The sequence below is a fragment of the Schistocerca cancellata genome, chromosome 2, assembly GCF_023864275.1.
Source record: "Schistocerca cancellata isolate TAMUIC-IGC-003103 chromosome 2, iqSchCanc2.1, whole genome shotgun sequence".
NCBI classification, from domain to species: Eukaryota; Metazoa; Arthropoda; class Insecta; order Orthoptera; family Acrididae; genus Schistocerca; species Schistocerca cancellata.
The window spans coordinates 984,717,793-984,861,971 of record NC_064627.1 but is presented as its reverse complement, the minus strand read 5'-3'; positions in this window follow the sequence as shown (position 1 = coordinate 984,861,971).

Here is a 144,179-nt window from a genome sequence, read left to right as displayed (position 1 = left end):
CCGAACTTTCGGATCATTTCACTAACTTATCTGCAAAGGTAGATGGTGATCTGAATGACACAAGACCAATAGCCTTTACTGACACAGAAGGGTACGAACAAATTAGAAAATTCAAACAAAATCGGAATGAAATTAATACGCAACACAAAGGAAAAACCCGGTAAGTACAAGATCAGTTGGCATAAGTATTACAAGAATTACATATTTCAGAGGAGACTCAAGCTCCGACACGGGAAGAGGGATTCAGAAGTAACAAAACAGGGTATTTTGGAAATTATGACAGAAATTGGCATGGTGCACCGAATTTTGAGGTGGAACCGCCGACACGACGTAACAATGACCGATATGCGACTCGCCGACACGATGACTTTGACTATAAGCTGTTCATTAGTACACGTAAATTCAAAACATTTTATAATTCTGGCAACGACATTCATCCACAAGCATGGCTTCATCAATTGTCTCATTGTTTTCCTCCGAACTGGTCATTAGAGAACAGACTGGAATTTATGTGTGGATACTTAGAGAATGAACCAGCTGGAAGAATGCGATCGGTCATTCACGATTGTCACAGTGAACGAAAATTTTATCATGCCTTCCTCTCAGTATATTGGTCTCAAGCTACCCAAGACCGAGTAAAACATAGCATCATAATGATGAAAGATTTTGAACAGTCTGAATTTTCGAGTCCAGCAAAATCTTTTGAAGACATGTTGCACAAAAATCAGTACCTGTCAAACCCATACAGCCCCTCAGAACTCATCCGCATTTGCTTAATCAAACTGCCTGAACATTTAAGACATTATTTTGGCAGGACGTTGGAAAGGGGACATTGAATCTTTTCAGACACTTTTACAAGAATTAGAAATTGACACAGACAGTCGCAGGAGAACAACAATTACAGGTCACATCTGTCACAATACAGTGACGAAAGTCGTGATCAAAACAGACACCACCCGTATGACAACCGTTGGCAGAGTAATAATAATTACAGGGAAAGATCACCTCTCCACAGTAATGATTATGACAGAGACAATCAGAGAAACAGAAAATATGTGAACCAAAATAATTATTATCAAGGGAGACAGAATAACTTTAGACGCAACGGTTTATTGAGCAGTTACGACTCATGGAGAAATTCTCCACCTGGAGACTGACAAGAAAGAAATTACAGAAACTACCGACATGACGACAGACGATTTAACCTTAACAATAGACCAGAATTTAATCAGAACTGGCTGGATTCAAACAGGGCAGGGCCCTCTCGACAAGCTGAAGTTGTAGAGGTTAGATCTCCAAATCCCAATAACAACGCGCGACAACAAATAGACAGTAGACAATGACTCACACCGCTGGCAGCCACAAAACGCACTTAAGAAGCTGACGTCGCAGCTGCCGTGGCTATTAATTAAATAAAAATGGAAGACATTATGTGCATCTTACTCCAGGAACACGACATAAAACATAACAACATTGCATATCCTGTAATTCACATTAGAGTAAATGACGTAAGATTTACGGTAGTATTTGACTCTGGCAGTTCCATTTCAGTAATTAGTGAAACAGTTTTTAGCAAATGCAACAAATCGAACGATTGTCCCACACTTCCTTTACGTAAGATTAAATTACAAGGTGCAATTTTTGGAAAATGTGTAGATGTACGCCATCAAACCAACTTAGAATTATTTTGTCAAAGCCATAGATTCACTATGAACTTTCTTATCGTTCCATTATTGTCGACAGAAATTATATTGGGAGTAGACTTTTTGAATGAATACAAAGCAATCTTTCATGATGCTGAAATAAGTACAGAGAAAGAAGGTAAGTCAATAGCTTTGAAATTTGAAGATTGGCTCTCAAAGCATGACGAGGAAATTAATCGGCTTTACCTTCTGTTAGACAACAGGTCGGAATTTTCGACGGAACTTGACTCTGCAAGTACTGACAGGGATGATATCGACGGCGTATTTGATACTAATAAGTTAATCCAGAATAAAAATAAAACAATGGAGAATTGTAATAACACTGATAGGCAGGACCTTTTTGAGATTTTACAAGCACATTCCACAGTTTTTACTCACAAAACAGGAACAATCAAGGGATTACAATACCAATTTCGTGTTCGTGAGCATACTAAATTTTTTGTTAGACCATATGTAATTCTGGCAATCTATGCTTGACGAGGGCATTATTGAGCCTGCAGTAAGCTCATACAACAATCTATTACCTGTTGTTGAGAAGAAAAATGGATTGATTAGGCTTGTCTTAGATTCGAGACAAATCAATACTATCATCATTCCTGAAACAGACAAGCCGCAAACGTCGGAAGAACTTCTTCAGAATTTTAGTGGTGTAAAAGTGTTTTCTTCTATTGGTCTCAGATCTAGCTTTTATCAGATCGAACTTCATCCAGAATGTAGAAAACACACAGCTTTTCTTTGTTTCGGCTTTTTTTTATCAATTTCGGAAACTTCCTTTTGGTTTGAACCTTTCTTCGGCAGCATTCATTCGTGGGCTAAATTCCATATTACCTGAGTTCTTAAAACGTCATATCACCTTGTATGTGGACGATATTATAATAGCAGAAGCCTCGTGGGAACAACATAATCGCATCCAAAACATTGTGTTACGCATTTTTGCAGAATCTGGAATTACAGTTAACTTGGAAAAGTCTGAATTCGGTAGAACAAAGGTGAAATTTTTGGGAAACATTATTTCTTCTGAAGGTATTCAGCCGGATCCTGAAAAGCTAGAAGCAATCAGAGCCATTCCAGTTCTATCCACAAAAAAAAAAAATAAATATACTGTTTGGAGTTGGGACGAACAGGTACGGTTGGAATTTAATTCTTTGAAAGAAGCGCTACTTAACGCGCCAATACTAGCTCATCCAGATCTGTCACAAGATTTCTGCCTTAGCACGGATTCTTCTAAAGTCGTTCTTGGTGCCCATTTATTTCAAGAAGCCATAGAAAATGACACTACTATTCAGAAAACCATTGCTTTTGCTAGCCATGTGTTAAAAATCTGAAAAAATTATTTCGTTACTGAATTAGAAGCTTTAGCTATCGTTTGGGCATTTAACAAATTCAGTTTCTTTCTTTCTGGTAAGCACGTAAAAGTATACAGTGAAGATCGTGCGTTTCAATTTATGTCTTCAAAATTAAATCATGACAGGTTACAACGTTGGGCACTGTTACTGCAAGAATTCCACTTCACAATAGTCTACATTCCTGGCAAGGAGAACATTGTTGCGGACGCACTATCACGTGCACTGGTTGGGATTGAGAAAAGTAGCACAGAAGGCAAACTCGAAAAAAATTTCAGTATTCTTTACATTCAGAAAGTCGCCTTTGAAAACTTCATCATCACATCTTTAAAGGACATTGCTCATGAGCAAGATAAGGATCCAATTTGGAAAGACATCAAAAGTAAATGGCATGAAAAGACACACACACAGATTCGGCATTATTGTCTGGTTAGAAACAACATACTCTTCAAACGCTGCATCGTTGATGACAAGCTATGGGTAATTTGCATTCATGACGATTTTATTAATAAGCTCATATGGTACATTCATTTCAGCTACGCCCATTTTGGTCTACGAAAATGTTATCATATTCTTCGGACGACTTGTTATTTTAACAATATGTAAAAGAGAACTCGAAGAGTCTTGTCTATTTGTAAACTTTGTCAAAAAGCTAAACCATCTACCATCTCACATCGTGCTCCGTTTTTTTCTATAATTCCTTCTAAATGAAAAGAATTTGCTGCTGTTGATCCCTTGGGATCCCTTGTCAGAACACTGAAAGGATTTTCGTACGTTTTAGTCGCTGCTGAACTTACTTCAAAATTTGTTTCTTTCACACCGTTAGATAAAGCCACTGGACGGTCTGTATCCGACGCCTTTGTTAAAAATTTCGTACGTGAAGTTGGACACGTTAGTGAAGTCATTTCAGATCTGCTGTTTGGTCACGCATGCTTCGGAATCATAAAATCAAACCTGTTTTTATTTCATTGTACTCACCACATTGTAACCCGTCTGAACGGATTATGAAATAAATCAATAAACTTTTCAGACTTTATTGTCACAGTAAGGATTAGTATTTGGACAGATATTGACACTTATTTGAAAATGTGCTGAATGAAATATCTCATGACTCCACTGCTTTACCACCTATTCTTGCACTGTAGAATGAAGAACCACCAAACAGAATCAGAGAGCTTTTACCTTTTGTGAATACACATAAACTTCGACACAAAGACATAACTGATTTCGCTATTAAAAATATAGATTCTGCTGCAGACGAAAGGAGAAAACTACACGGTAAAGCAAATACATTGGTCAGAAAGTTCTCATTAAAGCTCATTCATTGTCACATAAGAAGAAACACTTGAGTCTCAAATTCTTTCTGATTTACAATGGACCTTATAGAATCCGACATATACCACATGATAATTGTGTTGAAGTTGAAACTCTGCGTACTAGGAAGAGTAAAGGGTTGCACCACATTTCACATATAAAACCGTTTATTGAGAGATAATCTGCTTTTTAACTTAGTCTTTGCCTCAAAATTTTTCACTTCACTTTACTAGTATGCTTTGCCACACTTAGAAACTGCTAAAATGTAACAATGTTTTGAAGTCAACTATCCAGGCAAGAACCTAGGGAACATATTTAGACAGTAATTACGAATGTATTGTTATAGTGAACGGAAGACATAGTGTTATTGTGTGTACATTCTTGCTTGTTCGTTGCACGATTAACGACTATAAGGCTTACATACTTAGAACATAGACTGCTAATGAGATTTTAATGCAACATTTTGGTTGACTTGAAAAGACATTCCGGTTTTCTAGTAATTTATGAGAGATAATAGATGACACAGCTTGGGTAGCTCAGTTGGTAGAGCACTTGCCTGCGAAAGGCAAAGGTCCCGAGTTGGAGTCCCGCTCACAGTTTTAATCTGATAGGAAGTTCCAGATGACACAGTGGTTAGTTTATTTGACAGCTACACGATTATATCATGACGCTATTAATGAATAACACAATTTACATTATTGATTTTGCGCTGTATCTGTTTTATATCTGCATAGTTTTTCTGTATTATTCTGGAAAGTAAAACATGTTTCAGTAGTAACTTTTATGGTATAGTTACGATGAGACAGCCTTTCCCATAGTACAACAATACGTTGCAGTATAGTAGTTTTTTGGTCACGGCAATAAGCGTAGTAACCACGATATCTATACACATAGCATTTCACTTTTGTTTATGACAAGGTAAGTACATTGGCTTCTGGAGAACTTTGCTTAGAGAGGACGATAACTACGATACTTGGCACATTTTTACCGTCAAGTAATGACAGAAATTATCTTACAGCAAGACGCACAGATTGGCGCTACAGGAAACGCATTTGAGTGATTAAAGTTTTGTACTTAAAACATTTTTTAAAGACTTGTTAATTACAAAGATACAAAGAAGGTTTTATGTGATACATTTCATTCTATTGCTGTAATCTGTAACACCTGAGAGTATAATTACATTTATCCTCAGGGGGTATACGCCTACTTTGTGTACTAAGCGTGTGTCAAGCGCTAGGAGCCCTAGCTAATATGGTATTTGCTTACACAACTTTACACATCGGTACCATATTTCTCTAACACAGAATTACACAGATATCTGATCATTTAACTGAGAGAGACAAACATTTTTTTTACTATTTCAATAACACATGTTTATTATATTTTTTCAGAACCATTGTAATACTATGAGAGCTTTGAATGATGTATTTGGTATGGGATCATGATTTTTGAAGTACGTTTGAGGAACATGACACTACTGAAATGAGCAGAGAATTTTTTTTTAGGTTCTGAAATTATTGAAAGAAGCTGCAGTGATGATGTTATTGCGACAATGGTGTGTATTATGCTGTTGAGGTATGTTTATGATCAATAAGCTGAAGCTATATGAGGAATTTGATTATGCTATGTATTTATTATGATGAAGAAGTGTCGACGATTTTGTATATGTGTAATAAGGTAAGAAATAATGAGTAGTGTTTAGGGACTATGACTTGTGAAAAAGGATGTTGGAGACCAAGAATCGTACTTATGAAAGGTGTGTACATGCATGAATGTATCACAACACTGCTATTCATGAGATTTCGTTTCTACACATTTCTACTGTAATATCTCAACCTGTGAAATTTTATTTGTATCAAACTGTCACTGTAGCGGAAAGTGCTGTTGCAAATACGTCGGTAAGGAAGGTAAGTGACCTTGACTTAATGCACTGTGGGCGCTCAACTGCGTGATAGTCGCCTGGAAAAAAATCCATTAGTGCTTACCTTTCAGAGGGACAGGTGGAGAAAAACGAGCCCATTAACCTCCATATTGACATTCCTTTATAGAAAGCATCGCAAATAAGATACGCTCATGCTTGAAAACATATGATTACAGTTTGGAGCTTGTACTTTCTGATATTTACTAAAATGCCTAATGAAACGATGAGAAACATTTTACGACTAATGTCTTTCTAGTTGAAAGATATTTTACTGCCTTATGAAATGCCATATGGTTAGTGAATGACGTTTCGTGCCTTGCTTTATGTATATATTTGCCTATTTTGTTTAATATCTAGTTTATAGTTGCACTGCAGCATTGGTTAAAATAAAATTTAATAGATGTACTAATATCACTATTTTATGCCAGCAGATCCATTAAATAATAATTTTATGATCTACTTTCTTAAAAAAGAGGGAGGACAAACAGACATTTCCTGTCACAGGAATTGCATACATAATTTTTCAACGATTTGGTAACTTTTTTGGTAGAGTAAGTTATTGTGATACAACACTCTAGTGTTAAGGTCTGACATAGGTATTAGACATTTCCTATCTTTACTGTAATATTCTTTCTGTTTGAGCTTTATCATGTTTAGGTATAAGTTACTGCATTTGCTGCTGCTGTTTGTCAGGCATAGTTCTACTGAATTTTACACTGTATTAAGCCAGTTTTACTACTGATTTATTTTTCTTGTTGCTGCACATTGGCTCATATTAGTTGTAATGTTGCATTTGCTTTGCTAATTTATATTTATTGGTGCTTGCTTTGCCAATTTGCATTTTTTTGTCATTGCTGTTTGTGTTAATTGTTTTGTGCTGCTGCATTGCCTTGTCACTTAGTATGTATATCTGAGCTCAGCAGATTTAAGTTAGCTTAAGAGGGGATAGGCTATATAAGAGAATGAGTTGTGATGAACTGGAAGAAACGCATTGAGAAGCTACAAGGAAAAAAAAGTTTGGAAAAAAAGTAGTATACAATGAAGAACAGGTATAGATAGAACTTTTTGGGAATAATGATGATCGAAGGAAGATCTCCAAGAAGTAAAGAAAGTTTTGTTTGCAAATCAAATACGATAAGTACTGCAGTACCAAATGTCATACTGAAAACAAAACCCTGTCCTTTCCTTTTATATTATTCCACTATGTGTTTATGTACCCTTGTGTATTTGTGTTCTTCATGTCTTTATGTGTTTATCTGATAAGTTATGTTGTAGAATTTTTCTAATACTAAGCTACATTTACTGTGATGAGGTATCCTGTTATCTTCAAATATAATTTGCATTTATAATATGTTATTTACATTGTAAAGATGTTTAGACATTATTTATTCTGTTCTGTTTTAATGCTCATGTGTGAAGTTGATGTTTCTAAAGCTATTCTCATCTTTTATGTATTTACTTATGTCATAATTCCTGTAACACTGATGTATATGTGTATTTCTATTCTTTTTTAAAGCCCGTATTACTACAAATGTGATCTGTATTATTATTTTCTTAAATGATTTATCTTGTACCTTTGTAATTGTATTCTTATGTTGTAAATTTATAATTGTATAGACACCAGTTATTCAAATTAAGTTTCATTTCACTGCACACGTGTTGATAATTCAGCAAGTGACTGGTTAACAGCACTGCTGGTTCTAAGGACATTACAAAAAGTTTGTGAGTGCACAAGTGGTGGTATATGAACTTGCTATATTGTCCGCAAGACTCTTCAATGGTGATTGTGCACCCACACAGTCGCAACAGATGGCTGCTGGCCGTCTCTACAAGGACTACAGTGGGTCTGCACCTTTGATGGCCCACCAATACCATTATCTCTACAAGGACTGCAGTGGGTCTGCACCTCTGGTGGCCCACCAATATCATAATGTCTACCAGAAATACTGTGGGTCTGCTCTGTGATGATCTACCTACCAATATTGTTCAGACCATCGAGTGACTCAGCTGTGGCCCATTACCTGTCTGCATGTCAATAGTCAGCACTGTCTTTCTGTTGGAAGGACAACTCTACTTCTTCAAGACTGCGTGGAAATCGACTCCTTCCTTGTGCATTTTCTTTTACTGCTCAGACTTTGAGAATAAAACTGCAATTACTACTGTGATGAATGATCAGGACTGTCTTTATGAGAACAATTTTTGCTTTTGACCAACATTGTATCAATAATTGTGTGCATTTGATATATTTTTTATCGTTAATATAAAAAAATTAGCAAATATGTATTGACCACTGCTCAAAACAATTCATCATCATCATCATCATCATCATCATTTATGCCTTTCAGCGTTCAGTCTGGAGCATAGCCCCCCTTATACAGTTCCTCCATGATCCCCTATTCAGTGCTAACATTGGTGCCTCTTCTGATGTTAAACCTATTACTTCAAAATCATTCTTAACCGAATCCAGGTACCTTCTCCTCGGTCTGCCCCGACTCCTCCTACCCTCTACTGCTGAATCCATGAGTCTCTTGGGTAACCTTGCTTCTCCCATGCGTGTAACATGACCCCACCATCTAAGCCTGTTCGCCCTGACTGCTACATCTATAGAGTTCATTCCCAGTTTTTCTTTGATTTCCTCATTGTGGACACCCTCCTGCCATTGTTCCCATCTACTAGTACCTGCAATCATCCTAGCTACTTTCATATCCGTAACCTCAACCTTGTTGATAAGGTAACCTGAATCCACCCAGCTTTCGCTCCCATACAACAAAGTTGGTCGAAATATTGAACGGTGCACAGATAACTTAGTCTTGGTACTGACTTCCTTCTTGCAGAAGAGAGTAGATCGTAGCTGAGCGCTCACTGCATTAGCTTTGCTACACCTCGCTTCCAATTCTTTCACTATGTTGCCATCCTGTGAGAATATGCATCCTAAGTACTTGAAACCGTCCACCTGTTCTAACTTTGTTCCTCCTATTTGACACTCAACCCGTTTATATTTCTTTCCCACTGACATTACTTTCGTTTTGGAGATGCTAATCTTAATACCATAGTCCTTACATTTCTGATCTAGCTCTGAAATATTACTTTGCAAACTCTCAATCGAATCTGCCATCACAACTAAGTCATCCGCATATGCAAGACTGCATATTTTGTGTTCACATATCTTAATCTCATCCAGCCAGTCTATTGTTTTCAACATATGATCCATAAATAATATGAACAACAGTGGAGACAGGTTGCAGCCTTGTCTTACCCCTGAAACTACTCTGAATCGTGAACTCAGTTTACCGTCAACTCTAACTGCCGCCTGACTATCCAGGTAAAGACCTTTAATTGCTTGCAAAAGTTTGCCTCCTATTCCATAATCTTGTAGAACAGACAATAACTTCCTCCTAGGAACCCGGTCATATGCCTTTTCTAGATCTATAAAGCATAGATACAATTCCCTGTTCCACTCATAACACTTCTCCATTATTTGCCGTAAGCTAAAGATCTGGTCCTGACAACCTCTAAGAGGCCTAAACCCACACTGATTTTCATCCAATTGTTCCTCAACTAATACTCGCACTTTCCTTCCAACAATACCTGAGAAGATTTTACTCACAACGCTGATTAAAGAGATACCTCTGTAGTTGTTACAATCTTTTCTGTTTCCATGTTTAAAGATTGGTGTGATTACTGCTTTTGTCCAGTCTGATGGAGCCTGTCCCGACTCCCAGGCCATTTCAATTATCCTGTGTAGCCATTTAAGTCCTGACATTCCACTGTATTTGATGAGTTCCGACTTAATTTCATCCACCCCAGCCGCTTTATTGCACTGCAATCTATTGACCATTTTTTCCACTTCCTCAAATGTGATCCTATTTCCATCATCATTCCTATCCCATTCTACCTCGAAATCTGAAACATTACTGATCGCATTTTCACCTACATTGAGCAACTCTTTAAAATATTCCCTCCATCTGCTCAAGGCATCCACAGGATTCACCAGCAGTTTTCCTGACGTGTCCAAAATACTTGTCATTTCCTTCTTACCTCCCTTTCGAAGACTGATAACTACACTCCAGAATGGTTTTCCAGCAGCTTGACCCATAGTCTCCAACCTGTTTCCGAAGTCTTCCCATGATTTCTTCTTGGATGCTGCAATTATCTGTTTGGCTTTGTTTCTTTCTTCAACATAACTTTCTCTGTCTACCTGGGTTCTGGTATGTAGCCATTTTTGATACGCCTTCTTTTCCCTTTTACAGGCTGCCTTGACTGTATCATTCCACCAAGCTGTTTGCTTCATCCTACTTTTACACACTACTGTTCCAAGACATTCTTTAGCCACTTCTAGTACTGTGTCCCTGTACCTTGTCCATTCCTTTTCCAATGACTGTAATTGACTACATTCAACTAACTGGTACCTTTCTGAGATCGCTGTTATGTACTTGTGCCTGATTTCCTTATCCTGAAGTTTCTCCACTCTTATCCTCCTACATATGGACCTGACCTCCTGCACTTTCGGCCTCACAATCCCAATTTCACTGCAGATTAAATAATGATCAGTGTCATCAAAGAATCCCCTGAATACACGTGTGTCCCTCACAACCTTCCTGAATTCCTGATCTGTTATTATATAGTCAATGACAGATCTGGTTCCCCTGCCTTCCCAAGTATACCGGTGAATGTTCTTATGTTTAAAAAAGGAGTTTGTGATTACTAAGCCCATACTGGCACAGAAATCCAAGAGTTGTTTCCCGTTCCTGTTGGCCTCCATATCCTCTCCAAATTTACCCATAACCTTTTCATACCCTTCTGTTCGATTTCCAATCCTGGCGTTAAAATCACCCATGAGCAGAACACTGTCCTTGTCCTTTACTCTAACAACTACATCACTGAGTGCCTCATAAAAACTATCCATCTTATCTTGATCTGTCCCTTCACAATGCGAATATACTGACACAATCCTAATTTTCTTGCTAGACACTGTCAAATCTATCCACATCAGTCGTTCGTTTACATACCTTATTGCAACTACGCTGGGTTCCATTTCTTTCCTGATGTAAAGCCCTACACCTCATTGTGCTATTCCTGCTTTGACTCCTGACAGGGAGACCTTGTATTCTCCCACTTTCTCTTCTTTCTCACCCCTTACCCGAATGTCACTAACAGCTAAAACGTGCAGTCCCATCTTACTTGCAGCCTCTGCCAGCTCTACCTTCTTCCCAGAGTAGCCTCCATTGATATTAATAGCTCCCCATCTCTTTACCATTTGTTTGCCAAGTCGTATCTTAGGAGTCCCTGGTTTGTCAGTTAGAGGTGGGACTCCGTCACCTCCAAAGGTCCGAGGCATTTTGCTCTGTTGGCAGCATCATATTTAAAGTACAAGGGAAGCAGGTTGCTAGCCTTACTTGCCCCGAGTCCCATTGGGTTTTACCCCTAACGGCTGAGGGACTAACCGGTGGATTTGGTAGTCTTTGCCGTATGAGCACAAAGGTGACCACGACTCAGAATATGTCCGAGATGCCCAGCCTTATTCCAAATTAACTGGTATTCCGACTGTCGGGACCACTTACTTGGCCACTCATATGTTGCCCGTGGTTCATGAACTAGGACATGACGACAGGAACCCACACCATGAACCACTCAAAACAATTTGTAAAATTTTTTGTGGGGAGCATGGGGGTTATGTAAGTAAGCTGTTTAGGTTTTTACGTTGGTAACGCTACGTAGCGCTGTGTATGAAAATCACTGTCTGTGCTGTGTGCAGTCTGTGGCTGGTTGGCATTGTTGGAATATTCGCTAGTGTAGTGTTGGGCAGTTGGATGTGAACAGCGCATAGCGTTGCGCAGTTGGAAGTGAGCCGCCAGCAGTTTTGGATGTGGGGCAGAGATAACAGAGTTCTGAGAGCGGACGATATGGACGTGTGTCCGTCAGACAGAGGAAATTTGGAAGACTGGATATCATGAACTGATATATATATATATATATATATATATATATATATATATATATATGAGGACTTTTGAACGTTATTAAGGTAAATGCATTATTTATTCTCTATCAAAATCTTTCATTTGCTAACTATGCCTATCAGTAGTTAGTGCCTTCAGTAGTTAGAATCTTTTATTTAGCTGGCAGTATTGGCACTCACTGTATTGCAGTAGTTCGAGTAACGAAGATTTTTGTGAGGTAAGTGATTCATGAAAGGTATAGGTTATTGTTAGTCCGGGCCATTGTTTTGTAGGGATTATTGAAAGTCAGATTGCGTTGCGCTAAAAAAATAATGTGTGTCAGTTTAGTGATGATCAGAATAAGTAAAGAGAGAAATGTCTGAGTACGTTCAGTTTTACTCAGCTGTTTCAGTATCAAATAATGTAGAAGTTTACCAGCACAGTTATTCCTTACATACTAAGGGAACGTTTCAAAGCGTTAGGCGTTGGGACATTACAGTGGCTAGTTTATCGATTTCGTGTCATGATTACGACGAGGCAAATGGTTGACCACCCAAGAGATATGAGTACGCCAACTCTGAGGGTAGATGCCTGCCTTATGGTGAAATGCATTGTTAAAACAGTACTGCAGTATTAAATATTTATTGTTCACAAAATAAACAGTTGATGCTTCAACATTCATACAGCAAGTGTGGGCACGGCTGGCAGTAGCTTAGCATCACAAAACGCGCTGTTCAGCACTCAGCACCCAGTTGAGTTTCGGTTCATTAGCAGTGACGTCACGAGGCCCAACTGAAGTCTGCCTTTGGTCCAGAGGTGAGTAGCAGCACTGCCTTGTCCACATGATGATGGATGATGATCTGTGCCCAGGCCCTTTCGTTAGGCCTGCAAAAGGCCTGCCAGATGGCGTAGTCTTCACTCTGTAGTTAGTGTTGTGGCTCACAGCAACCAAGTCACTGCAGACAATACTTAGTGCTCGACAGAAGATCTAAGATGAAGAGTAGAGGGTGAAACAAGAGTAGAGGGCCAACTGACATTGGCCTTCCATGTCAACAGGATGGATGGAACTGAAGAGAACTCCACACAACGAAAGTTCTATTTATACAAGACGAGCTTGTGTGCTTTGCTATAGACAGGCAGGAATGACATAATTTCTCCTAGTTATCCCAATTAGTCTGTTGGTCGCTTCAGGATTTCACAGCTTCACCTCTGTGACAATATTTCTACTGTGTCAGTAAACTGAGTAGTTAATCTTGCTTTTAACTTAAGTTTTCTTGCAACGGTTTCTGCAGTCGCCATTAAGATGATAGCCTCCATGATGGCAGTCTGCTAAATTACTGGATCGGATGCCACAGCTTGTTCAGGGTGTTGCAGTAGCTTCTCTGTTTCCCTCTGCTCCATCAGTGGTACTGTCTTGTTGGTATTCTGCCTGCCTATTGACCTGTGCCACTCTTCCTCTGCTGTTGACAGAGAAGAACGTTGAAATTTTCCTGGTTGTACCAAATATACTACTTCGGTGTGCATCATTCCCCGAGATATAAAGAAATCCACCCCACATTTTTCTGAGCTACTTCAGAAACAGCCTTATAGTACGTACACAGAATAAAATTAATACAATGCTCATGATTCCTCATTCAATCCATCTGGTTCAAACCACATGATACCTCATTTGGAGCTCATAGTTCTAAAATCTTATTTTCTTAAACTCAGTCGTGGAACTCATATTCTTACAAGGAAACACTTCGTATAAATTAAAATTTATACACTAATTCAGTAATTTTGAACGTACCATTCATCACCGTATTATAATTCTCTATCTAATGAACTCTTCCTCACTTATCGGATTAGTAACTACTCTAAATATTTCTTACCTATGTTTAATTCTATTCATAAACCACATTGCTGACAATTTGCTTTGGAGAAAAAGCCAGTACCATGTTGTAACAGAAACAAAGGGAATATTAACTTTCCTACGTATTATGCAGTTCTTCTATATATATATTAATAAAAAATAGCGTTTTATGAAATTCCGCATCTGATAGTAAACAAATGAAGAGTTCGTTAGAGTTTCATTCACATTAAGACTTTTTTCACTTGCCCTATTCCAAAATTAATTACTGGGCAGAGTGGATTCAGGTTGGGGTCTGTACAGACATAGGCTCAATTTTCCCAAAAAGATATTAGATATAAAATAGCCTTCCCGACAACTAACAAGTAGTAATGCAACAGAACTTAATCTGAAGATCAAATTACAGTTCTTGAAGGTAGTGCTTGAAATAAAAAGTTAACCACTAGAAATGCCTTCAGCATGTATAAGGAAATTTAAAGTAGACTTCACCTCAGTAAGGAAAATTAAATGAGCAACAAAAATAGTTCACAGTACACAGCGTTTTCCCACAGACACAATGGCAAATGAAAATAGGTTCCGTAAATAACCTTATCTTATGAGTTCACTTCCGTAGCACCACATCTCTTCTGTTCCGGTTTTCGCACAGCCTGTGACTCACTGCCATACAATTCTGTCCTCCAAAAGTGCATTTTCAGAAATTTCTTCCTCAAATTAAGATCTATGTTTGATACCAGTAGACTTCAGAAATCCAGGAATGCCCTCTTCGCGTGTGCAGCCGGCCGTAGTGGCCGAGCGGTTCTAGGTTCTTCAGTGTGGAACCGCGCGGCCGCTACGGTCGCAGGTGCGAATCCTGTCTCGGGCATGGATGTGTGTGATCTCCTTAGGTTAGTTAGGTTTAAGTAGTTCTAAGTTCTAGGGGACTGATGACCTCAGATGTTAAGTCCCATAGTGTTCAGAGCCATTTTGCGTGTGATAGTCTGCAGTATGTTTTTTATGCCATGCTTACTTCCTTGTCACTTAGCTTTCGAGTCAGAAGAATTCTTTAACTTTGTCTACTTCGTTATCACCAATTTTAATATTAATTTTCCCGAGTTTCTCATTTCTGTTGCTTCTCATTACTTCTGTGAATTTTCGGTTTACTTTCAGTCCATATTGTGTACTCATTAAACTTTCCTTTTCGTTCAACAGGCCCTGGAATTCTTCTTCAGTTTCGCGGAGGATACCAATTTCATCAGCGAATCTTATCATTGATGTGCGTTCTCCCTGAGTTTCAGTCCCACTCTTGAAACTTTCTTCAGTAAACACTTACAACAGGCAAAACTTCAGAAGACAATTCCGTGGCTTAATTAGGACTTACTTATTGTTAGGATTCAACTGAATCTGGATCTACAAGCACTTTCATTGGCAGCTGTTCACCAGAATAATGCTACCATCAACTCACTACAGTATTATCCACCCAAATATCACTGTTATAATTTTCTATTCAGCGGCACATAAAAAATTGATCACGCTCACAGGGTAATAATAATGTCAAGGGTATTATTCAATTAAAATCTATGTTAATATACAACGCAATAAATTATAAATACATACAATTACACTACTGGTCATTAAAATTGCTACACCACGAAGATGACGTGTAACAGATGCGTTATTTAACCGACAGGAAGAAGATGCTGTGATATGCGAATGATCAGCTTTTGAGAGCATTCATACAAGGTTGGCGCCGGTGGCGACACCTACAACGTGCTGACATGAGGAAAGGCCGGCCGGTGTGGCCATGCGGTTCTACGCGCTACAGTCTGGAACCGCGCGGCCGCTACGGTCGCAGGTTCTAATCCTGCCTCGGGCATGGATGTGTGTGATGTCCTTAGGTTAGTTAGGTTTAAGTAGTTCTAAGTTCTAGGGGACTGATGACCTACGATGTCAAGTCCCATAGTGCTCAGAGCCATAGTGCTCAGAACCATTCGACATGAGGAAAGTTTCCAACTGATTTCTCATACACAAACAGCAGTTGACCGGCGTTGCCTGGGGAAACGTTGTTGTGATGCCTCGTGTAAGGAGGAGAAATGCGTACCAATACGTTTCCGACTTTGATAAAGGTCGGATTGTAGCCTATCTCGATTGCGGTTTATCGTATCGCGACATTGCTGCTCGCGTTGGTCGAGATCCAATGACTGTTAGCAGAATATGGAATCGGTGGGTTCAGGGAGGTAATACGGAACGCCGTGCTGGATCCCAACGGCCTCGTATCACTAGCAGTCGAGATGACAGGCACCTTATCCGCATGGCTGTAGCGCATCGTGCAGCCACGTCTCGATCCCTGAGTCAACAGATGGGGACGTTTGCAAGACGACAATCATCTGCACAAACAGTTCGACGACGTTTGCAGCAGCATAGACTATCAGCTTGGAGACCATGGCTGCGGCTACCCTTGACGCTGCATCACAGACAGGAGCGCCTGCGATGGTGTACCCACGACGAACCTGGGTGCACGAATGGCAAAACATCATTTTTTCGGATGAATCCAGGTCCTGCTTACTGTGTCATGATGGTCGTATCAGTGTTTGGCGACATCGTGGTGAACGCATATTGGAAGCGTGTATTCGTCATCGCCATACTGGCGTATCACCCGGTGTGATGGTATGGAGTGCCATTGGTTACACGTCTCGGTCACGTCTTGTTCGCATTGACGGCACTTTGAACAGTGGACGTTACATTTCAGATGTGTAACGGCCCATGGCTCTACCCTTCATTCGATCCCTGCGAAACTCTACATTTCAGCAGGATAATGCACGACCGCATGTTTCAAGTCCTGTATGGGCCTTTCTGGATACAGAATATGTTCGACTGCTGCCCTGGCCAGCACATTCTCCATATCTCTCAACAATTGAAAACGTCTGGTCAATGGTGGCCGAGTAACTGGCTCGTCACGATACGCCAGTCTCTACTCCTGGTGAAGTGTGGTATCGTGTTGAAGCTGCATGGGTAGCTGTACCGGTACACGCCATCCAAGCTCTGTTTGACTCAATGCCCAGGCATATCAAGGCCGTTATTACGACCAGAGTCGGTTGTTCTGGGTGCTGATTTCTCAGGATCTATGCACCCAAATTGCGTGAAAATGTAATCACATGTCAGTTCTAGTATAGTATATGCGACCAATGAATACCCGCTTATCATCTGCATTTCTTCTTGGTGTAGCAATTTTAGTGGCCAGACGTGTATAAATATGTAATAAATTAAAATCTATCTGATAAACCATAATTAACAAGATCAGTGTGGCTTTTGCTTAGAGAAACAAAAACACGCAACACGCTGCACTGAACACACGTACATTCCGTGTGGAATCTTAACGATCATATAGAATGAGTAACCTCTACTCTTGACTGTAAACTATGTTGCACCAGTCATCCGCTGGAAACACCACCGTCGATCACTACAGCACCGTGCTATACTTATCTAACAATTGGAAGTTCTGTCCGCATCTCCTGTGAAGTCGCCATTCTCTCGCTTGAGCGAAGATACAAGTAGATCCACTGGTTGCTCTGAGCTGACCATTAGTGAGGCTCCGGACTCGACCCCTTGCCGCACTAGCTCTTTAGGTTTCCCGTCTTGGCTCCCCACAGATGCAATCTCGATAGAGATAATGTTTCTACTTGTCGCTATGAACATTCCAACCCCCAGTAAAACCCGCTGCAATTTCACATAATTGTTGAAAAAAAAAGTTCAAATGTTAATCAACGCAACTGAAACAGCACTTCTTCTAAAGTCATGTTTAGCGTCGTTTTTCTCACTGTGGTTCACTCCGTATTTTGGACAAAACTGCCAGAGATGTTTGGATAGACAGAAGCAACAGGAGGGTTAACTAACACGTGGATCGAAATTTTTTGCAGTTTCAGAGAAGTTGTTTCATCACGAATTCATCCTTCTTAACGCGTTTTCTTTTGAGACCAATGGAAGGAATTTTATTGCGTAAGTATCTGGACCAGGTTGTCAAGTAAGAAACTCATGCTCATTATTACAATCGAAGCTGTACTCATTAAGTGAGGGAAGTGATACCAGCAGTGAGTTTCGACTGTTGTGAATGGGGATTCAGACGATTCGCTATTCTTCCAGTATTAATGATGTGTGTCGTCGACGGTTATTGGAAGCCTGCTGGGAGAACTGCGTCCAAGGGATGGAGTAAGCTGAAAGAGCTTCTGTGAATGGATGGGATAAGCATTCCTCTTATTTATTTAGTGGGTAACTTAAGTTACCACGAGTATTAGAGCCGCTGAAAAGCAGTGGTAATCAGTTTTAATATCTTCTTAACGTACTCTGATGTACGAATTAAAAAATGTGGCATCCATGGAATGTAGCTTAGCAACGAAAATTGTGGCAGGAGTAGTTGCACACTGCTTCCTTCATCAAAAAGTTATTCTGTTTACTCCAGAGGGAATCGCAGCTGTTATTGAGGCTACTGGAGGAGTTGCCTGAAACTACGACAAAGTGGCTCATTGTCTGGCGAGTTTATTTTGACTTATCTAAAATCGGAGCTGGGCGTCCGAGAACTATCAATGTTTGCAGTTTTTGGCAAGGTTGTTCCAAACTCGACTACGATAATAGGCATAGCACCACAAGATCGACGTCATTTTGAATATGAAGGCTGAAAGTGAGGAGCAGTACTGTTGCTACATCTTTTGCCGCCGGATATGACGAAATGAGCAAGCGGATTATAAATCCTTGATTCTCAGCTTAACTGATCCTACGCATGCCCAAAACTGAAACTGTGTCTGGGAGATTAAATAACAGTAAAACGCGCAGCCAGAATTAAAGAAAGTTGGACACGAGAGCGTAAAACACCAAAACTTCAAAGATAATGATAGCAAATATGTAAGGTATGGACCAAAACCCAACGCGCAATATCGCTGTGAATATAGGCAACGCAGTTGGGCCTACTCATCTGACAAGTTTACGTTGAGTAAGGACCTGAATTACATTGCTGATGGGATGGAGAGTACAATGAAAATGAGACCTTTAGGATTAACGTTATTTTTTGCGTACCAAACACGATTGACGTTTTCGTGAAAGTTACTGCAGCAATTTCCTACGCTGCCGCTATTTCGTTTGGTACTTTCTGGATGGCGGAATTGTGCTAGGCTTGGATTCTTTCGTAGCTGCTAAACGCTCCATAATACTCATTAGCATGTTAGTCACCATTTGATGAGTGATTAACAGTCTGAACATTATTTATTCTGATTCGTTATAATAACAGAAAGGAGAGAAAGCATAATAGCGATATGCGTTGAGTGTTGCCAAAGCATTTGAACAGAAAAGCAGCTCATGCATGCATGTTGAGCCTAAGCAGTGCTAGGGTTGTCTGTGGGTTACCTCACCCTCCGAAAGCCTCGTGGACAGAAAACTGACTGTGGCTCACGGGGTAATGACGCCAGCGTTCAGTCTGCTATCGATCGTCGATAAGGTACACTTATCGCCAACAGCTGGACGCCGACTGTCAACTAAGCGCTAAGATTTTCATGTAGTTCACGTATATGTTGCGAATGGAAATTTATACTGTCGTTGCGAATCGAGTTAGCTATCACTTTCAATGTTATCCGCTTTTGGACTTCACCGAGCAGAAGGTTGTTAAATCAGCTGTTATATTTACTCTGTATACATCACTCTCTAGAATAATGTGAAACACAGCTAAGCGTTCATGGAATCTCACTTAAACCATCTGGCTATTCGTCTCTGAATCATCAGTCGTAAGTACTTGAAATTTTCAAAACAACGGCCATAAACTGATCTTTATAACTTATATAATTTAGTGTTGTTAGTATTTAAAGCGAGAAACTTAAAAAAATATTTCCGTAAGAAGAGCAAATTGGAACGAGCAGGATTTTATAAAGTACAGTGTATGTCATGCAAATTATACCTGACGATATATAAAGAACTCAGAGGCGTCTTTCAACTGGATAGGTATGAATAATCAGTAGTACTAAAACCTTTTTTTTTTTTTTTTGAGATCATCAGCTTTCTGACTGGTTCAATGCGAATTCCTTTCCTGTGCCAACCTCTTCATCTCAGAGTAATACTTCCACCCTATGCCCTCAATTATTTGTTGAATGTGTTCCAACCTCTTGTCTTTCCCCTCTACGGCTCCTCTTAGTACTGCGGAAGTTACTACTTGATGTCTTCATGCCATATCCTCCTGTCACTTCTTCTTTTCAGTGTTTTCTTTATGTTCCTGTTTGGTGTCCCTATGTTAAAAAAAATGGCTCTAAGCATTATGGGACTTAACTTCTAAGGTCATCAGTCCCCTACAACTTAGAACTAATTAAACCTAACTAACCTAAGGACATCACACACATCCATGCCAGAGGCAGGATTCGAATCTGCGACCGTATTGGTCGCGCGGTTCCATACTGTAGCGCCTAGAACCGCTCGGCCACCCCAGCCGGCGGTGTCCCTATGTGTTGTCATAAAATGCATTTCGACGAAGTATATATGAGACTGTGTGAAATTAGCAGAACACATCATGTGGACATACGGACAAACCTATTATTTGTAAAACTTATTGATACAGGGTAATTCTAAATGATGAACCAATTTTAAAAAATTCGTATGTATTCAAGTTGTTGTTGTTGTGGTCTTCAGTCCTGAGACTGGTTTGATGCAGCTCTCCATGCTACTCTATCCTGTGCAAGCTTCTTCATCTCCCAGTACCTACTGCAACCTACATCCTTCTGAATCTGCTTAGTGTATTCATCTCTTGGTCTCCCTCTACGATTTTTACCCTCCACACTGCCCTCCAATGCTAAATTTGTGATCCCTTGATGCCTCAAAACATGTCCTACCAACCGATCCCTTCTTCTAGTCAAGTTGTGCCACAAACTTCTCTTCTCCCCAATCCTATTCAATACCTCCTCATTAGTTACGTGATCTACCCACCTTATCTTCAGCATTCTTCTGTAGCACCACATTTCGAAAGCTTCTATTCTCTTCTTGTCCAAACTAGTTATCGTCCATGTTTCACTTCCATACATGGCTACACTCCACACAAATACTTTCAGAAACGACTTCCTGACACTTAAATCTATACTCGATGTTAACAAATTCCTCTTCTTGAGAAACGCTTTCCTTGCCATTGCCAATCTACATTTTATATCCTCTCTACTTCGACCATCATCGGTTATTTTACTCCCTAAATAGCAAAACTCCTTTACTACTTTAAGTGTCTCATTTCCTAATCTAATTCCCTCAGCATCACCCGACTTAATTTGACTACATTCCATTATCCTCGTTTTGCTTTTGTTGATGTTCATCTTATATCCTCCTTTCAAGACACTGTCCATTCCGTTCAACTGCTCTTCCAAGTCCTTTGCTGTCTCTGACAGAATTACAATGTCATCGGCGAACCTCAAAGTTTTTACTTCTTCTCCATGAATTTTAGTACCTACTCCGAATTTTTCTTTTGTTTCCTTTACTGCTTGCTCAATATACAGATTGAATAACATCGGGGAGAGGCTACAACCCTGTCTTACTCCTTTCCCAACCACTGCTTCCCTTTCATGCCCCTCGACTCTTATAACAGCCATCTGGTTTCTGTACAAACTGTAAATAGCCTTTCGCTCCCTGTATTTTACCCCTGCCACCTTCAGAATTTGAAAGAGAGTATTCCAGTTAACATTGTCAAAAGCTTTCTCTAAGTCTACAAATGCTAGAAACGTAGGTTTGCCTTTTCTTAATCTTTCTTCCAAGATAAGTCGTAAGGTCAGTATTGCCTCACGTGTTCCAACATTTCTACGGAATCCAAACTGATCTTCCCCGAGGTCGGCTTCTACCAGTTTTTCCATTCGTCTGTAAAGAATTCGCGTTAGTATTTTGCAGCTGTGACTTATTAAACTGATAGTTCGGTAATTTTCACATCTGTCAACACCTGCTTTCTTTGGGATTGGAATTATTATATTCTTCTTGAAGTCTGAGGGTATTTCGCCTGTCTCATACATCGTGCTCACCAGATGGTAGAGTTTTGTCATGACTGGCTCTCCCGAGGCCATCAGTAGTTCAAATGGAATGTTGTCTACTCCCGGGGCCTTGTTTCGACTCAGGTCTTTCAGTGCTCTGTCAAACTCTTCACGCAGTATCTTATCTCCCATTTCGTCTTCATCTACATCGTCTTCAATTTCCATAATATTGTCCTCAAGTACATCGCCCTTGTATAAACCCTCTATATACTCCTTCCACCTTTCTGCCTTCCCTTCTTTGCTTAGAACTGGGTTGCCATCTGAGCTCTTGATATTCATACAAGTGGTTCTCTTCTCTCCAAAGGTCTCTTTAATTTTCCTGTAGGCAGTATCTATCTTACCCCTAGTGAGACAAGCCTCTACATCCTTACATTTGTCCTCTAGCCATCCCTGCTTAGCCATTTTGCACTTCCTGTCGATGTCATTTTTGAGACGTCTGTATTCCTTTTTGCCTGCTTCATTTACTGCATTTTTGTATTTTCTCCTTTCATCAATTAAATTCAATATTTCTTCTGTTACCCAAGGATTTCTATTAGCCCTCGTCTTTTTACCTACTTGATCCTCTGCTGCCTTCACTACTTCATCTCTCAGAGCTACCCATTCTTCTTCTACTGTATTTCTTTCCCCCATTCCTGTCAATTGTTCCCTTATGCTCTCCCTGAAACTCTCTACAACCTCTGGTTCTTTCAGTTTATCCAGGTCCCATCTCCTTAAATTCCCACCTTTTTGCAGTTTCTTCAGTTTCAATCTGCAGTTCATAACCAATAGATTGTGGTCAGAATCCACATCTGCCCCAGGAAATGTCTTACAATTTAAAACCTGGTTCCTAAATCTCTGTCTTACCATTATATAATCTATCTGATACCTACTAGTATCTCCAGGATTCTTCCACGTATACAACCTTCTTTTATGATTCTTGAACCAAGTGTTGGCTATGATTAAGTTATGCTCTGTGCAAAATTCTACAAGGCGGCTTCCTCTTTCATTGCTTCCCCCCAATCCATATTCACCTACTATGTTTCCTTCTCTCCCTTTTCCTACTGACGAATTCCAGTCACCCATGACTATTAAATTTTCGTCTCCTTTCACTACCTGAATAATTTCTTTTATCTCGTCATACATTTCATCTATTTCTTCATCATCTGCAGAGGTAGTTGGCATATAAACTTGTACTACTGTAGTAGGCATGGGCTTTGTGTCTATCTTGGCCACAATAATGCGTTCACTATGCTATTTGTAGTAGCTAACCCGCACTCCTATTTTTTTATTCATTATTAAACCTACTCCTGCATTACCCCTATTTGATTTTGTATTTATAACCCTGTAATCACCTGACCAAAAGTCTTGTTCCTCCTGCCACCGAACTTCACTAATTCCCACTATATCTAACTTTAACCTATCCATTTCCCTTTTTAAATTTTCTAACCTACCTGCCCGATTAAGGGATCTGACATTCCACGCTCCGATCCGTAGAACGCCAGTATTCTTTCTCCTGATAACGACGTCCTCCTGAGTAGTCCCCGCCCGGAGATCCGAATGGGGGACTATTTTACCTCCGGAATATTTTACCCAAGAGGACGCCATCATCATTTAATCATACAGTAGAGCTGCATGTCCTCGGGAAAAATTACGGCTGTAGTTTCCCCTTGCTTTCAGCCGTTCGCAGTACCAGCACAGCAAGGCCGTTTTGGTTAATGTTACAAGGCCAGATCAGTCAATCATCCAGACTGTTGCCCCTGCAACTACTGAAAAGGCTGCTTCCCCTCTTCAGGAACCACATGTTTGTCTGGCCTCTCAACAGATACCCCTCCGTTGTGGTTGCACCTACGGTACGGCCATCTGTATCGCTGAGGCACGCAAGCCTCCCCACCAGCAGCAAGGTCCATGGTTCATGGGGGGGTGTATTCAAGTACAAATCCAAAATGAACAAGCTTTAGACCAATGAATGGAGGAAGTTTCAAAGATGTGTATTCAATGAACTGTGGATGAACCCCGACCAACAGGCATTACATGCATTGAGAATGGCTAGCTTCTAGCTGAAATCTAGATGCGCCAATAAAATTTAAAAAGGACGAATGACCACTGAAATCTATAATTTACAAGTCAATATAACAGTCGCTGAGTGCAACAGCTTTCTGAATGGAAGGTAACCTGATGAGTTTCAAAGATTTTGCCGGGCGTCGGCGGGTGGGCGGTGATGGTTTCAGAAACGGCCTGTAGAGTTCCATTTATGTGAAGGCAGCTGTTCACGTTTCGCCTCTACCAACCACTCTGAACGATCTGCGGAACCAGATCACTGTTGCCATGCACTCAGTAACAGCAGATACGCTTTCGTGTGTATGGGACGAGTTTGGCTACCGCGTCGATTTTGCCGTGGAACCAACGGTGACCACATTGAACAATTAATTACAAATTATTAAATTTATTAAACTGATATCAAATATTATGAAAAAAATTTGAAACTTCATCTTTACGTTGGTATAAAGCTTGTTCATTTTCAATTTGTACTTGAGCACATACGAAGTTTAGAAAACGGGTCCATCATTTAGAGTAACCCTGTATAATGAATCATAGTCAATATGCGTCGTATAGACTTATTATAGTCATCGTATTAATGATATATATATATATATATATATATATATATATATATATATATATATATATATATATATCAGAGATAATAATTCTCATTAATACCATGAGTATATATTGTCTCCAATATATATATATTGGGACAATGTACGCTGGCCTTCTCTTGGCCGACGTCTCTCCTGTTCTCGTAGATGTGATAATAGCTTAAGTAAGCATATCAGTTCTGTTGCCGTATATGTAATGAATTAACTTTTAAAATAGATAATTGTTTAAAACTGCTTATTTAATCCCGTCATTCTGTAGCTATGTGTGCCCTGTGACAAATATCTGCATTATTTCAGCATTCATAGCAGGCTGACGGCAAAACAATCTAGCATTGCCTGATCGACCACATGGCCAATCGTCAACTACAAGAGAGATCTCAGAGATGATATACCTGTGGGTAACGTAGCCACGATAATGCTGTAACTATATCTACGACCGCCACTAAGACAATGTAGATGATCTTGGTGACATTGACGTACAGGTATCTCCAATGTTAATATCCGTAAACAGAGTATTTAAATGGAGCTTAATGGTGTTCTGCGCTAAGAGTCCATAATTCGACATTTTCCGACATACTGAGAGCCTCAACAATGGCGGACGGAAGGTATGATAGAATTGTTATATCAAATTAGGTCCAAAAACGCATAATACAGTCCACAGTTCTAACTTTCTTTTATCAGACCGTGCACACTTATTTTATTTCACACACACGCAACACAAAGTATGTGCGAATTGCCCATAAAATTGGTCAGATTCTGTCTCTTGAACTTAATTCGACTGCTTGAAAATCTTAGTCTCACCTTAATACAGTTCTGAAGAACGAACCACATTTCGATACATTTCAGCGTCCAATGGACACAATTCACAGTAATTATTATAAATTATCAATTATTCAACTTCCACCTCCCCCAAGTCCAAATGCACAATTAAGCAGTGACCCCCGCTGGTTAAAACAATACGGTGCACAAAACTGCTATTCCACAACCTTCACGTCTTCTTCACTTAGCAAAGCAAAAGCAAAAAGGTCCATGCGAAACCACTTAATAAAATGCTCACAGTTCCAGCTCAAACCCGTATCCAAAATGTCTCTCAATAAAATTATAATACTCACAAATCTTCTGCAAAACACACACACACACACACACACACACACACACACACACACACGTGCATGCACGTATGCACGCACGCGCGTCTCTTCTGCACAGGATAACTCACTCGCCATTGTCGACAACATTGACGTAGATGAACTATATTTCTAATTGGCCCATAACATTCCCAAACACATGGAAAATTATTTTAAGATACACAAGTTGCGACATCGTCGCGAGAAAACAGTGACCCATGTATGTAATAAGTTTCCTTTAATTTACGTCTATGGTCACAAACTTTTTGTTAACAGATTACTGGTTTCGGTCTTTAATGACCATCATCAGATCTGCAGCAAAAATGGGAAAAACATAAATACACTCGCAAACTGTATACAGCTTAAAAACAATACGTTGAACATAATGAAAAGAAGTACTGACAAAATTTACATTTGTGAGCTTTAAATATGAAGTGGCATTCCTGTTTCATAAAAACAAAGTCCTAATGTACTGCAGCCATAGTGGCATCGTCAAATGTTAAATGCGGAATCAGTACCAGCATCGTCAAATACATATAAATAACATCACATGCACGAGTCATGTTGTCAGTAGTACTGCTGTTTAAAACAAGCTGCCGTACAGTAGCCACAAGATGTTTGTGTTGTAAGTTCACCAGATGTCGCTAATGTAGGCATACACTAGTTTTCAATAATTAATTGAAACAACGAAAATAAAGGGGGATAGAATAGTTGAAGTCTGTAATAAGCTTATAACGTATAAAAGGCATTACAGTAATAAAAAGCAATAAAAAGAAGAACACAACAAAAGTAATATTGTTAAAAAGAGGAAGAGTTAAGAAACAGTGGTTGACATGTGCTCTAGTGCCAATATTCTAGATAATGACATAAATATTAAACACCGTTGATAGTGCATAGGGTAATATTAAAAAACCATAAAACAAATCGCTAAAGGACCCACAAATGAAAGAAAACATAGTGTTGCACTTAATCAGCACACTCTGTTAGCGCTAACGCTATTAATTCCGCACAGGCGGAATGACATAGTTATGTCATTATCTAGAATATTGGCACTAGAGTACATGTCAACCACTGTTTCTTAACTCTTCCTCTTTTTAACAATATTACTTTTGTTGTGTTCTTCTTTTTATTGCTTTTTATTACTGTAGTGTCTTTTATACGTTATAAGCTTATTACAGACTTCAACTATTGTATCCCCCTTTATTTTCGTTGTTTCAAATAATTATTGAAAACTAGTGTATGCCTACATTAGCGACATCTGGTGAACTTACAACACAAACATCTTGTGACTACTGTACGGCAGCTTGTTTTAAACAGCAGTACTACTGACAACATGACTCGTGCATGTGATGTTATTTATATGTATTTGACGATGCTGCTGCTGATTCCGCATTTAACATTTGACGATGCCACTATGGCTGCAGTACATTAGGACTTTGTTTTTATGATACAGGTATGCCTCTTCATATTTAAAGCGCTCAAATGTAAATTTTGTCAGTACTACTTTTCATATGGTCTATGTATTGTTCTTAAGCTGTATACAGTTTGTGAGTGTATTTATGTTTTTCCCATTTTTGCTGCAGATCTGATGATGGTCATTAAAGACCGAAACCGGTAATCTGTTAGCAAAACGTTTGTGACCATAGACGTAAATTAAAGGATACTTATTATTTTAAGATAATTGCAGCCTAGAAAATATTGACACATTTAAAAAACAGGTTATAGTTCTACAGGAAACGTATTCTCAGTTGTGAATATGTACCACCCTTGTTGTGTATTGGGATGACGAAAATGAAAATTTGTTTTGTGTGGGTAGTCACCTTAACCACCTATTTTAATCGATTTTTTCAGGTAAATAGGGAAACACATTAAAGATATTTTATTGAATTGGTTCCTTCTGGTAAGAAAACAATAACAACACATTGTCCAATAATAAAAAGTATAAAAAGACCGCCCTCCCTGCGTAACAAACAAAAAGGCTGCTCACCCACACTTGTATACGAGCGGTTATAAGATGATCCACTCGTCCTGTCGCAAGATAAAGACAGAGAATTACTGTGAACTAACAAATTCTGAAATACAGTGTGCCAAAAAACAGTTTGATCAAAAGGTTAGTGTAAGACAGAAAGACAGCATCAACGAAGGAATCTGAGTGTAGGAACTGTGGCATCACATATTGATACCACCCCACAGGCATCATAGTAACGGAATTGCAAGTTTCCATCTGACGCCGATAGCAATCGCACTGGACCTGGTGGACCCAATCATTCGAGCCCGCTGGGCCACGCCTCGAGCGCCCTCTGTCGTCTCGGTATAGGACGCCCGGCGGCAGCGGCTCAGCCCACTCACCCTTGGAGCCACATCGGTGCAGGAAGCCACGCAGACGCTACCTAGTCGCAGCTCCGTCACCATCGTTGTCGTTGTTGCTGTCGTATGAGCTGGACTCTATTCCTTGTTGCATCTTTGTATTGGGTCTTCTTTCTCTGTAGAAACACCGGGTGAATTTTTCCACTGTGTACGAACTCTAGGGATTGATCAATGAGAGCATACGGAACAAGAAAGGTCTAATGAACTTATGCCCAGAAATGCACACTTTCCATGCTAGACACCATTTATGCAACAAACATTTGAGAGGTGGCATGAGCCCCCTCTCATATTTCTATCTTACTCTGAGTAATTCGATTTTCCTCTCTAATTGCATGTGGTGAAAAGTTGCTATTCCTCCACACACGGACTTCCCACGAATCGTCTCTAGTCACCCAGGTGGTCCGGTGACATGCGGGTTCTGCTGATTTTGAAAGGGTTAAGCCGACGGGTGTGAGGGAGTCAAGTGGATACTTTCCAGACGCCGACATTGTCATAAGAGCGGCGGCGACACGCTCACAGGTTCAAAGTGGCTCTGAGCACTATGAGACTTAACATCTATGGTCATCAGTCCCATAGAACTCAGGACTACTCAAACCTAACTAACCTAAGGACATCACACAACACCCAGTCATCACGAGGCCACGCCCACAGGGGCCTGATGGAGTGGCTGGGCTAGAGATTCCGTTACTTCCCAGAAACTTAGTGAAAATACCTTCTGGTAGGCTACCAGCGAGGCATGGGAATGACTTGTGTTCCCAGGCAGTCTTGGCGGGCAAATTCTCGCGTTTTATGGAAAATCATAACTGTGATTGGCTTGCTCACGGGATAGCTCCGTGACGTAGCAAAATCGGTGCAGAAATTGGTGCCAAGTATCTCCAATGGTGGACTAGTAGTGCGTCGGCAATAGAGTGGAATTTTACGCCGGTTTTCGAGTCGCTGATTGGAACGTTTAACCACGACCACTGTCATGGGGGCGGGAATGTTCTGTGTTCGGCTTTGACGGGTGCTCTCGAGAGAGTCGGCTCTCGGCTTTCGGTCGGAGTAGGTTACAAGACTGAGCTCTCTCTGCTCTGGACAGTCTGCCGCCTTCCGTTGTCTGTCTAATATACTTTTATTTAATTGTAACTGTTTGACGAAGTTGCTGAAGTTTAGACTTCAACGTAAGTTTCCGAGTACAGTTGGCAATTGAGCGTTGTGCGTACAAGCGGCCTATGTTCTCTGTCTTGAGCAGTTTTGGCTAAAGTTGACTGTATCGGAGTTACTGTGTGACTTCGCTTGTTAAAATCAATCACTGTACCGTCAGTGATTGTGTGGCGGGCCTTCTTCGTCTCCCTCAGAGGCGCGTTTGTATTTCTAGGAAGTCTTTAGTTTGGAACAACCAGACCAGGATAATTTGTTTCGGGCTATACTCGCGACATTATCATCACCACGACGGGACATCGAAGCAACCAGCCATCGCCTCCGGTACGCCAGATCGTGTTCTTGCAGTTAAGAAAACAGCTTGGTAATGTATGTCCTCAGCACCGGCAGATTAAGGAATTTTGCTAGGTGATAATCAGAGCTCAGCACAGCGCACCTGTTCGTCTTTTAAAAACTTTGTTCTGTCTTGGGTGTTCATTGTGTGAGTTCTCACTACTGTAGCAGCAATTAATGTTGGGTTGGCTGGGTGTTTCTCTGAAAATTTGAGTTGCAAGGCATTGGCTCCACATACCACTTCGTCATAAATGTCACAATCTAGTTTATGGACAACTTCACCTTCACAGCATTTATTTGAGTATCCAGTTTGATCCAATTTGATGTATTGTAAATGTTTCATGTGTTTTGTTCATTATTTTGAGTTTAGTCATAATAAATCAAATTGTTATTTTGGACAGAACTTTCATTCTGTTAATCGGTAGAGCAACTCTTTCATTTCTCACTACGTTAATGAAACTTTCCTTTATTTAATCAAATTAAATTATTGCAGGTGCCAAACTCTTTTCTACTCCACTTGCAGGGTCGATTACAGTCAGTTCGCGTTTCTTCTTAATCCATATGCAACAGCAAAAGTCGGAGTTAGAAAAGTGGGGGCTTAGAGCACCATTTACATATGAAGATTCTAGAAGAATTTACTGTTAAATACACTGCTAGCCCCGGCACCTCGCACGTAGTTACAGAGACTGCTGTCTAACAGGCACTGCACCATGCAGCCACAGTTACAGTACGTGCTGAAAAGACTTTCCACGTGCCTCATCGCATGTGTGTTCTATCTCACACGTTCACATCGGCCGGGCTGCATCCGGATAGTGTAAAAGACGGAGTGAATATGCTGCTCCAGTGTCTCCACATCTGGAATGGGATCCGCATACAGGCTACAGTTCCTTCTCTAAATCACCGCACGAACGAAAAAATGGTTGACATCGAAATAAGTGTCCAAAGAATAGAAAAGCAACTGAAATCGCTCAGCAGAGGAAAGTCCACTGGACCTGACGGGATACCAATTCGATTCTAACAGAGTACGCGAAAGAACTTGCCTCCCCTTCTAGCAGTCGTGTACCGCAAGTCTCTAGAGGAACGGAAGATTCCAAACGATTGGAAAAGAGCACAGGTAGTCCCAGATTTCAAGAAGGGTCGTCGAGCAGATGCGCAAACCTATAGGCCTATATCTCTGACATCGATCTGTTGTAGAATTTTAGAACATGTTTTTTTGCTCGCGTATCATGTCATTTCTGGAAACCCAGAAGCTACTCTGCAGGAATCAACATGGGTTCCGGAAACAGCTATCGTGTGAGACCCAACTCGCTTTATTTGTTCATGAGACACAGAAAATATTAGATACAGGTTCGCAGGTAGATGCCATTTTCCTTGACTTCCGGAAGGCGTTCGATACAGTTCCGCACTGTCGCCTGATAAACAAAGTAAGAACCTACGGAATATCACACCAGCTGTGTGGCTGGATTGAAGAGTTTTTAACAAACAGGACACAGCATGTTGTTCTCAATGGAGAGACGTCTACAGACGTTAAAGTAACCTCTGACGTGCCACAGGGCAGTGTTATGGAACCACTGCTTTTCAAAATATCGGGTGATCAAAAAGTCAGTATAAATTTGGAAACTTTATAAACCACGGAATAATGTAGATAGAGAGGTAAAAATTGACACACATGCTTGGAATGACATGGGGTTTTATTAGAGCAAAAAAAAAAAAAACACCTCATATTGCTAGACACGTGAAAAATGTCTTGCGCGCGTCGTTTGGTGATGATAGTGTGCTCAGCCGCCACTTTCGTCATGCTTGGCCTCCCAGGTCTCCAGACCTCACTCCGTGCGATTATTGGCTTTGGGGTTACCTGAAGTAGCAAGTGTACCGTGATCGACCGACATCTCTAGGGATGTTGAAAGACAACATCCAACGCCAATGCCCCACCATAACTCCGGGCATGCTTTACAGTGCTGTTCACAACATTATTCCTCGACTATAGCTATTGTTGAGGAATGATGGTGGACATATTGAGCATTTCCTGTAAAGAACATCATCTGTGCTTTGTCTTACTTTGTTATGCAAATTATTGCTATTCTGATCAGATGAAGCGCCATCTGCCGGACATTTTTTGAACGTTTGTATTTTTTTGGTTCTAATAAAACCCCATGTCATTCCAAGTATGTGTGTCAATTTGTACCTCTCTATCTACATTATTCCGTGATTTATTCAGTTTTCAAATTTATACTGACCTTTTGATCACTAGGTATATTTAAATGACCTATAGATAGTGTCGGAAGTTCCATGCAGCTTTTCGTGGATGATGCTGTAGTATACAGAGAAGTTGCAGCATTAGAAAATTGTCGCGAAATGCAGAAAGATCTGCAGCGGTTAGGCACTTGGTGCAGGGAGTGGCAACTGACCCTTAACATAGACAAATATAATGTATTGCGAATCCATAGAAAGAAGGATCCTTTATTGTATGATTATATGATAGCGGAACAAACACTGGTAGCAGTTACTTCCGTAAAGTACCTGGGAGTATGCGTACGGAACGATTTGAAGTGGAATGATCATATAAAATTAATTGTTGGTAAGGCGGGTGCCAGGTTGAAATTCATTGGGAGAGTCCTTAGAAAATGTAGCCCATCAACAAAGGGGGTGGCTTACAAAACACTCGTTCGAGCTGTACTTGAGTATTGCTCATCAGTGTGGGATCCGTACCAGGTCGGGTTAACAGAGGAGATAGAGAAGATCCAAAGAAGAACGGCGTGTTTCGGCACAGGGTTATTTGGTAAGCGTGATAGCGTTACGGAGATGTTTAGCAAACTCAAGTGGCAGACTCTGCAAGAGAGGCACTCTGCATCGCGGTGTAGCTTGCTGTCCAGGTTTCGAGAGGGTGTGTTTCTGGATGAGGTATTGAAAATATTGCTTCCCTCTACTTATACCTCCCGAGGAGATCACGAATGTAAAATTAGAGAGATTCGAGCGCGCACGGAGGCTTTCCGGCAGTCCATCTTCCCGCGAACCATACTCTCCTATAACAGGAAAGGGAGGTAATGCAGTGGCACGTAAAGTGCCCTCCGCCACACCGTTGGATGGCTTGCGGAGTATAAATGTAGATGTAGATATTTATGAGGTGTCCTCATAACCAGAAATCGCATGGGTTGAGATCCGATGAATGAGGAGGTCATGCAACTGGACCACTTCGTCCGATCGATCAACCTGGTAAGATACGATTGAGATACACTGGACGTTGAGGGCGTTGTGGACTGCAGCACCATCATGTATCAGCCACATAGCCCTTCGAATCATCAGTGGCACTTCTTCCAACAGGGGAGGCAAAGTCACCGGCAAGAAACCCCGATAGTTCCGGCCTATTAGGCGACGTGGAGGGAAGACTGGACTCAAAATACGGTCGTCAATTATCCTGGCCCATACACTCCGGCTGCACCGAAGCGGATCATTTGCTGTCACCATACCATAGGCGTCTGCACACTATCCCACAGATAACTATTATGAAAGTTGGAGGTACCACTCCAACTAAAAGTAACCTCATCTTTGAATAGGATGTATGTAATCCCGCAATCGTGGTTACCTGGTGAAGAAACCAGTGCGCGTTTCGTCACAGTGGTCGCCTTCCACAGTGTTAATCTCATTCTCCTCCAAGTCTGGTGTCCGTACATTTCGGGTACATCCTTCGTGATTTCCTGCTTCCTGAAACGACCCTGTCTGAGACAAAGGGCGAAACACAGTTGCAGACATTGATTGCTGTGATTGTTATTGGTAGGGATGGGTCTCCTGATACGACGTTGATGCCAGCCGCCCGTTGCCATTTACCTTTCTGTAAGTAAACACCATTTCGGCAAGCTCTCCATTTGAATACGGAAACATTGTGTACAAAGCTGTATCGCACCCACTAGAATCTGAGTCAGCAAGAGAAGTGAATCGGACGCAACGTTACCAAATTCTATGGCAAGAGTAGGCGCTAGAGCATGACGTATCAGGAACAATACCACCCTATAGCAGAAACCATGCTTACTGTAACTGTTGTTGTTTGTTGTGGTCTTCATTCCTGAGACTGGTTTGATGCAGCTCTCCTTGCTACTCTATCCTGTGCAAGCTTCTTCATCGTCCAGTACCTACTGCAGCCTACATCCTTCTGAATCTGCGTAGTGTATTCATCTCTTGGTCTGCCTCTACGATTTGTACCCTCCACACTGCCCTCCAATACTATATTGGTGATCCCTTGATGTCTCAGAACATGTCCTACCAACCGATCCCTTCTTCTAATCAAGTTGTGCCACAAGCTCCTCTTCTCCCCAATTCTATTCAATACCTCCTCATTAGTTATGTAATCTACCCATCTAATCTTCAGCATTCTTCTGTAGCACCACATTTTGAAAGCTTCTATTCTCTTCTTGACTAAACTATTTATCGTCCACGTTTCACTTCCATACATGGCTACACTCCATACAAATACTTTCAGAAACGACTTCCAGACATTAATATTCGATGTTAACAAATTTTTTTCTTCAGAAACGCTTTCCTTGCCATTGCCAGTCTACATTTTATATTCTCTCTACTTCGACCATCATCAATTATTTTGCTCCCCAAATAGCGAAACTCCTTTATTACTTTAAGTGTCTCATTTCCTAATCTAATCCCCTCAGCATCACCCGACTTAATTCGACTACATTCCATTATCCTCGTTTTGCTTTTGTTGATGTTCATCTTATACCCTCCTTTCAAGACACTGTCCATTCCTTTGAACTGCTCTTCCAAGTCCTTTGCTGTCTCTGGCAGAATTAAAATGTCATCGGCGAACCTCAAAGTTTTTATTTCTTCTCCATGGGTTTTAATACCTACTCCGAACTTTTCTTTTGTTTCCTTTATTGCTTGCTCAATACACAGATTAAATAACATGGGGGATAGGCTACAACCCTGTCTCACTCCCTTCCCAACCACTGTTTCCCTTTCATGCCCCTCGACTCTTATAACTGCCATCTGCTTTCTGTACAAATTGTAAATAGCCTTTCGCTCCCTGTATTTTAAGCGTGCCACCTTCAGAATTTGAAAGAGAGTATTCCAGTCAACATTGTCAAAAGCTTTCTGTAAGTCCACAAATGCTAGAAACGTAGGTTTGCCTTTCCTTAAGCTTTCTTCTAAGATAAGTCGTAGGATCAGTATTGCCTCACGTGTTACAACATTTCTATGGAATCCAAACTGATCTTCCCCGAGGTCGGCTTCTATCAGTTTTTCCATTCGTCTGTAAGGAATACGTGTTAGTATTTTGCAGCTGTGACTTATTAAACTGATTGTTCGGTAATTTTCACATCTGTCAACACCTGCTTTCTTTGGGATTGGAATTATTATATTCTTCTTGAAGTCTGAGGGTATTTCGCCTGTCTCATACATCGTGCTCCCCAGATGGTAGAGTTTTGTCAGGACAGGCTCTCCCAAGGCCGTCAGTAGTTCTAATGGAATGGTGTATACTCCTGGGGCCTTGTTTCGACTCAGGTCTTTCAGTGCTCTGTCAAACTCTTCGCGCAGTATTGTATCTCCCATTTCGTCTTCATCTACATCCTCTTCCAATTCCATAATATTGTCCTCAAGTACATCGCCCTTGTATAAACCCTCTATATACTCCTTCTACTTTTCTGCTTTCCCTTCTTTGCTTAGAACTGGGTTTCCATCTGAGCTTTTGATATTCATACAAGTGGTTCTCTTTTCTCCAAAGGTCTCTTTAACTTTCCTGTAGGCAGTATCTATCTTACCCCTCATGAGATTTGCCTCTACTTCCTTACATTTGTCCTGTAGCCACCCCTGCTCAGCCATTTTGCACTTTCTGTCGTTCCATTTTTGAGACGTTTGTATTCCTTTTTGGCTGCTTCATTTACTGCATTTTTATATTTTCTCCTTTCATCAATTAAGTTCAATATTTCTTCTGTTACCCAAGGATTTCTACTAGCCCTCGTCTTTTTACCTACTTGATCCTCTGCTGCCTTCACTATTTCATCCCTAAAAGCTACACATTCTTCTTCTACTGTATGTCTTTCCCCCATTCCTGTCAATTGTTCCCTTATGCTCTTCTTGAAACTCTGTACAACCTCTGGTTTTGTCAGTTTATCCAGGTCCCATCTGCTTAAATTCCCAACTTTTTGCAGTTTCTTCAGTTTTAATCTACAGTTCATAACAAAAGATTGTGGTCAGAGTCCACATCTGCCCCTGGAAATGTCTTGCAATTTAAAACCTGGTTCCTAAATGTCTGTCTTACCATTATATAATCTATCTGATACCTTTTAGTATCTCCAGGGTTCTTCCATGTATACAACCTTCTTTCATGATTCTTGAACCAAGTGTTAGCTATGATTAAGTTGTGCTCTGTGCAAAATTCTACCAGGCGGCTTCCTCTTTCATTTCTTAGCCCCAATCCATATTCACCTACTACGTTTCCTTCTCTCCCTTTTCCTACACTCGAATTCCAGTCACCCATGACTATTAAATTTTCGTCTCCCTTCACTATCTGAATAATTTCTTTTATTTACATACATTTAATCAATTTGTTCGTCATCTGCATAGCTAGTTGGCATATAAACTTGTCCTACTATAGTAGACGTGGGCTTCGTGTCTATCTTGGCCACAATAATGCGTTCACTATGCTGTTTGTAGTAACTTCCCCGTACTCCTATTTTTTATTCAATTGGTTCAATTGGCTCTGAGCACTATGGGACTTAACATCTATGTTCATCAGTCCCCTAGAACAAAGAACTACTTAAACCTAACTAACCTAAGGACATCACACAACACCCAAGTCATCACGAGGCAGAGAAAATCCCTGACCCCGCCGGGAATCGAACCCGGGAATCCGGGCGTGGGAAGCGAGAACCCTACCGCACGACCACGAGCTGCGGACTATTTTTTATTCGGTATTAAACCTACTCCAGCATTACCCCTATTTGATTTTGTATTTATAACCCTGTATTCACCTGACAAAAAGTCTTGTTCCTCCTGCCACCGAACGTCACTAATTCCCACTATATCTAGCTTTAACCTATCCATTTCCCTTTTTAATTTTCTAACCTATCTGCCCGATTAAGGGATCTGATATTACACGCTCCGATCCGTAGAACGCCAGTTTTCTTTCTCCTGATAACGACGTACTCTTGAGTAGTCCCCGCCCGGAGATCCGAATGGGGGACGATTTTACCTCCGGAATATTTTACCGAAGAGGACGCCATCATCATTTAACCATACAGTAAAGCTGCATGCCCTTGGGAAAAATTACGGCTGTAGTTTCCCCTTGCTTTCAGCCGTTCGCAGTACCAGCCCAGCAAGGCTGTTTTGGTTAGTGTTACATGGCCAGATCAGTCAATCATTCCGACTGTTGCCTCTGCAACTACTGAAAAGGCTGCAGCCCCTCTTCAGGAACCACACGTTTGTCTGGCCTCTCAACAGATACCCCTCCTTTGTGGTTGCACCTACGGTACGGCTATCTACACTCCTGGAAATGGAAAAAAGAACACATTGACACCGGTGTGTCAGACCCACCATACTTGCTCCGGACACTGCGAGAGGGCTGTACAAGCAATGATCACACGCACGGCACAGCGGACACACCAGGAACCGCGGTGTTGGCCGTCGAATGGCGCTAGCTGCGCAGCATTTGTGCACCGCCGCCGTCAGTGTCAGCCAGTTTGCCGTGGCATACGGAGCTCCATCGCAGTCTTTAACACTGGTAGCATGCCGCGACAGCGTGGACGTGAACCGTATGTGCAGTTGACGGACTTTGAGCGAGGGCGTATAGTGGGCATGCGGGAGGCCGGGTGGACGTACCGCCGAATTGCTCAACACGTGGGGCGTGAGGTCTCCACAGTACATCGATGTTGTCGCCAGTGGTCGGCGGAAGGTGCACGTGCCCGTCGACCTGGGACCGGACCGCAGCGACGCACGGATGCACGCCAAGACCGTAGGATCCTACGCAGTGCCGTAGGGGACCGCACCGCCACTTCCCAGCAAATTAGGGACACTGTTGCTCCTGGAGTATCGGCGAGGACCATTCGCAACCGTCTCCATGAAGCTGGGCTACGGTCCCGCACACCGTTAGGCCGTCTTCCGCTCACGCTCCAACATCGTGCAGCCCGCCTCCAGTGGTGTCGCGACAGGCGTGAATGGAGGGACGAATGCAGACGTGTCGTCTTCAGCGATGAGAGTCGCTTCTGCCTTGGTGCCAATGATGGTCGTATGCGTGTTTGGCGCCGTGCAGGTGAGCGCCACAATCAGGACTGCATACGACCGAGGCACACACGGCCAACACCCGGCATCATGGCGTGGGGAGCGATCTCTTACACTGGCCGTACACCACTGGTGATCGTCGAGGGGACACTGAATAGTGCACGGTACATCCAAACCGTCATCGAACCCATCGTTCTACCATTCTTAGACCGGCAAGGGAACTTGCTGTTCCAACAGGACAATGCACGTCCGCATGTATCCTGTGCCACCCAACGTGCTCTAGAAGGTGTAAGTCAACTACCCTGGCCAGCAAGATCTCCGGATCTGTCCCCCATTGAGCATGTTTGGGACTGGATGAAGCGTCGTCTCACGCGGTCTGCACGTCCAGCACGAACGCTGGTCCAACTGAGGCGCCAGGTGGAAATGGCATGGCAAGCCGTTCCACAGGACTACATCCAGCATCTCTACGATCGTCTCCATGGGAGAATAGCAGCCTGCATTGCTGCGAAAGGTGGATATACACTGTACTAGTGCCGACATTGTGCATGCTCTGTTGCCTGTGTCTATGTGCGTGTGGTTCTGTCAGTGTGATCATGTGATGTATCTGACCCCAGGAATGTGTCAATAAAGTTTCCCCTTCCTGGGACAATGAATTCACGGTGTTCTTATTTCAATTTCCAGGAGTGTATATCGTTGAGGCACGCAGGCCTCCCCACCATCGGCAAGGTCCACGGTTCATGGGGGGGGGGGGGGGGGGGAGGGGGGGGGGAGACTGTAACTGTGGGTACATGTTATAGCGCGTAGTGGACCGCAGTGTCTGTAACAGATTGAATTAATGGTCTCTAGCATGAAAACCATGCGTTTCGGAAGTGAGTCTATTAGACATTTTTTGTCCCATATTCTCTCGTGGATCAATCCCTAGAGTTTGTACACGGTGGAAAAAATCATCCTGTGTAAGTTAAGTAAATTATCTGTTTACTATGTTAATCAGTTCGCTAATCACTTTTGCTGCTGCCCATTTTTCCTACGAGTAGAGTTGTCGGACCACACTTGTAGCCCACCTCTTCTTACCGTTGTGTACGAAGTCGTACACAACAGGAGCTAGAGAGTTGCATATCTTTGGGCGCTAAACGAACATAACTGAAATCTGACAGATGGACGTCTGCGCTATATTTGGACTAACTATGGAAACCAGAAAATATTTAATGCATCGTACTTATTTAACATACCACACTGCATTTCTGTAGAAATGAAATGTCCATGTTTCATGTTACAATATGTTCTAAAAGGATCAAAGTAAATGAGAAATGAGTATTCTGTTGTACACGTTATTGCCACCTTTTATTGACATGAGTATGTAGCAGAAAATGTTCAAACTGACCACCGTTTTCATTCTGACATAAAACATAGCAGAATGCAAGGATTGGCGGTTTCTCTGAAATATGTCAATAGTAGCCTGAATCACTTCTGCTGCTGCCTTAACGCGAATCACCAAGCCCTGTCCATCGTCAACTGGTGTTGCATACTCGCTGTCTTTGATAGTACCCCAGAGGAAAGAATCCAGCGGTGTCTGGAGAACGTGGAGGCCACCATGGTGGTTCACCGTGTCCGATCCATCTGCCAGCTACTGTCCTGTCCAGGTGTTGTCGGAAAGCATGTGCGCCTTCATGTTGGATTCAAAACTTCCCGCCAACTCCTTGCGGTATATCTTCCAGGAGTGAAGGTCAGTGAGTGTTTATTCACGAATCCCGCCCAAATGTTTACAAAAAATCGCTGTTAATGACCAAGGACGTACGTTGCTTGACTATTCTGTAGTGCATAAACATGCATGTTGTGAATTTAAAACTCAGTCATAGGTAAACCAAACATCAGCAGTAAAGAGTGCACGTTCAGAAAAAAATGTGGCTGTCGTGTTACTCGTCGTAGGAACCAGTCAACAAATTCCAATTGTTGGGGAAGTCAACCCACAGCTCGTGCCTCTTGTCTCATGAAAGACGTTCCAGACGTGACGCCGGTCCACGTTGTGTGCGATGTAACACATGTTCGTCAAACCCAGCTATAAAGAGAGTGATCTCCTGCTTTTATCGCTCTTAATAACTCGCAAATATCTTGCCTTTCTCATAAGTCTGTCAGTTGATCCAAAAGTATTTTTCTGAGGGAGCTGATACCATTACAGGTAAATCCAATGAGCCGCTCCAGCACTGACATGAGTAGCGTCACTGATAACTTAGCTCATTCCATGTGAAACCATATTCCATGTTGCTGCTTCCAAACACTCACTCACTCGTTGGTACCTACTTACTCCGACCATTGTACCTACTGGATACGATGAAAGGGTACTTAAAACCAACGTTCTGCATTGCACCTCAGTCCGACCTAGTGACAGTGAGGAGAGTGCACTTTGTTTACCACCGGCAAACAGAAACAAGTTTCAGACTTGAAGACCATCAGACAACAGGTTTTGATGTTGATGCATGTAGCGCCGCAAATAGACAACTGCGACCCCCGGTTCTTGTACTCAAATTCCTTCGTTTGACGGTCGCAGATTCGAATCCTGCCTCGAGCATGGATGTGTATGATGTCCTTAGGTTAGTTAGGTTTAAGTAGTTCTAAGTTCTACATCTACATCTACATTTATACTCCGCAAGCCACCCAACGGTGTGTGGCGGAGGGCACTTTACGTGCCACTGTCATTACCTCCCTTTCCTGTTCCAGTCGCGTATGGTTCGCGGGAAGAACGACTGTCTGAAAGCCTCTGTGCGCGCTCTAATCTCTCTAATTTTACATTCGTGATCTCCTCGGGAGGTATAAGTAGGGGGAAGCAATATATTCGATACCTCATCCAGAAACGCACGCTCTCGAAACCTGGCGAGCAAGCTACACCGCGATGCAGAGCGCCTCTCTTGCAGAGTCTGCCACTTGAGTTTGTTAAACATCTCCGTAACGCTATCACGGTTACCAAATAACCCTGTGACGAAACGCGCCGCTCTTCTTTGGATCTTCTCTATCTCCTCCGTCAACCCGATCTGGTACGGATCCCACACTGATGAGCAATACTCAAGTATAGGTCGAACGAGTGTTTTGTAAGCCACCTCCTTTGTTGATGGACTACATTTTCTAAGGACTCTCCCAATGAATCTCAACCTGGTACCCGCCTTACCAACAATTAATTTTATATGATCATTCCACTTCAAATCGTTCCGCACGCATACTCCCAGATATTTTACAGAAGTAACTGCTACCAGTGTTTGTTCCGCTGTCATATAATCATACAATAAAGGATCCTTCTTTCTATGGATTCGCAATACATTACATTTGTCTATGTTAAGGGTCAGTTGCCACTCCCTGCACCAAGTGCCTATCCGCTGCAGATCTTCCTGCATTTCGCTACAATTTTCTAATGCTGCAACTTCTCTGTATACTACAGCATCATCCGCGAAAACCCGCATGGAGCTTCCGACACTATCTACTAGGTCATTTATATATATTGTGAAAAGCAATGGTCCCATAACACTCCCCTGTGGCACGCCAGACGTTACTTTAATATCTGTAGACGTCTCTCCGTTGATAACAACATGCTGTGTTCCGTTTGCTAAAAACTCTTCAATCCAGCCACACAGCTGGTCTGATATTCCGTAGGCTCTTACTTTGTTTATCAGGCGACAGTGCGGAACTGTATCGAACGCCTTCCGGAAGTCAAGAAAAATAGCATCTACCTGGGAGCCTGTATCTAATATTTTCTGGGTCTCATGAACAAATAAAGCGAGTTGGGTCTCACACGATCGCTGTTTCCGGAATCCATGTTGATTCCTACATAGTAGATTCTGAGTTTCCAAAAACGACATGATACTCGAGCAAAACACATGTTCTAAAATTCTACAACAGATCGACGTCAGAGATATAGGTCTATAGTTTTGCGCATCTGCTCGACGACCCTTCTTGAAGACTGGGACTACCTGTGCTCTTTTCCAATCATTTGGAACCTTCTGTTCCTCTAGAGACTTGCGGTACACGGCTGTTAGAAGGGGGGCAAGTACTTTCGCGTACTCTGTGTAGAATCGAATTGGTATCCCGTCAGGTCCAGTGGACTTTCCTCTGTTGAGTGATTCCAGTTGCTTTTCTATTCCTTGTACACTTTTTTCGATGTCAGCCATTTTTTCGTTTGTGCGAGGATTTAGAGAAGGAACTGCAGTGCAGTCTTCCTCTGTGAAACAGCTTTGGAAAAAGGTGTTTAGTATTTCAGCTTTACGCGTGTCATCCTCTGTTTCAATGCCATTCTTCATCCCGGAGTGTCTGGACATGATGTTTCGAGCCACTTACTGATTTAACATAAGACCAGAACTTCCTAGGATTTTCTGTCAAGTCGGTACTTAGTATTTTACTTTCGAATTCACTGAACGCTTCACGCATAGCCCTCCTTACGCTAACTTTGACATCGTTTAGCTTCTGTTTGTCTGAGAGGTTTTGGCTGCGTTTAAACTTGGAGTGAAGCTCTCTTTGCTTTCGCAGTAGTTTCCTAACTTTGTTGTTGTACCACGGTGGGTTTTTCCCGTCCCTCACAGTTTTACTCGGCACGTACCTGTCTAAAACGCATTTTACGATTGCCTTGAACTTTTTCCATAAACACTCAACATTGTCAGTGTCGGAACAGAAATTTTCGTTTTGATCTGTTAGGTAGTCTGAAATCTGCCTTCTATTACTCTTGCTAAACAGATAAACCTTCCTCCCTTTTTTTATATTCCTATTAACTTCCATATTCAGGGATGCTGCAACGGCCTTATGATCACTGATTCCCTGTTCTAGTGGACTGATGACCTCAGAAGTTAAGTCCCATAATGCTCAGAGCCATTTGAACCATCTGAACCTTCGTTTAATGCTATCGTTCTGTCCTACACTCTTGGTCAAACTATTTTTCCGAACAAAAACCGAATTAAATTCACTACGAGTCGTACTACTCAGGTGGCGCAGTGGTTAGACACTGGACTCGCATTCGGGAGGACGACGGTTCAATCCCGCGTCCGGCCATCCTGATTTAGGTTTTCCGTGATTTCCCTAAATCACTCCAGTCAAATGCCAGGATGGTTCCTCTGAAAGGGCACGGCCGACTTCCTTCCCAATCCTTCCCTAATCCGATGAGACCGATGACCACGCTGTCTGGTCTCCTTCCCCAAACCAACCAACCAAACCAACGTACACCCACACCAAAACAAGTTTTGCCTCACCTCGGTTCCCAGGACGCCTGAACACAGATGTTGACTGTGGATATTGTATCATAGATACAGTTCCTATTACTGTTCAGTCATGTCACTAAACCCGTCCAAAGGTGTAAACAACCATGCATGAGCAGCACCTATTAGACGGAGTGGGTCCGACAGCCGATCAGTTCCAGTCATTCCACCAGCAAGGAGGTACACGGCTCGTGTTGTCTGTAGTTCAACCATGCCTACACGGTCAGTGCCGCGGTTCTATCGCATCCGCATTGTTACTTTGTGCCAGGAAGGGCTCTGAACAAGGGACTTCCAGACGTCTCGGAGTGAACCAAAGCGATGTTGTTCGGACATCGAGGAGATACAGAGAGACATGGACTGTCGATGACATGCTTCGCTCAGGCCGCCCAAGGGCTACTACTGCAGAGGATGACCGCTACCTACGGATTATAGCTCGGAGGAACACTGACAGCAACGCCACCATGTTGAATAATTCTTTTCGTGCAGCACAGGACGTCGTGTTACGACTCAAACTGTGCGCAGTAGGTTGCAAGATGCGCAACCTCCCGAAGATCCGCGACCTCACTCGCGACGTCCATGGCGAGGTCCATATTTGCAACCACGACACCATGCAGCGCGGTACAGATAGGCCCAAAAACATGCAGAACGGACCGCTCAGGATTGGCATCACGTTCTCTTCACCGATGAGTGTCCCATATTACTTCAACCAGACAATGATGGGAGACGTGTTTGGAGGCAACGCAGCAACCCAGTAAGGCTGAACGCCTTAGACACACTGTCCAGCGAGTGCACCAAGGTGGAGGTTCCCTGCTGTTTTGGGGTGGCATTGTGTGGGCCCGACGCACGCCGCTGGTGGTGATGGAAGGCGCCGTAACGGCTGTACGATACATGAATGCCATCCTCCGACCGATAGTGCAACCGTGTCGGCAGCATAATGACGAGGCATTCGTCTTCGTGGATGACAAATCGCACCCCCATCGTGCCCATCTTGTGAATGACTTCCTTCAGGATAATCTACATCTACATTTATACTCCGCAAGTCACCCAACGGTGTGTGGCGGAGGGCACTTTACGTGCCACTGTCATTACTTCCCTTTTCTGTTCCAGTCGCATATGGTTCGCGGGAAGAACGACTGTCTGAAAGCCTCCGTGCGCGCTCGAATCCCTCTAATTTTACATTCGTGATCTCCTCGGGAGGTATAAGTACGGGGAAGCAATATATTCGATACCTCATCCCGAAACGCACCCTCTCGAAACCTGGCGAGCAAGCTACACCGCGATGCGGAATAGAATTTAATCTTGATTGAGTCTCTCGACTGCAGTCAGACACATCGCTCGACTAGAGTGACCAGAATGTTCTCCAGACATGAACCCTATCGAACATGCCAGGAATAGATTGAAAAGGGCTGTTTATGGATGACGTGGACCACCAACCACTCTGAGGGATCTACGCTGAATCGCCGTTGAGGAGTGGGACATTCTGGACCAACAGTGCCTTGATGAACTTGTGGATAGTTTGCCATGACGAATACAGGCATGCATTAATGCAAGAGGAAGTGCTACTGGGTATTAGAGGTACCGGTGTGTACAGCAATCTGGACCACCACCTCTTAAGGTCTCGCTGTATGATGGTACAACATGCAATCTGTGGTTTTCATGAGCAATAAAAAGGGCGGAAATGATGTTTACGTTGATCCCTATGCCAATGTTCTGTACAGGTTCCGGAACTCTCGGAACCGAGGTGATGCTAAACTTTTTGGATGCGTGTGTCTGACTGCAGTCGAGAGACTCAATCAAGATTAAATTCTATTAGTTATACTGGCCTGGCGCTACTAACAGAATTAAGTTAGTCGGGAATGAATACAATTACTGCCGTTGCCAAAATTATTTCAAACGGCAAGGAAGCTGCATCTGGAGACTCCATGCTACCCACCGCCCTATTTTGTCCCCTACATAGCTCACGCATCCTCCGTCCAAGTATAGGTACTCCACACGTGCTAATTGCAGCTGTGTGCCGGCTCAGTGTCTTTTAATCGCAGAGACTGTGTAACAGATTTTGTTGTTGGTTGGATGGCTTGGGGAAGGGGCCCAAAGAGAAGGAGACCAAACAGTGAAGTCATCTGTCCCATCGGATAACGGAAGAATGGGGAAGGAAGTCGGCCGTACTCTTTCAAAGAAACCATCCGGGCACTTACCTGAAGCGATTTACGGAAATCAGGGAAAACCTAAATCAGGATTGCCGGACGCGGGTTTGAACCGTCGTCCTCCCGAATGCGAGTCCAGTGTGCTAACCATTGCGCAACCTCTCTCGATGAACAGATTTTGTAAAACAGTTAATAACATGAATAGTCCCCATTGGGAGCCCTAATTCTGTTACTCAGTAAAGAAAATTAAGCATGTTTTTATATAATGCTTCGCGGAGGATAAAATAGTAATATACACGGCGAGTGTTGTCTAACAATTAAAAGCTACGAATGAGTACGACTGTTCACATAAATTGCAGACCTGCCGTACAGCGTGCCAGGACAGTTGGCTGGGTAGAATCTGGAATGTACTGGAATAGCCTGGACGACAGATTTGTGCGAGACACTGAAAACGGATTATTTTTCTGCTTTCGTAGCTGTTCTGGCACGAGAGATTTTGAACTTATAAAATTTGAAACGTGTCACGTATCAAGATACCAATTTTATTTGCGTGCTGACAGTCTCTAAGTTTTACTTAGAATTCTTACAATATTGTCTTGCATGCACTTCAAAACTTTTCATTTGAAGTGCACCTCATCAACTTCATTTTAGTGAGGAAGTTCAGAAATCCAATGTTTTGGAGTACTTCGGAGTATACACAGTGTATCATAATTAACAGAAAAAAGTGATGTGGCTGAAATATATGATTATAGAGGAAAACAATCCAGTGAACATAGGTAAATAGCAGTTTCTGAGATAATTTAGAATATTCGTTTACTATCTCCATATAATTCGACCATGGCCACAGAGTGTGACACAAGCATGAGGGAATACCTGCACACTTTCCTGCTGATGTAAGGCGAAATCGAATGCGCCAACAAGGTCACAGATAGGTCGAACAGGTCCTGTACCTAGGTCTCCAAGGTTATATGACCATAGTACCTTGGATTTTTCTGTCTGAATCATTTCAAAACTGAAGCATAGTCCCGTTGACAAAGTTGAAGAATTGCATAGTATTCTCAAAATTTAAGAGATCATCTGTGTGTGTATGAAATAATTCATAACTCACTATAGAGAAGATTTGTGCCTTACATCCAACTTGTCACGTTCACCACATATACCACCTTTCATATACTCAAATATAATGTTCTCTTTCCGTTTTCTTGATAGTCAGGCCACGTCTGTGAAACAGTGTGAGCTTGCTAAGACTTTTTCCATCTGCCGTAGGATCTGAAAGCGTAATTGTGAACGCAAACGACAATATATTTTGTACTTTAAGCATTATACTGAACTACAGTACAATTTGTACTAATATTGACCGCGTGCTTTACCGGACTGAAATTTAATTCGGCTGTAGAAATTCTTCTGAATCACTTAGTATTCAAATAATTGGGTAACCGTATTGTAATGACCGAATCATGAAGGGACTGCCAACAAAAAAGAATAAGAAGCCATCTTGGTATGTATTTTAACAAACAGAACTTGGAACTGAAATGGAGACGTAAATTGCTTTACGCTTTCGCCAGACCAATATGAGGTCGCGAACATTAGGAAACCACTGATTTCAATCTGGCAGGTTGCGAATTGCGTGTAAACAAGCGACAAAATGACATACCATCTATAAGCAAGCAACCAAAACACAGTTTAAAGAGGGCACCAATTGACTATTTGAGAGTTCTTGCCAACAGACTAACCGCTGGTGTCCCACAGCCGACATCAGAAAATTATGTGAGTGAAAGAATCTACTCAATTACGTGTGATTCTTCAATTTCTCCAGGCGTATTTTATGACGAAATAAATCTCGGGTGAACAGCCTGGTATGAGTGTGCATAGGTCACAATATTTCGGCAATCGACTACATTGTCACCATCAGGTGCGCTGTTACTACTATACATTTGATGTTTATCTTGGAGTCTCATACCGGATTATTTAATATCAGGTTGGTATTAGCACTTGTGAAAACATTTTACTGTTTTGTTTTGACCCGTGGTTCTGTGAACTATAGATTGATCAAATTCGGCATTGTCAAATTAGGGCATGTAAGTGTTAAAAATCCATTTCTGTTCACAGTTGTCTTCGCCACATTTGGAATATTTATCACCGTTTATTTTTATACTTTTGATTGAGAATCGGAGCCAGTACCTTATAAAGAAAATAACTCGTAAAATTGTCATCTAGCACCCATTGTCTTCACATAAAGTAAGTGGCACATTAGTTTAATAACAATGCACACTCATACCAGGCTGTTCACCCGAGATTTATTTCGTCATAAAATACGCCTGGAGAAATTGAAGAATCACACTTAATTGAGTAGATTCTTTCACTCAGATAATTTTCTGATGTCGGCTGTGGGACACCAGGGGTTCGTCTGTTGGCAAGAACTCTCAAATCGTCAATTGGTGCCCTCTTTAAGCTGTGTTTTGGTTGCTTGCTTATAGAAGGTATCAGAGAGATTATATAATGGTAAGACAGAGATTTAGGAACCAGGTATTAAATTGTAAGACATTTCCAAGGGCAGACGAGGACTCTGACCAAAATCTATTGGTTATGAGCTGTAGATTAAAACTGAAGAAACTGCAAAAACGTGGGAATTTAAGGAGATGGGATCTGGACAAATTGATTAAACCAGAGGTTGTACAGAGTTTCAGGAAGAACATAAGGGAACAATTGTCACAAATGGGGGAAAGAAATACAGTAGAAGAAGAATGGGTAGCTCTGAGGGATGAAGTAGTGAAGGCAGCAGAGGATCAAGTAGGTAAAAAGATGAGAGCTAGTAGAAATTCTTGGGTAACAGAAGAAATATTGAATTTAATTCATGAAAGGAGAAAATATAAAAATGCAGTAAATGAAGCAGGCAAAAAGGAATACAAACGTCTCAAAAATGAGATCGACAGGAAGTGCAAAATGGCTAAGCTGGGATGGCTACAGGACAAATGTAAGGATGTAGAGGCTTATCTCACTAGGGGTAAGATAGATACTGCCTACAGGAAAATTAAAGAGACCTTTGGAGAAAAGAGAACCACTTGTATGAATATCAAGAGCTCAGATGGAAACCCAGTTCTAAGCAAAGAAGAGAAAGCAGAAAGGTAGAAGGAGTATATAGAGGGTCTATACAAGGGAGATGTACTTGAGGACAATATTATTGAATTGGAAGAGGATGTAGATGAAGATGAAATGGGAGATGCAATACTGCATGAAGAGTTCGACAGAGCACTGAAAGACCTGAGTCGAAACAAGGCCCCGGGAGTAGACAACATTCCATTAGAACTACTGACGGCCTTGGGAGAGCCAGTCCTGACAAAATTCTACCATCTGGTGAGCAAGATGTATGAGACAGGCGAAATACCCTCGGACTTCAAGAAGAATATAATAATTCCAATCCCAAAGAAAGGTGTTGACAGATGTGAAAATTACCGAACTATCAGTTTAATAAGTCACAGCTGCAAAACACTAACGCGAATTCTTTACAGACGAATGGAAAAACTAGTAGAAGCCAACCTTGGGGAAGATCAGTTTGGATTCCGTAGAAATATTGGAACACGTGAGGCACTAATGACCTTACGACTTATCTTAGAAGAAAGATTAAGGAAAGGCAAACCTACGTTTCTAGCATTTGTAGACTTAGAGAAAGCTTTTGACAATGTTGACTGGATTACTCTCTTTCAAATTCTAAAATTGGTAGGGGTAAAATACAGGGAGCGAAAGGCTATTTACAATTGGTTTGTTTTGTAAATATTATTTGTATTTTTACGCTGGGTCTGGCCTAGGGAAAACTATGCTATCGAACAATTACATCGGTAGGTCGTGTGGAGAACCTAAGTGTTTAGGATCTTTGGTAGTGTTGGTTCTGCCGCGTGGAGTGCGGGCAGAGCGGAGTCTGGCTGGAGTAGTGCGGTTGAGCAGGTGTGTTGTGTGACGCTCCCGCGAGTTGCCGCGCTTTCGGGGTTTGGCAGAAGTAATTGCGCTCGACTTGCTATGATAGTTTCTGACACGGCGTCGCGGACGGGAAGCATTAGTTGGCGCACATCAAGAGCCCGTTTCGCTTGGTGACAGTGTCGAGAAGAAGGCGCGCCAACATCCAGCTTCTGCAACAGCGACGGCCGACAATGAGTGACTGTCGCCACCTCCTCGACCATCGACTTCAAACCTTCAATCAACCAACAAGGAAGACTGGAAGCATGTAAAGTTTTAGAACTCTATGGCAGACCACAGGTTTTAAAATTGTTCCATCACAAAATTACAGCAACTTAGCATGAAACTTTGTTGCTCATTGTCCCAATTGCATTACAAGCAGGATCCCTCCCTTTTCCGAAATGAACCCGAGTGTCGTTGAAATTCAGACGCCAGCATTAAAGTAATATCATTCCATTTCACTGCTTTAATTTCAAAGTTAAGTTAAGGTATTCATAGCTGGCTACAATATTTAGATTACACAAGCACAAATTAAGAGTGCGAGTTTTGTTAGCATATTTTAGCTTACATGTGACTGCAGCTCAGCTTGGTACGTACTAAATGTTACTATTGTTAATTGTCCAGAATCATTTAATTCAAGTTCAAAGTTAAATCTCTTTTGCGTAGATTCAAGTAGCTTTTGAAATGATTTTTCAGGTAGCCCAAGACTAACCTTATTTTACTGAATTTCGTAGTGCTTCTGAAACAAAGTTCACTATTAATTTCAGTCACTAAATTAACTTTCAGTTTTCCGGTTTTATTAATTCTTTTGCTAAATTAAGTCAGAATGTAGCGAAATTTATTACTTCTGACAAACTTTCAGTTTTCACACACACGTGTCAACCACGCTTTTAGTGCTAATTATATGTGCAATAACCTTTCTTTTTCAGTTATTATAGTAGTTGACCATAGGACTGGCGCCCGTAATTTTCCCCAAATCTCAAATATAACTTTACCCCTTTTCAAAATTAATTTCCACCACACTCATTTGCATTTTTCCTTTCATTTAGATGTAACCCTTTCCTCCCTCTTTACCGACAAGTTAACTTCGGTGACGATTGCTTTTCCCAAATTTCCATTAGGTACACGCAGTTTAATTTTTCACTGTCATTAAGGTCGATAAGTGAGGGGGATGTTACAAGTAAAGGAAACAAAAGAAAAATTCGGAGGAGGTATTAATAACCATGGAGAAGAAATAAAAAGTTTGAGGTTCGCCGATGACATTGTAATTCTGTCAGAGACAGCAAAGGACTCGGAAGAGCAGTTGAACGGAATGGACAGTGTCTTGAAAGGAGGATATAAGATGAACATCAACAAAAGCAAAACGAGGATAATGGAATGGTGTCGAATTAAGTCGGGTGATGCTGAGGGGATTAGATTAGGAAATGAGACACTTAAAGTAGTAAAGGAGTTTTGCTATTTGGGGAGCAAAATAACTGATGATGGTCGAAGTAGAGAGGATATAAAATGTAGACTGGCAATGGCAAGAAAAGCGTTTCTCAAGAATAGAAATTTGTTAACATCGAGTATAGATTTAAGTGTCAGGAAGTCGTTTCTGAAAGTATTTGTATGGAGTGTAGCCATGTATGGAAGTGGAACATGGACGATAAATAGTTTGGACAAGAAGATAATAGAAGCTTTCGAAATATGGTGCTACAGAAGAATGCTGAAGATTAGATGGATTGATCACATAACTAATGAGGAGGTATTGAATAGAATTGGAGAGAAGAGGAGTTTGTGGCACGACTTGACAAGAAGAAGGGACCGGTTGGTAGGACATGTTCTGAGGCATCAAGGGATCACAAATTTAGCATTAGAGGGCAGTGTGGAGGGTAAAAGTCATAGAAGGAGACCAAGAGATGAATACACTAAGCAGATTCAGAAGGACGTAGGTTGCAGAAAGTACTGGGAGATGAAGAAGCTTGCACAGGATAGAGTAGCATGGAGAGCTGCATCAAACCAGTCTCAGGACTGAAGACCACAACAACAACAACATGGACACTCATACCAGGCTGTTCAACCGAGATTTATATCGTCTACTCAATTGAGCTTATACACTAAGAAGAACTTGCATTCTAGCCTGTACGTACCTCTGGACTGCTGGTAGGTAGTTTGTTACTGCTTACTTGTACCAATGACTGATTGTCACTTACAGCGTGACGTGTAAAGGAACCTGAACCTTCGATTTGATCAATATGAAATTGGCTCCTTTTGGAGATTAGAGTCAAACTTACAGGCCAGGCAGGCTATTTGTTCTAGTAATTTGAGTATCTAGTAAGCCTCATCTATGTTCTAGGCCCACTGAAATTATGACCCAGTGTCTGTACTCTTCAACACGTTAACTCGGGAAGAAGTAATAAAAACAGACGAAGGTACCAACTCAGAAATTCGTTTCTGCATTTCTACCTCCCAAGTCTTTCTGTACTGTCTCCGACCATAGAGTCCTGATGAACCTCAGCTAGATCCTGTCGCCGGCCTATTCCATTGCACGAAGCCGCTTGCGTGCCAGAGAAGCGGTAGACCGGAGAAATCCAATATCCCTTTCTGTTGTACTGAGGGATTCATGTAAGTATGTTGGGATTGCCGTCGAGTTACGGAAGTATTTTGCAACAAAGTTTTTGATGCACTTCACAGCTCACCTTGATTTTGGTTTTCCACTAAAGATAGTGTCTGCATCCATCGGTGGAACAGGAACGTGACGAAACACGTCTTGAGGGATTCCTTCTGAAATTTAATATTTCTATTTGCCACTTACAGTAGCCAAGTTCTGAAGGAACGGTTTTTGAAAGTCAAATGTCTTCATTCAACTTGGAACAGTTATTAAAATAAATTTTTTCTTAAGTTACAGCTTGATTTTTAAAAACAGAATGACATATTTGCCATGACAGTATCTCATAATGAATCCAATGCATAGTCACACAATCACGGTTATTTCGGCTCGTTTGCGAGTCCATGTTTACTGTAACGTTTTTCCTTCTGTTATCTATGCCTTCGTCGGTATCAGTTTCCTCTATTAATTGTGACACACACTGTATTGCACCACTGGCTGATTCTGTCCTATTAAAGGACAATTTCACGTAGAAGTGTACTTTTTGAATGGACGTAGATCAACAGTTTGCTTGGCGATCATCCGCAGCAAGTATATAAATATACGTTTTATAAATTTAATAGTTTTTCTTCCTGCATTTCGTTTTGTTTGTGTTTAGAGCAAATAAATTAGAGCGCAGGAAGAAAAAAGGTGTTTAAATTTGTCTAAAGGATTAGATATCGTTCAAATCGTTGGGAAGACGGTTTTGTTGGTGAAGAATCTTTTTTATTTTGTTGTTGCTCTAAACAATATATCGATTTAATAGTGTTTTTTTCTAAGTTTAGTGCAGACAGTTAAATCTTAGTGCATAGTTATTTTATACATTTATAAGTTTATGCACGTCAGCATTTGGTTCATAAGATATTTATGTCCAACTCTTGCCAGTTTTAATGAAATCCACATTGTTGTGTAGATCACGGACAGTTTATTTTGGTGTGCAGCATTTTTAGTGTACGTCATGTAGTGATTATTTTAAAGGAAAAACAAAAAAATGTTCTTGTCGACCTTAGTTTTGTTTGCGATTGATTATGTCACTATACGAAAGTACCTTACAAAAAAATGGTTCAAATGGCTCTGAGCACTATGGGACTTAACTTCTGAGGTCATAAGTCCCCTAGAACTTAGAACTACTTAAACCTAACTAACCTAAGGACATCACACACACCCATGCCCGAGGCAGGATTCGAACCTGCGACCGTAGCAGTCCCGCGGTTCCGGACTGCAGCGCCAGAACCGCTAGACCACCGCGGCCGGCGAAAGTACCTTACACTATTCGTCGTTGAACGTGATCAGAAATTTTAAATCAGTTGTTTGTAAATTGTTGGTTCTTCTCCTCGTACATGAGACAGTGAAATCTGTAGAATGTCGCAACATTCCGAACCTATCTTCTGTAGATACGAGTAGAGAGATTTGAAGGTGCTTCAAGGACTTATACTTGTGTGGCGCAGGAGAGATAACAGATAACAGCCGATAAGATAGTCGTTCGAAGGTTGTCACTCTGCAGTTAATCTGTGGAAATTTTAATTATCGGTTGAACGTTGATCCAAACAGCACATATCAAGTATCTTTCTCCGACATTGGTCAGTTAGGTGGCATTAGTCGGATCTCTTTGCAAACAGAACAGTGTTATTATCCATGGTCGTGTTGAGTGTTTGCGTCTCGTTATATTTTTATCATCGTATGTTCTGAAGTTTTCTTTATGTAGTCGCTTCTGGGTCGCAGTCCATTGTAAAAATGGTTCAAATGGCTCTGAACACTATGGGACTTAACACTGAGGTTATCAGTCCCCTAGAACTTAGAACTACTTGAACCTAACTAACCTTAGGACATCACACAAATCCATGCCCGAGGCAGGATTCGAACCTGCGACCGTAGCGGTCGCGCGGTTCCACACTGAAGCACCTAGAACCGCTCGGACACACCGGCCGGTGCATTCCATTGTACTCTCTCGTTGAACACACTCTGTAACGTTATACATTTGGTTGGTTGTAATTTCTTATCCAAATTGACTACCTAGAAAAGACGCAGAAGTAACCTCACAGTCACACACAACCCAGCCTCCACTTTACAAGGCAGCGACAGTGTATCCATAATACAGAGATTAGCATCATTACTTTACCCGTCACAACACTATCTGGGCACAGCAGTCAGTCCAGTGGCCAACGAGACAGTGTATGATTTACAATCACACAACAGAAGTTTTAGTTGTGGATGGAATCAGCAGCATCTATATACAGGATGTTCGGAAAATGTTTGTTTAAATTACTACAGGAGGGAGAGAGCATAAAAACAAATACACTGACGAAAGAAAATCGCAGCACCGAAAAATAATTAGTGTAATGATATTTCGGGGATACATTTGCCTAGATAACATATTTTAGTGATTAGCATTTCAAGCTCACAAGTTAATGTAAGCGCGAGATACGCCATTGCAAATGTGGAATGCTGGTACATTAATAACCAGAGTAACCGTCAGAATGTTGAATGCAAGCGTGCAACCGTGCACGCGTTGTGTTTTACATGTGCCGGATGTCAGTTTGTGGGGTGGAGTTCCATGCATATTGCACTTGGTCGGTCAACACAGGGAGGATAAATGGTGTTTGTTTCCAGTCTTGCGCAAGGATGGCAGTGTCATCCGCGTAGATTGCCACCGTCGTGTTGCGTGTAGCTGGGAGGTCGTTAATGTAGAGTTCAAACAGTAAGGGCCCTAGCATGCTTCCTTGGGGTGTTCCTGCCTGGATGCCATGTCGTGTTGATTGTTTGCCCTGCACGTCGGTGTTGAAACTCCTGTCCGTGATATATGAGTGTGTGAGACGTACGAGCCCGTCGGGGAACCTTGCGTCGCTGAGTTTGCGTATGAGACCGTTGTGCCACAGACGATCGAAGGCGTTTTCGATGTCCAGGAACACCGCCCCAGTTGCTTTGTTTGTGTTGTATCCGTGTGTCATGTATTCAACGACGCGGAGGAGTTGTTGTTGGGGATTCCTGGCATGTCCGGAGGGTAAATGTGGAGGCTGGCCGTGTGGCATTGCCCGCTCTGCCTGTGAGTGGACATGTGGCCGCTCCTTCAGCAAGGTCCGAGCAAGCACACGGGGGGAGGGGTTTATTAGTTATTGGGAGCTCCAACGTTAGGCGGGTGATGGAGCCCCTTAGGGAAATAGCGGAAAGGTCGGGGAAGAAGGCCAGTGTTCGCTCTGTCTCCTTGCCGCGGCATCTCATACGAGATGTGGAGGAGGCCCTGCCGGCGGCGATAGAGAGCACTGGATGCACCCGAATGCAAGTTGTTGCTCATGTCGGCACCAATGACTCCTGCCGTCTGGGTTCAGAGGTCATCCTCAGTTCGTACAGGCGGTTGGGGGAATTGGTGAAGGCGGAAAGCCTCGCTCGCGGGGTGGAATCAGAGCTAACTATTCGTACTCGTAGTATAGTTTCCAGAACCGATCGCGGTCCTCTGGTTTGGAGCCGAGTGGAAGGCTTAAACCAAAGGCTCAGACGGTACTGCGGAGATCTGTGGTGCAAATTTCTCGACCTCCACTATCGGGTGGAGAAATGTAGGGTCCCCCTGAATAGGTCAGGCGTGCACTACATGCCGGAAGCGGCTACAAGGGTAGCGGAGTACGTGTGGAGTGCACATGGGGGTTTTTTAGGTTAGAGAATTCCCTCCCTAGGCCCGACAAGACGCCTCCTGAGACGCGGTAAGGTAGGAGTAGGCAAAATGCAACAGGGAATAACAATATTAATGTGCTAATAGTAAACTGCTGGAGCGACTATAGAAAGGTCCCAGAACTGCTCTCATTAATAAACGGTCACAACGCCCATATAGTACTAGGGACAGAAAGTTGGCTGAAACCAGACGTAAACAGTAATGAAATTCTAAACTCAGATTGGAATGTATACCGCAGAGACAGGCTGAAAGGTAAAGGGGGAGGCGCGTTTATAGCGATAAGAAGTGCAATAGTATCAAAGGAAATTGACGGAGATCCGAAATGTGAAATAATTTGGGTGAAGGTCACGGTTAAAGCAGGCTCAGACATGGTAATTGGATGTCTCTATAGGCCCGCTGGCTCAGCAGCTGTTGTGGCTGAGCACCTGAAGAATAATTTGGAAAATATTTCGAGTAGATTTCCCCACCATGTTATAGTTCTGGGTGGAGATTTTAATTTGCCGGATATAGACTGGGAGACTCAAACGTTCATAACGGGTGGCAGGGACAAAGAATCCAGTGAAATTTTTTTAAGGTGCTTTATCTGAAAACTACCTTGAGCAGTTAAACAGAGAACCGACTCGTGGCGATAACATATTAGACCTTCTGGTGACAAACAGACACGAACTATTTGAAACAGTTAACGCAGAACAGGGAATCAGCGATCATAAAGCGGTTACTGCATCTATGATTTCAGCCGCAAATAGAAATATTAAAAAAGGTAGGAAGATTTTTCTGTTTAGCAAAAGTGACAAAAAGCAGATTACAGAGTACCTGACGGCTCAACGCAAAAGTTTTGTCTCAAGTACAGATAGTGTTGAGGATCAGTGGACAAAGTTCAAAACCATCGTACAATATGCGTTAGATGAGTATGTGCCAAGCAAGATCGTATGAGATGGAAAAGAGCCACCGTGGTACAACAACCGAGTTCGAAAACTGCTACGGAAGCAAAGGGAACTTCACAACAAACATAAACATAGCCAAAGCCTTGCAGACAAACAAAAATTACGCGAAGCGAAATGTAGTGTGAGGAGGGCTATGCGAGAGGCGTTCAATTAATTCGAAAGTAAAGTTCTATGTACTGACTTGGCAGAAAATCCTAAGAAATTTTGGTCTTATGTCAAAGCGGTAGGTGGATCAAAACAAAATGTCCAGACACTCTGTGACCAAAATGGTGCTGAAACAGAGGATAACAGACTAAAGGCCGAAATACTAAATATCTTTTTCCAAAGCTGTTTCACAGAGGAAGACTGCACTGTAGTTCCTTCTCTAGATTGTCTCACAGATGACTAAATGGTAGATATCGAAATAGACGACAGAGGGATAGAGAAACAATTAAAATCGCTCAAAAGAGCAAAGGCCGCTGGACCTGATGGGATACCAGTTTGATTTTACACAGAGTACGCGAAGGAACTTGCCACCCTTCTTGCAGCGGTGTACCGTAGGTCTCTAGAAGAGCGTAGCGTTCCAAAGGATTGGAAGATGGCACAGGTCATCCCCGTTTTCAAGAAGGGACGTCAAACAGATATGTAGAACTATAGACCTATAACGTCGATCAGTTGTAGAATTTTGGAACACGTATTATGTTCGAGTATAATGACTTTTCTGGAAACTAGAAATCTACTCTGTAGGAATCAGCATGGGTTTCGAAAAAGACGGTCGTGTGAAACCCAGCTCGCGCTATTCGTCCACGAGACTCAGAGGGCCATAGACACGGGTTCACAGATAGATGCCGTGTTTCTTGACTTCCGCAAGGTGTTCGAGACAGTTCCCCACAGTCGTTTAATGAACAAAGTAAGGGCATATGGACTATCAGACCAATTGTGTGATTGGATTGAAGAGTTGCTAGATAACAGAACGCAGCATATCATTCTCAATGGAGAGAAGTCTTCCGAAGTAAGAGTGATTTCAGGTGTGCCGCGGGGAAGTGTCATAGGACCGTTGCTTTTCACAATATACATAAATGACCTTGTGGATGACATTGGAAGTTCACTGAGGCTTTTTGCGGATGATGCTGTGGTATAACGAGAGGTTGTAACAATGGAAAATTGTACTGATATGCAGGAGGATCTGCAGCGAATTGACGCATGGTGCAGGGAATGGCAATTCAGTCTCAATGTAGACAAGTGTAAAGTGCTGCGAATACATAGAAAGATACATCCCTTATCATTTAGCTACAAAATAGCAGGTCAGCAACTGGAATCAGTTAATTCCATAAATTATCTGGGAGTACGCATTAGGAGTGATTTAAAATGGAATGATCATATAAAGTTGATCGTCGGTAAAGCAGTGCCAGACTGAGATTCATTGGAAGAATCCTAAGGAAATGCAATCCGAAAACAAAGGAAGTAGGTTGCAGTACGCTTGTTCGCCCACTGCTTGAATACTGCTCAGCAATATGGGATCCGTACCAGATAGGGTTGATAGAAGAGATAGAGAAGATCCAACGGAGAGCAGCGCGCTTAGTTACAGGATCATTGAGTAATCGCGAAAACGTTACGGAGATGATAGATAAACTCCAGTGGAAGAGTCTGCAAGAGAGACGCTCAGTAGCTCGGTATGGGCTCTTGTTGAAGTTTCGAGAACATACCTTCACAGAGGAGTCGAGCAGTATATTGCTCCCTCCTACGTATATCTCGTGAAAATACCATGAGGATAGAATCAGAGAGATTAGAGCCCACACAGAGGCATACCGACAATCTTTCTTTCCACGAACAATACGAGACTGGAATAGAAGGGAGAACCGATAGAGGTACTCAGGGTACCCTCCGCCACACACCGTCAGGTGGCTTGCGGAGTATGGATGTAGATGTAGATGTAGATGTAGATGGTACGAGCAGTGACGGCAATTCTAGAGATTAAATTTTTTCTGTTTTCACAGCGGTTTAACACAGCGACTGCTTCATGTGTCCCCATAGGAAGAAACGCAGACACGTTACGTCAGGTGACCTGGATGATCAGGCCACAGGGCCACATCGCCCGACCCAAAAATTCCTGAAGATGACTTTCAGATTATTTCTCACAGCAGTGGTGAAATTGAATGGCTCTCCATCGTGCTGGAGGAGCATTCTTGGTCTAACATTCGAGATACGTACAACCAGTACAACAAACCATCCGTACACAGAGCAGTTTTGAATGTCAGTGAACATTCCCAGTCAGCCACACCGACGCATCAACTTACGTCTGCACCACTAACACAACGTTCTTTAACATTGCAAGCTGACTTCAGAAATTGTGTGTTCGTGATCGAAACATATTTGTTTAGACGTTCCCCTATTAATTTGAACGAACAGCTTCGGAACACCCTGTATGTGGTGTAAGAGGTCAATATTATTTGCAAGGTTCTGAATGTCATCTTTTGAGTCGTCAATCTTCTGACCCGTTTGACACGGCCGCCAAGACTTCCTCTCCTCTGCCGACTTCTTCGACTCAGAGTAATACTTGCACTGAAATTCCTCGTTTATTTTTTGGGTGTACTCCAATATCTGTCCTCCCCTACAGTTTTTATCCTCTGAAGCTCCCTTTATTACCGTGGCAGTTACTCCCTAATGTCTTAACACACGTCCTATCATCCTGTCCCTTGCTAGTATTTTCCACATATTTCTTTGCTCGCCGAGTCTGCAGAGAGCCTCCTCATTTCTTATGTTACCATTCCATATAATTTTCATCACCCTTGTATAGTACCACGTCTCAAACGCTTCACTTCTAGTCTTTTTCGTTCTCCCACAGACCGATGCACACTTCCATACAACACAGTAGTCGAAACGCACCTTCTGAGAATTTTTCCTCAAATTAAAGCCCGTGTTTCATAGCAGTATTTATCTTTTGGCGAGAAATGCCGTATTTCCCTAAGGTAATCTACCTCTTATGTACCTACTGCTTCTTTCATTATTTGTTAATTTGTCTCCGAGGTACCAAAATCGCTTCATTTTGTCTACTTCGTGGTCCGCCATTTAGATCTTAAACTTATCGCTAATCACATTACAGCTGGTATCATTACTTTCGTTTACTGTGGTGTACTCTCAGTCCATATTGTGCTAACTAAACTGTTCATTCCATTAAACAGGTCGTCTAATTCTCACTCGTTTTCAACTAAGAATAGCACTGTCATCAGTGAATGTTATAATTTATATATTTTTACTCTTGATTTAATTACATTGTTGAAACTTTCTTTAATTTCCGTCATTAGGAAAGACTACATCCCAGTCTTACACAAGTATTCTGGTTACTCCATTTAATTAGATCTTGATTTCCATTCTTGTTGTTTCCTCTTGATTTTTGTACATGTCTTTCTTGCAGTACTTTACATTGTCAAGCACTTTTCCTAAGAACACAAAAAATGGTTCAAATGGCTCTGAGCACTATGGGACTTAACTTCAGAGGTCATCAGTCCCCTAGAACTTAGAACTACTTAAACCTAACTAATCTAAGGACATCACGCACATCCATGCCCGAGGCAGGATTCGAACCTGCGACCGTAGCGGTCGCGCGGTTCCAGACTGTAGCGCCTAGAACCGCTCGGCCACTCTGGCGGGCTCCTAAGTACACAAACCCTGTCAAGGTACGTTGATTTTTCTTAAGTTTTACTTTCATTGACAAGCGGAACGACAGAATGTCTCTCTGGTGACTTCACCTTACCTGAAGCCAAACCCACTGTCTTCTAACAGATCCTCAATTATCTTCGTTCATTCACTCTTATTCTAATACTGGATCTGGTACGTCTTTCATATCTACATCTATTTCTTCTTCTATTACGGCCTAAGGCAGTCCCACCTCCTCGTCGAGGTCATGAATGCAATCTTTCCGCCCATCCATTCTCTCCTCTCTGCTTACCTGTTGAAATCCTTTTTCCCTTTTAAATTCGACACCATTGATATTAATTTCAAAAAAGTTGTTCCGATTTTTCTATATGGTGAATCTGTTCTTTCGATAACCATTTTTTTTAGATTTCCTCCTCCTTTTACTGCCATTTCACTTTAGCTTGTCTACGCTTCCTATTTATTTCATTCCTAGTCATTTACACTGACACCAATATCATGAAGAGCAATACCAAATACTAGTGTTACTGGTACTTTTGAGATGCAGATGCAAACACGCACGCCCCGAGGACGTAAACGTGCGTTGTAACAACACCTTTAGGACCCTGAGGTGGGTTTAATCAGGACTATGGAATATCACATCGACAGGTTGCACAAATTCGCTGTAATCCAACGACTGCAAAGCTAGTACAGACGAGATGAACTCAGGCCAAACAAATGGCAAGAAACGTAGGCACTGGTCCTTCCACAAGGACTAAACCACGACAAGATGCTAGGTTTCTTAGACTGGTTCTGACGAACGGATAGATGACATCAGCTGCAGTCGGCGAAGGCTACACCCAGAGTGTGGGCACGAGCTATTGGGACCAGATTACTGGGAGCTAGGTTGCAATCTCGAGCTGCCATGTATCGCTTACTGTTGACATCCGATCACAGGCAGCAGTGGCAAAGTACATTGTGATTATGAATGGCATTCTGCATTGTTCAGCGACGAGTTTGGCGTTTGTATACGGCAGTCACATCGACATCAAACGACATCAACATGTCCATAAATAATATAGGGAAAAGTCACAGTTTATGAACACTGATGGTCATATGGTTTTTCCTCGACTGGAAACAACCACTGAATATTATTTTGGCACTTTCTCCTTCTTATAGAGGAATTTTCACATCAAAATAGTGATACAAAAATGGATAATGTTTGACACGACTGTTAATCAGTCGTGTCATGGAACTTAAGATGAAGGTCTAACATGTTGATCTACAATGTATTGCCTGACATTGTAAGAAGGAGAGCGATATATGTAAAAAAAAAAAAAAAAAAAGAAAAGAAAAGAAATTAGATTCAGCATAGTTATACTGTCACCTTCAGATCTTTAAGAGTTACAAATACACTCCTGGAAACTGAAATAAGAACACCGTGAATTCATTGTCCCAGGAAGGGGAAACTTTATTGACACATTCCTGGGGTCAGATACATCACATGATCACACTGACAGAACCACAGGCACATAGACACAGGCAACAGAGCATGCACAATGTCGGCACTAGTACAGTGTATATCCACCTTTCGCAGCAATGCAGGCTGCTATTCTCCCATGGAGACGATCGTAGAGATGCTGGATGTAGTCCTGTGGAACGGCTTGCCATGCCATTTCCACCTGGCGCCTCAGTTGGACCAGCGTTCGTGCTGGACGTGCAGACCGCGTGAGACGACGCTTCATCCAGTCCCAAACATGCTCAATGGGGGACAGATCCGGAGATCTTGCTGGCCAGGGTAGTTGACTTACACCTTCTAGAGCACGTTGGGTGGCATGGGATACATGCGGACGTGCATTGTTCTGTTGGAACAGCAAGTTCCCTTGCCGGTCTAGGAATGGTAGAACGATGGGTTCGATGACGGTTTGGATGTACCGTGCACTATTCAGTGTCCCCTCGACGATCACCAGTGGTGTACGGCCAGTGTAGGAGATCGCTCTCCACACCATGATGCCGGGTGTTGGCCCTGTGTGCCTCGGTCGTATGCAGTCCTGATTGTGGCGCTCACCTGCACGGCGCCAAACACGCATACGACCATCATTGGCACCAAGGCAGAAGCGACTCTCATCGCTGAAGACGACACGTCTCCATTCGTCCCTCCATTCACGCCTGTCGCGACACCACTGGAGGCGGGCTGCACGATGTTGGGGCGTGAGCGGAAGACGGCCTAACGGTGTGCGGGACCGTAGCCCAGCTTCATGGAGACGGTTGCGAATGGTCCTCGCAATTCGGCGGTACGTCCACCCGGCCTCCCGCATGCCCACAATACGCCCTCGCTCAAAGTCCGTCAACTGCACATACGGTTCACGTCCACGCTGTCGCGGCATGCTACCAGTGTTAAAGACTGCGATGGAGCTCCGTATGCCACGGCAAACTGGCTGACACTGACGGCGGCGGTGCACAAATGCTGCGCAGCTAGCGCCATTCGACGGCCAACACCGCGGCTCCTGGTGTGTCCGCTGTGCCGTGCGTGTGATCATTGGTTGTATAGCCCTCTCGCAGTGTCCGGAGCAAGTATGGTGGGTCTGACACACCGGTGTCAATGTGTTCTTTTTTCCATTTCCAGGAGTGTATGTTACAAGGTTTATAATTATCATAGGTAATGTCGAAAAAGGTTAACTCTGTTTTACACACCATCGGATACTTGGATTACAAAGCCCTTACGTGTGGCAAATTGTGATCTGGCCACGGAAAACACGGATGTAAACTGTGAAATTATAAATATTATGTAAAAGAAAAGGCTAAAAATTTTGTGGTGACTCATAGACTATATACTACTATCACCGTAATTCACCTTTATATCGTATTATCCCTTGATGATCTTTCCAAACATAACGAAAATGTAAATTATTTTCACTAAATATTTTTCGATCAGTGTGATCAGAAAAAATTACTGCATACTCTTTGAGCCGTGGTAAAAAAAAAAAAATGCTGTTTTGAAGAGCGCGCCGCAGCGCGTAGTGTAAAGCAAGCAGTCGCCCTCCGTTTGTAGCGGTGGCGCCGCTACGGCAATCGCAGCTTTGGTGTCTCCTTCTGGTGGGAAAGGGGAAAGGTAGCCTGTTCACGTGCATTTAAGGGGCGCTATGAGCTCGCTAAGGGGAATCCCCAGTTCGATTACTCCCTTTTCCGGGACGTCCGCGATCGAACTGACACCTCTGTCCCTCCCCTCGCTCCTGGTTTCCAGTACTTAGACAACATTGCACACACGGCACTCAATGCCCCTATCACTACACAGGATCTCATTGCTACACTCCGCACGAAACGCAACACCGCTCCTGGTCACGATCGTGTCACCTACCGTCACCTTCGTGAAGCTCCTGTCTCTTTCCTCTCCACCCTGGCCAGGCTCTACAATGTAGTCCTGTCCACCGGTTACTACCCCGACCTGTGGAAAACCTCCCGTATCATGATGTTCCTTAAACCTGGTAAACCGCCGTCAGCCATCTCCTCCTACCGTCCCATCAGCCTTACCTCGGTCTTCAGCAAGGTCCTGGAATCTATCCTCACCCGCCGTATCCACTAGCATCTCCGCCAGCACCGCCTCCTTCCCGTTACCCAGTGTGGCTTTCGGCCATCCTTCTCTTTCGACGACCTTCTCCTTCACCTCACTCATCTCCTTTCCGAACAGCTTAATTCCCGTCGCTCCGCAATCTTCCTCTCCCTGGACCTCGAACGTGTTTATGACCGCGTATGGCATTCTGGTCTCCTCTTCAAGCTCCAAACCTTCGCCCTTCCCATTAATTACGTCCGTCTGATCGGCTCCTTTCTCTCCCACCGTCTTTCCTACGTCACCATCCATAACATGGATTCCTACACCTTTTTTCCCTCCGCCCCAAGGCTCCGTCCTCCCTCCCCTTCTGTAGCTTTTATATACGGCGGACATGCCGCCGCCGTCACCCCCCGTCCACCTTCTCCAGTTTGCCGATGACACCGCCTTCCTTGCCCTTGCCCCAACCCTGCAGCGCTCCCAACACCTTCTCCAATCCCATCTTGACCGGTTCACCGCTTGGTGCAACCAGTGGTTGCTCAAGGTCGATCCCTCCAAAACCCAGGCGATCATTGTAGGCAAAACCACCCGTTCCTGACGCCTCCTTGATTTCTATCTCACCATCTATGGCCGTCCTATCGCCCTCACCCCCACTCTTAAGTACCTTGGTGTCACCCTCGACCGTCGACTCTCTTGGATCCCCCATCTCTGGACAATCCAAGCCAAGGCACACTCCTGACTCCGTCTCCTCAAGCTCCTTTCTGGCCATACATGGGGTCTGGACCCCTCCACCATACTCCACACCTATAAATCCCTCATCCGCCCTATCCTTTATTACGCCCATCCGGCTTGGATCTCCGCCCCCCCCCTTCCTTTTATAAATCCCTTCAAATCCTTGAACGCCATGCTCTCCGCCTCGCCTATCGCATCCGTCTCCCCTCCCCCACGCGGATCCTGTACGATCTCATTCCATTCCCCCACCTCCTCCTTTTCCTTGAAAGGATACGGATCCTGTACACCTCCCGCAAACTCGATCCTCCTCACCCGCTTGTCTCGCCCATCCTCTCCCACCCCCGCCCACTGCCGCGCCTGTATTCCCACGTCCCACCCGGTCTCCATCTCTCCACCCTCCTTACCCTCTCCCAAGGTGGCTTCCGCCAGCTCCCCCTTCCTGATGATGTCCTCCTCCCCTCCATATACCCCTCCTACCAACTTTGATCCTCCCTCCCTCTTCCTGTGTCTGTTCCTTTGGGCACCCTCCCTCCCTCCTCCCTTTCTCCCCACTCCTCCCCCGGGCCTCCCCTCCCCTGTCCCTCTACTCCTCCTCCCATCTCCTCAGCCATTGGCATCTTTGTTCTTCCCTCTCCACCCTCTCCACCTCCCCTCACCCTTCTTCCCCTCTTGGCAGATCCCCGAGGTCCCCGGACTCGCACACGCTACGTGGACTTTGGCGCGCCGGAGATCATCGTCATCAATGTCTCGTGTGTGTGATGTCGTTTTGTGTTTTTAGTGTCCGCCGTCACGCTTCTACGTTCGCTTGTGCCGTCGGATTCATCAGTGTTATGTGCGCCGTGTCAACGTGTTTTCAGTGTCGTTATCGTCGTGTGTGAACGGCTCCGTGTTTTTTGTTTATCTGTGACCACTATTTTTTTGCCCGTCACTATGTTCATTCTGATTCTCCATTCTGTGTTCTGTTACTTGTCAACACTATGGCTGAAGAGCGGCGTAGCATGCCGCTGACAGCCTACCTGATTGTTCAGGTATTAAAATAGCAATAAAGGGAAAAAAAACTCGCTAAGGGGGAGTCTGTCAGTCTAAGGGAGTCTGGTCAGTTGGTCAGCCGGGTCAGTGTGGGGCATTCAGTGTCTGTCTGTCGTCCGGAGTGCTAGTATGTGTTAGGCCGCCAGTCTGCTCGAGGTTGTTCAGGCAATGGTCATTGGCGGTTGGATCGACCAGTTGGTCGGTCGCGCACTGGGGCACAAGATGACTTGAGCGTCGGCGCATGTGAGGTCGCCACGCCAGTCCAGCGGGCCGCGCCGTATAGCGAGGGGTAGTGGCTTCGCGGCCGACACGAGAGCAACAGGAGTCAACCCACGACATCGGCCTGGCCGGTGCGAGCAGCGACGCCGTGAGACTGGAGATCGGCGCGCCTTCCTGCGTCCGTTGAAGCGGCTGGCAGCGGACGGTTCGGGAGAACGATTTGGGGGTGCTGCCCCAGGTCTTCGCCAGACATCGTAGTTTATTAGAAGTTAAGTGATTGGTGATATGTTGTTTCATTTACTTGTTAAATTTTACTTGTTTTCTTGGTCAGTCTCTCGTCCCCAGCTTGCTCGTCTGTCTCCCGTCCGCATTTGTTAGGCAGTTAGTGTCTGTCTGTCTGTCTGTCGGTCTGCCATACGTTAATAGCCGTCTTTGTCATGTCTGTCGGATTCGGTGTTAACGAATTTATTGCTTAAGGTGTAAAGGGCGAATTCCTGAAATATGTTTTTATCTTGCCTATCATCTTGAGAGGCGGTATATGTGTAATGTAGACCATGTTTGTATGTTTTATGTAAGACTGCATTTCATGGGTTTTTATTTAAATGGTCATTTTAGTATATAATGTTGCCACCCTTCCACCGTAAGAGCTTTCTTTTAAAAACAAGTTGCACTTTCGGTGGCAAGTAATTTTTTTTAATGTGAGTGTTTTGTACCATTTCCATCCCTCCTACGGGGTGCATAGCTTATATGTTTGTGTGAGTTGTTACAATTTTTAGTTTAAAGTAATCTGGTTTGTTGCAGATTTGCACCAGTGTAGTCTTTCAGAGGTTGTTGTGAGCGGTCGTGACTACGGCCGTGTTAAAAGGGAGCGGCAAGGTTCTCAGCCCGAAAGATCATACCGTCAAAAAAAAAAAAAAAAAAAAAAAAAAAAAAAAAAAAAAAAAAAAAAAATATATATATATCTTTTTTTTTTCTTAAAGAAGAAATGGTTTTTAGACATTTCCATTTGTTGAAATTTAATTTGTTTTCATCAGTTACCCACTGGCAACTACTTCCACGCTCACATAGTGTGATTAAAATATGTTAATGTTCTTGATGAATCGGTAGTAAATAAAGTAAATTCTTTAAGAAAAGATTTTGAATATAAATCCACGGTTCACTCTATAATGCCACAACAATTTTGTAAGCTTGTTGATGTAAACAAATTGTTTTGCTATGTATATAGGTTAACGCTCTTTCTATATTATATGTCATTATGTAAGAGACTGCTGCCACCTGGTGATACTGTATAGTATTATCTAGTTCTTTCGATAACTTTCGGCAGTACGCTGCCTGTTATCAACATACGCACATCTGATAGCAGTGGATGTGGTCTATCTGATGTATTTGATACATCCTTGGCTTACTGATACAATTACGGATTTTATTTTAGTGTACTTAGTGTTGCATGGCAGTGTCTTTTCTGTGAGGTAAACATTATTTTAGACTATGGCGATGGATTCTTCATAAACATTTTTAGCGGCCTCGACATTACTTATGATAATTATAAACCTTGTAACACTTACAGATCTGAAGACGGTAATACTGCTTTTCTGAAACTAATAATCAGGGTATGAATGAACTGCGATCTGGACAATGAAACTTCTAAGACATTAATCTACCGTACGTCATGATACTTACGCCTTATTAGGGTACGAGGCGTTATGACAGGTATTGAGTTACAGTCTCACACCATCATCAGGCGCTTGACATCGGCTGCTGGACGAAATCCATTAAATTTGACTACAAACCTCCATGTTTCTCCGTAAGTTTTCAAACGATTTTCACTCGCCGCTCACTTTTTTTTTCACTCTTGAAATGCAGCAAAGAAGTACTTTGCTTCATTTTCCATCCATTCACTAGGCCATCTGCCCTGTCTCCATTTCGTTTTCAGTGCGGCTATATACACATGTCCCTCTTCAGTCAGTTCTCTGCTACAGTCGTTTGTTTTCTTGTATCTCCTAGCAATTCCTAAAATGTACTTCTCTATTATTCATTGAACAACTTCCCAAATTTTTTATTGTTTTCATATTTAAAGTTCATATCTCAGTACCATACGTAAAAATACGCGCTGATTGTAAACAATCCTTTTCGAACACACTTTAAGCGTAGTTATGTAAACGCCATTTAGTTTACCAAAAGCACTTCAGTGTATTTTAACTCTTCCGTTCATTTCTTATGCTGTCCATTCAGTTGTTAACTGACCTTAATGCAAATACTCATCAGCTGGTCCTACGATTCCATTTTTATTTTACACAGTTTTATTTTGATTCGTCTGTTGTGCCGTACTTTCAGCCTAATGGCAATTTATGTTCAGGCTACAGGGTGGCCCATTGATCGTAACCGGACCAAAATCTCACGAAATAAGCGTCAAAAGAAAAAAAACTACGAAGAACGAAACTTGTCTGGCTTGAAGGGGGAAACCAGATGGCGCTATGGCTGGCCCGCTAGATGGCGCTGCCGTAGGTCAAACCGATATCAACTGCGTTTTTTAAAGATAGGAACCCCTATTTTTATGACATCTTCGTGTAGTAAGGAAATATGAATATTTTTGTTGGACCAATGTTTTCGCTTTGTGATAGATGGCGCTGTAATAGTCACAAACATATGGCTCACAATTTTAGACGAACAGTTGGTAACAGGTAGGATTTTTAAATTAAAATACAGAACGTAGGTACGTTTGAACATTTTATTTCGGTTGTTCCAATGTGATACATGCTGCTGCCAACCCGCCCCCTTCTGGGGGAATCGAAATTCAATAAAGGAAAAAAAAATGTGATACATGTACCTTTGTTAACTTGTCATTGCTGAGAACGCATGCTGTTACAGCGTGATTACCTGTAAATACCATATTAATGCAATAAATGCTCAAAATGATGTCCGTCAACATCAATGCATTTGGCAATACGTGTAACGGCATTCCTCTCAACAGCGAGTAGTTCGTCTTCCATAATGTTCGCACATGCATTGACAATGCGCTGACGCATGTTGTCAGGCGTTGTCAGTGGATCACGATAGCAAATATCCTTCAACTTTCCCCGCAGAAAGAAATGCCGCACCATACATTAACCCGCCAATGTCGCTGATGTTACACTTGTCGCAGCCATAGTGGATTTTCCGTTGCCCAATAGTGCATATTATGCCGGTTTACGTTACCGCTGTTGGTGAATTACGCTTCGTCGCTAAATAGAACGCGTGCAAAAAATCTGTCATCGTCCCGTAATTTCTCTTGTGCCCAGTGGCAGAACTGTACACGACGTTCAAACTCGTAGCCATTCAATTCCTGGTGCACAGAAATATGGTACGGGTGCAATCGATGTTGATGTAGCATTCTCAACACCGACGTTTTTGAGATTCCCGATTCTCGCACAAATTGTCTGCTACTGATGTGCTGATTAGCCGCGACAGCAGCTGAAACACCTGTTTGAGCATCATCATTTGTTGCAGGTCGTGGTTCATGTTTCACATGTGGCTGAACACTTCCTGTTTCCTTAAATAACGTAACTATCCGGCGAACTGTCCGGACACTTGGATGATGTCGTCCAGGATACCGAGCAACATACATAGCACACTCCCGTTGGGCATTTTGATCACAATAGCCATACAGCAACACGATATCGACCTTTTCCGCAATTGGTAAAAGGTCCATTTTAACACGGGTAATGTATAAGTGAATACTGTCCGCATGGCGGAATGTTACGTGATACCACGTACTTATACGCTTGAGACTATTACAGCGCCATCTATCACAATTCGAAAAAAGTGATCCAACTAAAACATTCATATTTCTTTACGCACTACACGAATACGTAATAAAAATGGGGGTTCCTAGTTACAAAAAAAACGCAGTTGATATCCGTTTGACCTATGGCAGCGCCATCTAGCGGGCCAGCCATAGCGTCATCTGGGTTCCCCCTTCAAGCTAGACGAGTTTCGTTCTTTGTAGTTTTTTCGTTTGGTGCTTATTTCGTGAGAAATTTGGCCGGTCACTATCAATGAACCACCCTGTATACTCAAAGTAGCGCTGTTAAATACACCTACTTGCTGAATTTATCTACGCTAAAAGCGAACACTGCAACGTCGTGTACCTTCCACTGATATATATTCCCTCTTCGTTCTCCAGTTTTACAGGTCTGAAAACTTCCTCTACGGCCGTCTAGTTATGATCACACGGAAACTACTAGTCTACTTCCATTTTAAATTCAAAATTTCAGTTCTCGAGGATACTTTCTGCAGACAGTGCTGTACATTTTCAATGGCGGCATCATGGAACCAGTGAAAACTAATGTAGTGTATATTTATTCACAGGCACCTCGTTATGGTAAAGCGTCCAATTTCAGGTGATGAATTAATGCTACATGCTGCTACGCCACCAGCAGTGGAGGGTGAACCTTTGATAACGCCAGCCCCTAGCGCTGGCGAACCGTCAGGAAAAGCTTTAAGCGAATATCAGCTGAAGACCCCGAGACAGAAGCCAACAGGGAAAATTTCAGTTACATATGACGTCAAGTAACTATCGTTAAACCTGATGTGTTAATTCGTGACTTATTCACTTGTCCATATAAGAAGTCTGTGGGTAAATATTCATTATAACAGCTTTGGAGGTTCCATAATGCCATTCTTTTATCCTCCAGCACAATGATGGAAGCACGCATTTTCCAGTACACTCACGTGGCTTGAATCAATACTTTGTTTCTCAATGGATTTGCATGTTTCTTTGGTACCGAGTCAGGATTTTTCTCAAAATCTATGGATCCCAAGAAAGTGATAATTCATACTCATTTATCTGTTCTGTAATTTATTTCACGACTGGTGACTGGTCCAGTCTACACGCCTTTCCCGTTAGAAACAAATCAATGTTGCTCGATCGGGCGAGATATAGTACAACCAGGCACACTAATTGAGCTACAGGCAGGATTAAATATTTTAGTTTCTGGTTAATTGAGATGATAAAGGACAGACAGCTCTTGGGCGAAAACTTCGATATATTGTTACTCCTTTCCTGCAAAACACTGCCAGGTCAATGCTAATCTGAAGTTGCACACACACCTCCCCCTCCCCCCCCCCCCCCACACACAGTATTTAACCAAACCCGTTACCGGAAAGATTACAAAACGGATTGTCTGTGACAGAATGCTCGCTCTAGTATCACAGAGCTCGATCCCTTTGAACGTTCAGTTCTCGGTCCCGACTGGCACAATACGCCTCCGGATTTAAGTTAGTTCAAAAGTTATAGTTTATAGAAAAAAAATCGGAATTTCTCGCGTTCATCTTTGGCATTCGTTAGAGATAACTTTTTGGCACTCCGCGGTCAAGTTTAATTCATAATTTCGCAAAATTATCATCTCTTCAGAGTTCTTAATGCATGCGTCTGAACATGATGAAAGCCGAGCTTCGAACAATGCAATTCTGTAGCTCCCAAAATACGCTCGAAGATACTCTACTCTGATTGGCTGGAATACATCACAGCCAATCCGATATCGGCATTAAAACCCACAATCCCGCGTCTTTTACACTGGACCAATTATGGCTTAGTAGTCTTTACGAGCAGTTTATTAACAAAACAAGTTTGTAAAGCCCACAAATATAAAAAGATCTCCCTCTTTAAATAACTGACTTATCGGGAAATGTTTGTTGTTTCCCAGCACCATAACTGGCTAACACAGTTTAAAGATTTCCAGTGAGAATATGATTAACTCTCTTTGTACTGATACAATTCCCACGCCACCATTCATTCAGTCAGTAGAAATAAGAATATTCATCCAGTATACAGATGCAGACACCTTTCGGCCACAGCTATAACTATTAGGAACTGATGCATGTTAAGAGCATATCTGTCGTGCTAGAACTATGACATCTGTTCGCTACCGACCAACTTACAAGGCCACGACACACGTCTTATGATTATAAAAGATTTTTGGCAATGAATTTGTAAGAACTGTACTACACTGTGACTACTTTTTCAAATTATAATAGTTTTTCATAAGCGAACTTCAAAATACGTAATTCTTACTTTGGACTTGAAAATTCTATAACATATCTTGCACATTGTTTTACAAAGTCTAATTTTTTCTTTCAGTTTCTTAAGCAGATCATATTGTACACAAATTCTTGTTTAAAGCAATACATTTGCTTCTTTTTTCAGAACAGGTTAAATTCTTTATGGCATTTTAGTTAAATACTGAATTTCAATTTTCCTTGAATTTTAAACACTTTAATTCTTTCCAACACTTTTCGCTTTGTAGTGCATATGTTTATAATGGAAAATCTGGTCCCACCTTCAAGTCCGCCCTCTATACTCTGAATCATTTTCTCTTACAGCCTCACGATGCCTTATTTGTGTGGCAACCATAATACTTGACCTTCTCTTTCAATACAGTCTAGGCAGCAATTACTTTGGGATTATCCTGCGCACATAGTTTCGTCTAAGATTACTATTTTATGTCATATATTCCTGAAAGATAATTATTAATACATTGGGAGTCTTTCGCGGTGACATGTCTGAATAAAACCTTTTCTGTTTTCAAGCCGTGTCAATTCGAATAAAATGCTCAAGCTTTCGATGGCCATCTCCACCATCGACGTCGGGAGTAAAACCACTGGTCCCCGGAGCTGGCGCAGTTATCTGCTTACGTAGCCGTGATTCGACCTCTGCCACAGTTCAGAGGGGGCCGAAACGACGCGTGCGCGGAAGGTGATTGGGGAGCTCGTAGCAAAGAGACATTACACACGCTTTCAGGTGCCACCGAAGAAGGAGGCCCTGTGAATCGCTTGACGAGGCCAAGCCGGCCAGCCAGTTAGGACGTGTTCTACAGAGATGTCGACTGAGACCAGTGTTCCGGCCCGTCCCCAAGATATGAGATGTACTGCGCACTGTTAAAGATAACATAGATTGTCGTCTGTCCCGTGTGTACGGTGTCCCTTGCGAAAGCGGCAGAATCTATAGGGTGGTTTTTTCCACCGTGTACAAACTCTAGGAACTGATTGATGAGAGGGTACGGAATAAAAAATGTCAAATGAAGTGTCATGCGTCATTACAGAGACTGCGGTCTAATACTCTCTGTAATATGCGGCCACAGTTGGAGTATGCGTTGAAAATGGTTTCCATGTCCCTCAACGCATGCGTGTACGCGCCGTAGCATGTTCTATCTCACCTTTTCACATCGGCCAGGCTGCGTCCGAACAGCGTCAAAGGCAGCATGAATACGCTGCTCCAGTGTCTCCACATCTGGAATGGGCTCCGCATACACGATGCTTTTGAGATGGCGCCATAACTAGAAATAGCACGGGTTGAGATCCGGCGAAAGAGCAGGCCATGCAACTGGACCCCCTCGTTGAATCCATCGACCGCGGAAGACGCGGTTGGGATGCGTCTGGACGTTAACTGCGTTTGGAGCACCATCATGTACCAGTCATACAACCCTTCGAATCATCAGTGGCACTTCTTCCAGCAGGGGAGGCAAAGTCACCCGCAAGTAACGTCCATAGTTACAGCCTGTTAGGAGAGTTGGGAGGAAAACTGATCCCGAAATACGGTTGCCAATTATCTCGGCCCACACATTCCGGCCGCACCGAAGCTGATGATTCGCTGTCGTCATACCATAGGGTTCAAAATGGTTCAAATGGCTCTGAGCACTATGGGACTTAACATCTGAGGTCATCAGTCCCCTAGAACTTAGAACTACTTAAACCTAACTAACCTAAGGACATCACACACATCCATGCCCGAGGCAGGATTCGAACCTGCGACCGTAGCAGTCGCGCGGTTCCGGACTGAGCGCCTAGAACCGCATGGCCACCGCGGCCGGCCATACCATAGAGGTTCTGCATACTATCCCACAGATGACTGTAATGAAAGCCGAAGATGCCACTCTGCACGAAGGTCGCTTCTTCCGTGAATAGAATGGAAGACACTAATCCCGGAATCGTGGTTGTCTGGTGAAGAAACCAGTAACAAAAGTGCTCCCGATGTGCAAAGTCTGTTGTTAGTAACCCCTGCACTCGCTGTAGGTGATGAGGGTAGTAATAATTGACATGGAGAATATTTCACACGGTCGTCTGGCTTACACTGTACTGGAGGGCCAACTGCTTGGTACTGACATGGCGCTCGCCTTCCACAGTGTTTGTCACATTTTCCTCCAAGTCTGGTATCCGAACATGTAGGGTACGTCCTTCATGATTTCCTGTTCCTGAAATGACCCTGTTTCAGACAATCGGAAAAAGCTGCTGCAAACGATGAATGCTGTGGTTATTGTAGGCGGGGATGGGTCTCCTGATTCAGCCTTGATACCCGCCGCCCGTTGGCATTTGACTTTCCGTCAGTAAACACTGTGTCGGCAAGCTCTCGATTCGAATACTGAACCATTGTGTACAACGTTGTATCACATCTACTGCGAGGTTAGACGGCAAGAGAAGCCCAATACATTACCAATTTCCATCGCAGGAGAGAGCGCTAGGGCTTGATGTATGAGAACAGTACCATCCTCTAGATGGAAACGATGCACACTGTAACTGTCGCTGTATGGCACAGCGCGTATTAGACAACAGTCTCTGTAACAAAGTATGGTTAAAGTAATAGTCTCTAGCATGGAAACCATGCATTTTCTGACAAAAGTTCAGTACAGCTTTTTAGTTCCGTATTGTTCCATCGATCAGTCCCTAGAGTTTGTACACGGTGGAAAAAAATTACCCTGTATATAGATCAGACGATTCCCACAGTTGGAAAGCCTTCTACGGAGCGCAAGCGACATATTAAACAAAGGGAGCTTGACAAGTCGGCCATAGATAATCGTTGCCTGAAAAACGGCACAAAACACTACTTGAAAACACGAGAGTCTTCGCTCATGAGTACAGCTACTCGAATTCTGTTGTAAAAGAAGCGGCTGAGATCAGGATGAACAGCAACATTTTTAACAGAGGCCAGGCGTACACACTATTAGGGCTTGAGGGTGAGCTTTGGTTGTCGAATGCTTGACGCTTGCAGTGAGGCGGGAGCGGCAGTTTCAAACTTGGCGCTGGCCCATCGCGCCACACGACGTCACTCGGTCCCGCGACGTTACAAACCTTCCTGATTGGTGCCAGAGACCGAGTCGTGGCTATAAAAACCAGCCCCGGCAGTCAGTGTTTTTTCTCCTGATGACGATGGCGGAGATGGCCATCGAAAGCACAAGCATTTTATTCGAACTGAGATAGCTTAGAAATCCGAGGAGATTTTATTCCAATATTAGTACATATTCATTTTCTAAAATTATTATTTTTCTTTACTTAATGAATTACATCATTAAACTATTTTAATTATTTTACTAACTCTCCTCAATGAAAGTAAATTAACAGAGAATTTTCTCAGATTTGTGATCTCAAGTGGCACGAATCTGAAACTACTTCAAAAAATTATTACTTCTCTAAGTGAGAACAAATCAGTGCCATCATCAGAATAGGTTTCTAGTGTAAGGATATTCTTGAATTACTTTTCTAACTCAGAATATTTAGTTTACACTGGTTTTTGAAAATTTTACGCGATGCCTTACATCCAACACAAATCGTTGTTTTACAGTATTTATGAAAGAACGTAAGTACCATACCACTCTTTTTTAAAAAAATCTTCATCACAGTTTATGTACAGTCATACGTACTCTAGGTGGGCTACATTACCTCTCAGAATCGTTACAATGAAACATTTAACTTAATTCAGGAAGAGACTATTTATAGAACAATGAAATTATTTACAAAACTTTTGATATCACTTTCTTTCATTCCTCCTCTCTCACACTTGGGTTTAGTCACGTTAGGGTATATATTCAACATAACCACCAAAGTTATTACGATAATGCTCAGATTATTTTATTAGCCACATCCAGGAACTTACCACGTTACTACTTCACATTCAGTTATACATTTTTCATCCCAGCAATGCATCTTCCTGCAGTCAGTTAGCTTGTTCCTCGTTGGTTTCCAAATATTAACTAATTAATTTTATTAGTCACATCTGTTAAGTTTTATACCATTTCCACGCCAAAACCGATTAAGTTATTTTTCGCCACAACGATGTGGCCTTCTGCTACTAATCACCTTATTCCATTACTAGCCTCCATTTACTAGTTATTTTCCTGATAAATCACATCAGGTAATCTTTACTTCACTCTTCCAGAACATTCTGTATATTTTACAACACACCCCCTTGTACTAGAAGTCACATCATTCGATCACTGATTTCCTTGTGCTAATCGTTTCAGTAATAAGTAACCTCTAGTAGTCTTTATATCACTACTTCAATATCCAGTGCCCATTTTTCAATACAATCTAGAAATCTTAATATCTCTACTTCTGTATCCAATGCCTATTTTTCGCCGGCCGGAGTGGTTCTAGGCGCTACAGTCTGGAATCGCCCGACCGCTACGGTCGCAGGTTCGGATCCTGCCTCAGGCATGGATGTGTGTGATGTCCTTAGGTTATTTAGGTTTAAGTAGTTCTAAGTTCTAGGGGACTGATGACCTCAGCATTTCGACTGCTACGGTCGGAGGTTCGAATCCTGCCTCGGGCATGGATGTGTGTGATGTCCTTAGGTTAGTTAGGTTTAAGTAGTTCTAAGTTCTAGGGGACTGATGACCACAGCTGTTAAGTCCCATAGCGCTCAGAGCCATTTGAACCATTTGAACCTCAGCATTTAAGTCCCATAGTGCTCAGAGCCATTTGAACCATTTTGAGCCTATTTTTCAATGGAACAACACCTCCCATTATGTCAAGTTACGTTATTGCACCATTAATTTAATTATAAACCACGGATATCATTATACTCCTCAAAATAGTTTAACACCTCCTTTTACTCTGAATTTCGTTACATTCTCAAAAGCCAAACTCAACATAACAGCCTCTAATTTTGTCCAGATAGTGGAGAAGGTTAAAGATAATAGATGTAGTTCAGAATGATAGAAGGGGTAGACTGACAGTATGAAAGGAAAATTAAGTAATATTGCCAATTATTGAAGTGCCTGGTGATCGCCAATCACCTGGCACTGCAAAGATTGCAATGCCCGCTGAGGTCTTTAGCCGTAGCTACTATGTAATTCATGCAAATCCTCCACCTTTACCACTATTTCATTAGGGAGCGTTGCTAATTCCTCTGAATCCCCCCGTTTACTCTTTTTTCTTACAATATTTTATAGCAATATTGTTACTTTCTGTATTTGTCAGTTACTTTTTCTTCCCTTTATTTCCAAAATCACAGTATCTTAATTAAAATCCAACTTCCATTGGTATATATAAAAAAATTTACCCCAGCCAAAATGTCAGTGCTGAAGCTCAGAACTGTAAGAAAGTTATAGTACAACTTGGTACCATTTATGCTAATAGGTAACATTACTTCATATTTAATAGATTACCGTGGCCCATTATAGGCATTATAAGCACCTCATCCTTATCAGGTAAGGCATCTAACCATATTTGGCTATCAGCACAATGATCACTATCAATGTCAGTTAAAAACACTGCTCTTCTTCACCTTCTATCCTCAAATTAATTACAGGTCATCCTGTCTTTTCCCCAATATTACTGACTTCATCTTTCTCCAATAAATCATGTAAAATTTCCCTTGTATCAAAACCTTCCCTGTGTCTGGAGATTACACATATATTTGCAAGCTTGCTCTCATTATTAACCGTCTTAACATTTGTCAATCGAACCACTAATGACAGATCAAAACAATTATCCACATGTACCATCTCTGTTTTCACAGTAATTAATTTTTTTCACTAATTTTTTATATTCACTATCATCTTCATGCTCCCTTAAATTCTTGCTAATTGACCGACCCCCATTATCGTCTTCATCTGTTTGTACATCTCCCATTACTGCTAGTAAATCGTCATTAATCCTCTCCTATATATCTTACAACCTTTTCGCGTCCAGCTCTTGAAATTGTCTGTGTTCTCCCCTTATTCATGACAAGATTCATCATGAGTTTCATTGTACACGCTTTCCTGAATGCCAGATGCTTCGTCATATTCCTTTAAATCGTCAATCAAATTGTCTATGCCGCAGTTTTTTCTTTGCCCCATTCCGTTCAGAAATTCTACTAAGCTACGTAAACATGCATATTCTAACATCGTTAGTCTCATTAGCATCAGCTGTGTCACTCCTGTCATTACATTGTAATCCCACTACTTAGTTGTTGATATAAACAATAAGAATGGCAAATTACTGCTACCCGTTCTGCAAAGGCTAGCCGCTTCACAGACAGGCTCTACTTTCCCATACTTTATAATTCTGCTTCATTCGCTCCTCGTAATCCCACCTGGTGTCCATCTTGGAATTAGCCACTATCATGTATCGGAGAACGCGACCTTTAAACAGACCCTTGTTCTCTGTTAACTGGGCTATTTGCCGCCGTATGGCGCAACATTCCGGCTCCTCTCCTGTTATCATTACGAGACACGTCCATTCCATTACATTAACGTTTTAAAGTGTTTCAACGTTTCCTTGGTGCTCTTCTTGTGATAATTTTTCTGCCGTTCCAAATAATTCATATATTGGTTAATGTCGCCTCTAGGAGCAGCAATAATTTCATTACTCCAATTCCAATAGAAACCAATTATAATTTTGCCAGGCTCGAATTTACTCATCAGATATGGCAGATTAGTTATCCACCTTAAAGCAAAGCTCTTTACTCTTTCTTTTCTAGGACTGAACTTTCTATAAGCCCAGAAACTATTTTGTGATTATATCTGATTTTGTGTACCCAAATATTTTGTAAAAAAGGCTTCATTAAACTTTCCTAAGGTCTCATACTGCTCAGTAGCCAGCATACCCCATGTTTTAGCTTCACCAAAGAATATCGACGCAATAAAACCAATCTTTTTTCGATTATCCCACAGAATTGTGCAAAACATTTTCAAAATCATTCCAAAATTCTCTAGGATGCACATTTCCCGACGAATTAAAAAGTAAAAATTGTTTGTTTGTAATCTAAGCCACTTCAGAAGAGTCTGTCACCAAATTACATCAAACATTGTTAGTGCCTATTCTAATGCTATGCTCTATTTTAGAAAACCTGTCACTACATTTCCAACGTGGTTAATTAGCCGACTTACATTAGTTTCAATCACTTTCACACGATCAGAGACAGCCTTCACAGATCTTAAGCGTTTAAATTTGCATTTCAGAATTAATTTTGCTGTCTAAACCGTGTACATCCTCTTTAACTTGGTCTTCTCTTTGCTTGATTCCAATAGCCACCCTTTTAACAATTTCTGTTGACTCGCTTTTAGCATTCGCCGAGTATTTCTTAAAATATTTCTTAACCTGAGAAATTCTTCCGTCCATCGTAGTGTCAAACAACTGCAAATCTTTTCCCCACACTTTCTTTACTTCAGCAGCCTGGTTTTTCAACTGTACATTAATTTCAGATATAAAATATATTTTATGCTCACCAGCTCAACCATTATTTTTATATGAAGGCTGTTGTTTAAACTCACTAGATCGTTGGCCTATTTTCTTATCGAGATTACCAGTGCGTTTTTTTATCTCACCAATACATTTATTTATCAGCACAAAATCCTTTTTCACAGTACTAATCACTGCAGCATCCATTTCTTGCATACGTTCTACACTACTTTCTTCAGATACTGTTTTGTGTTTTTTATTTTCGACATGGATCAAACGAAGTTCGCCATTTGCTTCCACACTTTCTGTTCATCCATATTAAATGGACTAAATTCAAACGAATGATTACCAACCAAATCGTGCAACTGATATCAAATTTCTCTCATATTTACATTTGTTGAAACACTTTGTTCCAGTTCTTCCCCAAAAATGGATATAACTGAGGTTCATCATCAACTGAAACATCTTTATTCACCAGATCGCCTGCTGCTTTTTGTTCAGGAGTGCTTGTTTGACTGGCACTGACACTGAACTGAACGTCATTCCCCTCTTTCACATTTACAGACCTGTCACTTTGTTCCATCCTTGCAAGTCTTTTAACACGCTCACCCAGTAAATAAAACTCACTTGCCTTACCTTATGTTGTCTGCTGTAGTCGCTGGGTACATGCTGGCCTTATCTCCGTCTTCAGCTCTACCTGTTTCAGCGTCCCTATTCGCTGCGTATTGCCAGCGCTTCTCTGCTCCTTCCGCCGTTGGCTGCTACACATACCGTTGCCTCGTCGAGTTCTACGAGCGCCCTTAGTTGTCTTGATGGGGTTCGCCATCCATTTCCAACCGTAAAGACCTTTCGGCATAGACGTTCTTTTTACTTTCCCGTGCATTGTTCCTTGCAATCTTTCACTCACAATGCTACACTGTCCTCTTTCTAAGCTGTTCCCGACAGTAATTTCGACTATTACAGCTTTTTATCCGTAGACGCAATGCACCAGTTGCAACGCACTGTTATACATTCCTCCTACAGAAATGTTCACTCACCTTTGCATGTTATCGTCTTCCGTAGCCCGGTCCATACTCCTTCCCTTTTAAAACAAATCAATGTTGCTCTACAAGTCGCATTAAATATTATAGTTTCCGGTTAACTGAGCTGTTAAAGAATAGACAGCTCTTGAGTGAAAACTTATATTATTACTCACTTTACACAAAGCAACGCACTCACGCACACACACACACACACACACACACACACACACACACACACACACAAAAATCACAGTCACTCGTAATAGCCAATTTATGGTATGTAACCAACCGGAAAGACTACATTACTGATCGTCTATGACAGAATGCTCGCTCGAATATTACAACGCAATCTCTTTGAACGTTCTCGGGCTCGACGTGCACAAAACGCCACGCCGTTTTAGTTCATTGCTAGCGCGGAAAAATAGGAATTTCACGCGATCATCTGTAGCACTCGTTCACAGTTAATTTCCGGCACTCCACGGTCAAGTTTAACTCACAATTTCTCAAAATTATCACATGTATTCAGAGCTCCTAACGCACGCGTCCGAACATGATGAATACTGAATCTAGACTGCACAAAGCAATTCTTTAGCTCCCAAAATATGTGCTAACGTACTGTCCAGAGTTTAGTTGGTATATATCATAGCTAATCCGACATCATCATTATGCCATACAATCCCGCCTCTTTTGCACTGGGCCAGTCACAACTTAATAGTTTTTACGAGCAATTTATTAAAAGAACAAAACTTTATAAATCCCAGAAATATCAAAATAACTCCCTTTTTAAATAACTGAGTTATGGTAAAATGTTTCTTGTTTCCCAGTACCATAAACTGGCTACCAGCACTTTAAAAACTTCCACTGAGATTATGATTCACTTTCTTTGTACTGATAAAATACCCATGCTCTCATTTACTCAATTAATAAATATAACAATGTTCATTTATTATATTACTTTGCAGTTACACCATCATTCACACTAATAATTAACATCCTATGTGAGCAATAGCATCAGAAATCATAATATTCACAGAAGACACAGTTTTGTTTCAAAAATATACTGTTTTGACTACGTGTTATTTAAGTCCGTTAGGTGAAGACAAGTTTAGTCACAGCCATAATTAAACTGGAAACTGGAATGGGAATGGTCATTCAAATAGAGAGATATGTAAACAGCCAGAATACGGTGCTGCGGTCGGTAACGCCTGTATGAGACAAGTATCTGGCGCAGTTGTTAGATCGGTTACTGCTGCTATAATGGCAGGTTATCAAGATTTAAGTGGGTTTGATCGTGGTGTTATAATCGGTGCATGAGCGATGGCAACAGCATTTCCAAGGTAGCTATGAAGTGAGGATTTTCCCATACGACCATTTCGCGAGTCTACCGTGAATCCGGAAAAACATCAAATCTCCGACATCGCTGCGGCCGGAAAAAGATCCTGCAAGATCGGGACCAACGACGACTGAAGAGAATCGTTTAACAAGACAGAAGTGCAACCCTCCTCTAAGTTGCTGCAGATTTCAATTCTGGGCCATTAACAAGTGTCAGCGTGTGAACGATTCAACGAAATGTCATCGAAACGGGCTTTCGGAACCGAAGGCTCACTCGTGTAGCCTTGACGACTGCACAACACAAAACTTTTGCCTCACCTGGGCCCATCAACACCGACATTTGACTGTTGATGACAGGAAACTTGTTGCCTGGTCGGACGAGTCTCGTTTCAGATTGTATCAAGCGGGTATGTAGACACCCTCATCAATCTATGGACATTGCATGTCGGCAGGGTACTGTTCAAGCTCGTGGAGGCTCGGCAATGGTGTGTGATGTGGGCAGTTGGAGTGATATGGGACCCCCTGATACCTCTAGATATGGTTCTGACAGATGACACGTACGTAAGCATGCTGTCTCATCGCCTGGATCCATTTATGTTCATAATGCATTCTGACGGACTTGGGCAATTCCAGCTGGACAATGCGACACCCCACACGCCCAGAATTGCTACATAGTGGCTCCAGGAACACTCTTCTGCGTTTAGACGCTTCGGTTGACCACAAAAATCCCCAGACATGAACAATATTGGGCATATCTGGGAAGCGTTGTAACGTGATGTTCAGAAGAGATCTCCACACCCTCGTACTCTTACGGAATTATGGACAGCCCTGAAGGATTAGTGGTATTAATTCCCACAAGCACTACTTTGGACATTAGTAGAGTCCATGCCATGTCGTGTTGTGGCACTTATGAGCGCTCGCGGAGGGTCCTACACGGTATTAGGCAGGTGTACCAGTTTCAATGGCTCTTCAGTCTCTTAGGAGCTGCTGTAACTTAAGAGCGCATGTCATGCTAAACTTCAGCTTACTTAGGTGCGATACAAGGCGCTACCCATCAGCTGCTTAAAATTTGATGTTTTTTCTGTGGTGTCGATGGTAATTTTAGTGAAATTGACATTATGGATAAGAAGCTGACGAATCTGTAGTTTCTTTTTCGTGAAGTATAATAATTACAGCGTTGTTCCAGTTATCGGGAATTCTCATCTTCCGCAGATATTCTGTAAGGAGTTTTGGAAGTTCGTTATGTGTTATTTTGCCTCCGGATTACTCATTTGTGTGAAACACTAACATCTCCGAGCGTCTTTTGTTTCTTCAAACCTCGCATAGCTTTATATACCTGAAATGGCATCATCAGTTTAATTATTCGTCTCTTGACCTATATATATATATATACAGGGTGTTACAAAAAGGTACGGCCGAACTTTCAGGAAACATTCCTCACACACAAAGAAAGAAAAGATGTTATGTGGACATGTGTCCGGAAACGCTTACTTTCCATGTTAGAGCTCATTTTATTACTTCTCTTCAAATCACATTAATCATGGAATGGAAACACACAGCAACAGAACGTATCAGCATGACTTCAAACACTTTGTTACAGGAAATGTTCAAAATGTCCTCCGTTAGCGAGGATACATGCATCCACCCTCCGTCGCATGGAATTCCTGATGCGCTGATGCAGCCCTGGAGAATGGCGTATTGTATCACAGCCGTCCACAATACGAGCACGAAGAGTCTCTACAATTGGTACCGGGGTCGCGTAGACAAGAGCTTTCAAATGCCCATAAATGAAAGTCAAGAGGGTTGAGGTCATGAGAGCGTGGAGGCCATGGAATTGGTCCGCCTCTACCAGTCCATCGGTCACCGAATCTGTTGCTGAGAAGCGTACGAACACTTCGACTAAAATGGGCAGGAGCTCCATCGTGCATGAACCACATGTTGTGTCGTACTTGTAAAGCCACATGCTCTAACAGAACAAGTAGAGTATCCGTATGAAATCATGATAATGTGCTCTATTGAGCGTAGGTGGAAGAAACTAAAATGAGCTCTAACATGGAAATTAAGCGTTTCCGGGCACATGTCCACATAACATCTTTTCTTTATTTGTGTGTGAGGAATGTTTCCTGAAAGTTTGGCCGTACCTTTTTGTAACACCCTGTATATGTCAAGAGACGAATAATACGTTTGGTGTACATCACGTGTCAATAGTTAAGATACCAGATAGCACAATAAATAACAAGAGATTATATATTAGTACAAATAAGCCCTCGTCACAAATATTAAGTCAAAATTGACCAGGTTTCGACGCTATTATTTATTGTGCTATCTGGTATCTAAGCTATTGACACGCGGTGTATACCCAACAAAACTGTCTGTTCGGTTTTTTTTACGTTTTTAATGTTTAAATTGAAGTTTCATCATATTTTCGCTGCATCTTCTCGAAAATATTTGCAGATACTTTTGTTAAGCATTTGGTGGTATATTCTAAGTACCATTTACTTAATATTCACGCCTTCTCTTTCAAAATTGCCTCGCTCCATTTGAGAATATCTTTTATGTGCCTTTCTTCGTATCAAATAACTGTTTCATTCTTCGCATTAATACCTTTGTTAAATAATTGCCCTTTGAGCTATGTCTGCCTAACGTCCATTTTCAAAGATGCTTAATTTAATCTGGTAATCGTAGACCGTGGGAAAACCGATAACGGGAGAATGGAAACTTTGAGATGTGTTGATGTAAAAGAACGCTGAAAATTACCTGGAATGATAAGATAGAGAGCATGAGGCGGTCTTTCACAGATAAGGGCGTCGAAGTGCGTATGCCGTCAGTCGTGCCCAGCCACCAGCAAGGTTGAACCACCTGAAGACTTCGGACAGTTGCTCCGAGGAAATATTCTGGAATTTGCACAACGTCATCCGACGGCAAACCTGTAAAGACTATTTGCAGTTAGTCTTTGTTTGGGGTCTCCCTGCTGTTATGCCAACTGGTTGAAATGAGTGCCCACCAGTTACGCTCTCTTCTTCAAAAAGAATGTCTACATGACAAAAATAACGAACGACTCACACTAATATCTTATTAACCCCTAACATACCTTACCGATATTATACTACAAAACAAAGTGGAAAAAATCCATGGAAAAGTACGCTGTAAACCGTTCCTCAGTCAAAGTTTATATGGTGCCCTGTGGGCAGCACGCGTATCTGGTAGTATGGTGGCACATTCTCCTGAACCTTCTCTATTTTTTGCTTTACTGCGGCACTGATACTGGAATTTGCGGAAAAGCATCTGTCATATCGTTGAATAGCTTTGCTAATATGTGCAGTGGAAGCTTTAGTAGATAATTGGATCATAACATTGACTGGGAAGGTCATATGTATAACCCGATAAGAATTATCATATTTTCTTTAAAAAAATGTGAATTTTCCTTTATGGCTTGTGTGGACTGGTAACCGTGACCCACAGGCCCTCTCTGAAATGTGGCAGATGACTTCCTCGCTGTCCGACATGTTCCTACCTTTCCATTGCTTTTTTGTCGGCTCGTCGAGTTCTTTACCACACCTTGCTCATTCTTTTTGTAAATTCCTCTGCTGACTTGTAGTTGGATTCTAACTTCAGTTTTAGTATGTCAGAGGGAGATGGCATTTTCGTTCTGAGACCCGTAATAGTATGGACTTTAGAACTGTATGCGCTGACGACATAACTAAGGTACAGGGTGTTTCAAAAATGACCGGTATATTTGAAACGGCAATAAAAACTAAACGAACAGCGATAGAAATACACCGTTTGTTGCAATATGCTTGGGACAACAGTACATTTTCAGGCAGACAAACTTTCGAAATTACAGTAGTTACAATTTGCAACAACAGATGGCGCTGCGGTCTGGGAAACTCTATAGTACGATATTTTCCACATATCCACCATGCGTAGCAATAATATGGCGTAGTCTCTGAATGAAATTACCCGAAACCTTTGACAACGTGTCTGGTGGAATGGCTTCACATGCAGATGAGATGTACTGCTTCAGCTGTTCAATTGTTTCTGGATTCTGGCTGTGCACCTGGTCTTTCAAGTGTCCCCACAGAAAGAAGTCACAGGGGTTCATGTCTGGCGAATAGGGAGGCCAATCCACGCCGCCTCCTGTATGTTTCGGATAGCCCAAAGCAAACACACGATCATCGAAATATTCATTCAGGAAATTAAAGACGTCGGCCGTGCGAAGTGGTCGGGCACCATCTTGCATAAACCACGAGGTGTTCGCAGTGTCGTCTAAGGCAGTTTGTACCGCCACAAATTCACGAAGAATGTCCAGATAGCGTGATGCAGTAATCGTTTCGGATCTGAAAAATGGGCCAATGATTCCTTTGGAAGAAATGGCGGCCCAGACCAATACTTTTTGAGGATGCAGGGACGATGGGACTGCAACATGGGGCTTTTCAGTTCCCCATATGCGCCAGTTCTGTTTATTGACGAAGCCGTCCAGGTAAAAATAAGCTTCGTCAGTAAACCAAATGCTGCCCACATGCATATCGCCGTCATCAATCCTGTGCACTATATCGTTAGCGAATGTCTCTCGTGCAGCAATGGTAGCGGCGCTGAGGGGTTGCCGCGTTTGAATTTTGTATGGATAGAGGTGTAAACTCTGGCGCATGAGACGATACGTGGACGTTGGTGTCATTTGGACCGCAGCTGCAACACGGCGAACGGAAACCCGAGGCCGCTGTTGGATCACCTGCTGCACTAGCTGTGCGTTGCCCTCTGTGGTTGCCGTATGCGGTCGCCCTACCTTTCCAGCTCGTTCATCCGTCACGTTCCCAGTCCGTTGAAATTTTTCAAACAGATCCTTTATTGTATCGCTTTTCGGTCCTTTGGTTACATTAAACCTCCGTTGAAAACTTCGTCTTGTTGCAACAACACTGTGTTCTAGGCGGTGGAATTCCAACACCAGAAAAATCCTCTGTTCTAAGGAATAAACCATGTTGTCTACAGCACACTTGCACGTTGTGAACAGCACACGCTTACAGCAGAAAGACGACGTACAGAATGGCGCACCCACAGACGGCGTTGTCTTCTATATCGTTCACATCACTTGCAGCGCCATCTGTTGTTGAAAATTGTAACTACTGTAATTTCGAAAGTTTGTCGGCCTGAAAATGTACTGTTGTCCCAAGCATATTGCAACAAACGGTGTATTTCTATCGCTGCTCGTTTAGTTTTTATTGCCGTTTCAAATATACCGGTCATTTTTGAAACACCCTGTATGTGCCGCGTGCCCAGCTAGCCGCGCGATCTAACGCGCTGCTTCATGAGCGCGAAGGCATGCCCGTCCCTCGCACGAATCCGCCCCCGGTGGTATAGTGTCGAGGTCTGGTGCACCGACCAGCCTGTGGATGGTTTTTAAGGCGGTTTCTCATCTACCTCGGCGAATGCGGGCTGGTTCCGCCTTATTCCGCCTCAGTTACATTATGTCGGCGATTACTGCGCAGACACTGTCTCCACGTACACGTGCACCGTAATTACTTTACTACGCTAACATTTGGGGTTACTCTCGCCTGGTATGAGACGTTTGTGGGCGGGGGGAGAATCCACTGGGGGCCGAACATCACAGTAGCCCTGGGTTCGGTGTGGGACGGCTGTGGGGTGGGTGGCTTGTTGTAGGGTTGTGAACCACTGAGCGCTACGGCAAGACAAAGCCTCTCCGTCGTTTCTAGGTCCCTGATTTAATACACAAGGTATGTGTCCCAATCTGCAAGTTGGCCATTGATGACGTGATACACCATCTTTGAAGTTATTTTCGTGAACACGTCCCTGCATCATTTTGCTTGCAGAAGAATCGGACTTTACTGTAACTGGCGAATGTGAAGTACACAGTATAGGTGTTCCATCAAATCAGATAAGTAGTTAGTGCCCTGAACAGTTATTAAGCTTTCTGGCGAACTAAGTTTAAGAATCAAACTATTGACTAATGCCATAGCAATCACACCAGCTTGCTGGTCGCAGTTGCTGCGTCAGTGATTGTTAATATGTATTTATTACCAGCTAGAATTCGTATGAATGTATCCAAGATATCAAGCTCTATCGTTTCTCAGGCGACCTCTGAAGGGGAATCTTTTTATGACTGTGATTCTCCCACTGTATGCATAGTATGCAATTCTGCACTTATGTATCCACACAATGCTTCCATGTGTGCCGCCAAAACTTTTTTGCTATTCTCCTATCAGTCGCTGCCTCATCTCATGATCATAAAAAAACATGTTCATATGCCATTTTGTACCTCTTCTTTAGCGACAGAGAAACCACTATTTCATGTCCGCATTTTGTAGATTTGTAAAGTAAGCCTTTGAGTATTGTAAACTGCAGCTATGACTGTAATCCCTGACTATATGTGTCAGATGCCTTTACTCTGTCAGCCTCTCACACTTTTTCCAAGCTTTTGCAATACTGCCATCTTGCAGTTCAAAGTATCTGCATTTGTATATTTACTCCCAGGTTTGTGAACAATTGTGTAACTGAACTCTCTCAACTTACGGACGCACCTGATTAATCTGCTAGAGGAATCCTCCAGGCTCAGCAGCCCCTTTACGGAAGTGTGATCCATTAGTTCTTCGAATTTCTGCCTGTGTAGATAACATCTAAAGTACGTAGTCCTACAGCTCACCACTATCTTTTCCTTCTCGGAGGAAGAATATTTGCATTCTGTTCTGTTTAACTGTCGAGAAGAATATGTCACAGGATGCCGTTTTCCACCAGTATACTGATTCAGAACACAACTGAGAGCAATACTACTAGCACTGCAAGAAATAATGAATTCCCTGTCAAAATATGGAAACACCAGTACTGCGTCTTTGATTAATACTTACTTTAATGACTTAATACTTAATACTTACTTTAATGACTCTCGGTAAAAAACACAAATAATAAGTTTTCCTCAGGAAATGATTTAATGGTTGAACAATTTAATTACAAACGCCCAGAAGAGTTTGTAACTGTTTTGTTGTTTGTGGCGTTGCAAATTCAGAAACTGCTGATATTAAATGGAGATTAATTCATTCACTCCATTTGAGTTTACAAAATTACATTGGTTAATTTTTAACATACGACATATTGCTCTTAGTCTATTGAATACTTCCTCCAACAGTTTCAAATGTTCCTCCATATGTTCTGTAAAAAGCAAACTGTCATTGAGGTACATAATGCACTTCCTAGGTTTTAGGCAATGGGGAACTGCACCTTTGGAATGTGGCTGGCTCATTTTTGAATCCTAATGTCACCCACCAATATTGAAAATGCCTCTAAGGGACAGTATAATCTATTGTAGAGCTATTTTTTCGCTACTAGCTCCATCTGGTGGTACTCACTACACAGAAGTGTTTTCATCTGGCTAAATTGTAAAGTGTCGCAGTAATATTTGCTGTCATATAGGTGTTGGTGGCAGTTTGCATGTTCAGATACCTGTAGTCATAACAAAACCGATATTTCTCGGTGGCATCCATCGACTGTTTTGAGACCAGGAACGCAGCGGCTCCCACGAAAACCCATCATCAGAGTGTGTGTGTGTGTGTGTGTGTGTGTGTGTGTGTGTGTGTGTGTGCAATGTAGTCGGCAGCACTTCCATGTGCTCAGAAAAAGTTTTAGCCCCAATTCTAAACTTGAGCTATGATTTCCCCAACGAATCTACATCATTGTTATCCACTCCATGTAATATATTATGAGCAGCTCTTCATCTCTTTCTGTCCAAGTGGTTTTGTGTGACACCCACTATATGTGCCCCTGTGTCTATTTAAAATATATGTTCCTTGCCACCAATAAAACCCCACAAGCAGCATCCTGTCTCTGTATCAAGTGCGTAGTGTTACATTTTATTGGGACCATCTTCTGACAACTGATATATTCCTGTTCGTGTTTAATAACCACTGCCCATAAGACTGATTCTCCTATTCTTAAACCTTGCACTTCTTGGCTTTGTAAGTCACTTGTTCACATTTGTAACACTTTGGCTGATGACACTGCTCCTTTAGATGCCCATCATGGCCACAGCTCTGACGCTTTACTGTCGAAACAAACGCACAACGGTCACCACAACGGTAGTCACTATATCTAGAAGGGCTATTCGGAAAGTAAGGTCCGACGGTCACGAAACGGAAATAACTGCGAAAATCCGATGACGCTTTTTGGTCAGTGCCTCTAGTATGCCTGTCGATCGCGTCATGTCGTTCTTTTCAGTTCTGAGGGCATGTTGAGCACTTAAAGATGCCCAGGAAATAGTGTCTCCCGTCAAATACGAGGGCCTGATGAGAGATTGCGCCTGATGTCATGCAGATCACGTAACGTAACGGTCATACGGTTCCTTCTTCGTGACAATTTTCGGCCGCACTCTGCAGTGACAACGAAGGTGCTCCTGCAGGTTTTAGATGGGAGGTGTTTGATCACGCACAGTGCAGTCCATAATTGGCTCCCAGTGAGTTTCATCTCAGATCACGTGAACTGCTGGCAAGGATGACAACGTTTTGGCACAGATAACGAACAGTAGATCAGCGCAGAGAATTGGCAGAAAACACAGACGTTGCCTGATATGACGCGTTTGTTGGAAAGTTGGTGTAATGCTACGACAAATGTCTAAGTCGGAGTAATGACCATGTAGAGAAGTGACTGCAAGGTGTAGCTAACTGTTTCAAATAAAACACTTTTAATTTTAACAGTGGTTTCCATTTCGCGACCGATCGGAAGTTACTCTCCGATTAGCCCTCTTACTTCCTCAAAGTGTGTAGTTACTGTAATAGTTTTGTCCAAACCCGAAGGATTCTACATTCTAAGGCTACGCAACATTTCAACAATAATTGCGCGAAAAAACACATTGAGGACTATCTATTTTCAGCTTCTTGGTGTAATGCTGTATTCACTTCTTCATTTTTTGCCGGCTCATATGTATGCACATTGAGTCTTTGGATCTTATCCGATAATGACCTCATGACTCATTGTGCTCCTGAGAAAAATATGTTTAACGTTTTCGTAAAGAAGCGAGTACTGCTTGGTTTCCGATAACTCTGCTGTAACCCCTCAACTAACCGTTCAAATGTTGTGCATCTTGCAAGGTTTCATGGTGGGTGCCATATGCTTTATCTCTCCAATCAATTGTGAACTGGCCATTCGAATACAAGTTTCGTCAGACCAACCACCCAGCTTGGCTAAAGGTAGAACGTTAGTAACAAATGCAGCTATGTCCTCCATTGCCTTGCCAGAAAAAGGTGTAATTGTATTTGCTATTGCGGAATCTAGGGGAGCGCTCTGCGAAATTTTAAATTTCTGAAACCGTCTAAGTCCTATTCCTTGTCGGCCTCCAGCTCTTCTGCCTGGCTGCTGTAATGTTCTAATTCCTCACTATTCTGTTCATGTGCAGCTTGTAAACTGACAGTCTGTTTGTCATAATGGCAAGAGAATCACTCATATTAATAGAGTGTGTTTCCATTAGCATATTGCCTAACCAAAGAAATATGCAGCACAGGGGAAGCTAACACCAGGTCCAAATTATAAGATATACAATACAAATTGAGTTACTCTACATCTACATCTACATCTACATTCATACTCCGCAAGCCACCCAACAGTGTGTGGCGGAAGGCACTTTACGTGCCACTGTCATTACCTCCCTTTTCTGTTCCAGTCGCGTATGGTTCGCGGGAAGAACGACTGACTGAAAGCCTCCGTGCGCGCTCGAATCTCTCTAATTTTACATTCGTGATCTCCTCGGGAGGTATAAGTAGGGGGAAGCAATAATTTCGATAGCTCATCCAGAAACGCACCCTCTCGAAGCCTGGCGAGCAAGCTACACCGCGATGCAGAGCGCCTCTCTTGCAGAGTCTGCCACTTGAGTTTGCTAAACATCTCCGTAATGCTATCACGGTTACCAAATAACCCTGTGACGAAACGCGCCGCTCTTCTTTGGATCTTCTCTATCTCCTCCGTCAACCCGATCTGGTACGGATCCCACACTGATGAGCAATACTCAAGTATAGGTCGACGAGTGTTTTGTAAGCCACCTCCTTTGTTGATGGACTACATATTCTAAGGACTCTCCCAATGAATCTCAACCTGGTACCCGCCTTACCAACAATTAATTTTATGTGATCATTCCACTTCAAATCGTTCCGCACGCATACTCCCAGATATTTTACAGAAGTAACTGCTACCAGTGTTTGTTCCGCTATCATATAATCATACAATAAAGGATCCTTCTTTCTATGTGTTCGCAATACATTATATTTATCTATGTTAAGGGTCAGTTGCCACTCCCTGCACCAAGTGCCTATCGGCTGCAGATCTTCCTGCATTTCGCTACAATTTTCTAATGCTGCAATTTCCTAACTCTAGTCCTTACGGTATATATAGGCAATCTACATTCATTACAACTCTGTGGCTCAGTCGCGGTGCACGGAAACTCGCGCCCAGAAAGATTACAAAATACAGTGTCAAACACTTTTCGCGACAATTGCCTCTGAACTCAGACATGTGAAGAGGTACACAGTGCTGTACCAGAATTTAAATCAGCATCTCTGTGATCTTCCATGACCAACAAATTATACAATGAAAAAGGCCAGCTACAAGGTAGAAAATAATTGTATTAATACACTTCTCTAATGGAGCCCTGTTCCTACCGCTGCACAGTGCCATGCAGTTGCTCCCATGGTAAATATACTTCACCATATCAATGGTAACTGAATGTGGTTGTTTGGTAGAAAACACAAGGAAAATTTGGCAAACTTAGGAAATACGTTAGTTGAATTTTATTGTTTGGTATTGTTCTTTGTGCTGTGTTTCACGTTATTCTAGTGTCAAGCATGGGTACCCGAGAAGTGACTGGCAGCTCCAATTTGAAAAAGGAATTTGTCTAACCAGAATACATGAGACAGCATGCCTTCCAAAACTATGCACACAACACCGAGATTTTCCAGTGCTCTTAGCTCGCTTTCTGTTGGTTATACAAAGGTAGGATCAAGCGTTTTGGATGGCACTTGGGCTGGGAACCATTTTTATGCCCAGCAGATAGATCGTCTTAGTGTCACTATCCTACAGTATAGGGTCCAAGTATGAATATTACACACTTCTTCCTGCTTAGACAAATGGAGCAAATCGATTTGTTCTTTCTGAATTTGATGTGGTCTACAGTGTGCTCGATGGGACTTATGGAGGCATAGTAAGTTCCTCGGTAGTTCCTCGGAAAATCCCGAGAAAAGTGTTTTTTTACTACATTTTCGCCGTCACCAGCACACCGTTAACAACGAACCAAAAAGCAGCCGAGGATTCTAAGACAGCTATGTACAAAAAATGGCTGAAATTTTTACAAAATTATCCTCAGATTCCGTTCTCGAATAATCTTGAAAATTTGCTTGATATCTTTATTCATTTGCAAGATGCAGAGGTTCAAATGTACCCTACTTCTACACGTAAAATCCAGTATGAGTCAGTGGGGCGGCGGGTGGAATAATTGTTAAATGTTCCTATTATTTATTTAATGCTGTTGTTTGCCGTTCTCAACACTGGCTCTCTAACTACAATATTGGCAACCAGAAAGTGATTAGCAAAACGTGAAGCCTGTAATTAGAATTCCTAGTGCCCACTTCATCTGAGAAATACATTTATAGCTACAGCTTATAGCTCTGAGCAATTAGGAGATTGTCTGGGATTCATAATCAAAAACAATTCTCTCTAAAATGTTCACTATATTCTGAAAGTCACAGACCAAAAAGCATCCACACAATCCAACTACCAGAGTAGTTCAGATTCTAATGCACTGATGCAACTATAACTGTTCAAATTAAATGTTTAAGTGAATGCTCGCCATAATTTGATGATAATGTTCATCAAACGCCACGCTAAATAATGGTAGAATGTCTGTTCTGTGGCAGCACGTGAAAAGACGACATACGCAAACTGAAGATAGATCATTAAAGTCATCCCAAAATTAACACTTCGCTCGAAAACGATTTCATGGTTACGCATATCCTGAGTAACTTATTACTGCATCTGAGGCTGTTTATATCAACGATACCGACGCGACGCGACTCCCGGCACAGGTGGTGTGCTTATCAGTGTCTGGAGCGAACTGGGACCTTCCTTTTTTCTCGCGCAGCGTTCTTACATATAAAGCCGCGGTGCGGACGGCTAAGGGAACGCCTGATCAAATCTGCTCTCCCGGCTAGCTGCTGGGCAAGTAATGCACCACTTTAACTTATCGAATAAATCATTGCTTCCTTTGCTGATGGCCGATGAAGCTCTCAATTTACCTGTGCAATCAGCACACAGGTAAGTAATTATAATAAAAATCTGATGTCGCTAAGTCAAATATTTTGGGCGAGATAATTAATTTAATTACACTACACGCAGTAGAGGAGCTCTGAACGTGCCCTTTGGAGATACGCTATCGCTATAGTTTTATAGTTATTCAGTTGAAACTTCTCACATCTTTATGATTATAGTGGATCTCCCTTCTACTTAAATTTAAACATCCTAGCTTTATTTATTCGCCTACTTAATCTATCTTGCTTCCTTAATTTCTAAGACAAAAACCAGAAAACCATGAATTTCAACTAAAATTTTAATTTGTGAGATCCAGAATACTGTTTCTACTAAATTATTATGCAAAAGGAATCTAAATATAAATTTTTAAGTTTCTAGCTCTTTTCCGTTGCACCAATGATTTTTACAGAAAAAAAATCCAAATTTCGAAAATGGTTAAAGTTACTGAACTGATATCCAACACATATTGATTTTGTGTTACTCCTGACATGCTAGAAACGTTTCAGGTTATTTACTTCATTTTAAAGTATTGTGCAATATTTATGACGTCAGAGCTAGTTACAGCGGACTAGGCTGGCACACGATGGAAAGACTGATGTGAATTTTATAAGGCATGAGTATGCTGCTTCCCTACATCACCCTCTACCTAATTTTTTTGAATGTAAATGAATAAAATTAATTACAAAAAGGGAAGCAAGAGTGCAGGTTAACTTCCTATGAAAATTAAAATTGAAATGTAAATATTTAAATTGCTGGCATGTTCACTGCCTCTTAAGCAACATTATAACTCAAACTTTAAGCAAAATCAATGAAACACTTTGGCATACATATTGCCTTAGACAAACACATAAAAATATGTAAAATTATGAAAATCTTAAATCCATTAAATTGGGTGTAAATATTTGTACATACACAAATTAAAAGAAAATAACACAGTTATTCATGATACATAAACAGATAATTATATCTTAGCAGTCTTTTCTAAACCTGAAAAAAAATTTCACAAATCATGACAATTTCATTTTTACACAGTGGTTGTAACCGCTTTGGCTGGCGTTCTACACTTCCATTAACAAGGGTAGAGGAGGGGAAGTTGCTATGGTGTGCGTCCTTCACGTTCACTCTAAATTACATGGGGAAAAGGGAGGGGTCACTGTGAGTTGTGTCCAAGTCGCTCCACGTTTTCACGCAACTACCAGGCTGCCATTATCTGGTTTGTCCTGTGGAACAAACAAAACGAGTGCCTCAGACTCTGTACATTTAAAATCTAAGGGTGGGTCATAATGAAATGGGGATATATATACATTTTATCTTTCAATATGTTGCTGGAACAAAGTTAACAGAACTTTTTCAATTTTACGCTCGCGGTTACTTAACTGTCATAAAATCGGTAAACAAATGGCTCAAAACGCCGTTAGTCACGTACTAGAGAAAATTTATGCTCAAGGCATACAATCATGAATCCTATTTAATCTCAATTTATTATTTCTGGGCCAGAACACTGAACCAATGCTCGGTACATTCCTGACAAATCTGTATTTTATTTACTTAACTGACTCATCTTCGACTACCTTATTCTTAGAGATAGTATATTTGATTAGCAGTTGTCTTCACAGCCTCTTTGTACATGTGAGTAACTTGTGGTAATAGTACAGTTCTGAGTGTTCAAAACACACTACGTTTAGTTGACTACTAAATCTATTTATTGGTCCTCTGCTGCTGTGTCAGTTCCACATCTGCAATTATGTACTTACTTCATCGAAGTGTATTTATGCTGAGCTATAAATAATGTTTCACGTCTGCCATTATGTTACTCAATTATGTTGCTAGTGTATGTACTTATTTAACACTCACTCTATTAACATTTAACGCATAGGATAGCACATTTATTTCATATCTATAGTGTATTGCAGCTGATCAGTTTGCTCACGTTGCAATCCATTTCCACTTGATTGGATGCTGAAACCACAGGTAGTCTCTCTCGAACTACCACTAAAGTGCATTATGTAATTATGGCCGAGCGTAATGCTAAATTCCTTAAACCTATAGGACACCGTGAGCTGCTCTGTCTCATCTAACATAAGGGTACCTATGGACGCATTCACGCCTCCAACTCATAACCTCAATACGTGTAGGTGTGTCATGTCACACACTACACCAAATAATGGCCAGTTCCAACCTTATAAATATTTCAAGGACGTGTCCTTCACGTCTCAACCACAAACACTGTTCAATTCTATTACACTGCCATTCCTTGCTACACAAGGTGAGTTCATTCTTACAACTTATCTGCATATTATTCATAACACTAAGCAATCTCTTTTACTATTAATTAGTTAGCTCTACAACGTACAATAGGTTCCACTGCCACTTCAGATCCTGCTTGTACACGAATTTGTATATCTTTTTAAATTACTGTTGGTGGACCATTTCCAATAAAACAACAACTTTGTACTTATAATATTACCAGGGTTCTATACATACTTGTTACTCAAATACCTTTGTATCTTAATTACATCATACTTCTCTGTTGTTTATGTCACTGTTAGGTTTGTAACATTAGGTATTTTCTTCACTAATCAGTGGATAGAATGGTTACAGAACTCATGGCTTGATAGCCATGACGGAAAATTTTTGTATTGCAAAGAAGGAGTCGAAACTTTGGTGGACAGGAAAGATGAAGATAGAGTGAGACCTGAAATGGGAAAGAAGATCTCACCCAGCTGGGGCTGCACATCTGCCACACTGTGTAGAGGTTACAGAACAACCTCCTCCCTACAGAATTCATTGGTTTCAGAAAATTTTCGTATTGGAAAGAAGGGGTCAAAATTTTAGGTGGATAGGAAAGCTGAAAGAGAGTGAGATCTGAAATGTGAAAGAAGATCTCACACAGCTGGGACTGCACAGCTGCCACACTGTGTAGAGGTTACAGAACAACCTCCTCCCTACAGAATTCATTAGTTTATTATTGTCTTGATAACCATAACGGAAAATTTAATGTGTTGGAAATAAGAGGTCGAAATTTTAGGTGGATAGAAAAGACGAAGAGAGAGTGAAATCTGAAATGGGAAAGAAGATCTCACACAGCTGGGACTGCACAGCTGCCACACTGTGTAGAGGTTACAGAACAACCTCCTCCCTACAGAATTCATTAGATTAATGCTGGCTTGATAGTCATACCAGAAGATTTTAGTGTGTTGGAAAGAAGAGGTCGAAATTTTAGGTGGATAGAAAAGATGAAGAGAGAGTGAAATCTGAAATGGGAAAGAAGATCTCACACAGCTTGTAACCTCCCCCTCACTTATCGACCTTAATGACAGTGAAAAATTAAACCGCATGTACCTAATGGAAATTTGGGAAAAGCAATCGTCACCAAAGTTAATCTGTCGGTAAAGAGGGAGGAAAGGGTTACATCTAAAGGAAAGGAAAAATGCAAATGAAACTGGTGGAAATTAATTTTGAAAAGGGGTAAAGTTAATAAAGAGAGTAAATGTGCTGCCATTACGTTAACAATTAACTAGCGGTAATTAGATATTTGAGATTTGGGGGAAATTACGGTCGCCAGTCCTAAGGACAATTACTATAGTAACTGAAAAAGAAAGGGTATTACACATATAATTAGCACTAGAAGAGTGGCAACTGAAGGTTGACACGTGTAGTGTGAAAACTGAAAGTTTGTCAGAAGTGATAAATTTCGCTACACTCTGACTTAATTTAGCAAAAGAATTAATAAAACCGGAAAATCGAAAGTTAATTTAGTGACTGAAGTTAATAGTGAGCTTTCTTTCTGAAGCATATCGAAATTCAGTAAAATACGGTTAGTCTTGGACTACCTCAACAATCATTTCAAAAGCTACTTGAATCTACGCAATTTAGAAATAAGAGATTTAACTTTGAACTTGAATTAAATGATTCTGAACAATTAACAATAGTAAAGTTTAGTACGTACCAAGCGGAGCTGCAGTCACAGGTAAGCTAAAATACGGTAACAAAACTCCCACTCTTAATTCGTGCTTGTGTAATCTAAATATTGTAGCCAGCTATGAATACCGTAACTGAACTTTGAAATTAAAGCAGTGAAATCGAATGATGCTGGCGTTTGAATTTCAACGACACTCGGGTTCATTCCGGAAAAGGAAGGGACCCTGCTTGGTAATGCAATTGGGACAATGAGCAACAAACATTCATGCTAAGTTGCTGTAATTTTGTGATGCAACAATTTTGAAAGTTTGAAAAGCTGAGGTCTGCCATACAGTTCTAAAATCTTACGTGCTTCCAGTCTTCCTTGTTGGTTGATTGAAGGTTTGAAGCCGTCGATCGAGGAGGTGGCGACAGTCACTCATTGTGGGCCGTCGCTGTTGCAGGAGCTGGATGTTGGCGCGCCTTCTTCTCGACACGGTCACCAGACGAAACGGGCTCTTGATGTGCGCCAGCTAATGCTTCCCGTTGTAACAACAACAACTGTACATATTATAATTTTTTTTCTTTCTGAATTTCGAGAGATTAATGTAAGCAATGTTTTGAATTTCTTTTTCTTTTCGTATCGTTATGTTAAAGAAACTATAAGCAACTTTTGAAATGAATATTATTATTATGTTAGATTTCAAGTAATGTGGTAATCAAAGGGAAGTTTACTTAATGTTGAAACTCTTGTAAGATGTGAAAATTGTATTTTATACACCTGGTCCATACGTAGGAAAGGTATTAATATATGTTGAGTAGAAAACCTGTGGTGAATACCCTACCTGTAGGGGAGCGGGAAAAGGTGGAGGCAGGCGAGTGCGGGAAAACGCACACTGGCGCGATTCGGCACAACAGGCTCAGTATAACAGTTGGAGTTGGGCATCGGTCAGAGGAACACGTACCATATCGAGCAGGCTATCCAGGAAAACTGGATTCCATTGGGCCTTGGATGTGCCGATCCCGACGACTACATGGCATGGCTATATTCTTAGGCACAAAATTGGAAAGATTACGACGCTAAGAAGAAGGAAAGTGCCGATGCAGTGAGAGCCTTAGCCGTGCTTGTATGTGTGCTGTGCTTCTCGCTATCTCGCTGCCCGCCATCCGCCGCACCGACTTGCACAGGTCAAACATTTTATTCATCTTTAGAATTGTATCTGTGTGGACCAGTGTCGAAAATGTTTCTAACTGTTCAATAATAATGTGACTTTTACCAGAATTGCCCTAACAATTAATCATCCTTATCACTGACCTAGACAGGGTCCTTATCACATATTGTGCAACCCGAGTATCCTGAATTGAAAGTTTAAAGTTAGTGTTAATGAGAATTATCAGCAGACAAATCTATGCTATAAAGAAGTTTAAAGTTCTGTGTGTTAATGCAAATGTTAGTAAAGAACAACAGTTTGATTAAATTGGAAGATAATTTTTTGAATTGAGCTAGCAATGACACTTAATTAATTTGAGACAGAAAGAATGATAGTTAAATAATCCAGAAGTGAGACAAAAGAGTAGTAATCCATAGGTTAATAATTCTGAGTGTTAATTTACCTTCAGTACTTAATAGTTTCAGTATAACAACCATAACAGTTTCAGGGCCCCCCCCCTTCTCTTGTCCATTCTTTCAAACCTTGAAGTGTACTGATCAGATTTGACCAGCAAAGTTGAGTTCCATATTAAACTTAAGTGTATTAGTGTTTAACCATCCTTAATAGTGACATTGTGTGTGTACTTTCAAGATTGCTAATTCTAGGGTAATCTATGCCCAATTTCAGTCTGATCAATATACAAAATGCAGTTCGTAGTAATCATTGTAGTGTGGTGTTGTGTATTTATAGCTCGTCCAAATTAGTACAAAAGGAGAAAACTTTAGTTCAGTGGATTTTTCCGGTTCCAAACTTTGCCATAAAACGCAACATTACTACGTGTTATTATGCTTGTACACGCACCCACTTGTACAAGGAAAAACTCACTCAATGCCTAATTAGGCTGGCGACCGAATTATTAATCATTGGTAGTATCTACTGTGTGTACTTCTTGTCCATGCGAACGAGTAATTATACTTTACATTTGCTTGACGCATCACTGTAGTTACTGACTGGATATAAGTCCGAATTGCTTCCAATTAGGTACACACGGTCAACTTATGTACTAAAATCCTTGTTTATAAGGTGAAGCCCGTGAACTTATTACAGTACAGGCTTTAAAGAGCTAACGTACGCCCGAGCGGGCAGTAGCGTTACACCGTCTGCGACACCATGTCAGAAACTATTATCGCAAGTCGAGCGCAACTACATGCTGCCAAACCCCGAAAGCGTGGCAACTCGCGGGAGCTTCACACAACACACCTGCTCCACTGCACCACCCCAGCCAGACTCCCCTCTGCTCTGCCCGCGCTCCACGCGGCAGAGTTAACACTACCAAAGACCCTAAACACTTCGGTTCTCCACACGACCTATCGATGTAATGGTTCGATAGCATAGTTTCCCTAGGCCAGACCCAGCGTAAAAATACAAATAATCTTTACACAACAAACCAATTATACATCGACATAAATGCATATATATACAAATAGTAAAACAATTACAATATACAAAGACACAGAAACATCATATATTCAGGTAACAAAATAAGGAAAAAAAATTATAGTACAATAGATGGAAATACGAGGATATGCATTTCCGGCGTTACAAGCTGGGACTGCACAGCTGCCACACTGTGTAGAGGTTTCAGAACAACCTCCTCCCTACAGAATTCATTCACTACCTATGAACTTCTTTAGGTCGATTACGTTCCTGAGACTGAGTAGCTTTTCACTCTTAGGGTATCGTCGCCTATATGCATTGGCATGTGGTTTTCCTATGATCCTGAAAGGTCCTTGGTATACGAACATGAATTTCTTTGTTTCTGCATTTATTTTCTTTGATTTTCCTTGGTTTTGACAAGGACTAACTGACCTATTTCAAAACTGGTGGATACAGCTTTTTCGTCATGACGCTTCTTTCTTTCTAATGTTCTTTTACTTATATTTGCCCTAGCCTTTAACTTCTTCTCGTCTGTGGATATTTGCGTTAGAATAGGGAATTCTACCATATCTGCAATCACATTGTGCGGTTCTTGGCCAAACATCAATTCGCAAGGCGCAAAACCAGTTGCATCATGCCTTAAGTTGTTAATTACATTCTCAAAATACTTCATGTGCTCTGCCCAACTTGAGTGTTTCCGAGCACAATAAGTCCTGCAAAGCCTATTCAATGCTCTCATAATACGTTCACTTATATTTCCTTGGGGGGAAATACGCAGATATTTTCTGATGTTTCACTCTGGCCTTATCCAGACATTCTTGAAATCTATCAGAAGTATATTGAGGCCCATTGTCTGACAGCAAATTCTTCGGAACGCCGACGTTCACGAAGAAATCTTTTTCCAACTTTTCTACCAACGTTTTTGCATTTGCTCATTTAATTGGGTATTGCTTAACATATTTACTAAATCCATCCACAACAACAAAAACATGGGTACACCCACCTCTCGAAGCAGGAAGAGGGCCAAACAAATCACAAGCCAGTAATTCTAGGGTTTCAGTTGGCTCTACTGAATGCATATCCCCTTGTATTCTGGTGTTAGCAGCACGGACTTTCTGGCACACTACACAAGATGCTAGACGCTTGGCAACACGGCGGTACATGTTGTCAAACACAACTTTCTCTTTTAATTTTGCAATGTACTTCTTTGCACCATAGTGCCCAAACCTCAGGTGTACATAGTCGATTAGTAAGTCTAGATGTTGTGAGGGAAAGCACAGCTTCCACTCAGAAACACACCTTTTTCCTCCTTTATGCAGACAGTAGTATTGCGAAACCTTATGATAGTTCGCATCTCCCAAATAGCTCTTTACTAATTTCAGCTGGTCATCTGCATTCTGCTCACGTCTCAAGTTCTTAATCACCCTCCTTAATGCACTTTCCTCCTTTACTTCATGCAACGCAAACATTCGTAGTTCACTTAGGTCTGTTGCTGTAATTCCCGCGTCATCACAGAGCTCCGCACTTCTAGATAACCCATCAGCTACCAAATTATCTTTCCCTTGAATATATCTAACCTCAAGGCCAAACTGCTGGAGATACAATGACCATCTTACCAAACGAGCATTCCTCAACTTACAGGTCTTTAAAAAGGTCAACGCCTTATGGTCACTGTAAACAATTATCTTGTGACCTAATAGATACTGCTCAAATTTCTGTACCCCAAATACAATTGCCAATGCTTCCAGTTCTGAGATGCCATAATTTCTCTCTGCTGCCTGTAAAGATCGACTTGCGAAAGCTATAGTCTTGTGCACTTCTTGTTCGTTCTCTATTTCTGCTTGGAATATCTCCACAGCTATACCATAGCCACTAGCATCAACAGACATACAGAATGGTTTTTCAAAATCAGGATGATGTAAAATAGGACTATTAATTAAAGACTGTTTAAGCACAGCATTCTGCTGTCCAAACCCAAGGGGTATTCTTTTTCAGCAGGAGGTGAAGACAGGGCGCATTAAAAGCCTGATCACTAACAAAACGCCTATAGAAGCCGAAAGACCGAACATCGATCTCAACTGCTTCTTGTTTCTGGAAGCCTCAAATTTTTCAATGACTGCTAGCTTGCCTGGGTCAGGCAGAATACCTTTTCCACTTATCATATTTCCCAAGAAACCTATTTCCTCTTTAACGCACTCTGTCTTTTCAATCTTTAGTTTCATGCCACCTCTCTCAATAGCCTCTAACACTTCCTCTAGTAAAACTATGTGTTCTTCCCAGGTAGGAGTTGCTATTAACAGACCATCTACGTAGACTGTGATTTTATTAATTAAGGCTGGTCCTAAAACATGGCACATCACACGTACGAAGGCACAAACAGAGATATTAAGTCCGAAAGGTACCACACGGTATTGGTAACAAACTCCTTCGTACAAGAAAGCTGTGTACTTCCTTGAACTTTCCGCCAGTGGCAAATTCCAATATCCACACGTGATGTCCATAAAAGTTAAGAATTTTACTCCCCAGAACTTTTGCAGTAACTCGTCCATGTTCTGCGGTCTATCACTTTCCCTAACCACTATATCATTCAACCAACGAGCGTCCAAGACCAATCTGACACTCCCGTCTCTTTTTGGTACAACAACAAGAGGATTTTTGTACTCACTGACCGCTTTTTCAATCACACCCCACTCTGGAATTCTCTGTATCTCCTTTCTAACCGCCTCCTTCCTAGCTACATGTATTTGGTATGGCTTCCAGAAAAACACTTGGCCAGGTTTCACCTTTAATTGACATTCATAACCTTTGACCACGCCAGGTCGATTTGAAAATACCTTATGATGCCTTTTTAAAACCTGTCTCAGTTCTTCCTTCTGATTAGCTGAAATTTTATCGACTTCCTGCAATTTAACTTCAATCTTGTCCAAAATAATTGCTTCTTCTTCTTCTTCTTCTTCTTCTGTGTTTAGCTTACTTTTACTAAGATTAATACCTTCGTCCCAATATCTCCTATTTTTCAGAACTCGTATAGGCAGCTCCCAAGTTTCATCATTAGTTACTACATGTTTATCAATAAAAGGTACCGTAATTACTCCGGTTATCGGCAAGACCATTTTTAACTGGCTTCTTTCAAAGTCAACAACACTCTGATATTTCGACAAGAAATCTATTCCAATTAAAACCTCAATACTGAGATTATTTACAATTAAGCATGGATGATCAATTAAATTACAATTAATGTTAAAGGGCAACAAAGCTTCTCGTTTTACCGTTTTTGACACCTTGCCAGTAGCACCAATTATTCTTAGTCCTGATCCCCTCATTATAGTAAGCTTGTCTTTACTAGGTAATGCATCAAAGAAGGACTGAGATATCGCACTCACCTCACTTCCACTGTCTAAGAGGCAACGTACATTGATACCCAACATATTCACTATTATTATAGGGTGGCTTATTCTAGGTTGTACAGGTGGTTCCTCGAACTCATCCAATAGTTCCTTTCACCAACTAAAGTCATCGACATCTGTCTTCATTACATTTAGGTCAAAGTGTGTAAGGGTTTCCTGAATTACATTTTCAGCTGCCTTTTCCAGTCAGTCTATTAATTTTAAATCGAAACACCACACGACTTCATTACATTTAGTTTGCTGAACATGACCCAAATTACTGTAGTCTGAGCGATTCTGCGCCTCCAGACCGGGCATAACACTAGTTACAGCTAAACCACTTTCACTATTATCGTCGGGTACCTTCTCAACTGACAACTGGTCACAGCTACTGGGTTCATCGACCCACAACAGGCTATCCTCTACATTCACACTTATCTCCTGTCCTAACTCTATTAGTACAGTATCAACATCCTGCACAGGCACTTTAGATAAGAGCACATCATCCTTATCGTAAATATAAGCATGAATTTCTTCTGCTTCTTCACCTGACAATTCAGTATTTTGTAGCTCTTCCCTACCGTTACACTGCTGCGCCTTCTCTTTCTCTTCCCACTTAGAAAGCGTCTCTAACATGGTATCTATTAAATACTGTGACTGATCTAATATTTCTGCTGTATCCTTAGATGCTACCGACCCCTCATCCACATGTTCAGTCTGAGTATTCTGATCTGTATTAGCAATTACTGTAATTACTGGCTTAGGAAAAGTAACCGCCTCGTGAGCGCCAGTGTCCTCATAGACGGGAACTAGTTTTCCTGCCTCGGCCTACTACTGTTTCCTTTATTTCCATTATAGTTAACTGGCACAGCATTGCTTTCCGCACTGTTGTTTACCTGCATAATTTTGTTTGGAACAAAATTACTATCATTTGGATGCCATTGTTGGTTCTGATAATTATTTCTCCAATTCCTACCTCTCTTAGGATGGCGAACACCTACTGTTCTGATGTTTACATTGCCATTCTGCTCGTTCTTAAAATTACTACTAGTGTTATTACCATTTCTGTTATTACGTGCTTGCTCCTCATTGGCAGCAACACGCTCTACAAGTTCCAAATACTCAATGAAACGATCAAGATTGTCTCTAGGGGCAGATATAATTCTAGTTTGCCAATACCATGGCAGTTTGGCTTCAAGACCTAGTATTATCATTTCAGGTTGAGCTTTTCCGCCAAATGTGACAAACGTGAAATCCATGACCTAGCAAACTCTTTAATAGATTCCTTGCCTGCATTGAAGCGTTTTCCACTCCAAAATTCTCTTAACACTTCATTTTGCTTATTGCTAGACCAATACTCATTAATGAAAGCTGTTTTAAATTCCGCCGATGTTTTACACTTCAACATCAGCTGACCAACGCATGGCGCCACCTGCTAAATGGCTTCTAATAAATGAGATTTTCTCTTGTTCAGACCAAGTTGGTGGAATCACATCTTCAAACATCGTTAAACCTATCTGAGCACAGTTCAGATTCCGCCTCGACCTCTCTGTTAACTTGTGCTCCAGTTCCGCATCTTCCATTTGGAAGTCTTTGCGAACCTCAGCAACTTCGGATTTTACTGTTTTATACATTTCAGAAAATTGTTGAGCAACCTTTTTCTTAATATCCTCATGATTGTAATCAATTTTATAATTCAAACTGTCCAGATCCTCTTTCAACTTATTGCAACCAGCCTTGAAGGTATTGTCCATTACCTCCAATCGTTTATTAAACTTAGTTTGGCTGGCCACAATCTCATAGTTTAATTCAGCATTACTGCTTTTGACCTCAGTTATTTCAGACTTTAATTCAGCTGTCATTTTAGCATTGCTGGTAGCTATTGCTTGTAATATAACATTTAAATCAATAGCCCCAGTATCTTTGGGTTGCTCACTAGCTGGTTTTTTATCACACTCAGGTGACAAAAAACTAGCTCCAATACCAGAATCATCACAACGAAATGAAACATCTGATTGATCAGTCATATGTAACTTATCCTTTTTAAACTCTACCACCTCTGACGTCTATTTCGTTTTTAACTCATCAGATAAACTATCATCCAATAAATTAACAATTTCTGATTTCTGCTTTACTATGGGGGTCTCTATTATTGAATAATTGCCCCTTTTCACACTACTGTCGGGAGACAATACTTCATATTTCACTTTAACAATACTATTTTCATGCATATTTACACTTGAACCATTGTCTGGATTTACACATCCCTCAATTGACATAGGTTCTGACTTAAGTTTAACCTCAGTTTCTTCTGGCGGTTCCATCGCCGACAGTCTTTTAGTGCAGGTTAGTAAAAATGTTAATAGCTTTTCACTTAACTTAGTTCCTTCTGCACGACGTATGGCGTTGCCGGCGTGGCGTACCAGGATTACTGATGCGACGCGGTGCGTTGAACTGCAGATGGCACTTCGACGGCTGCTGTGTGTTTGCGTGGCCCGCAACTGCAGGCGCAGCTCCGGTTGTTCCGGCGGACGACTGCGGTGAGGCGAAACTGGCTTTTCGCGATGCCGGCAGCGCCGCTAGACTCACTGCATCCGTCAATCCAGATGCGTTGTTAATCCAATTGCGTCGTCCACATACACACGTAACACTTTCACTGTTCTATTACTCAGTTGCGAGTCGCATTTCACTCCCGAATTCGAATATTTAAAAATCACTTTCACTTTTCTCAGTTTCTTTCCCGGCCGATGCACCATATGTGCGGCGACAGGTGGAATAATAGAATAAATGTTCCTTTATTTATTTAATGCTGTTGTTTGCCGTTCTCAACACTGGCTCTCTAACTACAATATTGGCAACCAGAAAGTGATTAGCAAAACGTGAAGCCTGTAATTAGAATTCCTAGTGCCCACTTCATCTGAGAAATACATTTATAGCTACAGCTTATAGCTCTGAGCAATTAGGAGATTGTCTGGGATTCATAATCAAAAACAATTCTCTCTAAAATGTTCACTATATTCTGAAAGTCACAGACCAAAAAGCATCCACACAATCCAACTACCAAAGCAGTTCAGAGTCTAATGCACTGATGCAACTATAACTGTTCAAATTAAATGTTTAAGTGAATGTTCGCCATAGTTTGATGATAATGTTCATCAAACGCCACGCTAATAATGGTAGATTGTCTGTTCTGCGGCGGCAGGTGAAAATACGACACGCAAACTGAAGATAAATCATTAAAGTCATCCCAAAATTAACACTTCGCTCGAAAACGATTTCATGGTTACGCATATCCTGAGTAACTTATTACTGCATCTGAGGCTGTTTATATCAACGATACCGACGTGACGCGACTCCCGGCGCAGGTGGTGCGCTAATCAGCCTCTGGAGAGAACTGGGGCCTTCCTTTTTTCTCGCGCAGCGTTCTTACATATAAAGCCGCGGTGCGGACGGCTAAGGGAATGCCTGATCAAATCTGCTCTCCCGACTAGCCGCTGGGCTAGTAATGCATCACTTTAAGTTATCGAATAAATCATTGCTTCCTTTGCTGATGGCCGATGAAGCTCTCAACTTAATTGTGCAATCAGCACACAGGTAAGTAATTATAATAAAAGTTTGATGTGGCTAAGTCAAAAATGTTGGGCGAGATAATTAATTTAATTACACTACACGCAGTAGAGGAGCTCTGAATGTGCCCTTTGGAGATACGCTATCGCTATAGTTTTATAGTTATTCAGTTGAAACTTCTCACATCTTTATGATTATAGCGGATCTCCCTTCTACTTAAATTTAAACATCCTAGCTTTATTTATTCACCTACTTAATCTATCTTGCTTCCTTAATTTCTAAGACAAAAACCAGAAAACCATGAATTTCAACTGAAATTTTAATTTGTGAGATCCAGAATACTGTTTCCGCTAAATTATTATGCAAAAGGAATCTAAATATAAATTTTTAAGTTTCTAGCTCTTTTCTGTTGCGCCAGTGATTTTTACAGAAAAAATCCAAATTTCGAAAATGGTTAAAGTTACTGAGCTGATATCCAACACATATTGATTTTGTGTTACTCCTGACATGCTAGAAACGTTTCAGGTTATTTACTTAATTCTAAAGTATTGCGCAATATTTATGACGTCAGAGCGGGCTAGGCTGGCACCCAATGGAAAGACTGATGTGAATTTTATAAGGCGTGAGTATGCTGCTTCCCCACAAGCCGACATCTAAATCATAAGCAAGCATATTAATTTGCTCGAATTTTGATACAATATTCTTTAGACAGTTATCTAGAAGAGCCATGTCCCCGTTTTCAAAAATATATGTCGACGAACACCCCAAAACCCAGCCGCGGATTCCAAAGCGGTTGTGCACAGCAAATGGCTGTAATTTGTACGACGTATTGCTAAGGTCACAATCTAGAAAAACCTTGAAACTCTTCTTCATATCTTCATCCATTTCCGAGATACAGTGGCACAAAGTTACCCTTATTTTACACGTAAAATACAGACATAAAATCCGATGTGAGGCAAAAACCTAATTTATAAAGTGACTGAGCACTGAGAAACATACGGTAAAGTGTCTCCATTATCATTGGGGATCCTCATGCTGTAGTACTGAAGCACATGCAAAATATTTTTGCACATAAAATCCAGCCTGAGGTGTAAAATTACATTTGCATTATTTCAATTTCACATAAGTAGAATATTTAAATTTTTCTTATCCATACAGTTTTCTTCATATGAGTTTCATGCAATGCTGCAGCAGGGAAAAGAAGGGAACCAGCGGAAAAATTCTCCTGTATCAGCACAAGACATGCGAATATGTTCGTGTTTGTATAAAATACTTTGACTGAAAAGTGCTACACTAGCTGCCTCATTTTACTTTTCTCAGCAACTATGAAAACTTCTGCAAAAATATTGACATACGAACATATTCGCCCTTTTTTATGCTGAGAGAGAAGAAAATGGCATTGGCAAAGAAACGGAAATGTAATAAATACGGGAAGACAGAAGGCAATAGTTTTGTTATTGAAAGAGCGAAGGAGACAATAGCAGTGTGAAAGAAAGAGAGGGACACATTGGCAGTGGAACATAATTGACAGTCTCAGAACAGTGCTAGGAAAAGAGTAATGGCAGGTCAGAGGGACAGGAATTAAGAGAAGGATAAACTGGAAATGGGCGAGAGCCAGTGATAAATAGAGTCTATGGCAATGACGACGAGGAAGAGAGACATAGTGACAGCAAGAAGTGACAGCAGCAGTGGGAAGGAATGAATGATATAGCAGCAGTAAGAGAAGAAAGAGGGAGACAGTAAGAGGAAGCTGTAGTAGGATAGAGTGAAGGGGACTGCGACAGTGACACGGAAGAGAATAACAGAGAGACGCAAAGAGATGGTGTCAATGAGATGAGGTGAATGAGTAAGTGAGAAAGGACAACTGGGAGTGGATGGGGACGAGCGACTGACAGCGATGGAATGATTGGTGTGAGTGAGTTACAGTTGCTGGAACTTGTGGGAGTCTGAGGTGGATTGCATGTTAAAAAAAAAGCGCGAATATGTTCTTACGCCAAAATTTTCGGGAAATTTGTAAAGGTACTGAAGAATGTGGAATGAGGCAGCTGCAGTCCTCCCACGATTTCATTCAGAGTATTTTAAATAAACAGGAACATATTCGCATTTTTTTTACTCTGGTAGGAGCATTTTTCGGCAGGTACAACTATGAATAAGAGATTAACGCACTGAGGGAAGCGAGACGAAACAGGATCAGAGCTAGAAGGGCACTTTGAACTGCCCATTTCAGCTGAGTGAACAGAATGTAAGTCAGGTGAGTGCGGCTGCTAACTGTGCTTCAAATAACTCTGCGCAGTGCAAGCCAATATTCAGTTTTTCTGAGACGTCAGCCGTTCCCGTAAGCAAATATTGCGTATTCAAGCACGGTTAAGCGACTTGGCTAATTGTGCAAGAGTTGTTCCTGAATAATACATGTTGTTGTTGTTGTGGTCTTCAGTCCTGAGACTGGTTTGATGCAGCTCTCCATGCAACCCTATCCTGTGCAAGCTTATTCATCTACCAGTACTTACTGCAACCCACATCCTTCTGAATATGCTTAGTGTATTCATCTCTTGGTCTCCCTCTACGATTTTTACCCTCCACGCTGCCCTCCAATGCTAAATTTGTGATCCTTTGATGCCTCAGAACATGTCCTAACAACCGATCCCTTCTTCTAGTCAAGTTGTGCCACAAGTTTCTCCTCTCTCCAATTCTATTCAATACCTCCTCATTAGTTATGTGGTCTACCCACCTAATCTTCAGCATTCTTTTGTAGCACCACATTTCGAAAGCTTCTATTCTCTTCTTGTCCAGACTATTTATCGTCCACGTTTAACTTCCATACATGGCTACACTCCATTCAAATACTTTCAGAAACGACTTCCTGACACTTAAATCTATACTCGATGTTAACAAATTTCTCTTCTTCAGAAAAGCTTTCCTTGCCATTGCCAGTCTACATTTTATATCCTCTCTACTTCGACCGTCATCAGTTATTTTGCTCCCCAAATAGCAGAACTCCTTTGCTACTTTAAGTGACTCATTACCTAATCTAATTCCCTCAGCATCACCCGACTTAATTCGACTACATTCCGTTATCCGCCTTTTGCTTTTGTTGATGTTCATCTTATATCCTCCTTTCAAGACACTGTCCATTTCGTTCAACTGCTCTTCCAAGACCTTTGCTGTCTCTGATAGAATTACAATGTCATCGGTGAACCTCAAAGTTTTTATTTCTTCTCCATGGATTTTAATACCTACTCCGAGCTTTTCTTTTGTTAATACGCATTAAGAACAAATTTCAGTTCTAGAAAAATTGTGGGGCACACTGTTGGAACTTCAGATCTTGACTAATCGCGTGCATTTTCAGGAAGGATCAGAGGTTGGTGTTTGTGTACATGTAGAGTGCAGGACTGGGGCGGAAGGTGGTGATGTGAGAATGTGGCTTTGGTTTAATAACCTTCCCAGTCCGATTGCTAAGATACTATAGGTGTAACACAGTTACAAAGTGGATTAACGATTTTTGCTTTAATGTATGGCTAAAATAGGGAATATTTCTTCTGTAATGTTTAAGCTGTGAATATTTTTATTAATGTTATTTAATTCAGTGGGTTATATGTAAATACATTAATGCTAAATCTTTGAGCTATTGTATGTAGACACACTGGGATAGTCAAGGATGCAACATTATCTGCAAGTGTATCGATCGGTAGGCTTCATTAATATGTTTGGACACACTTGCTCGCCAAATAGTTGTTGGAGAGGCAGCCATTGCATTTCGTTACTAGACTGCTTCTGGTTCATACAAAAAATGTATTGCAGTCAAAGTGTACTGAGATTTGTGTTTGCTCATAATGGTGCTAAAATGTTCGTCGTTATGCTGCAATGAGAAGATTTTGTATGGGCAGGCAGTATTTGGAACTAAATGGGCACAGTAGAAAACATCATGAGATTACTGGCAATAAACGTACGGTGGGCAGAATCCTGTATATTGTAAATCGACGCTTAGTGTTTAGAACTGATAATGTTTATAGTTTTTCATTGTGATAGTAATTGTTACATATCAACCCGAACATTTTCCGTGATAGGATCCTTTCGAGCTGTATTAAGAGACAGAAACTTGAACTGAGTGAACAATAATCTAATAACATTTCTTTTTGTGATTATTTGAAACAGTCAAAACTTTGACAATCCTGTATGTTAACCGCTCACAATTTAACAACAGTCAAGTAATAATGACACTGTGATCAACATTTCTAAAACCAAAAAGCAATAACCTTAACTTCTTGGAAAGACTATGCAGAAACGTTTTGTAGAAAAGAGAATGGTCGGACTCAGATTAAATGATTTTTAACAATCGTCAGTATTATCACGTTTCCGTTGTTAGCTTTCTCGCCTTTTATGAAACATTACTTCTTAAATAGAAAGGGCACTACATTTCAACTGTCAAAACATGAATGTCAACTTTCGATTTTCGAGTATTTCCTACCGGTTAACGAAATTAACGTCTGAAGCATTGCGGTGAGCAATACGCTACAGCTATTGCTAAAAACGCTGCACGAGAAAATATACTCAATTATTGCTCCATTTCCGTAGCTAGTATAAAAGAGCAAAAGCAAAAATATTTCAATACGGGAATACTGAAGGCAGCCAACAATATGCGTTAAGGCGAGTAACGTCGTAATATTCTGCTGGACGCGACCGTTTTGCTAATGAGAATTTAATGGGCAGTCCTAGTGCTTTTGAGCAGTTATTCTGTTTAACAGCCAGAAAAGAAATCTTCCTTTCGCTGTAGCATTTCCATTTCATAGCTGTGTCAGTGTACTGTAAAAAGTTGAGTTGTGTCTTATGTTAATGACAAAATAAGCCGAGTTACACTGGCATTGTCATGTTTTCAATGTTTCAGTGTAGTAGTCTTGCTCGTGCAGTGAGATGGAGACCATACGTTACTGCGAATATCAATGAACAGGAACTCAGAACAATTAACAACTGAATTTTCAAATCGGTCATGGAATAATATTCCAGTTAACAGGGACTTTGTTTATCATCATTAGTAGAGAAGTGGATTACGCTGAATCGGTTATAACATCCACTATGTCACTACAGAATACTTTACTTTTTCGTGTCCGGAGATTTGTTTCAAAGCCTTTCAGCCCAATGTCGGGCCAAGTCCAATGTTTCTCCCTTCTCAAGCCATAGTTCGTCAAGGGTACACCTTGTGGGGCAGATGGAACACTGTAGAAGGTGTTCCATATCCTGAACTTCACCACAGTCGCATTTGTTGTCTCCTTCGTCCTTGAAGCCCCATTTGACTAGGTTTGCTTTAACTGGTGCTACGCCTGTTCCGATGCGGTTCAGTGTTCTCCAAATCTTCCAGCTTGATTTACTGCTGCTGGGTATTTCTCGTGAGGCAGGGTAGTCCTTCGGAGGCTCGTTCAAATCACTAGTGAGAAATCTCTTGCGGGATTTAAGTCTGCTACGTCCACATGAAGAACCATGCAGCGGGTGGCGCTCGTCGAAAATATGTTTAAATTTTTCTGTATGTTCGTGCGCAATTCTTCGGGATTCAGGAGATGAGAATCCAGCTGCTTCGTATATTTTCCCAAGTGGAGTGGGTTTCATGCGTTCTGTTGTTAGCCTGCATGTTTCATTAAGGACTGTAGTGACTTTTTTGGCATGTGTGGATCGAGACCATACAGGGCATGCATATTCTGCTGTGGAGAAGCAAAGTGCTTGAGCAGTTGTTCGTAATACAGTCGGACTAGCTCCCCATTTACTATTCGTCACTTTTCTTAAAGAATTGTTCCTGGCAGCAACTTTTTGGCAGGTTTTTTCACAGTGATAGCTGTACGTCAGTGATCTATCCAGCACGACACCATGGTACGTTGGTTTGTCCGTATGGTCCAGTTTGTTGCCATTCCAGGTGGCGTTCAGCTTCCTGTTTGCCTGTTTTGTGCGGAGGTGGAAAGCGCTAACCTGTGTCTTAGATGGATTTGGTTTGAGAGAGTTCTCTTTATAGTATTCATACATTACGTGTAGCGAGCTTTCTAATTTCCCTTCTACTTCCTCGAAGCTATTTCCTTGCGCTGTAATGGCCAGATCATCGGCATACAAGAAATGGGTAGTATGTTCCGGTGTTGGTTGATCATTGGTGTATAGGTTAAATAGGAGGGGGGCCAGCACACTGCCCTGGGCGAGACCGTTCTTTTGTCGACGCCATCGGCTTTTTTTTCCGTCCAGCATTACATAGAACTGTCTGTTTTGCAGCAGAGATTCAATGATTTTTGTGAACTGATGATCCCTAAATGTACAGTACAGTTTTTCCATGAGCTTTCTGTGGTTGACGGTGTCGTATGCAGAATTTAAGTCCACCAATGCTACACCTGTTATTTGTTTGTTTTCAAACCCTTCCTCTATGTGTTCTGTGGGTGCTAGGATTTGACTGGTGCATGATTTCCCGGGTCTGAATCCATCCTGTTGGGGAATGAGCTTTTGGTCTGCGATATTTGCTATGCGGTTTAGGATTATTCGTTCGTACAGTTTGTACTGATGGCACAGGAGTGCTATTGGGCGGTAGTTCTTCGGTTGACCTGCGTCTTTCCCAGGTTTTAGTAGCGCCACTACCTTTGATTTCCTCCACATCTTTGGGATCTTACACGTTTTTAAGCAATGATTAAAGAGCTACAGGATCCATTGCTTGGCACTAGGTCCGAGCTGTTTGATCTGTTCCACGCATATATCGTCGACTCCCGCTGCTTTCCCGTTTTTCATTGAGTTCATTCCGTGATTAAGATCTTTTATGGTAAATGGTATTTCGAACATGCTTGACTCTTGACTCTGAATTCTGCTGATTTTTATTTTCTGACATTTCTTGTTGGGTTTTCCATTTAGTAGGAGCTGATGGGCAATTTGATTGGGTGTTACTGAAGAGCATTGTTTAGCTGTCCCAAAGTCAGAATTAAGTTTTTTTATTAAGTTCCAAGCTACTTTGCTACTGTGGGTCATATCCATTCTTTCCAGAGTTTCGAACCATTTCTTTTGTCTTGATTCACTAATCATTTCCATTAGTGTTTCTCCACATTGGACTACTTCTTCACTAAAGGGGTCCTGTTCGTAAAGCATTTCGTACCCCCTCAGGATGTTCTTTGATTCGTCAGAGAGACCTGGGATGAAATGCTCTCTGCAGCCTCGGGGTATGTGTCTTCGAGAAATCTTTTGGAGGGTCTCTACGAAAGTTTGATAATTTTCTGGAATTGGGTGTAGATTTTTTATTTCTGTAGCCAGTTCCACAGCATATTCTGTCCATTTAGCTTTTTTGAAGTTGAAGCGTCTGCGGAATGGTATTTTCGTTGTTCTCAAAGCAGCGTATATTTGGATTCCGATAGGTCGGTGTTGTGTTTTAGGAAGAGGTACGTAAGCAGTTTTTAAGCATCGGTCTTCCACGTTTGCGCTTACAAAACAAATATCAGGGTTGTATTCGCGCTTCCAGATTTTGCTGCTGAACGAGCATGGTAGCTTGGGATCATGGATAAGTTATTTGTTTCCGACCACTGCTCTAATTTATGTCCATTGTCGCCTGTATGTTTGTAGGCCAATGATGTGCTGTGGCAGTTGAAGTCTCCTAAGATGAACTGTGTTTTCTGGTTGTTGAAGTTTGGCGGCAAAGTCAAGTTGAACTTCTCCTCGGGCGGCTTGTATACTGACGTTACGGTGAAGGTGCTACACTCGACAGTCAGTAATTCTATGTTATTGTATGTAGTTCTGTTAGTTGATATTATGGCCATCTCAGGTCTTGTGAAGACAGCGCTGCTATATTTAGGATGTGAATTTTCTATGGCTAATTTCATTCCTTCTATTTCTGGTCTTATTGCCCCTTCTTTCTTGTGTGTTTCTTGTACACAGTATGTCCCATTTGTGTGTGCGGCAAAGTTGTGATATGATGTGTTGTGTGTTTTTGGTGATACCCTCTACGTTTAGGCTTGAAATCGTCAGAGTTGGCTCTGAGAAGGGCCCATTCTTTTTGCTTTTCCGGTGTTGGAAGGATTGACCGTTGCCTTTTATTGCAACGTTTCCGGGGGACACCGGCATTATCTGACAGATGATTCTCGGTCTCTTATCTCAGATAGTGCACGCGTGGAGGCTCCTTCCTTGTCCCCCGCTACAGCATAATTTTAATGAGATGACTTATTCCCTATTGTAGGGATCCTTAGGAACACATGTCATTTCAGATAAATTGTAGTATGGGAGTGGGGTGTTTTACGTGTTCCCAGTGATAGGACAGTATAATTTGATTACTACTGTTCCAGCGTAACGACAAGCGCCGGCACGACGATGAAGAACGGACGAGCAGAGTCAGCCATTAGTACGCTGACTAGGAAGACACAAAGCCAGGAGCGGCATCTATACGAAGAGAATATAACCGCCGCGCCGCTTAGCCGCAGCGGGAGTGGAAGAAGAGCCGTCATACAAGCGCTAAAGCAGTTACTTATGAACTGTTTTGTTTTGCTTGCATTGAAATTGCGTATACTGAAGGACATTGATTATTTGCATGTCTCCGCAGCTCGTGGTCGTGCGGTAGCGTTCTCGCTTGCCACGCCCGGGTTTCCGGGTTCGATTCCCGGCGGGGTCAGGGATTTTCTCTGCCTCGTGATGACTGGGTGTTGTGTGATGTCCTTAGGTTAGTTAGGTTTAAGTAGTTCTAAGTTCTAGGGGACTGATGACCATAGATGTTAAGTCCCGTAGTGCTCAGAGCCATTTGAACCAGCCATTTGCATGTCGCCATTTGCTTGCGACATTCTTTTGTGCATACGCAAAGTATTGTCAATTTAACTTACTGTAATAGACTCCATAAATACCATTTGTTTGACTTGTTGCCTAGCGATCCGAGAAAACAGCTTCCTAGGCGCCCTATGTTAGACGAGTTGGCAGGATATTACAACCACATTTCTGAATTGGATAAAAGTCCTGTAAATTTTTCGGTAATAAAATAAATTTCAGTAAACAGTAGTAAAGAGGGTCGAATTCGACAATGTAGGCGAAACAAAAAACACAAAAAAATCACATTCTGGGTGCAGAGATATTTGGCAGTCAATTGGATATCAAAAGTGGAGCAAAGAATGTTGGGGAAAATGAAGATATAAGCACCGTATTAATAAAGCAGGAAGTTTTTGAGGATAGTATGGAAAATGTAGATGCAAATGACATGGGATATGAAATTCGTCTAGACGAAAGTGTAACAGATATGAAACCAACAGCAGGGCACAAAATCAGACAGAGTGAGGATCATATGGATACGATAATAGGAATGCTTAACTCAGTGACCTCTGGTTTAACTGCCTTGAAACGTAAAACTGACACGTCACATCTATCTCTGAGCACTCACTTGAAGAATTCAAATCAATCTTTCAGCATTGACTTAAATAATTTGAGAACTGTGTTAAAAAATTCCAATCAGTCTTTGAATATTGAAACTGACACAGCTATTCAACCGCAGAAAATGAAATGGACAAGAAATTCGGAAATGAAATGGAAACCCTTAAAATTTTGTTTACCAATGAACTAAAAAATATGAAGTTATGTATTCAGTAGGAATTGAGTGACATTACCGAAGAGAACAAGTACATGTGTCTCAGATAAATTAAAATGTAGATGTAAAGATAAAGGTTAATGACAATACCAAACACATGTCGATCTAAAGATACGAACAGTCAGATCAGATGTAAAGCAATCTGTAAATTCTTTTCGTGAAGAAATTTCAAAAAAATGGTTCAAATGGCTCTGAGCACTGTGGGACTTAACATCTGAGATCATCAGTTCCCTAGAACTTAAATCTATTTAAACCTAACTATCCTAAGGACATCACACACATCCATGTCCGAGGCAGTATTCGAACTTGCGACTGTAGCAGTCTTGCGGTTCCAGACTGAAGCGCCTAGAACCGCATGAAGAAATTATAGGGTTAAAAAAGAGTAGGAATCGCAGCTACAGGGAGCTGTAACCGCGATGAACGCAGATACAAGAAAAGTTCACGAATGTGTTAAGAGCCTGGAGAGTAGCAGAAATCTTACTGTAAGCCAAGTGACAGGAGTATCATGTCAGAACCAGACAGGTAATGATATCGACAAATCTGACCCAAAAGAGGAAAGTCATCCTGTCGTGATCATGGATAAATGTAGGTCATTTACACAGAAAGAACTCCTGGAGGAAAGCCGCTTAAGAGTTGCTAGAACAAGTTGAGTGGAGATACAGATAGTTGGGCAGCTCGCATGTGGGAGTCTGCAAAACGCTTGGCGAATGCTTTAAAAGGTTTGAAAAAGCATATTGGTCAGCAAATAGGCAAGAGGAAGTGACAAATTTACTTATGATATTCCGTACCGAGCCGGGGGGGGGGGGGGGGGGGATTCCAGTATGAAAGTCTTTTGCGAGGACATTTGTAAAAAAGTGGAACAAATAAAAATTCAAATGAGTGAGAAACGAATGCTGGACACACTATGGGGCAAACTACCAAGATATATCAGCGGGTTTGTTACTGGCGACTGTGATAAAATCTCTTTTTTAAAAGAAGTGGGAGGTTTAGATGTGCTGTACCATGTTGACGGACATCGGTGTAGAATAATGCTAAAAACCGCGCATACAACAAACAATGCGCATTATAACAACAATAGTAAGAATAGACACTACAATAACGAGAGTAGAAATCGTTATTGTCAATACGGAAATAGTAAGGCCTACAATGTGAGGTCAGGTCAGGTACATAAAGGGAGAAGAGGCGGAAGAGGTTTTCGTCCAGGAAGAGGAGATCATAATTTAGACCTCGTGAAAACAGCTATGAGGAAAACGATGGTTTCTACTGTTCCAGATAGTATTCTGAGACCAAACACCGATGGAAAAGAAAGCAGCTCTTCTTCAACTATAAGCACGGCAACATAATTGAAAGTGAACAGGAAAACGTCGCGTAGAGGCTAGCAGGTCCGAACAACAAAACGCTAATGGGTTTTCCAGATACAAAGTGAGTCGTAGATGGAAACTCATGAAATTACTAGTGTTGTCAGAGTAAATGCTCGAGCATGCACGAGTAGAGCTGCTGCACTGGTTCTAGCTAAGTGATCAGTTGCAAATATGCAAGGTGTATCGGTAAATAATGTTGAAACTATAGTTGAGGACAGGGAATGATTCAGACAGATGAATAAGATGTACGAGGGTTTAGAAGAATAGAAAAAGGGAAATAAAGTAGGTTTTATAGGCAATAATGATGAAGTTAAGAGGAAGAGAAACGAAATTGTATTTAATAAGAAGATGAATAGTGAATATGTAATGAGTAAAGTAGTTATTGTGAGAAGTATGAAGAGTTTGAGGTGTATAAGAATAATTTTGTTGGTGGCATTCCTGAACTCAACAAAGTTGGTGTTTTAGAAGGGACAGTTCAAAACTTTTCTATGGGGCATGAAACTTGGCACGATTGTGTAAAATTAATAAGTGAAAACGAATATTTTAACGTATATGAAGTTCAGATGAAAGTTACAGACAGAGTGTTCTTCGTGATAGGATAAATATTTAGAAATGAAACATAGTCTGTATCAAAAAGAAGAAAGAGGTGGGGAAAGGAAGAAAAAGCCACCAGATAAAATGCCCAAGCAGGAGTTAATTCAGTGGGGAGATTTAGAAACTGAACAAGATTTATTGTGGGAAGGTAAAGATAATGAGAGAGGGCGATGTGAACAAATACTGATCCCAGTGGAAGTATATGTGGTAGAAACACAAGTGTGAATTGACGATGGTGGTCAAATTAATGCTTTGTCTCTGTCATTTTATGAGTATATAAAAGGAAGATCAGAAATAGCAGAAATGCCAGTTATGGGAGTGAAAAATAATAGGTGCAAAAGGTAGTTGCAGCAAACCAATTAAAAATCATGTCTTGATAGAATTTAATAATGATAATATGTTGTTTGAGCATGACATTTTAGTGGTTCCTCAGTTATGTACTGAGATAATTGTGGACATGGAGTGGATGACAAAACATAAAGTAATTATTGACTGTTATAGGAAAATAAGGTTTTTTTCTGCAAGGAAGAATAAAACAGAAGTGAATTCGATGGTATTGTGGAAACTGATATGAGACAGAATGTAAATATGAGAACTGTTACATCGCCAAAGTATGTACGTTTAGAAAAGGAGCTGAGTGTTATTGTGTTAGAAATGTGAACAAAGTGAACCCACCTGAAAATGATTTAATGGTATTAGTAGAAAGAATATCAAAAGCATCATTAGAACAGAAGGATGAGTTGTATTACATTTTGGTAAGCAACAAAGACGTGTTTTCAGACAGGGCTGATATAGTGCATGACCTTGAATATGAAATACAAATGGTACCACATGAGGCATTCTTTGGGTCAGTTTACCAAATACCATTAGCTAGTAAAGAAGCAGTACAAAAAGAAATAAATCATACTGAAGAAAGGGGAGCAAGTTGTCTATGTGTCAATATAATAATCTCCTAGTTCTAGTCAACAAAGAAGATGGTGGAGTAAGGATCATGATATATGTTTGTCATCTCAATAAAGAACTGAAACATGAGACTGATAGGCCAGAAAGTTTGACCATATGCTACACAAAATTCCATAAGATAAAATATGAGTCTCGATCTGAGAGCATGATATTAGCACATCGTCCTTGAACCAGATTCGAGGAAGCTGACTGCATTTCTCTTTGCAGGAAAATGTTATCATTACAAAGTGATCTCTTTTGGACTGAACATGTCTGTATCAGCGATTATCTGAGCTTTGGGTGGTGTATTAAGGAAGTAACTGGGTACCAGGATAACCATATAGATGGACGATCTATTGATAATGACATCATCATGGGAAGAGTATTGTAAATGATCAGATGAGATTTTTGGGCATTAAAAAGAGGTGGAATTACTTTGAAAATAAAGTAGAGTAAATCTGTAAAAAAGGAGTTGGAGATATTAGCTCACATTATTACAACTGGAATAAAAAAGATCCCATGATATTAGAAGCAATCAGGGAGTGTGTGGGGTAATGGGCGAGTTGTGGTGCCCTGAAAATGTTCTAAGTTCAGAGCTGTTGGCCATCACTTGGGCTGCTCGCGAAGTCATAGCTCATTAGCAGCTTCGTGATGCCGCACAATGGTCAGACCACATGGTACAGGGACTGCATAGCTGGGAATTCCATGGTGACGCTGAGTCAACGAAAGGGACATGCCAGGAGTGGAAAAGATGGCGGACTTTGTGAAACTTTAATGACAGATATTTCACAGTTCAGATAGAAATTAACAGTAGCCAGAGGAATCATGATACCTCAAAACGAAACATGTACTGTACTATTATTTGCAGCATGATGCTGATGGTGAAATCAGATTTTCAATAACTATATTAGTTTAAAGTTTAATATCTGACGATAAATTATACAAGTAATGCCCAGCAACGAATTTCCAAAATCTAAACGGTTCATCCGATTTTGTCGATCGATGTGTCTTTAGAAGGCTATCAGTGTAAACCTAAATTGATATAAATTATAGGCATGTAACTTGAATAGTACATGAATTATTGGAGGTCAAAGTGGCTGATTACCAGCGATCATGTCAGGCCATAAGTACTCCACAGTTACACAGAAAACGGTAGTAGCATGCTTATAAATATATTTATTCATCTATGTCTTTGTTTATATCCGATGTATACTATTCGTGAAGAAATTGGTCAATTATTTACTGTATTTTAGAAAGCTCAGAGACATTAGACTACTGGCTTATTTCTGTTCTATTCTTGTGATATATATTTGTTTAATTTTTTATGCATTTAGTAATGTGTGTTAGCGCTTGTTTATGGTCCAGCCATAGGAATATTTATTTAATTTCAAGTTATTTAAATGTAAATCCAGTATTTCGAATGTGTTTCATTATGTTTGTGAGTGTGTGTTGGCTTGAGGACACGGCAGGAACGCTCTAGCCAATCACAGTGATCGTTCCAAAAAAGACACGTGGAGAGACTGTATGGAAGTTGGGGAGGATGCCCGTTTCGAGAGAGGAAAGGGACGTTCTGGACAGTACGGGAGAGGACATGTGAGAGTCCTGGACAGTGCGGCGCGACGGACACACGGTCGCGGGAAAGGCTGGACGTGGAGCAGCGATGTACAGTGTACAGTCATGGGAAAGACTCAGAGAGTGGAGCAGTTTGTGCGTGGTCGCCGGAGATAGAAGTATTTCATAGTGTCGACTTGTGCACTTATGAGATTTCCGTGGCTTCTGCAGTGATGACGTAGCATGTGTTTAGAAGTGAATATCTCGCGAGCTATGTTGTTGTTCATAACTAATTACGTGAAGTAGGATCCATTGTTTCCCTGCTATTCAACTTATGTTTTATTCAGTTGCTGGACCATCGACACCAATAAGTCTTTGACAGTAATAAAGGGCATTCTTAAAGGCACTTCTGCTATCGTACCCATCATTTAAAGTCGTTAAAATAGTACCTGCAGAATTTATTTAATTGCAATCTTTCATTTATAAATTTCTATATAACATTCAAAATTCGCAATTGCCGAGAGATAGGAACCTTAAACCATTCGATTCATATGTATATTCATATTGTATACTGTAGACTCAGCAGTATTTGACTTGTAATGCGGCAACTACGTATCCCAGCCCCTATACAACGAAGCGAGCCAAAACGTTTAATATTTCAACCCTGAGACGGAGGGTACGTACTTGAGGACCACCACACAACACATCATTTTATTTGAAAGCCCGCAAGTGTCAGCCTCTAAAGACTAGAAAGGTATAAATCGTTTTCGGATTTATGTAATTTCTATCGTAAATATGTAAATGGGCAAGCCCTTAATGATCCAGACTTTTGTGATTTGCTGAAAAGGAACAGTGCATATGTATGGACAGAAAAATGTCATGCTATATTTGACAGGTTGAAACAAGAGCATACTAATAATCAAATTCTTCACCACCCAGGTCTATCTTTGCCATTTCATATGTTGACTGATACATGTGATTATGGCATTGCAGTTTACATATTTCAGGAAACAGAAATAGAAGATAAAGAAAGCCATTCAATAGTTTTTGCAAGTAGGACATTATCCAAATAAGAGCAAAACTACACAGTGTCAGAAAAAGAAACCTTGGCTATCATATGTGATGTAAAGAAAATCAAATTTTTATGCAGATTCAAAGTAATAGTAATTACCAATCACAAGGCATTGAAGTTTTTAAAAAGTTGTCATGTGGTGCATGACAGATTGATGGCGTGGGCATTAATCATACAGATGTCTGATTATGAAATTTGTTACATATAACTAGTTGGTAATTGTGTACAGATGCCTTGTCAAGACTGCCATTTGATATCAGTGGTACAACTAACAGGGAGAGTTCAAAGGGAACATTTAAAATGATGTATTTTAAGGATGTTCAAGATAGAAGAAAGATAGAGAATATATGTAAAAATATGTGTCGTTATCTATCTGAAGATTAATATTTAAAGCTAGTGAAAACTAAATATGATGTTAGAGACGAAGAAGGTGCCAAACTGAGAAAGTATTACAAAGTGTACGATGGTGCATTATATTTATGAACGAATGAAAATAGGGAAAACTAGCTGTTATGTTGGACAAGAAAGTGCATATCTGAATTGAATGACTACTACCATTTAGCTTATGGCCACTGTGAACCAAAAAATATCTGAAGCTGTAACGTTTGTTGATATGACTAAGAAAGTGCTAAAAGGGTATGGACTCGTGATAAATGTCAGAGAGTAAAAGTGATGAAGTTAGCTAGTGATGATGCTATGCAAAGTATTTACTCTAAAGACAGTCTGGAAGTTTTGGCAAAAGACATGGTCTGCTGCAAAAATGACTGGAAACTTTGCATACATTTTCCAAATTTATAAAATTGTTTACTTTGAGAAAAGCTAACGAAAAAGCAACAAATTAGCAAATGAGTATTTTGTGCAAGTTTGAAAACCAAAAGCGATAGTATCCAGTAATGAGCCTCGATTTATATCCAAAGTATAGAATGAGGGAACGAAGGAAAAAGGTGTAGAAGTGATTCATAGTTATTGTGCCATCTGCGGAGTACCCATCTGAACGATGTATGTGTTTATTGGGATGGTGTTTTCGGACTTACTGTCACAATAATCGTAGAGCTTGGGGCAAATATGAATTTGAAATAGAAGAAATAATGAATTAAAACTCACTTGAAAATATGTGCTTCATCCAACTGACATTGTGTTAAGTCAAAACCAAAATGTATAGCGGAAATGACAATTAATTTTCCACCAAGTCGAGAACTGGATATGTCACAGTAAAAGGATTTGTTAAGAGAAAAGATGAGGAATCGTGCTTAAGTGCAAATAAAGAGGCATGATCAGAAAGTGAAACCAGTTAAATTCAAGGCAGGAGATGTTGCCCTCGTGAATACCCACAAGACATCCAGTGAAACTTCTAATTAAATATACCAACTGAAACTGATTTACATTCGACCATTGAGGATTTAGTGTTCCTCAACCTAATATTTTTTGCTTGGTTTACCCTCAATCTGGGAAAAGATTAGGTGTATGTAACATTATCGATCTGAAACATTACCAAAATGGAAATAATGATTAAAGTTAACATTCATTTATGAAGTCAAAAATAAAATTGCAATGATATGTCATGTGACTTAGTTGTGAAATTTGTATGAATAACTAGAAAGTTTCATATGACATTAGTTTTACAGAATTTATTATGTTTGTAAAATTTATATAGGAATGTGTACTGAGACTAGTTATTGCAGTTACAGGTAACCAGCGATAAAATCAAAGAGATGAACTGAAAGCTTGGTTAATAAATCTAGGAACTACCCAAAGTGGTGAAGAGAAAAATAAGTTGAAATGAGTGTCTATGGATATGTTTGACATGTGGGCGCTAAATCTGAAAAGGTGTGGAATTAATATTCATGGACTTGATTGACATACGGGCACAAAATCCCACAATGTGTAGAAAGGCTGTTCAGCACAAGTGAAATATATGTGTTCTTTTTCTGGAATGAGACTTAAAATAAGCAAGCATAAAAAGTAGTAAATGCTTATGACTGATATGTCATAGTTAGCAAATTAAATAGTGAATACTGGATATAATTGGATGTAGATAAAATTATTCTACACTCCTGGAAATGGAAAAAAGAACACATTGACACCGGTGTGTCAGACCCACCATACTTGCTCCGGACACTGCGAGAGGGCTGTACAAGCAATGATCACACGCACGGCACAGCGGACACACCAGGAACCGCGGTGTTGGCAGTCGAATGGCGCTAGCTGCGCAGCATTTGTGCACCGCCGCCGTCAGTGTCAGCCAGTTTGCCGTGGCATACGGAGCTCCATCGCAGTCTTTAACACTGGTAGCATGCCGCGACAGCGTGGACGTGAACCGTATGTGCAGTTGACGGACTTTGAGCGAGGGCGTATAGTGGGCATGCGGGAGGCCGGGTGGACGTACCGCCGAATTGCTCAACACGTGGGGCGTGAGGTCTCCACAGTACATCGATGTTGTCGCCAGTGGTCGGCGGAAGGTGCACGTGCCCGTCGACCTGGGACCGGACCGCAGCGACGCACGGATGCACGCCAAGACCGTAGGATCCTACGCAGTGCCGTAGGGGACCGCACCGCCACTTCCCAGCAAATTAGGGACACTGTTGCTCCTGGGGTATCGGCGAGGACCATTCGCAACCGTCTCCATGAAGCTGGGCTACGGTCCCGCACACCGTTAGGCCGTCTTCCGCTCACGCCCCAACATCGTGCAGCCCGCCTCCAGTGGTGTCGCGACAGGCGTGAATGGAGGGACGAATGGAGACGTGTCGTCTTCAGCGATGAGAGTCGCTTCTGCCTTGGTGCCAATGATGGTCGTATGCGTGTTTGGCGCCGTGCAGGTGAGCGCCACAATCAGGACTGCATACGACCGAGGCACACAGGGCCAACATCCGGCATCATGGTGTGGGGAGCGATCTCCTACACTGGCCGTACACCACTGGTGATCGTCGAGGGGACACTGAATAGTGCACGGTACATCCAAACCGTCATCGAACCCATAGTTCTACCATTCCTAGACCGGCAAGGGAACTTGCTGTTCCAACAGGACAATGCACGTCCGCATGTATCCCGTGCCACCCAACGTGCTCTAGAAGGTGTAAGTCAACTTCCCTGGCCAGCAAGATCTCCGGATCTGTCCCCCATTGAGCATGTTTCGGACTGGATGAAGCGTCGTCTCACGCGGTCTGCACGTCCAGCACGAACGCTGGTCCAACTGAGGCGCCAGGTGGAAATGGCATGGCAAGCCGTTCCACAGGACTACATCCAGCATCTCTACGATCGTCTCCATGGGAGAATAGCAGCCTGCATTGCTGCGAAAGGTGGATATACACTGTACTATTGCCGACATTGTGCATGCTCTGTTGCCTGTGTCTATGTGCCTGTGGTTCTGTCAGTGTGATCATGTGATGTATCTGACCCCAGGAATGTGTCAATAAAGTTTCCCCTTCCTGGGACAATGAATTCACGGTGTTCTTATTTCAATTTCCAGGAGTGTATGTGAAGTAATGTAATGATTTGTTAAAATTTGTGTGGGTAATAACTATTAATTTTTTGAACAAAATGCTACACTTTTGAATAATTATTAAGAGTGACAAAGACACTTGCCAGCTGAATAACCATATTTTCTGTATATTTCAGTATATATAAATGTGTATGTAAGCAAATGATGTTAAGTTAAATATAGAAAAAGTAGCGGTAGTACATATAAATATTTTCATAAAATTTATATGCATTGTTGTGTTAAAATTTTAAAATATCGTAAGCAGTGTGCTATGGGTTTGACGTTTCCTTGAGTCTACATCTAGTAGTGTAGATGAAAAACCGTGGGGCACATGCAACACCATAACATACTGGATTATTTACTTTTTGCTCTAATGTAGTGTTATGATTGTGTATATTTCTTTTGTAATATTTGTGCTGTGAATATTTTTATTAACACTATTTAATTCAGTGAGCAATATGTCAGTACATTAATGATAAATGTTTGAAGTACTGTATGTAGACACCCTGGAACAGTCAAAGTTATAACATTCTTTGTAAGAGCATCGATCGGTAAGCTTCATTAATATGTTTGGACACCCTGAGTGCCAAATAGTTGTTGGAGAAGCAGCCATTGCATTGCGTTACTAGACTGCTTCTGGTTCACACATAAAATATATTACAGTCAAAGTGTACTGAGATTTGTGTGTGCTCATAATGGTGCTAAAATGATCGTTGTTATGCTGCAATGAGAAGGTTTTGTATGGGCAGGAAGTATTTGGAACTATGTAGCCACAGTACAAACCTTCAGGAGCCTTACTGGCAACAAAATGTATGGTGGACCAAATGCTGAATACAGTAAATCGACGCAATGAAGTGCCTGTACCATTTATTGCTACATAATGTTAGCCGCCGAAGCAGCAAAGAAGATTCAGCACAAAGAAATGTTTAACCAGTTTATCGTACGAGTTTGTACAGACATTCCAGCATGTAGAACTGATAATGTTCAAATTATAGTTTTTCATTGTGATGGTAATTGTTATATTTCAACCCAAACATTCTCCACGATAAGATCCTTCCTTTACTTAAGTGAAATTCCGAACTGTGTTAAGAGAGAAACTTAAAATGAGTGAATAATAATCAAATAGTATCTTTGTTTGTGATTGGTCTAAAACAGTCGAAACTTTGACAATGAAAAACCAGTTTATCGTACGAGTTTGTACAGACATTTCAGCAAGTAGAACTGATAGTGTTCAAATTATAGTTTTTCATTGTGATGGTAATTGTTATCTTTCAACCCAAACATTTTCCACGATAAGATCCTTCCTTTACTTAAGTGAAATTACGAACTGTGTTAAGAGACAGAAACTTAAAATGAGTGAATAATAATCAAATAGTATCTTTGCTTGTGATTGGTCTAAAACACTCGAAACTTTGAAAATGCTGCCTGTTAACTGCACATAATTTAACAAGTCAATTAATGAAAATGTGTTAAAATCGCTACTCGAGAAAATATATTCAGATATTACTCCATTTTCGAACAAACATGTTTCTATACAGGTATACTGAAGGCGGCCAACATTAAGTGTGAAGGTGACTAACGTAATATTCTGCTGGACGCGACTGTCTTGCTAATGAGAATGTAAGGGGCAGTGCCAGTGCTTTTGAGCAGCTATTCTGATTAACAGTCAGGAAAGAAACCTTCCTTTCACTGTAGCATTTCCATTTTATAGGTGTGACAGTGTATTGTGAGACGTTGAGTAGCGTCATATGCTAATAACAAAATAATCTGCTATTGTAATTATTTCAGTATACTGGATTTGCTTATACAGCGAGCTGGCGACCGTAAGTTCGTTTCAGTTAACTGTGCGTATTAATGAACAGTAAATCAAAACAACTAACAACTGAATTTTCAAATCGACCATTGAATAATATTACAGCTAACCGAGACTTTATTTATCGTTATTAGTAGGAAAGTGGGTTAATGACGAATCGGTTGTAACACCCACTATATTACTACAGGATAGTTTTACATCAGATGAGATGCCTTATTTCGTATTGTACGGTTGCTTAGGAACATATGTCATTCATTACAAACAAGTTGTTTGCTTAGTTGAGTCGTACATGGATATGGAGCAGTTTGTTTTGGGTAATGTTTTGGTTACATCATCAAGATAACGACGTTCGGTTTCGTACCTTCTGATATTTCAGGTGATTTATTCTCTCGTCAGGGGTGGATTTAGTGGACTTAATGAGCAAGTTGTCTGCCAGCAAAGGTCTCTGAAGTGATTGCGTAGGATTATTGTTCATCCAAACCTCTCCAGCAGATATAACAATGAGTTAAAACATGAATATTATTTTGGAGTTCAAGGAGGGAATGAAAGTTTTGTTCTGTACTTGGAGCATATCCGGGAAACTAGAACTGCACTTTGTTTAGAAACTACAGAAAGTGATTCTGTCAATAATATTTTGGAAGGTATGCAGCATGAGGTCCACTCGCGGGTGGTTTTCGTAGGAAAGCCTAAGAATTTTGTGGAACTTGATCAGTTAGCAGCAACTCTGGGAAGTTTTCGCTTTAATAATGGGAAGGGGATGACAGCGGAGTATGAATCTGTAGTGGTAAGGTTCCTTTCGCAAAGGCAATTGCTTTCCATGTAATCGACCAGGGCGTACGGCTCGTAACTGTAAATTGCGGCGAAGTAATCTGCCACTTCCTCTCCCCATACCCATTACAGTCCAGGAGAGCACAACAAGTAATCTACAGGATTAAAAGTACTCTTCTATAATGATTGCGTAGGAAAGAAGTGTAAATGAACGCAATCGCAGGAAGTAAGAAATGAAGAGTCAGATTCGAAATCACTCCCAAACATTCACTGTAATTTGTGACAGTCTCTCCTATCTTGAGAGTACCTACTTAGATGTGCGAACAGAATTCGAAAATTATAAAGACGATGGACTTAAAAATCCCAGCAAAATATGGTACGTTGCACCCCTCTGAATGTATCTCAGAAATATGTACCGTCACAAGACGTTTCTTGGAAATCTCAGAAACATGATAGTTTACCTACATCCTCTGTAAAATGAGTCTGCATGCTATCCACAATACTTAACAACCATACGGACATAGCTGGCCAGTCTCCAAAGAGGAAGTAGACAGATATATCTTAAACATTCTCCTTTTAATATTTCTCTCCAGATGCAATATGGAAGGCGATCATAAGAATCAACTTTGTGTTAGTAAAAAATAAACGTCATCGGGAATTTCATCCCAATCATGACCCGCAGTGTGATGCTTCCATTCAATTTCTGGTTGTATAATGAAAAGTGTGACTCTGGATAGGAACAAAGTTTAATTTAATCGATTTCGGAATATGATTCTTACAATAACATGTAAATCAGTATGTCTTATGCATATTTAGAACTTCGTTGCATGTGGTTATCCATCAGTTATTGACTGCTAGAACATTCTTAACAGACATGATAAATGTGTACCAAACATTCTTAATGGCCACAGCACAGCAGATGTACGTATTAAAGCAACAAAATATCTGAGAAACGCAACAGACAGATAAGATGTTCTTATTTTGACGATACTCAACTACAGGTACACATATTACGCCTTCAACTTTGACATCTACACTCCTGGAAATTGAAATAAGAACACCGTGAATTCATTGTCCCAGGAAGGGGAAACTTTATTGACACATTCCTGGGGTCAGATACATCACATGATCACACTGACAGAACCACAGGCACATAGACACAGGCAACAGAGCATGCACAATGTCGGCACTAGTACAGTGTATATCCACCTTTCGCAGCAATGCAGGCTGCTATTCTCCCATGGAGACGATCGTAGAGATGCTGGATGTAGTCCTGTGGAACGGCTTGCCATGCCATTTCCACCTGGCGCCTCAGTTGGACCAGCGTTCGTGCTGGACGTGCAGACCGCGTGAGACGACGCTTCATCCAGTCCCAAACATGCTCAATGGGGGACAGATCCGGAGATTTTGCTGGCCAGGGTAGTTGACTTATACCTTCTAGAGCACGTTGGGTGGCACGGGATACATGCGGACGTGCATTGTCCTGTTGGAACAGCAAGTTCCCTTGCCGGTCTAGGAATGGTAGAACTATGGGTTCGATGACGGTTTGGATGTACCGTGCACTATTCAGTGTCCCCTCGACGATCACCAGTGGTGTACGGCCAGTGTAGGAGATCGCTCCCCACACCATGATGCCGGGTGTTGGCCCTGTGTGCCTCGGTCGTATGCAGTCCTGATTGTGGCGCTCACCTGCACGGCGCCAAACACGCATACGACCATCATTGGCACCAAGGCAGAAGCGACTCTCATCGCTGAAGACGACACGTCTCCATTCGTCCCTCCATTCACGCCTGTCGCGACACCACTGGAGGCGGGCTGCACGATGTTGGGGCGTGAGCGGAAGACGGCCTAACGGTGTGCGGGACCGTAGCCCAGCTTCATGGAGACGGTTGCGAATGGTCCTCGCCGATACCCCAGGAGCAACAGTGTCCCTAATTTGCTGGGAAGTGGCGGTGCGGTCCCCTGCGGCACTGCGTAGGATCCTACGGTCTTGGCGTGCATCCGTGCGTCGCTGCGGTCCGGTCCCAGGTCGACGGGCACGTGCACCTTCCGCCGACCACTGGCGACAACATCGATATACTGTGGAGACCTCACGCCCCACGTGTTGAGCAATTCGGCGGTACGTCCACCCGGCCTCCCGCATGCCCGCTATACGCCCTCACTCAAAGTCCGTCAACTGCACATACGGTTCACGTCCACGCTGTCGCGGCATGCTACCAGTGTTAAAGACTGCGATGGAGCTCCGTATGCCACGGCAAACTGGCTGAAACTGACGGCGGCGGTGCACAAATGCTGCGCAGCTAGCGCCATTCGACGGCCAACACCGCGGTTCCTGGTGTGTCCGCTGTGCCGTGCGTGTGATCATTGCTTGTACAGCCCTCTCGCAGTGTCCGGAGCAAGTATGGTGGGTCTGACACACCGGTGTCAATGTGTTCTTTTTTCCATTTCCAGGAGTGTAGTTTGCAAATAAGTACATTATTTTTTCAGATTCACACCTACATGAAGTACTGACTGCAACACATCATATGAAAAACTGAGGAGTAACATAGAACATAAGCACTTCCAGGGGTCACACAGGCCTCAATAAGCAAACAATAAAGTTTATGACCTGATATTTTCTTTCTTAGAATAGTTATATCATAAACACGCTGATAATTTTTGTTTTAATGATTGCCACTCCAATTCACGCATCATGTCTGTGGCACAATCACCTCTATTTCGCGATAATACAAAACGAGCCGCCCTTCTTTGAACTTTTCGATGTCATTCGACGGTCCCGCCTGATGCGGATCCCACATCGCACAGCAATACTCCAGAATAGGGCGGACAAGCGTGGTGTAGGTAGTTTCTTTAGTAGACCTGTTGCACCTTGAAAGTGTTCTGCCAATGAATCGCAGTCTTTGGTTCGCTCTACCCACAGCAGTATCAGTGTGATGGTTCCAATTTAGGTTATTTGTAATTGTAATCCCTAAGTATTTAGTTGAACTTACAGCCTTCAGATTTGTGTGACTTATCGCGTAATCGAAATTTAGTGGATTTCTTTTGATACTCTTGTGAATAACTTCACACATTTCTTTATCCAGGGTCAATTGCCGCTTTTAGCACCACACAGATATCTTATCTAAATGATTTTGTAATTCGTTTTGCTCATCTGATGACTTAACAAGACGGTAAATGACAGCATCATCTGCAAACAATCTAAGACGACTACTCAGATTGTCACCTAGGTAGTTAAGATAGGGCAGGAACAATAAAGGGCCTATAACACTTCCTTGTGGAAGACCGGATATTACTTCTGTTTTACTCGATGACTTTCCGTGTATTAGTACGAACTGTAACCTTTCTGACAGTAAATCACGAATCCAGTCGCACAACTGGGGCGATATTCCATAGGCACGCAGTTTGGCTAGAAGACGCTTGTGAGGAACGGTGACGAAACCTGGAAAACTAAAAATATGGAATCAATTTGACATCCCCTGTCGACAGCACTCATTACTTCATGAGTATAAAGAGATAGTTGTGTTTCAAAGAACGTTGTTTTCTGAATCCGTGCTGACTATGTGTCAATAAATCGTTTTCTTCGAGGTAATTCACAGTGTTCGAGCACAGTATATGTTCCAAAACCCTACTACAAATTGACGTTAGTGATATGGGCCTATAATTCAGCGGATTACTCCTATTCCCCTTTTTGGGTATTGGTGTGACTTGAGAAATTTTCCAGTCCTTAGGTACGGAAGTTTCCGTGAGCGAGCGGTTCTATACACTTGGTAAATACGGAGCTATTGTACCAGCATACTCTGAAATGTACCTGATTGGTATACAATCTGGACCGGAGGCCTTGCCTTTGTTAAGTGACTTCAGCTGCTTTGCTGCACGGAGGATATCCATTTCTACGTTTCTAATCTTGGCAGTTGTTCTTGACTGGAATTCAGTACTGTTTACTTCGTCTTCTTTGGTGAAGGGGCTTCGGAAAACCGTGTTTAATAACTCTCCTTTAGTGTCACTGTCGTCAGTGACTTCACCGTTGTTATCGCGCAGTGAGGGTATTGATTGCGTCTTGCCACTGGTGTGCTTTATGCATGACCAGAATCTCTTTGGGTTTTCTGCCAGATTCCGAGACAGAGTTTCGATATGGAAATAATTAAAAGCATCCCGCTATATTTCGAACATCTGAAAAACTTTGCCATTCTTGGGGATTTTGCGTTCTTTTAAATTTGGCATGATTCTTTCATTGCTTCTGCAACAGCGATCTGACCCGTTTTCGTGGGGGATTAGTGCCATAATGTATGCCCGCCAGGTTAGCCGTGCGGTCTAACGCACTGATTTCTTGGCGGGAAGGCATGCCAGTCCCAGGCACGAATCCGCCCAGCGGATTAGCGTTGAGGTCCGGTGTGCCGGTCCGGCTGCGGATGTTTTTTAAGGCGGTTTTCCATCTGCCTCGGCGAATGCGGGCTGGTTTCCCTTATTCTGCCTCAGTTACACTATGTCGGCGATTGCTGCGCAAACACTGTCTCCACGTACTCGTACACCATAATTGCTCTACCACGCAAACATTTGGGGTTATACTCGTCTGGTCTGAGAGGTACCCTGGGGGTCCACTGGGTGCCAGACCGCACAATAACCCTGGGTTCGGTGTGGGGCAGCGGTGGGGGGAGTAGACTGCTGTTGCCTGTTGCGGGGTTGTGAACCAGTGAGGGCTACGGCGGGGACGAAGTTTCTCCGTCGTTTCTAAGTCTCCAGTTCAGTACAGTACAATACAATACCATCACTTATTAATTTATGTGGTACGTATCTCTGAATTGTCGTTGATGCTATCTCTTTGAAATCATTCCACATCTATTCTGATCAGATCGGAAGGAGTGGAGACTGTCTCTTATAAAGGCGTTAAGAGCATTTTTATCAGCTTTTTTTTAATAGATGTTCTTTGCGTCTCTTTTTGATGGTTGTGGGTGTTACGGTATTCAGCCTAGCAGCAACTGCCTTGTGGTCGCTAGTCCGTGTATTCTGAAAAGTTTTGAAGGTAGGAGACGAGATACTGGTAGAAGTAAAGCTGTGAGGACGTGTCGTGAGTCGTGCTTGGGTATCTCAGTTGGTAGAGCACCTGCCCCCGACAGGTAAAGGTCCCGAGTTCGAGTCTCGGTCCGGCGCACAGTTTTAATCAGGAAGTTTCTTTTCATGATACTCCTTATTTGTCCAGGATTATTTGTTGCTAAGAGGTCGAGTACGCTTTCACAAACGTTTAATCTTCGAGTAGGCTCATGAACTAATTTTTCAAAATAATTTTCTGAGAAAGCATTCAGTACAACTGCGGATGATGATTTATGCCTGCCGCCGGCTTTAATCGTATAATTTTTCCAGTATATCGAGAGTAGATATATTGTATGAGTGGGGTATCTATTTGAAACGATTGAAACGAGACTCAAGTTTTCTTTAAACCGTTCAGCAACTATATCTTCTGAGTTGACGGGGGGGGGGGGGGGGTCGTAAAAGGATCCAATTAATAGTTTTGTTTGATTGTCAAGTATAACCACTACCCATGCTATTTCGCAGGAACTTCAATTTCACTACGAGGTAAAGTACGTCTGACAGCAATAAATACTCCACCACCAACTGTATTTAATGGTTCAAATGGCTCTGAGCACTATGGGACTTAACAGCTGTGGTCATCAGTCCCCTAGAACTTAGAACTACTTAAACCTAACTAACCTAAGGACATCACACAACACCCAGTCATCACGAGGTGTATTTAATGTATCCTTTCTGAACACTGTTAGGTCGTTTGACAAAATTTCGGCTGAACTTATTTCTGGCTTTAGCCAGCTTTCCATACCTGTACCTATTTGAGCTTCAGTGCTTTCTATTAGTGTTTGGAGCTCTGGTTCTTTCGCAACACAGCTACGAAAATTTACAACTACAATACCTATCGTTTCTACAACTACCTTACTGTGTTTTACCTGCCCCCTTTTAGACGGACGCCCTTCCTGTGGTTTCCTGAGACCCTCTAACCTAAAAACCCGCCCTGTACATCCCACACAGCCCCTCCTACCCGTGTAACCGCTTCCTGCGTGTAGAGGGTTCCTGACCTATTAATCGGAACCTGGAAACCCGCCACCCGATGGCGCAAGTCAAGGAATCTGCAACCTACACGATCACAGCACCGCCTGAGCCTCTGATTCTGACCCTCCACTCAGCTCTGCACCAAAGGACCAGAGTCGGTTTTGTTGACGACGCTGCTGATGGTGAGCTCCGTCTTAATCTCGCAAGCAAGACTGGCAGTGTTCACCATTCCCGATAGCTTCCCAAAACAAATCTCCTCCATTCCTAAGCAACACACGTCATTGGTAACGAAATGGGAAACCACCTACAGTTGGCTGCACCCTGTACTCTTCACGGCATCTGGATACACCCTTTCCACATCCGGAATGACTCACCCCAACATGCACACGGAGTGCACACTATCTTCCTTCCCTCCTTGGCAGCCATGTTCCTAAGGGGCCCCATTATGCACCTAACGTTGGAGCTCCCAATTACCAGCAAACCCACCCTCTGTAAATGCCCAGACCTTGTCTGCCGAGAAGCTTTCTCTGAAAGAGGGTAGACGACTGCATCTAGGTTAGAGACTTCCTCAACCATAGATAATGCCAGAAACCTGTTCGTCAAACGGACGAGGGAGACCCTATGATAGCCCCTTGGAAGGTCTTTCGCTGCCTGCCACACTTTGGAATGATCTCCGAATCGCTCATTGTGAGGGGTCAACGTCAGTGTAAGCAATAACCGGACCGGCCACAGCAGTGGACCGGTCGAGGGACACATGGGGCGTGCTCGGTGTCCCTGGCATCCCTGCGTCCAACCCCCCACAGTGATGCCCCTTGGCAGCAGCCTCAAGCTGTGTGACAGAAGCCAACACTACCTGGAGCTGTGAGCACAGGGTCAACAACTCAGCTCACATCTGAACACAGCAATCAAAGTTCCTACTCATTGCTGAAGTCGTTCCTGTTCTAAGCTTGTAAAAATATGTAATAAACGAATTGCGTATCTGCCTTATTAGCAGCAGGAGCTCGCATTGCTATCTCACTGTTGGTCTAACCGACACTCAGCTACAATAACCAAAACAAACAAAAGCCTCTACGATACGAGGGTCAATACACGGGTCGAAAACAAGCGCAGTACTGTACACTACACTATTATTAAAATAAATGGTTGTGCCTAGTAAGCACTCAAACACGCAAGAAATTTCAAAAATAATCTAGTAACTACACAGATAACTGTAAATAAGTCATTCCTGTTTGAAGCCCGCAAAAATATGTAGTAAACGAACGGTGTAGTCGCCTTATTAGCAGCAGGAACTCGCGGAGCTCTCTCACTGACAGTTTAACTGACACTCTCACTGTTGTTTGGTATCTGACTGTCTGCCAATCCCTTTATTCAGGAATTACAATAGCAAGTGCGGAATAATATAAAAAATTTAAACTTTAAATTAAAGCATTCTCAAAAGTCTTGGAGTTCCTGGGACCGACATCATGCCAGGTTCTATATCAATAATATGCAAAAATCGTAGGTATTCTCGATTCCCAGTTGAATGAACTATCGATTACGTAATTAAGTTTGTACGGAAACGCCACAGCGCGAGCCCTACTCGCACTTCGCAGATTTTTAAATGATAACAAATCCCCTTGAAGTTCACAATTTACTGTTGAATCAGCGACCTTGATAGACAAATTCTGTCAGTGAAGAAATTCACACGCCACACTGAACAACATTTTATGTACATATTGTCTCCAACAGTAAAACAGAATATGGTCTAGTTATTAGCTTTGACGATTCTCTTCAGTTCTGTTGAATAGCTCCAGACAAGTATTGCAAACTCTGGTTATGACTGCTACAGTAGACATTTCAGTGAAATGTATGAGCATGTCAGTATCTTTTAATGTCCATCCTAGACACATGACAAGGAAACCGACGTGATTTCCTCGCTGTGTGTCTTCTTCATCAGTATCTGAGCCTCATAATTCTCCAGGTATCATAGTCCTAGAGACGATCCCTTCAGCATGTAATCTGCCAGTTTGTACCGTGCAGTTGTAATAAGACTGACTGGATTTCCTGATTGGATCTGGAAAAGACTCCGTTTGTGTCTTACATCTCTTTAGAAAAAATGGCTCTGAGCACTATAGGACTTAACATCTGTGGTCATCAGTCCCTTAGAACTTAGAACTACTTAAACCTAACTAACCTAAGGACATCACACACATCCATGCCCGAGGCAGCATTCGAACCTGCGACCGTAGCGGTCACGCGGTTCCAGACTGAAGCACCTAGAACCACACGGCCACACCGGCCGGCTCTCTTTAGAGATACGAGTGTAAATCATTCAGTTCTTATACACATTAGACTGACGGAGCACTTGTAATATTCTGAGGTATTCTGAGGTTGTGGGTGACGAGGGAGAAGGCACCGAGAGGTGTAAGGCAGCGTTTTTCTCTGGATCGTGTTTTGATTAGTCTACAGCTGCTCGACATTAGACAGTGCTATTTTTCGTGAGATTGTTTACCTTCTTTTCCTGGTGCTAAAGAGAGGTTAATTTTCTCCACGTCTGCAACTGAAGGAACTCTGTTTCCCATAACTGCAATTTGTTATGCGATTAGTAAAACAAATATCAAACTTATTCATATTATTAAGAACACACGTTTATGTGTACATCAATGTACTGTGAAATTAATAATGTCCACATTTAGTTTTTTTTATTTCTCATATTTTCATACAGCTATATACCTGAACATCATCATCTCAGTTTTGAAGTCACTTCATTCGAAGTGACGCGTCCAGGAAACCGAGAAGATTTCTGTCTGATAATGCACAAACTGTAAACTTCAAACTTATGGGCAAAGCGTCGTGACACCAATAGCACAAAACAAATCAGTCAGCGTTTTCCTCTGAATAGCTAAGTAACTGTTGGCCACATTTTTAAAAGGACATATCACATTTCCCAAGAGCGTCTCCTTGGCCTTGTTCAGTCCGGCTGGGACGACGACATCGAGGACTTTGTTGAAGAAGTCTCCAAAGAGGCCATCACCGATTATACCTTCCAGATGAAACTGCAAAATAATAAAGCACAGTCTCATTACTGTCAGTATTCTTCTCTACGAAAAATATAAAAAAGTAGTAAAAACAAATAATTTGTTGGTATACTAGCTCCATATTAAATTCATTATTTTGAAAATGAAAACGTGACCCGACTAGGCCGTATTCTGCTTGTTATCCGTGTGATAGGCTAATTTCAATCGTGGGTCGTTTTCAAGCTTCATGCTTTAGTTTAAGATCAAATACATCGCAGGTACATGTAGACAGGTACACAACCTATTTCTGCGTGTGTGTGTGGCACAAAATTAATACAATAATGTGTATGATTACATCCATGATAATGTCTCGTCAGTGAATATGCCGACGAATTGACGTAATCATGCACACTATTGTATTTTTTTGTGACACGTATCCACAGAAGTACGATATATACGTGTCCACAAACACTAGCGATTTGTTAGAATATGGTTGTTGTTGTGTGGTCTTCAGTACAAAGACTGGTTTGATGCAGCTCTCCATGCTACTCTATCCTGTGCAAGCTGCTTCATCTCCCAGTACCTACTGCAACCTACATCCTTCTGAATCTGCTTAGTGTATTCGTCTCTTTGTTTCCCTCTACGATTTTTACCCTCCACGCTGCCATCCAATACTAAATTTGTGCCGGCCGCGGTGGTCTAGCGGTTCTAGGCGCTCACTCCGGAGCCGCGCGACTGCTACGGTCGCAGGTTCGAATTCTGCCTCGGGCATGGCTGTGTGTGATGTCCTTAGGTTAGTTAGGTTTAAGTAGTTCTGAGATCTAGGGGACTAATGACCATAGATGTTAAGTCCCATAGTGCTGAGAGCCACTAAATTTGTGATCCCTTGATGCCTCAGAACATGTCCTACCAACCGATCCCTTCTTGTAGTCAAGTTGTGCCACAAATTTCTCTTCTCCCCAATTCTATTCAATACCTCCTAATTAGTTATGTGATCTACCCATCTAATCTTCAGCATTATCCCGCAGCACGACATTTCTAATGGTTCTATTCTCTTCTTATCTAAACTATTTATTGTACATGTTTCACTTCCATACATGACTGTACTCCATACAAATACTTTCAGAAAAGGCTTCCTGACACTTAAATCTATACTCGACGTTAACAAATTTCTATTCTTCAGAAACGCTTTCCTTGTCATTGCCAGTCTACATTTTATATCCTCTCTACTTCGATCATCATCAGTTATTTTGCTCTCCAAGTAGCAAAACTCATTTACTACTTAAAGTTTCTCATTACCTAATCTAATTCCTTCAGCATCACCCGACTTAATTCGACTACAATCCATTAGCCTCGTTTTGAATGTGGTATGAAGCGTGAAGCTTAAAATATGTACTTAAAAATAACTTGGCCGAAATCGGCCAATTGCAGGGATAATAAACAGAATACAGCCTACTTGGTCCATGTTTTCATTTTCAAACCACGTTGAAGCTGTAAGAATCCACAAAAATAAAATATCAAATTCATTATTTGGAAAAAAACGAAATTAACGCCAATATTCATCAAAATGGTCGCGAATCATCATAAAATTGAACGTCTTTCGACAGAATTTTACACCGCTGAGTGCAAAGAAGCTGTTTCAGATTATTACGAGCTGCTGGACAGTTGTCCCATACATGCATCAACGGCTCAACAGTATGCTCGTACAATCAGGTAACTGAAATTGTAATCACCAAATCAGTTGTTGAATGTCCGGCCCTGTGAAAGGGAAACAATTGTCACGTGATATAACGTTCCTGCGCACATGAAAGAACATGAAAATGATTTCACAGATCTTAACAGTTACTGTTCCCTTCGGTATGACATAAATGCCATTGAAAACTACGTCATGACTACCAACTCAACTGCATGATCTCCACTATATTTTCAATTTTGAAAAGACCATCGTATGTTCACACAGTCATGTTTTGCAGCACGGGAAAACTAAAAATTAAATTCACACGAGCCAAGTTTGGTGATGAGGTTGTCGGGAGTCCAGTATTAAAAATACTGAAATGTTTTCTCTTAACTCACATGATTTACGACAGCAATTCCGTCACAGATGTCTTATTTATGATCTCTGTATCGGGCTATTCTCGTTGCCATTGTCAAGCCCAAACCCATATGAACCTTTGCTGTTCTCGTAGCAATGATCGTCTCATTAAAATCAATGATTCTCTTTATTGCACTCTTGCAGGTAAGTTCTGTAGAGTCCTTTAAACTATGTTTATTGTATTGCTTTAGGTTTGTATTAACTATGATATTATTTAAAGAATTTGCTGGTTCCAGCTTGGTAAACTTACATCGCTAAAATTGTGTCTAGTTACTGTCTGCTGGGTTAGAGCCCTATTGGTTTTACGTCTGTTGTATGCGCTGGTTATGTGTAATTTATTTTGCACTCAGGTCTAATGTAAGTTTGATTTTACTATCTACTGTTTTGGTTTAAGCCAGGTGGGTAGCGGTGTTTAAATTCTATTCAGACGTTCGCTTGTAAGCTATGTGCATTAGTACTTTCACTCATGGCTAAGATTTGCATTCTACCCAATTCCACTTTTGTTAATTATTTCGCAATCTCCCGATCTTTAATGACACAAACACTACCTATTTATGAGAGGTCAAATAATTTTCCTCTTATTTACGTAAAGATATTATTTCACATCGTTTTTATAGTAGGTCATTGCCTGTTGTGGTTTAGTGTGCTCACAGGTATTAAAATAATGCGTTAACTAGATGTTTATTGATGCTTGATGTATTCGTTTGGAACATTTGTTAAGTAAAGTCTTTGTCTGTCTGTTTTCTGATTCTTCCAATAGTACCTAAATTCCTATTGTACTTTATTGAATTTATTTTGAAACAGAACCGCCTGATTGAGGTAAAACTCTGTGCAGTGTTACAGTTTGAACTCTCAAGTTAATATTCATAAAATTTGAAATACTAAACGTTTATTTCTCATGTTATTGGACTGCCATAAATAATTTCATTCGTATGAGTGTTTCAAATTTAACGTATTAAAAAAAATACGAATAGCGTTGGGAAACAACAGGCAAACCTGTTGCTCCACAGATACAAGCACGTCTTTAAAGAGGATTTAGGAAGTGTGTATATTTACGAAGGAGGTAGCTGTAATTTGTCCAATCCCTGTGCTTGAAAGACACTCAGCTGGAGTTACAGAACGGCACCCGTGTTGATCAGCGTAAAATGCGTGCCGAGAGTTGGTGTATTTGTGTTTTGATTGAATTTAAAGTCAATGGTGATATACTGAAATGCGGCGCCACCGGACAGCCTAGTTATAAAAAAAAAAAAAAGAAAAAGAAAAAGATTTCTCAGTGTCTTCACGCAACGGACGGATTACCATCAACAATGCTTCAAGCGCTCTCTCTTTCCACTCTCGCAGAGAATAGGGTATTTAATTCATGACACTGACATATTACCTAGTACTGCGAATCCCTCTGCCTGTACTTCTCCTGTCATTACCCCCTAGATTAAGCTGAGAAAAGACTCTCGCATCGCCAGGATTTTACGCAGCTGTCACCTCACATGACACTTACCTCAGCACCGCCAATATTGTAGTCAAGAGCAACACACTCCAAAAAGAGTGTCGAGTCATTGTGGACACCAGCATCCAATTCCAGGTATATAGATGTATCGAGAAGAGAAAATCTGAAAAAAAAAATTACACCAAAAGCCTATTATACCCTTGTTTATTGATGTCAGTCAGACGAACTGTAGTGTTCTTCAAACATTTATCAACAGTGTGTCGTATATCAGTACAGCTTCCAATGCTGCACTCTAGTTTCAGCAACATAGCAATTTGAAAGATTTCTTTTAGGCAGACTCTTATTTATTTAACTGGGTTTGCCTGTAGATAATGAGTTAAGATTACAGAAACACACTGTAATTAATCATTAACATTCTGAAACTCAGATGTTCGCCGTTTTACCTCTGAAGATGTCTCCCGCAGTCACAGATGAAACCTTAGGGGAAAGTTTTATGCATTAACCACGGCCTGTCAGCTCGGAAGTCTTAAATCAAATCATATTATAATTTCACATTCTTTTGCTCACTCTTTACGTTAACATTCTATGTTGGAGATTTAAAAGCAGTTGCAGAATATGTAACTCTTTGTGAATAGATGTATCACATCAATATAAGCAGTTTATTTTTCTGTTTTTTTTTTTTGTGTAGGTTCATATGGCCGTAATGGGATAACGTTACTGTCGCGCAGTGTATAGATGATTGCAGTTTTCCAGCTAAAATATTATGTGATATTTGCGCCATAACGTAAAATACATTGATATGCTTAGCGAGCACTCGAACAAGTTCTTTGTCTCAGTACTTCGTATATAACAAGGACTTGAGAAGTTTGATTTCGACAGCTACAAGGGATCTCTTTCGGAATGTGTAAGGATCTCTCGTAGTTTTCAAGTCAATCTCCGAATAATTTTTATTTAAGTAATTATGGGAGAAATGGTAACTGTTTATTACCCATGTGCGTAATGCGACGTAATCAAGTTTAATTCATATTACGAACCCTTAGATACAGATGGGTACCTATTACTTCATTTACAAAAAAATAACAATGTAAATCGTTTCCTATGTCAGAGATATACTACTCTGTGGACTACTGATTTCATTTGATAAGATTTTAACAATTTTGCAAAAAATACAAATATGTTAATTTCATGAAGTTATTTGCACTCATATCTCCACAAAATTTGGAAATATTTACATAAAACTGGTGTAAATTAGAATTAAATACTTCCTTCACTAGTAATGAAAATGCTAAGACTCTTTGCTTATAATTGTAGTATATCTGTTCTTCAGCCTCACACTTGGCAAGAAGAAATGTGTTATTAGTGATTAATGTGGAATTGCCTGTAAGAGAGAGACATAGGAATACTAATTATTTACGAGCAGGAACTACTTTCATCATCCAAATTAAATTTATTAGGTAGATAAATCGCACTGACAAAACATGTGCCAGTAATCATACACTGATAGAGAAAAAGTCAACATAAAGCCAGTTAAGTATCCGATTTTCAAACTTATCAGTGTGGTTATGACAGCTTTCAATTTTACGCGAAATGACAAATATCTGTGAAGTTGATTCGTCATTGGAAATATAATCTCTATTGAAAGAGCATGTCACAGTAAATAGCATCTGAATTTGGAGAGACGCCTGTAGGTCTAGTTTCTTTGTGGATATACGTTTAATTTTTCTACTACAACTGAGAAATTTATTCTGATTTGCGGTTAATGTATAATTCAGTGGAAATGGAAATCTGGAGACAAATGTTTCAGCATTACAGATGAATGAATTGTTTTTAGTTTAGCCATTACTCGTGTATTGTTTTCAGCCTACTATTCCAGCTAAGGATATTCTGCTATCAGGATTACAAGTAAGTGATGAATTATTCTCATGTTTTCCAGAGATGTTATGACATTTCCCATGTGATCAGATATGAAACATTTAAAGCAGAAACAGGGGAGAGTCTGACGCAGTCAGGGACGTTGTCTGGTATTTCGCTTTGTTAGACTGTAGTGAAGAATTCAGTTGTAATTCAAAGTTTGATCATTAACCATTTCTGGTAGCCCGCATGATTATTTTTTCGGTAGTAAAGAGCGTATACTCCATTGCGCACAGTTGTGTAGTGTATAAATTATCAGCTGAATTTTGATTTTCAATTATTTCTGGAGACAGAAATGAGTATACTGATACTGTTAGCTCTTTGATGAATAGTGCAGTAGGTTAGGTTCGTTTAAAGGATTCAGATTGTGAACCAGGTACAAGATCTTTTAGTCAGCTGCAACATTAAGTATTAATTAGGTGCCACACAGAAGTAGTATGTCAGATGCAATGTCAATTAACAGTCACATTTGTCATCATTTAGGAGAAACTGAAATCATTTTCTACAAACAACTATCATGTTGACTTACCAAGTACAGTGGCTAAGGGGGTTAGAGTGGGGTTGTTAAGTGTTACCTTATGTAAACTGACAAGAACGCAGGGATGATTCCTTTATAAGGCACAATCGCAACCTTTCCCCAACCTTGCCACTGAAAGAACTGGTAAAGTAGGTAACATACTGGACCTCGTATTCTGGAGGACGACGGTCCACATCCTCGTCTGGTCAGCCAGTTTTGGGTTTACTGTGATTTCACTAAACAGCTCCAGGAAAATGCCAGGATGATTCCTTTGAGAAAGGGCAAGAGCGACTTCCTTCCCCATCCATTCGTAATAGGAGCTTGTGCTCGATGTCTAATGATGGCGCTTGAAAGGTGGCTACACTGAGCCACAGCGCCAGAAATCGCGCCAGAGAGTATTGTTCCGCCGCCTCCACTGGCAGTGATTATTGAGACGTAGCGGCAAGCAGTTCTTGCCGAGAAGTTGTGGTGGACACTGCTTGTAGCTGAAGTTAGAGTGAGATGCGGTAGTGGAGAGTGTTGTTCCATGTTTTATGCAGTGGTTTGATGGGAGAGATGATGATGTTCTAATGGAGATATTGTAATGGTCAGAGTGCATTTCGTCAATATATATGGAGGTATTTTCTTTTATTCTTTTATTCTTTCAGTGACCTGAATAATGTGTCATTACAGGTTCAGTCAACAAAGCATCTGGCGTGTGTTCTTGTATTAGAGGGTAATTCTGATTTTCTTGCGCAATCATAGTATTTCTAATTTTCTTTTATCACGTCAGTATAATTGGTATTTAAAAATTCTTGTCTTGTTGAACAAGAACCGTGCCAGATGTGCGTTGAGTCATACTACCACATACAGAACAGCTACACTTGTGCTATGTTGGCTTCGTAGATTTTATAGTTGCTGGGGACTTAATTAATTAATTGTG